The sequence below is a fragment of the Sciurus carolinensis genome, chromosome 15 (genome assembly GCF_902686445.1).
Source record: "Sciurus carolinensis chromosome 15, mSciCar1.2, whole genome shotgun sequence".
NCBI classification, from domain to species: domain Eukaryota; kingdom Metazoa; phylum Chordata; class Mammalia; order Rodentia; family Sciuridae; genus Sciurus; species Sciurus carolinensis.
The window spans coordinates 76,591,858-76,736,036 of record NC_062227.1 but is presented as its reverse complement, the minus strand read 5'-3'; the positions used below and the strand labels follow the sequence as shown (position 1 = coordinate 76,736,036).

Below are 144,179 nucleotides of genomic sequence, written 5' to 3'. Positions count from 1 at the left end.
TTCAGCAGGATGGTTTCTAGATTCATCAGTATGTTACAAACCACAGACTTCCCGCCTTCTTTTTAAAGGCAAAATAGTATTTCATTGTGTTTATGCCACAATTTCTTTATCCATGAATCATTCATTGTCACTTAGGCTCTTAAATATCATAAATAATGATACAATGAACATACAAATCTGGATAATTCTCGAACATAGGGATTTCAACTCATTAGATACATACCTGGCAATGGACTTGCTAGATTATAGAATAATTTTATTTTATTTTAAATTTTTTGCCATCTCCAAAAGGATTGTGGTAATTTATATTCCCACCAACAGTGTGCAACTGTTCCCTTTTATGCACATCCTTATCAGCATTTGCTGTCTTCCATGTTTTAAAAACTCTAAAGGACTTATTTTTAATAGACATATGATCATTATTCAAGTGTCTTGGGTACAATATGATTTTGACACCTGAATACATGATGCAATAATTAAATCAGGATACTTGGTATATCTATTCCCTCAAACATTTATCATATCTTTTCCATGAATCTGTAAACGTCCTCTCTTCTGGATATTTTGAGGCATAAAACACATTATTATTAACTATTGCTATGAAGTTATACAATAGTATTCCAAAACTTCTCCTATCTTACTGTAACTTTATGCCCATTGACCATCCTCTTACCTTATCTCTCTTGGGGCCATCCTGTCTCCCCTTGTGGAAACCATGATTCTGTCTATCCTAGGAGATTGGCTTCTGTAGGGTGAGATCAGCCTGTATCTGTCATTCTACACTTGGCTTATTTCACATTACACAATATTCTCCAGGTGCATCCAAGCTGTTGCAAAGGTCAGAATTCATCTACTTTTAGTAGTTGATTTAGTGTTTCATCATATGTACATACCATGTCTTTATTCATTCTTTTATAATGGACACATAGGCTGATTCCCTACCTTGGCTATTTTGAATAATGCAATAATAAACTTGAGAGTGCAGATGTTTCTTCAATATATTGATTTTATTTCTTTGGGTGTATATGTGCTGGACCTTTTGGTAAATCTATTTTTAAGTTTTGAGGATTCTCTATAGTCTATAAAGACTTTGCTAATTTACTCCTATGAACAGTGTGCCAGGGGCTCCTTTTCTCCAACTCTTCACTTCTTGTAATCTTTTGCCTTTTTGATAACAGTCATCTATTTGGAGTGAGGGGTTAACTCATTGTGGTTTTTGTTCCCATTTTTCTGATGGTTTGTGATGTTGAGAATTTTTTCAAATACCTGTGTTTTAAGACTGGTGCTCAGGTCTTTTTCCCCGTGTGAGTTGGGCTTTATTGATTCTGAGTTGTTTGCGTTCCTCACCTATTTTGCATCCTAGCCCCTTATTAGATATGGGATTTGCAGGCATCTCCTGTCTGTGGGTCATCTCTTCACTCTATATTTTCCTTGCCAAATAGAAATGTTTTAGTTCGACTCAATCCCATTTGTCTATTTTCCTCTTCTTAACTGTTCTTTGGGGATCATATTCAAGAAATCATTACTCACATCAATCTCATGGAGGGCCCTGTCATTTCTCCTAATATTTTTACAATGTTGGCCTTAGGTTCAAGCTTGAATCCATTTTGAGTTGATTCCTACCTATGGGGGTGAGGTAAGGGTTCAAATTCATTCTCCTGCCTGTGGAGACAGAGTCCCCTCATCATTATTGATGAAATTGTCCTTTCCTGTAGTGTGTTGTAGGCACTTTTGTTGAAAATCAGTTTAGAAAAAAAGCAGATTTATTTCTGGACTCTCTATCCCGTCTCACTGATTGATGGATGTCTTTTTACGTCAGCACCATGCTGTTTTAACTACTATTAACAGTGCAACACATTTTAAAATCAAGTCATGTTATGCCTCCACCTCTGTTCATTTTGCTCAAGATTATTTTGGCAGTTCAGGTTCATTTGTGGTTTCATAATAACACCTTAATAGTAGTATGTCTTTTAATTTACAAATATTCTGTCTCTTCATTAACCTTTTTTTTTTTTTTTTCTATTTCCCTGGGTATTTTGGAGTCAAAGCCCTGGTGTCACACATTATTATCTTAAGCAAACCCCTCTATTTAACATTTTTGATGTCATTTAAATGGTGTAAAATAGTTTGTATTTCAGTTGTTCTTGCTATGTTTACATGGGTGCCTGTGTATGTTCTTTATCCAGAGTCCTTGTAAACTTGCTTATTGTTTTGTTACTTTTATTTGAGAGATCTACTGAGGTATTCATTTATTGTTTTTAATATTATTTGATACACCCATTGGGGTAATCACTTAGCATTTTTATTATTGTTATTTGATAGATTATTTGGGGTGTTCTAGGTACACAATCCAGTAACTTACACAAAGAACTTGCCACTTCTTTCTGGTGCATACTTCTTAAGACTTTGTCTACCCTTTGCACTCGTTGGAGACTCCATTAAATGTTGAGTAGAGGGCTGGAGACGTAGCTCGGTTGGTAGAGTGCTTGCCTCACATTCTCAAGGCTGTGGGTTCAATCCTCAGCACCACGAAAAAAAAAAAAAAGTTGCATAGTCGTGATATGAATGAATGATGGAAGAGGAAGACCCTGTCTCATTGCTGTGCAGAGGGAATGTGCACAGTGTTTGACCACTCAGGGGGATGTTGGGTGATGATTCTTGCAGATCCTGTTAACCTGAGAACAATCATTATTCTTCACTATCTTTTTCTTACTTGAAAATTGGAATCGGAGTTGAGATTTGTCAATGCATTTTCTGCATAATTGAGATTCTCATATATCTTTTCCTCTTTTCTTATGTTAATATGGTAATTTGCTTTCAGTAATTTTCAAGTGTTTTTAGTTTTCCCCTGACCACAATGGAATTAAAAATTAGAAATCAATAAGAAAAAAAAATTATCATAAGTATTCCTCAAACACATGGAAATCAAGCAGTACATGTTCATGCATTTGGCACATCAAGTAAGAAATAAGGAAAACCGGAAAATATATGGACTTAATAATAATAAATGTTAGAATAAGTGAGATGAATCTAAAGCTGTTCTCAGAGGGGGATTTACAGCTTTCAACACTTATATTAACAAAAATTCACAAGAGCTATAGAATCAGTTAACTAAATTTAAATTACAAATAACATACATTCAGTAGCAAGGAAAATAATGACTAAAGCAGAAATTAATGAAATAAAGCACAGATTATAAACAAAAGCAATAAAATAAAAACCATGTTCTTTGAAAATCTAGACATCTATAACCTCATTTTTATAGTTAAATTTTATTTTCCATTTCAAGCAATTAATTCTGAAAAGACTTTCAGATTTTGTGTAGATTATTATCAAGTAGGTACTTTGGTCAAAATTCAGATATTTCAAAAGCAGGACCAATGCTGCTGATTTTCTGATCTTGAGCAAGTCTCTGTGGGTATTTATACAAAATCTCTGCAGTTCAAGCTCTTATGGCTTGGCATCTGTCAGAGTCCAGGGAAGAAGACAAAGTCACGTTAGCTACTGCAGGTGGACTTTGTGCAAGAACTTGATTACAAGAGGAGCCAATGATTGATAGACTCAGAACAGTAAAGGGGGAAATTCTGCGATTCTCAGGAATGTGATTCAAAAGTTCTTTAATTAAAGAAGCTTCTTGTCCTTTGGTCTTTTAATTAAAAGAAATTTCATTTAATTAAAAAAAGAAGTAAACATGTTTCTGGAACTCGGGAAACCTGGATATGTGCTGATACTTCTGCTGCAAGTGTTTTCTGTGTCTAACCACAAGCTGCTGCCCCTGCTGCTGAGAACTGCAGCCACCCTCCTCTTGGTGCTGTTGGTGCTGGCCCTTCCTGCCCTTCACGTGCACATCTCCACTGAGAACTTTGCCAGGCCTCAGCTGCCAAGGAAATCTGGAACTGAAATTCAGGAGGTAGTTTCCAGAGCTAGGAAGATGATGGAAGTACAGATGTGGGGCTGAATAGCAATAACCGGGGCAGTGCGCTCCCCGCCGTTCACACAAAGCGGTCACGGCACCTTAATTATACAGTTCATGCCACTTTATTTCGTTGACACTTTTAGCAAATCTCAAGATTAGAAAGCAGTATTCAAATCAATCAGTTGTAATTGTACTTCCGAATCTGGATGCCCGCAGTATCCATGCTTTGTAATGCATTTTTGATTTGTCTTTGATACAATATTTGGAAATGTCATTGAAAAAATGGTAGCTATCATTTAACCCATAGTATATGTAAAGCATAAGATATGATGCTGATTCCATCAACAGCATAATTACTCCCAGAAAAAAATCACACCCTATTATTTCCCCCTTTCAAATACTCTACTCACGTCTATTACTTTTAAAATAAAATCCACAATTCTCTCTGTGGTTTACAAAAAGACACTGTTCCTGGGTCTGTGGGGAGCTCGAATGGCTTATGGCACCCTAGTCACATCACTCACCAAGCCTTCTGCAGACACCACATGATAAGACACTTTCTAGGGGACTTTCTATTAACTCTATTCAATATATATACATGTTGCTTTCCCGATCTTTGGTGTAGCTGACTCCTCAATTGAATATCAGTTTAAATACACTCCTTCAGTGAGGGCTTCTAACCAAGCCCTTTCTAGGACACTCCAAGTCCACCTCCAAAGCTGCCAGAGCCCCTCACTGAGGTTTACTTGCATAACACCAACCAGCATCTTCTTGCTTATGTGCTCACTCTCTCTCTCCTTTCTTGGATGCAGCCAACTGAATTCTCATGATTCATTTTCTCCTTTCTTTCTTAAAATAGTCGTTTTCAAAGGAATATTCCTAGAAAATAATTTCCCTGACACCTGTGAAGTTAGAAGTCTTAATGTTCACAGCTGACCAGTGAAAGGCAGATGGAAATCTCTGTCCGTGGTCTCATTTTCTAATTGCCGGTCATGACATCTGCCTGTCATTTGCTTATGGTTTGCTAGCCATTTCTCTTTGTAACTTCCTTTGACATTTCTTCTTTTAGGAGTTTGGATGATGTGATATGGATAATAATATAACCAAGGTCCCCCATCTTCTCAAAGGCTATGCCAGGCCTAAAATCTATGTCATCCTCCTCTAGTTATATTGCTGAATGCAGACACATAGTCATCAAGATCATCAGCTTTGCTTAGAAACTTCCCTGTTATTTGTTGATTGTAGTTGAATAACAATAATTTGGCTGAAGATTAGAGTGGTATTTTTACAGGATATGGAAAAGGAACCCTTTAAAACTCTTTCCCCTCAACTTTCACTATCGCAAATGTTATAAAGCTAAAATAATCAACTTCATGATTAAAAAAAATTGTAGTTGTAGGTGGAGAGTATGCCTTTATTTTATTTACTTATTTTTATGTGGTGCCAAGGATGGAACCCAGGGCCTCACACACCGAGGTATTAAAAGCTGATGTCATCGAGGACAAATGGCATCATTATGAAGCTGGAAGGCAACTGCATAGGGTTTGAGTATCACATGCGCACGTTTGCCAGACAGTCTCCAAATGTGGCTACCATCCACTTCTACCCTCCCTGCCTGTGGAGCTTACGTGTACTCCCCTGGAACCTGGGCTGGCTTTGTCCCTTGTGTCTGCCAATATGGTGCACCGGAAATGTTGCTCTGGTACTTTAGATTTTATCCTTTAAGAGCTTTGGGTGCTTCCTTCCTAGGGGAGGTCGCTTACAATTTAAGAAATCCTTCACCTGGAGACCTTTATGCTTTGAGGAATCCCAAGTTTGCCATCTAAAGACAGACCTGGAGGATGAAGGGCAGGAAGGGGCAGGGTAGGGAAGATGACGACTTCTCTGGGACTGGTGGCATTCCTTGGGGTGAGGTGGTCAGAGGTGAAGCTGACAAAGATGGCCCTGGCGACTTTGAAATGGGATGAAAATATGTAATGAATTCGACTGATCCTTTGGATTTGAGGAGACTTAGAAGATACTAAAGGAATGATATGACAACATAGTTTTTACTTTCTTGTCAAAGCAAAGTAAAGGCAACGTATAAGGTTTTATTTCTCTAACTAGTAGATATAACAAATATCCTATGCTTTATGATATGATTACGGGTATATGTGTTTCTTGCTGACATTTACATTCTGGGCAAACAATGGCTAGTTTAGGATGTAAATATTCATTTTTATGCAATATGTGTGAACGAGTAATACTGTTTTCTACACAAAGATTTGGTTGAGGGTCATATTCATTTTTTAAATTAAGGGAACAAAGACCAATCCCATCTCTAATGAAATGACTTATATGTGTCAGTATGCTCACCATCCAAGAAAGGGTTGTGATTGCTCACTGCAGTTGTATTTTTGATGCCTTTCATTATTTTATCTTTTATTGTAGTAGAAAGAGATGAAAAGGCACACATTTTCAAGGACACACATATACACAGGCACATGCATCCCCGATAATAACTAATGGCGTGATTTTCACTAAAGCACTTATCACCTGATATGGTAAAAGTTATGTGTCAGGCACTAAAACAACGTACTGAGTAGTGTCCTGTATTTGCATATGGTTCAATACCCATGACGGATAACCCACTGCGCACAGCAACCTGGGCTAAAAGCACCATTTGTCAAATCTGCTGTGCTCTGCATCATGTCCTCCCCCTCTGCTTCCAGCTTTATGAAAGAAGCACGGGCATTTGTGTAAGTTCTAATCTTAACCTCATAGGAACATCTTCCTTAGGTAAGGAAACAAAAGACTCTCAGCAGCCCTGGAATCAAAGAGTGATCTGGTAGCATGGGCAACATGAATTCCACTCTGGGAAAAAGCTCTCATCTTACTCCATTTTATACTAATGTCAGCAAAAGAGGAGCAAAACCAGACAACTTAGAAAATCAGATTCACATTGGCCCAATACTATGCAGATTTTGATTAAGAACAATTATACACAGATATACATTTTTGTCTTTGGTAATACCACAAAGCTGTTTTGATTCATATAAACCTCCAAAGAGAAATACAGTCTAACTTAGTTTTCTTTCTGTCATCTTTCATGTGATTTTTTTCTTTTCATTTTCCTATCGTTTACCTTATCCAAACTTTAAAATTCACTGTGGTAGATTTTTCCTGTAATAGCTCAGATTTTTCTCCTTCAACAAAAGTATTCTGGTTGATGTTTCACTGGATTGTCTTCATTTATAAGTGGTAAGGTCTATTTAAATAATATGCATTTTTAAATTTATGCAAATAATGAATTTCCATTTCTGTTTAAGCGTTCAAGCATTTTCTTCTCATTTGCCATATTAACAAGCCCACATTTCTCACAGAGAAATTATAGTCTTTATACATTTATAGAGCACCATTTTTATGAGAGAATATTGTTGGGGTTCCTTCAATAATTTTAGAAAATACTTTAAATGATATTTAATATGTTATGACACTGAATTATAGAAACATAATTTTAACACTAAAATTTTAAACAGAATACATTTATAAAGCCCTGTAAACAGATTTTTATGGGGATGCATTGCATAATTACTTCAATCATACTTTTTTCCTACCAGATTGTTAATTCATGAAGTTATAAATCTCTATCAGAACTCTGACTGATTAGGGAAAATTAGGAACGATCTACAACAGGTTTAGATAATATTAATGCCAAAGCACTGCACATAAAACAGCAATAATGAATCAAATTCACAATATGCCTTGAACTCTGATGTCTACTTGATAAGAATCTATCCACATATTTTCTTCCTAGACCTCTCAAGGGGCATACTAAACACCTAGCAAAGCAAATCTAATAACAAGACTTAGGACTTATTAAAATTCTCATTGAAATTCACTGATTTTCCACAAAAGAATATATGCTAAAAGATAGTATGGTGTGTAGTTAGGCATTATTTGTTAAATAATGGAAAGATAAAACAGGCTCCAATTTTAGCACTGATAGCCAAGGAGTTCTGGATATTTTAATTTCAATAAAGAGAAAATGTGTTATTATTGAAAATATTTGAAACTCTAGTTATGTAAGCTTATTGCTTTACCTTATATAACAATAATACTGTGGCTGACACTGAAAAATATTATAATAATAAAGGGTTATTATAATATCACATTAATAAATAATAGTAATGTGTTGGACACTGCACACAACAAAAATTATAGGCATGCATTCAGGGAAAGAAATTGTTTATTCTAAGTAAAAATAAAATAGCTAAATTTTAGTTTGCAAGATGCTGTTCTAATATTTTATGTGTTTCACCTCATTTTTTTGTTGTTGTTGTTGCTATAACAACTCATTTTACACATGGAAAGTCAAGGCTCAGGTGTGTGGTTTGCCTTGAGTTACACATGCAGTAAGTGGCCAATAGGAGATGCAAACTCAGGCCAGTGTGGGATCATCTTAATTAGACAAGCAAATGGTTCTGCAGACATGCCAAAGAAAGGAGGAAAGACATAGTACAAGGCTAATTTAAGATTTTTATTTGATAACTTTTCTTTCTCATTAATAAAGTTGGTGGATTCTAATTGTCCTTATGGAAAATACCTTTTGTGGAGCAATAAGTAGGAACTCATTAGAAAAACTTACTGTATTATGGTGTATGCATATGTGTGTGTCTTGTATATAGAACAGAGAAAATGTCATGGGGACACAAACTAAAATATAAATGCACAGATATTCTAATCAGAGAGTTTATGGAATTCTAAGGAAAACGTTTTTCATTTTTAATAATGATTTTGTTGAACATGTAGAGGTTCCAGAGATCAGGGGGGGAAAAAAAAGGCATTTCACTTAAAACACATGAGGAAGTGTCTCTGAACTGATCCTGCTGAAAGCGTCCGGTCCTATCGCCTCTGCACGTGACGTGGGTCACAACCGAGCAGAGGACGTGCCCAGCATCCGGGGTGGCAGAGAAGAGCGATCCAGAGACTGCAGATGTGAAGCGCGGGCGGAGGCCAGCTGCCTGGAGCCAGCCGCGCGGGAACTCGGCCTCCCTGGCACGAGGGGACCCTGGACACTGCCACGTGTGGCCCCCGAGACGGCGCCACTCCCAGGATGATGCTCTTTATTTAAGGGTCGTTTGCATGATGTTTTCTGCCATTTGTGGCCAACAAACTTCAGGTGCAACAAACTTCACAAGATTTGTATCAATTATGATTTTCCTGTACGTAGTTGAAAACCTGGCAAGAGTTATTAGACAGGGGCTGGTTCCTTTTCGTTTTGTGTTGTGTTGTGTTGTATTTTTAAATAAATAAGCCAAGAAGGCAGCTGGCAGGTCCCCGGCCCGGCTCGCTCTTCCTCCTCGCCCTCGGGCGCTGGCTACTTATGCTGGGGTGCAGACCGCGGCTCTGCCGGCAGCCCAGGCCCGGCGTTTAGACAGCAGGGGAGTCCGAGGGAGCCCGCTCGGGGAGTCCGAGGGAGCCCGCTCTGCGAGGCCTTGTCTTTCCACTGAGGAAGGGAAGCCTTTTCCACGCCCGTCCCTCCTCACTCGTGTGGTGCTGGCTCTTGAGCGCTGTCCACGCTGGCAGCCGCGATCCATCGAGGCCCGCTGCAGGAACCCTGGACCCTGCTCCTGAGGACCCTGAGCCCCGCTATCTGGGCAGTAGAGGGTCGCCCCTCGCTGCCCCAGCACATTGGGCTTTGCCACGGCAGGGAAGCACTGCAGGAGCGGGTTTGCACCCGAGACGCAGCTGTCGCAGGAGCCTGGAGTTCGCGTGCACCCGCTGTGCGCAGTTCTTGGCTCGCCGGTTACACCCAGAGCATGTGCTAGCTGCCATCGTGGTCGGTCCTTGTCCTCATCGGGTATTATGATCAAATTCGACTGCATGTTCTCAGTCCTGCGAACATCAGAATGACATTTTCCCTCATCAACAGGAGGCAAATGCTCATTTCCCCCCATATCACCAGTTCCACCAAATATTGAAATGGTGTCTAAGTTCCACGGAAACACATATAAACAGCCTTTTCCATTTTCAGTCGCTGCTCCCTAGCTAGGGCTAAATCCTGTGCAATACCATCAAATCAGTCACTGCAGTCAGATTGCATAACCCTCAAGGAAGCTGCTCCTGAAAAGTCCCTCTCCTCCCCAGATTCCTTCACCTCCAACCTGTGCTCAACCTACCATCACATGGGTTGTCTGATTGTTGGTTTAGGGTCAGTTACACGGTGGCTTGATTGCACATATATAAAACGCCTGGTTTTCATCTTGTATTTGCAGAGAACAAAGGTACCCTTGCTAGCCTGGCAGACATAAGAGTGGTTCTTGTCTTCTCTGGAATGCATTACTTCATAGTAAGTTGTCTTCACTGTTAAAAATGGACGTGGACGTGTGACACACTATTCTTAATTAATGTCTTCACAGAGGTCAGGCTATTAGTACTGCATTGGCATTCTGTTTGAGGAGGGGAGGCCGGGTCCATGGGAAATCTCACTACCACTTAGAGAACAGGAGTTCAGCGTGGGCTCCTCTGTTGGAGAGCCCTCCACGACCAAAGGTGTGCACTCACGGGACTTGGGCCTGTGCATAGGAGGGATCGTGCCACTTGGGTCCTTTCTGAATAAATTTTTAAAAAATCATCACAGCTTTTCCTCTGAAATACTTTTTTTGCTTCATGTTGGTTGATAACTCTCCAATTCATTCCATTTTACTTTGAATAATGGGATTCAAAGATCCTCACAATTCTAAAATGAAATACATCTGAGGCTGCTTGCTATGGGGATGAAACATGAAAAGACATCTGAAACTTTTGAAATGGAAAATGGGGGAAAAAAACCTGTGCAGATCAAAATGCATTTCATGTTCAAATTTTTCCAAAGAAACTGACTTCCTGAAACTACTTTTCATAAGTTAGCTTCAGGTTTCAATTGGTCAGTGCACGGTTGCAAGGTAACAGAATCAGATGTTATAGTGCTTATCGAGTCTTTAAAAAATCATTACTGCTTTCCAAATAATTTTAAGGACTAAAATTGCAAGCTGCACTGTTATTATGCATTCCATGTCAAACACCTTTAGCTCATTAGTGATTGAGAGTTGGCAATGATTGCCTTGTGTTTTTAATATGTCTGAATACACAAGTGACTTAATTCAACACTAACATAAAAAGAGATGTTGAAACTCTAAAATGATGATACTCTGATGATTAGTTTTTGTATCACCTCAGCTGGCCATGATGCCCAGATATGTAGCAAAATGGTATTCTGGATGTTTCTGTGAGGATGTTTTTGGTAGAGATTAACATTCAAATTAGTGGATTTAGACTAAAGCAGACTGACCTCCATAATACAGGTGGGTCTCATCTAATCAGTTGAAGGTCTGTCTAGAACAAAAGCCCGGCCTCTATTGAGTGAGACAATTCTGCAGCAGATGCTTTCAGACTCAAATTGCAGCATCAGCTCTGTCCTGGGTCTCCAGCCTCAGGGGCTTCAGACTCCAACTGCAGATTTTGAACTTGTCAGCTTCTATAACCATGTGAGCCAATTCCTTAAAAGTTAAACCTTTCCACATTTACATGCATAGACTATTGGTTCTGCATATCTGGAAAACCCTAAGAGTTATATACGTGTGTGTGTGTGTGTGTGTGTGTGTGTGTGTGTGTGTCTTAGGTCTGTAAAGGCAAATAGGGGGATTTTACTTCTCATATGAAATCAAAATTTAGCCTCATTAACATTCTCATATATTTGAACTGAAATGGCATGCTCTATTTTTATTTGTTGAATTGTTGTGTTACATATGACATATATATGCACATGCCCAGAGACACACATATGGAAGAAATACAAGTTGATGGAACTTCTGGTAGGCTTCTTGTTAATATGAATCAACATACCACAATTAAAAAGCATTTAACATTTTTACTAGGAATTTATAGCTAATAATTTACCTAAGAAAACTTTTAAGAAAAGCCAGAAGTATTACATATATTTTATCATAATACTGTATACATATTAAGAAGAGAGAAGAAAATTCAATTACAGTGATGTTGGCACATCTGAACAATTCATAATTGTCATTCACTTCACCGAAGAGGAGTATCTGTTGATGACATGATAAAGTACTTTTTGAAGCAAAATGATACCTGTGTACAGAGTTATTTTACAAACGGGATTTAAGCTGAAATGTCTTTGGGTGCAGACATTACACTGAAGTTGTTTTGGAATATGAAATATTTGTTCGGAATTTTTGCTTATGCAGATACTTATTAATTAGTAGCCTTCTTGGAAAAGTTTTGGATTAGTGGTATGCTCATAATGCAGTAATCTATTACTAATAAAAAACTTTCCTACTTGGGAGTTCACTTTAATTCTATCAAAATAAAAGTAAAATTTTTGAGTCTCTTGTTAAGCAAACAACACAGGTAGGTCCTGGAGACACTGGAGAGGTCCCAGTGTACTGTTAGCAGATGACGTCACTTTGATGATCATGCGTATTCAGGCCTTAGTCACCCAATAAGTTGCACACTCCAAATCATTAAACCCACACTGGGTTAATAATTTGGGAAGCCCATAAAAGTTTCCTACATCTTAATCTTTGGATGATTAAATAAAGACAAAAATAAATTGATCCTGTTCTGGTTTCCCAAATGAGAGTAAGTTTATTGGTGCATGTGCATCTTTCATTAGTGTTTTAAATTTTGTTTATTATTTTATTGTGGTAAGAATGCATACTGTGAGATCTACTGTCTTCACTGACTTTTAAGTGTGCAATACAGTTTTGGTAACCATAGGCACTATGTCACACAGCAGAGCTAGAAAAATAATCTTGATATCCAACAATGTCTGCTGTTGAGTAGCAAAGGCCAGGAGAGGAACACGGGGAAGGCTCAGCCCTGGTAGCCTCCATTCGCTTTCCACTATCCATCCACCAGCAGTGAGGATGGATGGATAAGAAACTGGTGGAGAGGCAGAGTGGACTATCACTCAGCTTTACACAGGGGCTTCCAGCCGAACTCAGAGAGACCTCAAGGACACTGCCAAGTGAAATGAAGCAGGCTCAGTAAGGGGGAATGGGATGAGCCCATTTGCATGAAGTACTACATTTTTTTTTAAAATCAACACATAATGAGATTGATATTTGGCCTGCAATTCTGTGAATACTAAAAGAACTGCAGACCCATGCAACCATCCCTAAATCTGCCTTCGGAATTCAAGGTCTCAAAACACTCCCTTTTCCTCTTGCTTTGTGGTCACACCCTCCCTGTTGGTCACTTTGATTTGTTTTCTGTTACCATGTTTTTTTTTTTTTTTTTAGAATTTGTTTTAAAGGGAATGGTTGGACTCTCCAAGCCATGCGCCCTTCAGGAGCAGAAGGGTTCAGGAGGCTGTGCGCCTGAGAGTGAGCCCTTCGCTCTCCCGGGCAGCAGTGCTCCGTCCTGTGGGCCCATCACAGGACATGTGCCTAAAAAAACAACTCGGTTGTCCATTCCCTCACTGAAGAGCTTTTGGGTCTATTTTCTCTGAGGTTATGAATAACTAATTGCAAATAATTGTGTCCTAGTTTTGTAAACACAAGTTTTCAATTCACTCTGAAATAAGCCTATGTTAAAAGGATTGCTGACTTACAAAGTAGCTTATGTTTTTAAAACAAAAACAAAAACAAAACAAAACAAAAACCCCACACACAAAGCCAGCCTGTCTGTTTTCCAGAGTGCCATACGCCTGCATCCTGCCTTGTACCACATGAACCGTCTCCCGTCCTTGGCCCGGGGTTTGTGGGATGCTTCGGCCACTGCCGCGGTTTTGCAGAAGGACCTCCTCGCGGTTTTAATTTGGCTGCTGCTCGCCATCCGTGTTCTTCTGATGAAGGGTCTGGTCAGGTCTTTGGCCCAGATTTTAATGCTGTCTTCTTTCCAATGATTTTTCTGTTTATATTTTTATACAAGTTCTTTTTGGGACACGTGGTTGGTAAGTATTTTCTCTCAATCCATAGCTCAAATTTTCATCTTCTTAAAAATGTACATTACAGATGGAAGAATTGTAATCTGACTGAAGTCCCGTTTACATTCTTTTCTTTTCTTGGATCACACATTTGGTCACCTTTGAAAACATTTCACCTGAATCAAGGCTCTCTTGTTTTCATCCTGTGCATTTCTTTCAAAAGATAGTTTTTACTTCTATTTTAACTATCCATTTTGAGGCAATTGTTACCTAAGATGCAACATTTAGGTTAGAGTTATTTTTTGTAGGTGGATAGCTAAGGTCTTTCTAAAATGTGAGTTGAAGGACTTGCCTGCTCTCTACTGAAATGCCTTTGTCGACTTGCCAAAAAGTCATTGGCCATATTTTGGCCTTGACTCTGTTCTGGGATCCGTGTGTCCACCCTCACTGATACCACACTGGCTTGATGACCACAGCTGCACAGTATGTCTTAATAATGGGTGATGCGGGTCCTCAGGCTAATTCTTCTTTTGAACATCATTTTGGCTATTTTAATTTCCATGACTGTCCTCTAAAATTTAGAAACAGCTCCTCTGCAGCAGCAACCACAACAAAAAGTCCTGCTGGAATTAATTGAAACAAATCTATCACCTTGAGAGGGTTAGTTCAGTTTCTGCAATGAATCTTAGAGTGAACTTTGTGGGTTTCCCCAATTACACAGACCTTTTTGATTTATTTTATCAGTATTCTGTGGTTTTCCAAAGTACAGATGCTGTACATATTTGTTGAAAAGCTGCCCAGTTATCCCATTTTCTTTGGAAAAGTTAGCAAATAATATTGCTTTTAAAAATCAAGTTTTTAATGGAGATTTATTTTAAACAAAGAATATTTTAAGCAATGAACTCAGCCCAATTAAGAGTTCTAAGACTATTCAGGTTATACATTTCATTTTGGGCAAGTTTTCGGAGTTCATGTGCTTTGATGTATTAGCCCATTTTATAGCCATCTAAATGTCCAAATTTTTTTTTTAATGATGTTGGATTCATTCCGTTATTTTTTTCTTCCCACCCACCCCTCCCACCTCTCTTTTCCCTCTATATAGTCCCTCCTTCCTCCATTCTTGCCCCCCTCCCACCCCCCCCATTATGTGTCATCATCTGCTTATCAGTGAGATCATTCATCTTTTGGATTTTTGAGATTGGCTTATCTCACTTAACATGATATTCTCCAATTTCATCCATTTGCCTGCAAATGCCATAATTTTATTATTCTTTATAGCTGAGTAATATTCCATTGTATATATATATATACCACAATTTCTTTATCCATTCATCAATTGAAGGGCATCTAGGTTGGTTCCACAGTCTGGCTATTGTGAATTGAGCAGCAATGAACATTGAAGTGGCTGTATCTCTGTAGTATGCTGATTTTAAGTCCTTTGGGTATAGGCCGAGGAGTGGGATAGCTGGGTCAAATGGTAGGTCCATTCCAAGTTTTCTAAGGAATCTCCACGCTGCTTTCCAGAGTGGCTGCACTAATTTGCAGCCCCACCAGCAATGTATGAGTGTACATTTTCCCCTACATCCTCTCCAACACCTATTGTTGCTTGTATTCTTGATAATCGCCATTTTAATTGGGGTGAGATGGAATCTTAGTGTAGTTTTGATTTGCATTTCTCTTATTACTAAAGATGGTGAACATTTTTTCATATGTTTGTTGATTGCTTGTAGATCTTCTTCTGTGAAGTGTCTGTTCATATCCTTAGCCCATAAATGTCCAAATTTTTGTTTCTGGAATTATTTGTAGTAGTTCTTTATTCACCTTTGAGTATTTGTAAAGTCTATACTGAGGGCTCCTCTTTTACTTCTAATACTTATATTTTACCTTCTATTTTCCAAAGAGGTCTCTTACTGAACTTTATTAATTTTTTAACACATATTTTCAAAGAATCAGCCTTTGTATTCCTTTTATCAGTTTTGCTCTCAACACTATTGATTTCATCCTCTATCCTTATTGCCTCTTCTCATATGCTCAGTTTTTGTAAAATTTTACAAAAGAGCAAATTTTACAAAAGGAAATTTCTATTTCCTTAAGGTGGGAATGTAGAATGCTGATTTAGATCCTTTCCTGTTGTCCAGCAGGAGCATTCGGCATTGTATATGTTTATACAATGTATAAATGTATATTGTGTATATTTCCCTGGAAGCTCTGCTCTGCCTGTTTCTTTTCTTTATTTCTTTTCATGCTGGTGGGGATGGAGCTCACTTAGGCAAGTGTCGGCCATTGAGTGACAACTGTAGCCCCCTACATCAAAATTTTATGTGCTGTATTTCATTTAATTTAAACTCTCACACAATTACCTTATGATTCCTCCCTTGAACCGTGGATTACTTAGAAGACTATAGTTTATGAACACTGAAGAGTTTTTTTGGTCTCTTACACACATTTGAAATTCATTTCCTTTGTTACCTGCTGCTCTGGGGATCACTCAAATTGGATATCCTTGCACAAAAGTCAGTATATGAGTTAGAAAAGTTTCCCCTGGATGTGTTACATTTTGCTGCCCAAAGCACAGAGGCACGTTTCTTCATCTCATGCTGAGAGGTGTGAGACAGCAATTCGAACTTGACTTGGGAGCTGTCTCAGTCTATGCCTGATCTTAGGCACCCCCAGAGTTTTGTGGAAATGTGCAGTCCCTGAATGTCTGCAGAGGCTCACTCTGGCCTTGTAGAGCACAGGTGTCCAGGTGTCTTCCCAAGGCATCTGCAAGCTGACTGCCTCCTGAATTTCTAATTCACTCTATAGCATCACGATATTGTATCCCAAATTGGATGTTAGATCAGAAATGGCTTTTATAGACATGGACAACAAAATTTATGAGTTTTTCTCGACTCTTTTTATAGGATTTATCATTATGGACACAGTCGTAATTGAATATTATTGTTCATTACTTGTCTCTGTAAGCTGTTTCTGATCCACTTGCTGGATTAGACAGAACGTATTACTAACTCAATCCTCATGCACTCCACACCCGAGTTCACGTAATTCTGCTATGCCCAAGATGTTGCTCTTAGTGGCAGCTGCGATTGCGGCCTATACTTGCTTGAGTTTGAGCTTGGATCACTTTATAATTATCCTAGAAAATGAGTCCTGATTTTTACAGGCACACGTCAGTGAGTTACTTGGGAGGCATAGAGCAATCCTGCAGTCCTCAGAATAAGGAGTCCCTGTGGAGCTAAAGTAACCAGAGCCTCTATTCAGATGCGCCCACCCCTTGCCTTGTAGACCCATGCTTTCTCTGAATTCGTCATAAAGGATTTGCTTTGGCAGGGTGTGTGATGTCCTTTCAGTTCAGTCCCTAGGACTGATTCCTGGGGTTTTCCCCTGACTTTCATTGCAGGAGATGAGAACTCTAACAAAGCATTCCTGGCTTTCAACACTGCTCTCCAGTTCCTGAGCTTGGCTCTTAGTCCTCTTTTCTTAATGAAGAGAATCAGTGATGTTTACCAGGAGGGAATCCCAACGCTTCATACCTATCACTTCTTTCTAAACTTCAAAATCCCAACACAACACACCCGCCAGTGCATTCATTGCTTCAGGAATGTCCTCCCTTTACCTTGGATAAGGCTGGACACCGCACCTGCTACTTTGTGCTGGAATGGGGGGCTGTGTTATCCCCCCTTCCAGGGATGGCCATTCTCAGGACCAGAGTGGCCTCCAGTGATCTACCTCCAAAACCTCAGCTTAGAGTCTCTTTTCTCAGCCCATGTCCAGAATCTACCATTGCAGTTTAGACTTTCCAGAATTAGACACAGAAATGCAGTTTGGGTTACAAGATGTTACTAGGAAATAATACTTGTGAGAAGAAAGGGAATAATACAGAAGCAAGGAAAAGAGCAAATCAAGTGGCTCAGGAGGCTGAGTCAGGAGGATTGAAGTTCAAAGTCATCCAGAGCACTTGGCAAGACGCTGTCTTAAAATAAAAAATAAAACGGTCTGGGATGTGGCTCAGTGGTTGATTGTCCCTGGGTTCAATCCCTGATATAAGAAAGAAAAGAAAAAGAGCAGATCAAACCGCTATGTGAGCATGCTCAGTCAATCTGGAGGACAACTCTGGAGACTGGCTGGACTTTAAGTGGCACCTTTGATTCAATCTTTTCCATCTTTCTTTGTCTCTCAGCTACCAGACACAGTTGCCCAGGGAAAGGCTCGCTTTGAGCACACAGTCCTCTGCAGCGGATGCCAGTCAGCGTGCATCTGAATGCGGAGGACGGTGTGTCTGCTGCCCGCACTCACCTGAGCTGAGCGTGAGTCTGCAAAGTGGGATCCAGGTGAGATATTTACTGTCTACCTTATTATGATTGTTTTCACTTATTCCAAGGCATTGCTTTTTGTTACTATTTATTATGATTCACTTTTATTCTTTCATTATTTTTTGGAATAATGTATCTTCTGCTTTGTTAGTTTCCTTAGATATGTTCATCTGTAATTTTAGATTTGGGAAAGTTAGACTAATTTTTTTAGTGATTCCTCTTAAAATATTATCATACATATTTGATGTCCAATAATTTTTGTGAATAGCTCATTATTTCTTCTCCAAGTCATCAAGAAAGTGTACAACTTTAATTTCTGCTGTATTTTGCCAATATACATGACCGTTTTTTTCTGACATTTTGTACACACACACACACACACACGCATATCCTTTTTATAAAATCATGCAAACAAATTAGACCATCAATATTGACTCTTTGTGATTGTTATGACTTTAATAAAATGTTCCTTTTCATTTGCTGTATGATTCATAGCATTTCCCCCCTTTCTTCTGCCGTTAGGTGCTTCGTCTACAGCTGTTCTCCTTTTTGGCAATCCCAAAAGCCACATAGGTTCCTTTGGTGAAAATGGAAAGGCGGTGAACTCTCTCAGGTTTTCTTCTTCTGGAAGGTCCTCATGTCATCTCATCTTTCTAAGGATAATCTCTCCAGCTGAATGATTCTGGGACAACTGTGGTTTATCTTCCAAATTGTGATAGTATTACCTTGCCTTCTGGCTTTTATTGTTGCATCAGATAATTGTGCCATAAACCAGATTTTAGATATTTCTCTCTGATTTCTTCTTGCTCTTCTTTATATCTTTGATATTCCATAATTTCACACAACATACTTATGAATGACTTTATATCTCCTATGCCAAGACTGCTTGAAATCCATTATCTTCACTAATCTATCTATTTTGAGTTTAATAGGTTCAAATACAATTCATTAATTTTCAAGCATTACTTCTTCTCTGATCTATATTGTCTGTTTATTATAATTCTGCTTAACCTCACTTTGATATTTTATTCAACCTCAAATGTCTTTTGGAAACTTTCTTCAGGTCTGTTTTAAAGTTCCCTGATTTATTGTCAAACCCATCACTGAAGGGATCCATTGTTAAAGTTTCGAGCATGGCTGTCTTTTGTTGAATTCCTTATTTATTCTGCTCTCAAATACATCTCATAATATTTCAAATTCATTTTTCTTTTTCTTTAATATTCTAATTTTTCCATATTGAATATATAGCTATTTATTAAAATGCATTTAATAATACCCATTTCTATTGCCCTTAGTATACTTTACTATTTCTATAATAAATATTGTTTGTTCTTTCTGATCATTATTATTTAGTATAAACTTGTTTCTTATTTATTTCATGATAGTAAATTATCAATCCCTATTGATTATCTTCCAATTTGTGGGAATCTTGGAGGCATAAGAAAGGATGTTTCCACTGGAAAACTGGAGGCAGACCAGGTTCGGAACAATCATCCCTCAGGAGCTTCGGCCGTCCCTCTCAGACACCCCTTACCTGTTGCTGTGGGCGTGTGCTGGTCAGAACCGGCTCATGCAGAACTCCATGTCCACTAGGACTTTGTGCAAACTTGCTCTGCATATGTTAACTCACACCTAAATATTCACATTTGGCAATCTTATCTGCCAAAATCTTCCAGCTCATTCTTTTCCTGTCATTTCTCCTATTTTTTAAAATTAATCTCTGTGATAAAATCATTTGTTGACCACATTGCTCAATTGTGTCTGGGTTCTGTCCGTGCTGACCAAAACCTGACAGTTCAGATCTACTACCAATGACCCTGTTTTTAAAGGCAGCACGTAGGCATATTTCTGAGGAATGAGTCTTCAGTTTGCCCTCCAGCTGAGCCTTGCTTCAGGAGGCCTGCCACTCTCTCTCGACACCCAACTTGTTGACTCCTTTGAAGGCCACAGTCCCTTGGATATCTTTCTCCTGCTCTTACACTGCTCCATGTTTTATTTTCCTCTGCAGACCATAAATTCTGAGTAACTTGCAGTCTTTGTTGTTGACATCTCTTTTACTTTTGACTTCTGTATATGTGACCACATTATTCTTACATCTAAAACTTGCCATCCTTGATCTAGAAAGTTCTCTAGGACGAATTTCTCTAAGTTTCGGTCCATGCCACAGTATCTTAAAAGTTTTGCTTTGTGGATTTGGTAAGCTTTGCAAATATAATTTCCCTCAAATCCATCTATTCTTCTTCAACAGTGAACTCCATCTCAATTAAAGGCATTACTTCTTATTTCCTTCTAGTTTCTGTTTAAATGAAAAATCTCAAGTTTCATTCATGATTTTCCCTCTGTGAACACTGCACTCAAATCCACTCTAAATATTCATCTTCCTCATATTTACAAGTTTTCCACTTTTCTTCTTCTCTAGTGCACCTCTAATTGTCCAGATAACTACAAGCATTCTTGTTTTATCTCCTGTTATTATAAAGTACTGTTTTGTGATTGTTTAAAAATGTGTTATTGATTACACTACTTTCCTCTTTAAGACCCTTTAAGTGGTATTTAATTCCTGTTAGATTTAATTCAGAATTTTAAGCACACCTGAGACCCAGAAGATCTTATCTCTTAGAAGCCCAGCCCCCTGGCAGGCTATACTTCTTCCATTGCTACTCAGTTTTGTATTTTCCCTTCGTCAGAGAGATATTTTCTAAGCCGTCTGAAGTAGCTCAGTTTCCCTTAATGTGGATCGCTAGTCTTAGCCGTCAACAATGCAGTCAGCTTGACCTGGATGATTGCTTTGGTTTGCGGTGTGTGCGCGGTGCTCTTCTGTGTCTTGTGGCGTATTTAACATCATCGCCGGCCTCCGTCCACTAGAGGGCAGCAGCACCTGCAGCTCCCATCTGCAGCTCCCACCTGCAGCGTGGCAGTCAGACGCTCCACACACTGCCAATGCTTGTGTCGGGAACCAGATCATCCCTGCTGTAGGACCACTATCTAGATTTTTAGCAGCATTCGGACTTCCTTCGCCAATATTGCAACAGTTTTGCTTATATGTGTATTTGGTAATTTACTAGATTCTGAACTGGGATGTTTCATAAAGGTATGAAGGTCCTATATTGCATTTATTTTCCATTATATGCTGAGCACAGTGTGTCTCAAAAAAGAAAGCACCGAATATTCTTTTGAGTAAATGAATAAAAGGAAAGACCATTATTCCTGGAGCATTAAACTGGAAGATTGACTCAAAACGTTACAAAGCAGTTAAGTGCAAGATGAACTGAAAAACTTCAAGTAAGCAAAAACAGAGAGCAACATATTGATTACATTAAATGGAAGGAGTGGCAATCAGATGAAGTGGCACGGAGCTAAGAAAAAAGTTGGAACTGAAAGACCTGTACAGAATTGATGATGTGCCAACAGGCTTACTTTAACACAAAAGTGATCATTTTCCATATGTTCAAAAGAATTGTATTTCAAACTATTATAAATGAATACAACTTCTAAAATTAAAATATGACAGAACAACAACAAACTACTTCACTCAATGTAATTGTACTTTAATAGAAATGTTGGATATATTTGATGTGCCCAATAAATATCATGGTATATATGTATGCTATATATAGATAATTATTAACAATACTAAAAAAAGGACTGCTGCCATATAATTAAGATGATTAAAACACATGGCATATAAAAGACTATGATTTCAATATATCAATATAGAGGGGTCAACACTAATATGTCAACAATTTTTTGAACCTATGTTTAATTGATGTTCAATTGGGCTCAACTTAATTGTCCTTTCTCATTGCACCTGATGCACTCACTGAACTGTTTTTCATATTAATAATGTCTGTATAAGGAAACATACATCAAGAACCAAGGGAAGAAGACCAGGAATATTTTCCTTGTGAGATACATGGTAACCACAGTTCTCTTAGTTTTAGGTTCGACATTGTTCTCTTATGCTTTTTACTGGAGTGGATTTAATTCACCAGTAGCATAGACTTGTGGATAATTTCCTACATTTGCTACAATTAATCAAAACATATTCAATGTCTCATTTAGGTGATTTATCATGGAATTTTTCTGATAGCATGTAGAATATTATTATTAACTGGATATTTCCACCATTTTTTTCTTTCTAGCTAGTTTAGAAAACTAAAAATTATAAAAAACGTTTAAAATGACTTTGAATTTTTAGTTAAATGTCTAACATCCAACCCTAAATAACATGGATAAGTTGTACATTTACTGAGATTTAATATGAAATGATCATTGCAAAAAGTTGTTAGACATATTTTCCCCAGTATATTTCTAGTAATTGCATTTGTTACAAAATAGGTCTAGTTATTTTGAAATATTGTCAGTAAACATAATGTGGCACATGCAATATGAGTAAAATTTCAATGAATTATCTCCACAACTGTATAAGAAGCTTTATGTATAAAATCGTACTGGGGGTCTGAGACTGTCTAAATACATATGTGATCTATGGTCACAAATATTTAACACGTCCCTCTCCTTTCTTGCCTTTTTCCCTTTCCATTTCCCTTTTGCTTTTATGTTACTAATACATGTGAAATGCGGGATGCAAAGGGTTTAGTAGTGGACTCGTAAACCGCCGTCCGCCCGGAGGTGCCCGCGGCTCTGGCCTTCCTGGCCTAGATCTCTAGTAAACACACTGTTGCAATTTACTGGCTGGGATGTGACCGTGAAGGATTTACGTGCAGCTCTGTGGTTCGCTCTCATTTAAAGATACATTAGGAAGATATTCGTGTTTAGTCTACACTGGTTATCATAAATAAATTTGGAATGCGCACGTTTATTGGGTATAGCTGTCAGAAGAAAGGACATGCCATGCAGAATTTGTAGCTGTGCAAGTATTAAGTTATAAAAGTGGAAAGAGCCTGAAACTAATGGCTTCCTTGTACCAACCTCTATTTTACTCTGTTTACTGTCTCAGTCTGAAAAAGCAATTTTAGGAAACTACAGCACCCGGACGCAGAGTGTATGTCTTCACTATTTTTCTCCTTCATTAATGCATTTGGCTGATGGACAGGACCTGCGGCTCTGCGCGAGTCAGCCTAATAAGGTAGCCGCTCCTTGCAGAGTCTAGGAGGAGACTTCAAAGCACCGCCAGGGAGGACGTGCGCATGTGCACACCGAGGTCTGGAGGAAAAATTGGGCCTTTACCGCCAAGGCGTTTGCTTCTTTATGTGCAATAATTTTACGGCATCGGGAGCCATTGTTAGGTCCTCTTACGTGTCATCAAGAAGAGAAGTCCTCTGGACGACAGGGAAAGGCAGCGAGCGTCTCATTCCTGTTTTCCTCCTTTTCAGCTCATGCCCTCCTGTTCTTGACCATCGCTGGCCCCAGTCCTGTTGAGCACTCCATTGTGTAGTAACGAGCAACGTCCAAGGAGCAGCAGCTAAGAGCCCCACACTGTCCAGTGCGTGCTGCTCAGTGCTCGGTTAGCATTTTTGATGCATCAAACTCATATATCAGCAGGAAATATTAAAATACTATTTTGCCAAAGAGAATAATAATGGTGTTTTCCAGCTGTGGTAGCACTCTCCTGTGAATTATTGAGTATTATTTTACTTTTTTATATTCCTGGATTAAACATCATCATATGAACAAATAGCACTTAATCTTTGACGATAATAAACATAACAAGAATTTTTCAAAGTGGTTGGAAAGAATGTGTAAGTGTTTCTGTTTAGGTAAATAATACCTTATATTCAAGGGTGTTAACAGTTTCAGAAACATTCTCTTATCCACCAGAAATTACTTGAGTGAACTTAAAAACTATAGTCCTATGCTTTTTTACTTAGTAGTGGTAAGTAGGATGCTTTTATCTGATGAAAAAAATATTAGTCTTTTGCATATTTTTATCAAACAAGTCAGAATCTACTGGGAAATAACAACATTCAAGTTGTAATTGAAAAGTAAAGTGTCCCAGAATTCCAAGAGTACTTAGCATTAGTACTTAGAATCCTTCACAAAGGTTTGACATTTAGTGTGGTATCTGTGAGCAGTCATGAGTCACCAACTACATATCAAGGGTGAGTGAGATTTCAGGAGACAATGGGTGGGTGACATTTTGAATTTACAAATGATTTTTGGAAGGAATGAGTTTTTAGTAATGTTTTAGTTTTGCAGCAGGACTAAAACCTATATTTGTAATAAAGAAAAAATGTACAAATTATAAACACAAATTTTCTTACCAGGTTTCTTGGTCCTGTTCTCAGTTCTACAATTCTTTTATATACATGATATTTCTGAAGCATGTTTCTTTTTCAAAAGTTGCTGTTTGTTCTTGCTCAAGGGTATTGATGAAAAGCACTATTTATGTACAAAGGAAAGATCCAGCATCACATGAAATATATTTTTCATGAACTACAAAAGGTAGACTAGAAAAACTAGTTTAACCATTTAAAAAGAGTGGTTCTTCTTTCTGTCATTGAGTTATAGGAGAAACTACAGTGCATATTCCGTGTAGCATAAGGAAATAAAATTACCATATAGTGTCTTTAAATCCCCTCTTCTATAAATGTTCACATACCAAAATAAATTATGTAAAATTAGGTGTCATGTTTTTCCCTTGATAGTGGTTCAGAGCATTTCCAAAGGTATTTGGCTGGGATGATGAATTTGAATTCTAGCACCAATAAAATGTTTTCATTTCTGCTAACCCAAAAAGCTGTTGCAAATTATCCTGCTCACATTTTCTTCTTTTGTGGGTCATAGGAAATTTGTAATTACATGGGACATATTCTCCAAATCTATTAAATAATTATATGAAATGGAAGTAAAACAGAATGTGTGGAAAACTATTACATTTAACACAGAGAGCAAATTCATGTAAACTAAACATTTCAGAGCAACCCAATATAATAACCTTTTACTGACATTATAATTTAATTTCTATTTTTATTCTATCTTTGTACATTTATGCTTGTTCAACTCCCAAGTTTAGTTCTAAAAAGATCTTACCTATTACTAATAGGACTGAATAGATATTTGCATTAACAATTATGAAAAAATAATAAATGAGTGGAGTGATTTTCAAATATGATTTATTTTATTTACATTCTTGATGTCAGTATTTAAAAAATCATGGTCCTGGCTTTTATAGCTTTTATTGAAAGACATGCCAAGTCTTCAAGAGAATAAAATTTACTTTTAGCAATAAATTCCAGAAAGGATTCATCACATACATCCTCATAAAAAGGACCTTGTGACACAACCCTTCTAAAATCCCCACAAACCTTTGTAGATGTTGGCAAACTCATTCTTAAGGGCATATCAAAAGGCAAATCTAGGAGTCAGTGCAGGACTGCAGAAGGTGAACAAAGCCTTTGGACGCCTCCTACCTGACCTCTCTAAGGCTAAAGACGGCACAGAGCCTGGTACTGGCAGGAGAAGGTCACCCAGATCAATAGAACGGAAGCGACAGCCTGTACCCATGCCCACACAAGTATAATCAACTGATTTTCCACAAAGACACAAAGGCAATTCAAAACAAGGATTGTCTTTTGAACAAATGGTGCTAAACAATTGGATGCTCTCTTGCAAAAAATAAACCTGTACACAGATATCAGAGCTCCCACAAAGTAACTTGGAATAGATCTATACTTAAATATAGTTTCGAAATGTTAGCAATTTTAGAAGAAAATGGAGAGATTCATGGAACCTGTTCATGGAGCCTGAACAAGAAAATGATGATTTGGAAGGTGATAAAATGAAAACCTCAGGTCTCTGAAAGTCCTTGTCCAGAGAATGAAAGGATAAGATACAAGTTAAGAGACCATATCACCAAGACACCTATCTGATAAGGCACTCGAATCAGAAATATACAAAGAGTGCTCGTAACACAACAATGAAATTTAAAAATGGACAAAAGATCTGAATAGACATTTCTCCAGAGAATACATACAGATCACAGAGAAAGAAATGAAAAATACATCCAGCATTATTAGTTATTAGGAAAAATCAAATTAGAAAAAGGGTGAGCTACCATTGCACACCTACTGGAATGGTTAAAATCCAAAAATTGGCAATACCAATCACTGGAAAAGAGTAGGGTAATGGAAACATCTATTCATGACTGAAGGGAATGCAAAACTGGTACAGGAACTTTAGGGGTAGTTTGGTAATTTCATACAGAACTGAACGCAATCTTCAAATAAATCCAACAATCCTGCTACTACAGGTTTGCCCAAATTATCTGAAAAAGTAGTTATGTATGAAAACCTGTATGCAAATGTTTATAGTGACTTCCTTCATAGCTGACATACACAGGGAACTATCAAGACATCCTGCAACAGGTGAGTAGATAAACAATCCCAGGTGCATCTACAACAGAGTGCTATTTAGCCATACAAAGGAATGAGTGGTCAAGTCATGGGTAGATGTGGGATTCCTAAACATTTGTGGTTAAGTTAAAGAAGCCAGACTGAAATTTTATAAAGTTCCATTTACCTGGCATTCTAAAAAAGGCAGGACTGTAGAAATGACTCGCAGATTAGTGGGTGCCTGAGATCTGGGTTGGAGAGAAGAGCATAGACAGAAAACATGGGGGCGTGGACCTATTCAGCAGACACGGGGTGCATAGACACCAGGCCTTGAGCATTTGTCAAACCAGACAGAACATAGCAGGAAGAAGGGCGAACTTTTATGCATGCATGAAACCAAGGAGAAACTGTCGAGAGGTTTAAGAATTCCAGGAAAGAAAGCAGAATATGCCCAACCACACTTATTCTATGCAAAACACATGGAACAATTTCACTGAAGAGGGTGGAAGAAAGTCACTCACCTGAGTGGCCTTGTAAATAGGTGAAAATTGTAAAACCAAATGCAAAAGAAACATTGCTGCATGCAGTCTTATGCTATAGTTTATGAAGTTGTTTCACTTGGTGCCTGGGTTAGCACGTCCGATCCTTCTGGAGTAAACCCCGGGGTGGTGGTGGTGGCCAGGTGTCTTACTGTTGGAATGGAAGTAGCAGGCAAGCAAGGGTAAGTAGAGTGGCCCTGGTGAAGAGCCGGGGACTTCAGCATGGAGCATGCTGAGCCTTGTGTGCACATCCAGAAATACAGACCTGTGCACATGGGTTGGCATATGTGACCACATCTCTTGCCTTTTCAGCTGAAAGTTCCTAGGGGACAGTGCAATAGTGATGAACACACTTAGGCTAGATACTGGTTTCTAACGCTATGCTGTAATGAAAGGAACCAGGCTTTTTGCAGAAATTACCGACATTAGGATCAAGGCAGGAAATATGCTGGACAAACCTGGGGCATCCTGTACTGTCTGAAAGTGAGATGTGCTAAAAAATAGAATGAGAGCCTGTGGAAGAGACGCCAACCAACTGCAGCTATTCCTAATGGCCATAGCTGAAAAATTTGAAGGACAAAATAAATAAGTAGTACCTTATTACGATTCAAAGCTTAAAACCAGTATCCACGGGTTCATACTGTTAGAAATAAGTTATGGAACAAATTAAGAAAAGAGGAATAACAGGCAAATGCTCCCAGTAATTAGCATTGATTGCCTTCCTGGAGGGCAGGGAATGTATCTGTGCAGTGTTTAAGCTTGGCTCCCCGTGATGGGGACCTTCAGGAAGGTGAAATATGGAAGCGGGGGGTGGGGGGGAGAGCAACTTTGCTGTTTAAAACCTGACAGTCTCTACCTCAGTCAAGTGACTGAGGTGAACGTCCATCAACAGTGATGTCGTGCCGACGGTAGGTCCCTGTGATGTGGTGTGTTGAAGGTGACACCTGGCCTCTGTCATCTTACTCTCAATGACTCATAGTAAGAGAAAACATCAAATAAGTCACAGTTGAGAGACATTCTGCAAAATATCGAAACCATCAACATCAAAAACATCTCTCCACGAAATGATAATTGTAGGTGGAATCTGGACATTCATGAGCTACATTTAATCATGCCGCCAAGTGTAAGTTCTTCAAAACATCATGCTGCACACAAGAAATGCTACAGCTTTACCTGCCAGTTAAAAATTATCAGAGTAATAAAGATCATCAAAACATAAGGGAAGTCCAAGAAAGAGTCACAGTCAAGAAAAGTCAAAGGAGAGATAAGAATGAAATAAAAAGTGACATCCAGAAGAGACCTCAGAACTAACAAACACACAAAAAATAAGGCACTAAGTAAAAAATCAAGACAGTGTGAGCGGTTGCCAGGGCCCTTGGCTGCTAACAGCCGTCAGGGCTGATTCATCCCTTCGTCCCTCGTATCTCAGCGTGGTGTCACCATAAGTGATCCTGTTCACCGAGACTCCCGCACTCCTGCAGCTTCTTTAATGCGAACCTTCGATGTAAGATGGTATTGAAATGCTGTTGCATGGAATAGGAAAATGATATTTCCACTGGACAGAATCAACTTCCTTTAGGTATTTGAAAGGGCAGGACGTAGCTGACGTTGAAATCAAGACCCATCGCCATTGTTGCCATTGTTCTTTCACCTTAAGCAGAGTTTGTTTTTGTGTGGTTGCAGTTGGCATGTTAAAAAAAAAATAACAAAACAAAAAAAAACAAAAACAACAACAACAAGAAAAAAGATTTACATTTTTAAAGGGTTTGAAAAAGCAAACTAAGCATTAGACTCTGTAGCCCATAAAACCTACAGTATCTGTCATCTGACTTTAACAGACACATTGGACCCTCCAACAGCTCTGCTTATGAAGAGAGATTCAAGGAAAATAAAAATAAAAACTGGTGTAAGTGAAAGTCATACGTTCATGAAGAACCTATGGAAGAAAATGACAAATTTTACAAAATACTAACCACACAAACGCCTTGATCACAAGGAGGAGAAATTACACTTAGAAGCCTAGGAATTGTGAACTTGGTAGAAATCAAAAGTGCTATTGAGGCAGATGCCTGACATTGGGGGCAGGATCCCTGAGACGTTCTGTGACATAAATAGATCTAAAATTGTGCTAGTGGTGTCCAGATAAAAGCTCCTAATGTTTCATGAAACATTCTTTTCTGGGAATATTCAGAGGTCAGGTTGACCACTTCTTTTCCACTTTGCAGGGAGTCTGTCACTCTTATTACCTGTGCCCTAAGGGGACTCCTGCCCAGCCGCAGAACCCGTGGGGAAGGGGACTAGAGGAAGCCCCGAAGCCACTCTGTGCCCTGTTCCTGCCACTGTGGGGTCAGTGGCAACCCTGATGCTTCACTGCGACCCGTTTTAAGCTTTGCTGAGTTTGCTTGTGTCATTAATTATTTACTTGCTGTTTTCTTTTATATTTTCACTTAATTGGACTGCTTGTTTTGTTAATGAAATATTCTAGATTTTATCTATTTTTCTTGTTAACAATGTATCACAGAATAATCTATTGTTTTATTCTGTTTTGATTGCCTTCGTTTTCTTTGTTTTCATTTATATGTTGTAAATCTGCAAATGTTTAAGTACTATTAAAAATCACCCTGGATCATTTTCTGTGAATATTCTCAGGGTTTTTTTTTTTTCCAAGTAATAATGAAGATATTCTCATATATTAATGGTGAGAATGTCAAACGGAGCAGCTGCTTTGGAAAACAGTCTGTTAGTTCCTCAAAAAATAAAGTATAGAGTTACTGTATGACCAAGCAATTTTCTTCCTAACTATGACCCAAGAGAATTTAAAATATATGTCCACACAAAATTCTGCACAGGAATGTCCATGGCAATAGGATTCGTAATTTCCAGGAGACTGTGAGTTTCCCTCAGCTGGTGAATGACTAAACACAATGCAGTAGATACATGAAATAAAAGATTATTTAGCTGGAAGAAGAAGTGAAGAAATGATATGTGGAACAATATGGATAAACTTTAAAAATATTATTCTGAGTGAAATAAACCAGACCAAAAAGGTTATTCTATTATTGCTTTTTATGAAATGGCCAGAATAAGCAATTCTACAGAAACATGATATAGATTCACAGCTGCTGGAGTTTGCAGTGAGTTGGGGGTATAGACAGGCAGGAAAAGTGGGCACTGCTAAGTATATGGGATTTCTTTTTGGGGTCATGAAATGTTCTGAAGTTGGAGAAGGCAGTGGTATATAATGTGAATTATATCTCATCAAAGTTGTTAGAATAATTATTTATGGAAAATCTATGGGGAAATGGCAAAAACCAGGGGCAAGAAGTGTAGTAAGTGTAGTGTGCTTTTATTAGAAATGACATTGGCCTGGAGGCTGGTTAGAATACTAATTTTGAATTTATAAAATTTACATCTGTTCATTACAAAGATCAAGGTAACTTCATCATTTTTTTTCTGTGTGTATTTATTCCATTCTCTTTTTAAATTGACTTTCTTTGCTTCCCTTTGTTTGCATCAAGTGTGGCTTATGAAACCTCTGCATTTCCACTTAGCTCAAGTGCCATCAGAGACCAACCATAATCATGTCATATGAATTCCAATTTTCTACAAGAGAGAAACTAATTAGGACAGTTTAAGTAAGGGGTTTATTTCTATCAATTCGATGCCAGACAAGGGACAAGGTTAAACATTCCATTGCTCATTTGGCCAGACTTGTGGAATTGCATTCATTGAAAGAGGAGGAGGACCCAGCAGACCCCCAGGGACACCTGCAATCTGCATCTATATCCATCCCTTTCTGTATCTGTTAGTTAATCTGGAAGATGTGTCATGACAGACCCACTGGGTAGCCTCTGCAATCTGTATCTATCTGTACCTCTATCTGTTCATAGATGGAAAGATTGATGGGTGAATTAGGAGGAACTAATTCCTGAGCATCAGGGGTTAGACTTAATGCTTTGCTATTGACAAAATTGCTTGTTATGCAAGTTTAGCTATTCCTGATTCTGTGCAGAATTATTAAATATCAGCTTAGAAAGATGATCAGAATTTGTTGTTCCATGATTTCATCAAAGCACACTTGGATCTCAGATCGGTCAATTTGTGAAAGGTGGTTTGAGTCAGTCATGGAAACTGAGTAACCAGTTCAGTGGTTACAACACAAGTCTTGCAAAATCACAGTAGATTGTCCAACAGTTTCAGTTTGGACAATAATTGTGAATATTCTAGGTTCAGAAAAAGAGTAATATGAATTTGGGTTGTGGGATACAGGTGGGCATTTTATTAGAAAAGCACTGACCAAAAAATATGAGAAATTTAAAGCACCTATGTCAGGTGAACCAGTAGAACTAGAGATTCTTTTTCATTGGTATTAAATTTATTCTTAACTGATCCATAAAAGCATGCAATGTGTCCATCTGAGAGACTTACCAATATGATGGGGCTCTTCCTTCAGGTAATGGGCAGCAGCACCAGAGAAAGAGGCCGGGGCACGCAGGGAGCATGGCAAGGAAGGCGGGGTGGGAAACTGACCACCAGGTCTCAGAAACTCAGGCGGGGGAGGACCACACAGAGGAGCCACCACGGGGCCATCCCTCCCCACTGCTTCACTGGAGATGCAGCTACCCAACGACGAGATTCTAAAAGTAAGTTCTAATCAGTCGACCCATCTATATTGCTGAATGATTGAGTTAATTAATGCTCACTTGGTAATTTTGTTAAACCATGACATATATAAAGATCATGGGCTTTATATATACATATATATTTATAATGTAAATTTTACATATAATCATATTATATTATATATCAATATATAACATTGTTGTACTACATAAATATAACATTATAACATAAATACTTTTATATATATTTGCATTATATACTTAAATATAAACTATATATTATATATATGTATAAATACTTAGGTTTTAAATCCTTTTTAAAAGTTCTAGAAGACTGCTGGATTGGAAAGACAATGCAACTTAAATACTACAGATTCGGTCTTATTCAATATATTTTTAAGGAAACTTTGACCCTAAAACAAATGAGAAGTAGCACACTTGAAAAGTAGTGCATATGAGAAGTAGGTGCAGCAACCAGTGAGCCAGTGGGCGGGAGCACAGCACGGAAGGGATGGGAGGGAGGCATGGTCCCCTCCATCCTCTTAGGGAGAAATGGTCCAGAGTCCCTGCACCCACTCCACCCACAGATAAAGAAATCATCCTCTAGGATTTCCTTTGGAATTTAGGATTCTGTATACCATGCGAAGAGAGAAAAATTAACGTTTCCATAGGGATGTCTCCTTAACCCATTTTCCAGCATCCTTTGCTGACAGCATCTCCTGGCCCCGGCTACCCTGCCAGCCTGGGAGAGCGCCAGACCCCTCCTCCCGCTCCCCTCCTCCTCCCCACAGGCCTCCTGGTTGGCTCTCTGTGTGCCCTCAGCGCCGTGCACTCTCAAACAGCAGGGCTTGGTCCTGAGTGTAAAACACTGCCAGTTTTCAAGATCACTTTACTTTGGTCCACCTCATAGAACATCTCAATATGAGACTAGGCGGTTGATTTCTAAAACCTGTCTTGGTATTTTAACTGGAATTACATCAGAACTGTAAAACAATTTGAAAACTTTCCATGTAAATTTCAACAAGAACCAACAAGTTTCAGGAGAAGAGCTAATCTGAGGCGGTAGACGTGAAGTGAGGAGTCCTTCTGGAAGGGGGCAGGAAAGTTAAAGGATTCAGTTTATTTTGAATTCACTCCACTTAGTTCCACACTTAGTTTTGGCATTTTCTGTATATATAGTAAATTTTCATAAAATATTTCATTTGAAAAAAGACTGTACTAACAGAATTGGGAAGTCTAGCCATCATATTTTCTTCTGAGTAGAGCAGCAAGAACAACAAAAACAACCCAATAAACACTACAAGGAGATTCTTTAGGATACCAAAGATGTATGAAATGGAAGAACTCACGAACAAAGGAATTGTGGCATAAGATTTTAATGGACACTAGAACAATTTAAATAAACTATATTAGTGAGTCAAAAAAGTGAACAGAATGTGTATACCATAAATATTAGTAGATATAAATGTGAAGAGTATAAGTATGCAATATTACTTGATGATGGCACCTATGATAGCAATTAATACATAGTTCTAAAAATAATTTGATGGGTGGAATTTTGTGTATATACAAAAATCAAATTAATTGTAAAGAGGGGAAGTCTTGATTTAAAGAAATACACTCATCAATTAAAACTGATAATATGAAAGTAAAATGATAAATATGTCTATTTTTAAGATAACCACTTGGGGCACAGGATGAGACAAGTCGCAGGCTCAGCGGCTGTGCCGTTAAATCATTGCTGCTGATTATCTGAGCAGCAGTGCTGGTGGAAGACTTCACTGTGAGCAAGCTCTGAGTCAGGTCAAAACAGGACAGTGCGTGAGGGGGCTTCCAGGAAGCTGCCCTCAGGCCTCCTAATGACAGTGCCCTGGGCACAGGGCTTTGAAGGACTTGGGTCCTGTTTTGCCCCCTGTGGGGTTTGGCAAGGCTGCTGGGTTACACTGAGTGTGGTGTCCGGTTTCTAGTGCTGCCACTGAGCTGGGGACTCTGTGAAGGGAACAGGCCAGTCCAACTGCCACTAACCCACTCTTCTTACCCAGATCTGGTCATTTGTTTCCTTGAGGAATTGATCCCTAGATTTTTGCCAGTGACTTTGACTTATTTTAGGGATTCAGAAGTCATCAATTTTCCCCATTTTTGCTACTTTTATGTGGAAAAACATTTATTTTCTCTTTTCTTTTCTTTCTTTCTTTCTTTCTTTTTTTTTTTTTTTTCTGTTTTTGGTACCAGGGATTGAACCCAGGGGCATTTAACCATTGATCCATATCCCCAGCCCATTTGGTATTTTTTTAGAGACAGGGTTTCACTGAGCTGCTTAGAGCCTCGCTAAGTTGCTGAGGCTGGCTTTGAACCTGCCATCCACCTGCCTCAGTCACTGGGATTACAGGTGTGCGTCCCTGTGCCCGGCTGGAAGACCATTTTTGCAGATACTACTTCTCTATCAAGACCAACACTAATGGCATTTACCTTAAAGCCTATTGGTGATGACTTCATGAAAGATATGTGCATGTGTAAATTTTGAAAATATAGTAATTTAAAACCTTGCCAAGTATTATTGGATCAAATAAAAAATGCCATTGTTAGCACATTCTTTAAGTTTTTATGTGTTAAGTCAAGAGAAAAATATCTCAGGTTTTCTCTTCACAGAATTTTGAAATGAATTTTACAGAGAAAATCTTCAACAAGTATGCCTTATATTCTGAGGTACTGAAAATTATCTCAGGCTCTGGGAGTACATGTGAGTAATAAATGGAAAGAGTAACAGTAATAAAATATTAAGATGTTTCTTTATTCCTGGCAACCGTCTTGTTTTGGCTTGTTGGGGACTCTTGGACATCCCTGAGCTGTAGAGGAAATGATTCTTGCATGTTTCAAACACACTTGGGTAATGTAGATTCCAAACCTAGAAATGAGTTTCTACTCCCAGGAGTCTGAGTTCCATTTACAGTTGGCAAAAATATATCTTTCAAAATAAAAGTCACTGTGAGAAAAGTGAATTCCTACCATCTAAGATGCTGAAAAATGTGATAACTGTCTTTTGAAAAGTCTTGAGCCTACACAGAACACCTCTCTATAGCTCAACATCACCAGGAGGAAGAGACAAAAGACCACAGGACCACTCTGTGAATTGAAATCTGTGTAAGAGGGAAGGAAGATGATATCCAGGGAGACACATTTTGCTTTTATGAGGTATAATCCTGAGTTCCAAATTACCTTGCCATTTATTTAAAAGTTGCAAATCATCCTCTCTGTCCTGAGTTTATTTACAAACTTATGTAATAGGCATTTTTTCTAAGACAAGTAAAAACCTATAAAATAGTTTATAAAAGCTTGAGAAGTGAAAGATAGCATGTATTCTTCTGCTTTAAGGAATGGTCACCTCTTTGGGAGAAATTCCAGGAAATCAAGCCACATCACAATAATGTGGGACACACAGGACCAGCTACTGGTGGAGAAGCATTGCTGGGTCCAATTGGCTACCATGGTGAGGACCTAGAAAAAATCAAGTAGAACATGAAAATACTTTGGAAACTCTGTGTAGTTACCCTTCGACAGGGCTGAGGTTTATCAGGGATTAATTCATGTGGTTTAACCAATTGTTATTATCAATGATCAATTCTTCATTGTCAAGGCTAAATATTATTCTTTTTGAATAATATTTAAACATTTTGCTAACATTTCAATTACTAGTATGCCCATTATCATAGTTGTCTACTATATATAACAAATTCCTTGATTGACAAAACTTTGCTTAATAATATAAAAATAACAGCATTAAAGATTCTCTGTAATACTTGGAAATGACTCTTACCTTTAAATAACATATGAATTGCTTCTAAATGGAAAAAAAGACCATCATTTCCCCCCTTTAAATGCTACCTAAATATGTATAAATGTAAAATTAGGTCAAAATTGCTTGTTCTTAAAACTTGTTCTCTAATATTGTTAGCTAATATTTGATGGGATTTTCAGTCTCCTTTTCCTCACACTCTTCTCAATTCCCTGCAGACTCATAGCCTGGTGGGCAGACCTGGCCAGAGGTAATGCTGCATAGGAGTGTCCTGGAGGGCAGGACCCCCATGTGTGTCCCCAAGTCCAATGCCAATGCCCTTAAGAACGATGGTTTTGCACAGAAGCAGAGGAGTCTTTGAAAACGAAGGATTATTCCAGGAAGTAGGGGTGGAAAAGAAAGCGGCAACAGACTTGCCTCTAGCACTTTGGAGACTCCTGCTCAACATTTTGAAAACTCTCCAAAAAAGAAAGTGACCCTGAAAAGGAAGGCTTTCTCTAGGAAAATGAGGTCAAATGCCTAGCAGATCACATCCTGGAAGAAGAATGACTTCTCCCAAGCATGCTAGAGGCGTTAAGGGCCCTGAGACCAGAATAAGGCACCATGTGCACACCAGGACTTGCAGTACGTCAATGTCCACGAAGCCGTATTTGCTATAACCCTGGGCTGGGAGCAATCCGAATGTCCACCACTGAGTGGGTGAATAAACCAACGTGCCTACCCACGCCACAGGAGAAGCTGCTCAGGAATCAGAGTGATTCAGCCTGGATTCACCATTCGTAACTGTGAACCGTGACCTGTGGGCATGACTCACAAGAGAATGAATTCCTCAACCAATGGCAAAAACTCCCGTGTGCAAAGGGAAGGGGTTGGTACTGATCCAAAATTTAAAAATTAAGTCCAAAGTTTAAAAAATAAATTCTCAGGGAGACCGCCTAGAAGAGTCATAATGAATTCTTAGAATGTGACTTTAGAATCACTATGGTATTGGGAACAACTAGCATGTAGACATAAAAATGTGGGTTTAAATCTAAATGCCACAGAAAAATATCTGCATGAATTTGAGCAAAGTATTCAACTTCTTTAAGAAATGGTTTCCCTGTCTACCAATAAATATGGTTTTATCAGTCTCACAGGACTTTGTGTGAATTATATTAAATAGCTTATCTCCAGAATTTAGTACCTGATAAATAGTAAATGCTCAATAAACACCTGCATGCTCCTTTATTTTATACTATAAGTAATAAAATGTAACTTATTATATGAAATATAACCTATTATAATAAAATATAACCTAGGTGAATATGTGAATATATTTTCAAGTAAGGTATAAGTTGTATATTTGGTGTATTGTAGAGCAGGCATTCTTAGGTTCAAATTTACTAACATGTAATTCAATGCTGCAAACTAACTTCTTTGTAAAATTAAATATTTATTAAAGTAAACTACTGTAGTTTGGCAGAATTTGTAATGTGCTACTTGGGTTCATCTATAACCATAGATCTTTTTGATAGTTCCTTATTCTTCTATTACATGTTTTTAAAGTAGTTGAGATTGAGTTGTAACTTCAAAATCATAAATTAGAATTTGAGGAAAGAATTTTGGTTTTTAAATCGTAAGTAATCTTACCACTTCTTATTCTGGCACACTAGCATTCTTTCAGACAAATGTCAATTACGTGTTTTATAATATTTTTCTGATTAAATGTCATATGATGAGTTTTTATACAGATAGTATGAATATTTTAATTAAATAGAATGTTCTTGGACATTCTCATGAATAAAATTAAGTGTTATATAAAACACAAAGAAGGCTCTTTGCTCTTTTTTAGTGTATGTGAACAAGGGCTATGTTCAGGACAGGATAGGTTCTTCTGTGGAGAAGCGTAGATAGTCCCGGGAGGCTGACTTACTCCAGCGGTGGGGCTGTGGGTTTGTGCCTGGGAGGAGGACTGCACTTCAGCGAGGACCTTGAACAGCACAGGGAGGCTCTGGAGGCCCTGTCACAGGCTCATTGCTGCCTAGACTGAGGACGCGTGTTGATTGGTGAAGTGACTTGCCACAGCAATTTTTCTGCCAGTCTCATGCTTGTTTGCTTCATGATATTGGTTTATGCGTATTCATGAAGATTCCTGCTTGACCACATCCTCCATGAAATGTATTACATTTAATGACTACCTTGAGGAGTTTATTGAAATAAAGTCAGCAGTGTCCTTGGGATAGCAAATTTAATCAGGGTGTAAGAGAAAAGCAGGTCCTATTGTTTTGGATCTGCATGAGAAGGAAAAGCATCCCTCAGTTAAGGGGGGTGGTTACTTTCCTCAACTTTAAGATGCAATTTGCCTTCTGCCTACAGTAGTATTTTGTTAATACCAGATTGAAATAAAATGATGAGTCTATCGGTCTAATTAGACCCAGAATTCTGAGTAGTCCCAGTGCACTGTGGAAATTCAGTGTAGCCTCCTGGGTTTCTTTTTTGCCCTTTACCTGTGTGAAATAAAATGAAATCCCTTGTAAGTCTAAAAATCCCAAGCCACAGGTCCAGGTCCCCGAAGCTGAGTGTAACAAGATGGAATTACACTTGAGAGGTACAGATTGGTGTACAGCACCATGACATGAAGTTGAGGGACCTGGCTGAGGCAGGGAGAGCGGTCAGACCTGTGGCTGGTCTGAGCGGTATGCAGGGATTGGGGTAATAGGTACTGAGCAGGCCTAATAAAATCTTGGCAAGCCAATGGTGCATCCTGGAATCAAAGGTCCTTGTCAGAGGCATCTTCTCTCTTCCAGAAAGTGTTTGCTTTGCAATTCCTGATGTGCTCAATTGCAGGCTGAGAATAGCCCATGCAGATGGAGGACTTTGATGTTAAATGGCAACGGGGCCCTGATTTATACCCCTCACGGTAAAAAATATGAAAGGCTCATTTTCACACACTTCACCATTGATATGAGTGGTAGGCATAGATGTTTAAAACAATATTGCAAATTAAATGCTCTAAAGAACTTATAAAGAGACTGAATAAATGCAACATAGATATGCCCAGTGTAAATGAGGACCTCTGATCTCTAAGTGAAATGTTGTTGATAGAGAACACATTTGCTACTAAAGCAATCATTCAGGATCTTATCATTCAAGATATTATGGGAGAAAATGAACAGACACACAATGGAGCCCCAATAAACCACAGAAAATAACAAAATCCCATCTTTTGTGACCAGATGGATGGAACTCAAGTGATAAAAGACACAGAAAGGCAATTACCCTTCTATCTCACTTGTATGTGAGAAGTATGTACCAGAAGTGGATCCCACTGGAGAAGAGAGTGGAATGGTGACAACGTGGGGAGGTGGAGGATGGGGAGAGGGACCCAAGGAGATGTCCTTCAAAGGACAGGTGGTGGCAGGTATGTTCTGCAGCATAATGACTGGAGTCCACGCCTATAGGTAGTCCACTCAAATCGGCCTCATCTCTTTAACAAATCTGCTTTCACTAAACTGCTTGTAAACCTACATAGAGAGAAACCCTACGGTCATTTTTATAAGTCTAATTTTTATTCACATTCTTAAAAAGTCCAAAAGAAACGGATGCTACATTTTCCTCATCAAAATGATGGTACCTTTGTGAGGTGATGCATCTGTCGACAAACTAGATCTTTCACAGTGTATGTATTTACCATCACACTGTGTATGGTAAATACATGCAAGTTTAGACATCAGCCAACAAAAAAGATATTATAGAAGACGGATTAGCTTTAATTTGGTGAAAATGTTCAGTAAGGTTACATAGTATTTGCAAATATAAAATTTAAAACATTTCTCCTATGAGTGGAGAGGCAAGAAAGTTTATGATACAGGTTTCAGGTAATGAATTCCTAGTTGGATGTTTGCATATTTTATTTTAAATATAGTGCCCTAGATACAGAAGGTTTCACCTCAATTATGCCATTTGGATTCATTGCCTGACTGCTAGAGGATCCTAAGGTACACTTTTTAAAAACTGTGATTTGCTATTAGTAAATATGTTTACTAATGTTATGTTTCATTGCCCAAAATGATTTTGAACGATTGGGATAAAATGAGTTTAATTATAAGGATAAAATTGTTTATTAAGCAAAGCATCATAACTAAAATTTAATGCAATGACTTTTCTATTAATTTGACTGTTTTTTAAAATGCCATTTTACTGATTTGTGATTATTGCTCCCAAAATATCATAACATATTTTATATTATTTTGCTCATTAAATAGCTACCAAAACCATGATTTGACCTTGGCCAGGCACTAATTGGAATGGGTGTCTTTTTTCAAATAGTCCTTCCTTTTATAAAGCCAATTTGAGTTATATTAGTATGTAGGTTATCTACCATACACCTCCAGGAAAATCCTTCCTTGGAATATTCTAACATTGATGTGCACTTATCAAATATGTCTTATAACATATAATTAATTTTGATTTGAATACATTGGACTTATAAATTCAAGTAGTCTATAATCTCATTAAGGGCTGTACGTTACAAGTCATTGAAAGGCTGATGCATTCTATTCTTATTTTTGGATCATAATTCTTCTATTGCCTTCCACACAAAATTATTTTAATGATTTTTAACAGTTTACAATTTTAATGATCTTTTATACAATATATAATAATATTTTAATGGTGAACAAATTGCGCCCTTAGTTTAAAAAAAAAAAATATTTGTAAGCAGGAAAACGGTGCTATTCCAGTGAATCCCCTGCAGTCCATCTGCTCTTTTCCATTGCTCACATATTCTTTCAACTACTCAGATGGATCCCATCTCTTCAACCAACCTGCCTTCAGTGAGTCGATTTTTAATCTGCACATACCTAGAGCTTATGGTCATTGTTAATATGCTTCTAAATTAGTTGTAGAATAGTTTCTTCTCACATTAACTATAACACTCTATTTTTATTTTTTAAAAATTGAACTTAAGGAAATGTTGAAAGCCATGGTCCCTGTATATATACATATTTCTATGTTTATATTTGAGCTGTTAACTTTTGATTTTGACACATTTCATCTTTTCTTATTTATTTGAGTTTTAAGTCATTGATGAGTTTGTCATTTTTTTTTTTTTTTTTTTGGAGAGGAGCATGTGAAGCAGTGGCAGGTCTCATTCAAACTGCAGGTGTTGGCACACCCCGATGGCCATGCTGGGGTCCCCCAAGCAGGCACAGAGGTAGGTGGACGGCTGCATTCACCGCCTCTGTGCAGGTGAACACCTTCGCACCTCCAACCAATACCTGCCTGCCGGGCCCCAGTCTTTTCTTTGGGACGCTGGGGTTCAGCAGGCCCAAGGTGTGCACGTTAGTCTTCACATCCTGGTTGCCCGAGCGTCTTCTCTCTCGTTACCATTTCCCATCCTGGCACTTAAGCATTCTCCCTGATTTTCCCATATCCAATTGATTCCTGAATGCTGGTGATTTTAGTTCATGTTTTTTTTTTTTTTTACATGACTCCCAATTTCTCTGGAAGGCAGAGTTCATCTCAAGGAGGAAATGATGTTTCATTCTGGGGTTGAAAACTGTCATGAGGATGATTGACAAGAGACACCGTTAGGGAAGGGCGTGGAGATGTGTGTTTGACACGTTCTTGCTGGCTACTGCCATAGAATAAGCCTAGGAAGGCACAGGATGCTTGACGGGTGTTTATCATCTGGCGGGCTCAGGATGGTTGTATCAAGAGGTGAGTCTGTACAGGTGGTACACACAGAGAGGAATCAAGGAATCAGTAATGTCTGCTGCTTTCAATTCCTTAGTTTTCTTTAGGTACACTTTTCACTATAAGAAGTTAAGAATTTCACAAAACATCATGGATCTCCTTTGGAAGCTTTTGGGGAAGACAATCCCATGGACAACTGTTAGTTTGAGTTGAGAAGTGGTGGATTCTCTGGGTATGTCGATTGGCCTGAATGACTGACAGGGTTGGTGATTAACACACTTGCTACATGACTACCATTAGACACTTTTGATAATGTAGGTCTGACAAGGCCAACAGCACCCCGTAATTCCCATTTCACTCTGACTGAAGGTCAAAATGTGGTCATGGTCCACACTGGCTTGCAGGTTCCACTGACTGCTCAGTGTTTTCCCGGACTGTGTCCAACTCGCCCTCTGGATGCCCACTGCCCATTGTCCAGGACTGGCATCCCCTGCGCCCTTTTCCCTGTTTCTTAGTGACTGCCTCCAAACTCGCAGCTGCTCCTCCTCACTTTCTCAGGGAAGTGTCATGCCAGCCTTTCTTACCTGTAGTCCACTTCCCCCCTTCATACGGTCACATGGCGACACAGGGCCTTCTGTGGTATCCTGTTCAGCTTCCATGTTTGCATTTATTTGTATGATGGTCTGATTGTTTGCTTTTTCTGCTGACATGTTTTGTAATTAAAGATAAAGAGGACAAATCCATCGTTTTAACTGCTCTTTGTAATTGAGGATGGTGTTGCCACTGACCAATGCAGTCCCTGAACTCAATATGTGTTTTTGAATAAATTCTCAAATTAGGTAATAAAACTATGATATTCGACATTGCCTGAAAATAATAAACACTGAACACCTATTTTTCTCATTATTATTTATTTAAACAATCAAATAAATAAACAAAATATTTTAGGTGATTGTGCCAAAATGTGCACATGGATAAAAGATAATAATAAGATGATATAAATGTGCAAACTGTTAAGCGACCATCAATTCCAGTGATTTTAGCTCCTAGTATATAGCAGAGTAAGTGATACCATATTTTAATCCCCTTTTCTGCAGGATGAGAGGCTCCAGTTATGAATTTGCATTGAAGCTGGTAGTTGGTCAAACACACTAAACAAATTTCAAGTTTTCTTTTTTCCTTAACTTCAGGAAAAGAAAATATCAGACTACAAGATGATTTTTAGTGAAATTGTTGCAAAAAAATGGTTACTGCCATTGATTTTTTTTTCCTAGCAAAATACTAATATATGAGCTGGTATAATTTGAATCAATTGTGCTGTATTGTAATTCCCATAAGAGCTTTTTCTCTGTCTAAATAGAAATTAGATTTCAACAAGAAAATAATCTTTGAACAAATCATATTTGGAAATATATTCAAAAGAATAAAATTGGTAATATTTTGCACTTAATATAGTTCATATTGCTTTTGAGTGCTACTTTATATGCTTTTCCATATTTATAGCTATATTTTCTCCCCCCAAATTGACATTGAACTCTCTTGAAAAACAATGGCTTGAGAAATAAACCTTTTTAAAGAGTGTGTTTCCTTCTGACAACTCTAAACATTTGGAAAAATTCATGACTACCCTCTAAAATAAATACAATAAGGAATAAATGTATTAACTCTCCTTCATATGGTTAAAGAGTACGCATCTGGCATTTCTATTAGACCTTGGCTGTGTCAGAATCGTGAGTTGACTGCCCAGTCTGGTGACACATGCCTGTATCCCCTGTGGCTCAGGAGGCTAAGACAGGAAGATCTCAAGTTTGAGACTTGCCTGGACAACTTATTTAGACCACATCTTAATATTTTAAAAACAATTAAAAAGTAAAAAAAGGCCAGGAATACCCCAGTGGTAAAGAAACCCTGAGTTCCATCCCTATTACCACAAAAATAAAAATATAATCACTAATTGACTACTTGAGATATGGGAATTTCTTGACATATTTCATTCACCTTCTTATGAGGTGAAACAAACCAAAATATATGAATATTTTTAAAATATTCTACACTACAGGAAATATTTTATTATGATCTAAGGTTTATTAAACTTAAAAATATGTTTTTGAAATCAGTCCTTTTGAAGGCAAAAATTCTTTTACAAACTAAGGCATTAACCATACAAATAATATTGGCATTGTGGGAAAACGATTAGTTCATATCCCTTACTGTTTTAAATCACTATTACATAGGATGTTCTTTCCTGCTTTGCCTACTTTATAAATGTGATCACCATCAGAAGCACAGAATGCATTACTTCAGCCTCATATCCACATTTTAGTAAACACAGTGCATTTAAAAATGACAAGAGATCATAGTGACAGCAAGATTCATGTTTGAGCAACGCTGTAGAGTGTGCTCATGCAGATGTACAGTGGATGGGGAAGAACATGTCCAGCCTTCCGCTAAGAGGATCTTTCATTCTGTGGGTTTCCCAGTCATCATTGCTTCTAGTGGGACCAAAATGCTACAGATCTGATCTTGAACTATTACCCTATGTTACTTTTTAAAGTGTATTTGAAAAAGAGAAGATGCTTTCTTGGAAAGTAATAAATGCATATTTTTATTAATGAAGATACAGCAACATGATGCTGTTGCTCTGAGGTTCTCACTTAGAGGTGGAGGAATTCCTCCTGTAGGATCTGATGAGAACACAGAACCCCATCAGGGGTCCCCTGGAACCCTCTTCTCCTGTCTGTGCCAAGTGTCACATTTTGAATGGTCTGTATTATCAATATTCTAATTCCATGCCACTATGATCTGGATGCTTTTTGAGTTTTGTACTTATGTCTCTAATACTTGGCGTTGACTTAAGTGGCTCTTGGCTCACTAGAGCTCTGTGGAGGTTTGATAAGTGGTCCAGTGGGTTCCATGCACACGTGCTCTGCAGGTATCCCTTTAACTGTACCATTCTTTGTCATGAGATTTTTTTCCCCCTAAACTCTGCTTTTCTTAGTTTGCTTCCCTTGTGACATGTAAGGCAAATGAAATATTTTGAAGTCCAAGCAGAAAATGGTACTCCCAGGGAAAAGGCAAAGATTTGGGGGCGTGTCATGATTTGACCACTTCTGAGAAGTAGATTTTCAGGAATATCTTCCTGTGGATTCCGAGAAACCCCAGAAGGTCTTGATTCTGCTGAACGTTATTATTCCCATCTGTGGAAATTAGTTTCCACAGTATTTAGCATAACCAGTCACAATCACCCCAATCCCCTCAGTTCACTGCACCAAGTTCATTATCTGTGATACAATATTATAACAAATGCCTAGGATGAGGTAATCCTTGGAAATCACAGGGCCTGTCACCAACTACATCTTGGTAGCTGCTGATCATACTCTCAAAAGAAACCATCCCAGTACCATAATTATGAACATTGAAGTCGAGAAAAATCAAAATCCTTAAAGTCTAAGAATCCAGAAATCATAATCCTGAAAGAATAAAATCCTCAATGTTGGAATTCTGAAATCTGAAATCTACAAAACTGCAATTGTCATGGGAAAATAGGCTGTAAAACTGGGTGGAAAGTCAAGTCCCAGAGCAGAAATGCTCATGAGATATGGCAATGCGGAAATTCAGGTGAAAAGACAGCAGTGGTCTGCATGCACCTCCCTTCTAGCTGAGGAATTGAAGCCACACGTGTCTGAAGAACCCAGTGAGGTCACTGACTCGCTCAGAAATAATCACGGGCACTGCAAGTTAAGAAGACACGGAGACTTTGCTGTTGGACTGGCAGGATTGTTTCCACTGAACACGTTCTTTTCAGTGGTGCAAGCAGAAACAACGTCCCCATACCCAAAACAACACGGTAAGATGGCGTAGAAGATGGGGAAATCTCGTATTGGATGATCAGGTTGGTGAACGTGGAGTGACAGAGAACTCAAATTGAGCAGTTCTGTGCAGAAAGGGAATGTGAATGTATTTTCTGAGAAGAGGTGTGCTCTGAGAGGGGGAGAAAGCATTTATTTCTCATGATGCAGGACCTTAAAAGAGAGTTGATCATTGTGGAACATGGTCAGCTCCATGCAGTGGTCCAGAGCGTAAACTGCAACTCACTTAATCATTGACTGAATTAAATATATATATATAATAATAATAATATTATAATAATTATATAATAATATATTATATAATATATATAAATATATATTATTATAATTAAATATATATATATTGCATTTTTTTCTTTAAATTTTTTTAATCATCTAAAACTGTCACCATTAGATTTTACAATTCATTATGCTCTGTGTTTCATCTTCACATGTTTTCCAGTATTCGAGTTGTAAATCAGGTAAAAACTTCTAAGAAATTTTATTTTGTTTTATGCAGTTTTTGCGAATTTGACTCCACAAAATTGTATTATCAAAACAGTGACTTTTTTATCTTTAAAAAATTTGTTCTTTTTAGTTAAGTATTTAGTTAATGTATTTTGGCATACTATGCATAATGGAGTATAACTTATTCTACTTAGGATCCTATTCTTGTGGCTGTGCATGATGTGGAGTTACCCTGGTCATGCATTTAAATATAAAGGATAGCAAAGTTATGTCTGGTTAATTCTACTGTCCTTCCTATTTGCCTCCCCGCTCTGTTCCCTTCATTCCCCTTTTTCTCATTCAATAGATTTCTATTTTTCCTCTCTCCAACTTCCCTTGTAGTGAATTAGCATACACATATCAGAGAGAACATTTGGCCTTTGGTTTTGGGGGGATTGGCTTATTTCACATAGCATAATAGTATCCAGTTCCATCCATTTACTGGTAAATGCCATAATTTCATTTTTTATGGCTGAGTAATATTCCTTTGAGCATATATACCACAGTTCCATTATCCATTCATCTATTGAAGGGCACCAATGTTGGTTCCACAATCTAGCTATTGTGAATGGAGCTGTTATAAATATTGAGGTGACTGTATCACTGCAGCATGTTGACTTTAAGTCGTTTGGGTATAGGTCGAGGAGTGGGATAACTGGGTCAAATGGTGGTTCCATTCCAAGTTTGCTAAGGAATCTCCATACTTCCCTCCAGTGTGGTTGCACAAATTTGCAGTACCACCAGAAATGTGTGAGAGGACTCTTCCCCTCATCTTCACCAGCATTTATTGTTACTTGTATTTTTTATAATTACTACTCTAACTGGAGCGAGATGGAATCTCAGTGTAGTTTTAATTTGCATTTCTATAATTGCTAGATATGTTGATCATTTTTTCCATATACTTTTTGACTATTCATATTTCTTCTTCTGTGAAGTACATATTCAATTTCTTTGCCCAATTATTGATTGGGTTATTTTTTTTAAAAAATTGAGAGTTAAGCTTTTTGAGTTCTTTTTATATTCTAGAGATTAATGCTCTCTCTGAGGTGTAGGTGGCAAAGATTTTTTCCCATTTTATAGACTCTTCTTCACATTCTTGATTGTTTCCTTTGTTGTGAAGAAGTTTTGCAGTTTGAAACCATCCCATTTATTGATTCCTAATTTTATTTCCTGTGCTTTGGGAGTCTTGTTAAGGAAGTCTGGTCCTAAGCCAACATGATGAAGATTCAGGTCTACTTTTTCTTCTATTTGGTGCAGGGTTTCTGGCCTAATTTCAAGGTCCTTGATCCATTTTGAGTTGAGTTTTGTGCAGGGTGAGAGATAGGGGGTTAATTTCATTTTGCTGCATATGGATTTCCAGTTTTCCCAGCACCATTTGTTTAACAAGCTATCTTTTATCCATTGTATGTTTTTGGCACCTTTATCTAGTATGAGATACTGGTTTTTATGTGGGTTTGTCTCTTTGTCTTCTATTCTGTATCATTGGTCTACCTGTCTATTTTGGTGCCAATTCCATGCTGTTTTTTTTTTTTTTACTATTGCTCTGCAGTATAGTTAAAGATCTGGTATTATGATACCTCCTGCTTCACTGTTCTTTCTAAAGACTGCTTTGGCTATTCTGGGTCCCTTATTTTTCCAAATAAATTCTTGATTGCTTTCTCTATTTCTATGAGGTCTATCATTAGAATTTTAATTGGAATCGCATTGAATCTATACAGTGCTTTTGGTAGTATGTTCATTTTGATGATAGTAATTCTGCTATCCAAGAATATGGGATATCTTTCCATCTTCTAAGTTCTTCTTCATGCCATAAGGACTTAAAATCAGCATACTACAGTGACACAGTCACATCAATGTTTATAGTAGTTCAATCCACAATAGCTAGATTGTGGAACTAATCTACATGCCCTTCAACAGATGAATAGATAAAGGAACTGTGGTGTATATACACAATGGACTATTACTCAGTCATAAAGAAGAATAAAATTATGGCATTTGCAGGTACATGGATGGAATTGGAGAATATCATGCTAAGTGAAATAATGTAGAGACATGTTTAAGCAGCTCTAAGATGGTGGCTGGCGTTGGACCAAGAGGTGGCACATAATTAGTGTTAACATGGCGTGATCTACCTTTGCTTGATTGGTTGATATCTCTTCTGCCCTAGTGGTCAACAGATGCTCCTCATTCTTAATTGGTACCGTGGCGCATGCTCCAACCGTGCTACTTAATCCTAAGCTGATTGGCTGCCTTAGTGTATATAAGACATTCTCTTTACCTGGGAGGAGATTCAGAACGTGGGACTAAGCACACACCTCTAGGTCGTGAGTCGCAGGTTGCAGGACGCAGGCTGCGGGCTGCACGCCGCACGTCGCACTCCGCACCTCCAAGAAGTGACTCACCTCTAAGAAGCAGACCTCTGAAAGCGTAGCCTCTCTGAAAGCGTAGCACCTCTAAAATTAAGCAAAGCCTCTCTTCCTCTAAGCAAAACCTCTCTTCCTCTAAGCAAAGTCTCTCTTCATCTAAGCAAAGTCTCTCTTCCTCTAAGCAAGCCTCTCTTCCTCTATAAACTAGCGAGCAAGCAAGAAAACATCCCAGAAAAAGATAATAGAAGAAGTTCATTCCCAGTCCACCTCCGATTCCTTCCCGCAGGATTGTTGCTGCGGGCGGCAACAAAATAAGTCAATTTCAAAACAACAAAGGTCAAATGTTTTCTCTGATAATGGATGCTGATAAATAACACGGGGGAGAGAGGGTAAAGGAAGAATGGATGAACATTGGATTGTGCAGAGGAAAATGAGGGCAGGGGGAAGGAAAGATGGTGGAATGAGACAAGCATCACTATTCTATGTACATGTATGATTACATGAATGGTGTGACTCTACATCGGGTACAACCAGAGAAATGAAAAGTCGTACTACACTTGTGTACAACACATCAAAATGCATTCTGTTGTCAATTAAAAGATATATTGACATCAATTAAAAGATATATTGAAACTTTCTCAATAAAGAAATGTCCTGGGCTGGGGTTGTGGCTCAGCGGTGGAGAACTTGCCTGGCATGTATAGGGTGCTGGGTTTGATCCTCAGCACCACATAAAAATGGAGGGGTTGTGTCCATCTACAATGAAAAAATATTTAAAATTTAAAAAAAGTCCTCTTTTATCTGTATTTTTGAAAATAAAATTTCTTTATATCTCATTTCTTTCGAGATCTTCTTGAGGTCTCAGTTACATCTGTAACAGGGACCCAACTACCATGGTTTTCTCTCTTATCTGAAGATCCAGATTGCTCCTCATGGTATTTCATAAGGCATAGTTATCGAGCTGTTCATGAACAATTACCAACTACAGTAATATGCATTTACACAACCTCACTTCTTTGTCTTTTATTTTCCTTCCTTTCCTGTCCTGGGGATTGAACCCACCAGCTCTCTATCTGCATCTCCTGCCTTTTGAGTTTTTATTTTTAGACAAGGTCTCACTTAGTTGCCGAGTTTGTATGAATATAGTTCACTTGACCATAACTGCTTCAAACATGTGTCCTTAGTATACCTGAATGTCTATGTTTGCAAAATGCATGTTATCAATGTCAATTGTATTGGGTCAAGCATCCTGTAAGACGCCTGTGATTTCATGTTTCTCAAATAAAATCCTTTTTAAATATAAATAAATGTTGTTAGGGAATTATTTTATTGTTTTTCTAGAAGGATGTTTATCAGAATTTTGATCTTTTTGAATTTTCTCTTAAGGGATTTTGGTCTTCTAAGATTTCAACATTGAGGGCTATAGTAGCATTTAGAATTTTGTCTTCTGTGACTTGGTACATAGAAAAATCAGAAGGAAAAATTTTATGGTAAACTAATTAATAAATATAAATGAGCATAATCTGAGATACTTCTGAGGGAGAATGAGATAAAATGAAATAAAAACAAGAACTTAGAAGAGAGTAAAATTGAAGAGTCTGGAAAATGTCCCTTACATGAGAGGTCGTGTGTTTTCTTACGTGGAACAGAGAGAGTGGACCCAGGGCCTGCAGCTCCCTCTCACTCACTGGGTCTTATAAAGGTTAAGGGACAAGACGCATGAAGCAAAGGCCCAGACACCCTGTCCCTGTGTCCCTCCCAGCCTGCGCTACTCCTGACCTGCGCCAGCCCTGGTCTCATCGGTGCTGTGGACAGCAGACTGTCGTCAAAGCAATAAGCAAGACTTGCTGAGCAACAGTGTGTTTCCTCACCACTCCTGGAAAGAAAAATTCACTTACATCTGGGGTTAACCTAAGTTTAAGACCCTAAAGAGAAGTTTACAAACCCACGTCACTTCAACGCGTCCATGTCTATCCTCCAATCCTTCAGAAGGAAGCAGGAGCGTGAGGCCTTCTCCAGCCGAGGGCTGGGCTGGGGTGATTTACCTTAGGCTGTTTCTCCATGTTGACTCATCTTGTTCATCTAGTGCTTTCAGTGATTTCGTGATAGCTTATTGTTGCTTTGAATGATGATTCTTTCTCATTCCTCAGTTATTTGCAGTTTTCTCAGTCAACGATCCTGTCAAAACCAGAGATGTTTAATAAAGTCTCCCTTTTCAAGTACTAAGTAGAAAAACTGGGAATTCCCTTCTAGCACCAGACATAGAGCTATCACTCCTCAGTATTTGGGCCAATAGTGACTGAACTAGAGAACAAAGCAACGATAAAGCTAAGCAGGTATCCTGGTGGTGGAGAAATAACTTCAGCATCCCTGTGATTTTTCTATGATCTGAAGCTTTTCTGCACTAAAATCTTTTATTATAAGTAATAAAGAGAGATGATCCAAAGAATATTTTAATGTACTGTCCTGTATAATTGTATTCACATTTCCACAGAGACATTATTTCCTTACAAGAAAGCACTCAATTTTATTTGCATTGACATTAACTTCAGTACTTTGCCACAGCAAAGCTAAATTGCTTCGGCTAATATGATAGTTTTATTGCTTAAACAATTTTAACATTTTAAAAATTATTCAATTGAAATTTTAAGGGGAGTATTTTGATAACCTCTTCTGAATCTAAAGTAAAATTTAGTGATGATGTTAATGATACTAATAGCATTTATTTTTTACTAATAATTTACTAGCTCAACTGAGAGTCATTGTGTCAACCCTAGTGAGATTACTTTCTGACAATCCTGTTATCCCCATTTTTAGTTAAAAAAAGAAATCGGAGTAAAAATGTAACTCTTACAATTAAATAAATGATCTAGAGAAAAAGGAGCTTTACAACTTGAACTTTGAGTGAGTTGGAAGTCCGCATCCTAGCAATGCCCTCTCTGAGCGTCCTGACCAGCTTTCCCTTTATTCACCATGTCCCAGTTGGAAGTTTCAGGAGACCAGGTCGAAGATGGTAATGGCGGGCTCACTCTTCTCTCTCCTGGTTCCAAGGTGTTCTCAGGGCCCTGTTGGACTGCATTGCAGCCTTGAGTTTTTACAAGGAGCCAGTTAATGGTTTCTGTGGACTTAGCCTTTCTCTCATAGATCATTTCAGGTCACAGAAGCAAGTAATGAAATAACAAAATATTTTTTTTTCACATCTTGGATCTTTTCTTTTGTTATATATCAATAGGTAATTCTGGCTCATAATGATGAACTAGGTTACTTGAACTTAGTTTCAAAATATTTTCTTTTCGTTTGAAAGGAGCTGATAAGCAACCCTATATATTCTCAGGCCCTTGGGGGAATGAGAGGAGACCCACACTGTGATCTTTCCTCCCTCTCAGAATCATAGTTTCCAGGAGGGGAGAATATTCTTCACCGACACTCTTACAAATTATGATGGTTTCTTTTTATGTCAGTACTCATAAGAAACCCTGGGAATGATAGCTTTACAGTTTACAAAATAATGAACAGATCCTCCAAGAGAGGAATCCCCTGGGTGACACCAGGTCACTTTAATGATGACATCTGGCAGACTTTGTTTAGCACCAGGTTCCCCTAGCAACTCTTTTTATTGGAGAACTGGAAATGATAGGGAAGTATTGAAATATGCATCTCAATTCAAATGCATTGGTAATTTTTTTCTTTTTCTTTTTCTTTTTTGACTTCTTGTCAACACAGCATACTCCTTGAGCTTATGTCATTAATCTAATATTAATTTGTGCAAAGCCAGCTATATTCTTTAAGAATGAAGTGACAGAGGAAACAATTTGTCTTTCATAAACTTACTTCCATGTTCATGATTCTTCTATAGGATTTGGATATCATGTTAAAAACGGAAAGTCCTACTGCCCTTGCTTCCAATTCTAAGTGTGATAATACAGAATGCTTCCTTCATTGACCGAATATGTGCTACAAATTATAACCAAGAAATGCTTGTGAGTCAAAGACAACCTGGCATTTTCTCTGAGCACAGGATCACTGTGATGAATTAGTTTTCAGGATAAAAATCAAAAGGTGAAAGTGATTAATGAGAGACAGAAGCAAGTGTTGCATCATAAGCATTCAGTTAATTCTTTAATGCTAGTGTTAGGCCAATATTTAAAGAGATGATAATGGGACACTTCTAAATTAAATTCTATTCAGATTTCCTGAGGATTTGTCTTTGGCTTACATGTAAAACATGCTCACTGATGTCCCCAGAAGGCCTGGCTCTTCAGGACACTCAGAGACCTTTCTAGTATACATACCTATCCTGGAGCCGATCAGGTGAGTCACCTGCTTTTGTGAGATTTAGCTGCAGTCAGCTGACTTTGTTATTGGTTTCTTAAAATTGAATTGAATATTTTATAATCTTATTAACTATAAATGCATGAAGATTATTGTTTCTGTGAAAATTAAGTAGAATGTATTGGAAAAGTCAGTTCATATGAATCCTTCAAAAAGCTGTCAAATCAGAAGTGAAGGTTTTAGTGAGGAATATAAGAATACTCAGGCAAAAGTTGTTTTTCTTTGCATTCTCACTAATGGCCCATGAATTTGCTCCATATCCTTGCCAATGTTTAGGGTGGTCTTTTCTATTCTACCTGTTCTAAAGGAGAGTTAGTGATGTCTCACTGCAGTTTTAATTTCATTACCTATTTATTAATGTTGTTGAGACATATTGCTTATTTGTCATTCTTATGTATTTGGTACCTACCTGTTCACATCTCTTGCCTGGTTAATAATTGGATTCTTTCTCATTATTTATTTTCCAGAATATGAAGGGGTCAAGTCTTTTACCACAGATAAGTCTTGCACATTTTTCTTCTAATCTCTGTATTTTCTGAAGAGCAGAAGTTTTTAGTTTTGATGGTATCACATTTTCTATCTATTTTACACGAATAACCATACTTTCAGTGTTATATCTAAGACATATTTGTCTAACTGAAGGTTGTAGATTTTCTTTTTAAAACATTGTATTGATTTTGCACTTCAGTTTACAATCTTTTATAAGTAAATTTATATAGGTACTATGCATGGATCAAATGTATTTTATGCATATGAATGTGTAGTTTTTTCAGCAACACTTAATTAATATGCTATTTTTAGTCACTAAATTCCTTTGAAACAAATTGTTGATAATCTGTGTATTCGTGTTCAGAAACACTATTTTGCTTCATTAATCTATTAACAAATTTTAATCCAATACCACATGATCCTGATAATTGCTACTGTTTGTAGTCCTGAGATAAAATCACTTGAACCGTTCAACCTAGTTTATTTTTAATGTTTCAATTGTATTGGATATTCTAGATTCTTCCCATATGGATTTTGTAATTATCTTATAAATCTCTACTCCCAAAAAAAGGATCCTGTTTCTTTATTTTGTGTTGTTGTTGTTTTGTTTTTGCATTGTACCAAATGTATATATTTATTTGAGAAGAACTGATATTTCATCAGCATTAAATCTTTTAGTACACCTTCAGAAATGAGATATATCCCTTCCTTCATTCAGTTATACTAAATTCCTTGAAAGACCATCTTTGTCCCACCTAGATTCAATCCCGAACTTTCTTCATGATCAACATACCAATGAAGTATAGACAAAAATGAATTAAATATTAAAGAAGCTTGGGACCTAACAACAGATACTCATAGGTACTGGGTGATAATATCAAACTGGATTTTGTGATGTTGAATGAAGGTGGCAGAAAATAGTGTATAAGGGAGAGACTACTTTTATGAGAGTCCTCCAATTGTGAGATTCCTAAAACAAAACAAAACAAAAAACCCAAACTTCTTATTGGTCGATTGGATCAATGGAATGAAACAAATAAGAGCCAGAAATTAAGAAGTACCAAATGCGTAGGGGATTTTGAAAAATAGAGAGTGGGAGAAAAACTTTGCAGAATTCAAGGGACCTGTTTCATTCACAAAGATATCCACAGTTCAGGAGTTCAGTGCATACAGTCACTCTCACAGAATAAAGGACTTTTTATTTCTGACTATTAAGAAAGTTTCATTCTTGGTAGACCAATTCCAGCAATGGAGAAACATTTCCACTTTTAATGTGTCTTAATCCATTTAGAAAGTAATAGAAAAGTTTGTTACTTTTGAAAGGATATCAGAAGTAAAAAGTCTAGACAAATACTAACTGAAGTAGGACATCAGCTCAGCCACAAGGGACACATGTCCAGACAGATAGAAGCTACAGAGATGTCTGTGATTAGAAATGATGTCAAATGGAGCTGCAGGTAAGACCAAGTAGGAACATTACAAGGTCAACCTTCCTAACTTCTGGGTTGAAGCGGTTCCATTAAAAGAAAACAAAGAAGAAGAAGAAAACACTAACGAAAATTTTTGGACTGATACCAAACCCTGTTAAAATCAGGCTGACAAGCAATCATGTAGCATGTGTCACCCAACACATGCTGGACTCTGTCACATGCACCAGGTCATCAGGATGGACATAGAATGTGTTCCCTTAGGACCAGCTGACAAAGAGGAAAAGGGTCATCTTAAGTTCTTAGAAGATTTGACTTGAAAGAAAAAAGGATAGTGTAGGAACTGAAGCTCTTCCAAGGAATGCTGATGTCTGGTGGGGTTACCTCCTGAGTGAAAAACATTTTGTGAAGCTGTGAACATAATATGTGTGCATTTATTTCATATTATTATAACACTGTTTAAAAATTTAAAATGTATTTTCCAAGTGAAAAAAATTACCTATGTCTTACCTGATAGAAATTTAAGTTGATATTCCAATTTTATCTAAATTCCTTCTACCACAACATAATATGAAAGTATATAAGTTAAAATTAAATCTTCTTCTGATAATTTCAATGTAACTTATTGACCCATCAAAAATGTACATTTTAGTATTTGTTCAACTAACTTCTTCTCAACAAGAACTTCCCTCTGGGTTCTATTTAACATTGTGACCAGCCCAGCACACAGTTCCAATCCTTCTTTCCCTCCTCTACTTTTTCTTTTTCATACAACATTACTCACTTCTAGCAAAATGTATGATTTATATTTATGTTACAGTTATGGACTATTATCTCATATTTTGGCTAAAATGTAAGAAAGATACAAGGGTGGGGTCTTTGTACTATTTATTGATGTACCACTCTTATGGGTTAGATGTGAGCTGTCCCCGCAGAGCTCATGTGTGAGACAATGCAAGGAGGGTTGGAGGTGAAGTGATTGGGTGGTGAGAGCCTTAACCTAGTCATTGAATTAATCCCTGATAGGGATTAACTGAGAGGTAACTGCAGGCAGGTAGGGTGTGGCTGGAGGAAGTGGGTCATTGGTGACATGACTTTGGGATATATATTTTGTTCCTGTTGAGTGAAATGTTCTCTCTCTGCTTCCTGGTGCCCAATCCTGAGCCACTCCTCCACCACAGGCTTCCGTAATGATGTCCTCCCTCATCTTGGGCCTAAAGCAATGGAATTGACCATCTGTGGACTGAGACCTCTGAAACCATGAGTCCCAAATACACTTTCCCTTATTTAAATCATCTTTGCCAGGTAGTTAGTTAGCAGCCACAATAAAAACTGACTAAAACAATCACTATCACAAAGTAGCTATTCGACCCATATCTCCTCACTGACTAGTTCAGAAATAAGTATAAACAACACTAGCTTACATTCTGCAGTTTTTCAAAATGTTCAGATCATAGCCATGTGGGGATGGGGAAAGTACCTTATGCTGGTGAAAGACACAGGGTTGAACACAGGCAAGCTAAGGAAAGTCGATCACTCCCCATTGTTACCTAAATAAGGAGACTGATTTTAAAATGCTCTCCAGAATCAAGTAATTAATAATGGAATAAGACAAGGTGTCAAATGTATTTTTTGAATATAAATACATAATGATAGATGTAAGACTTTGATATTAAACTAATTTAAAAATAATCCAAACCTGAAGAAATATGGTGAGTGATATCTAATTTTCCCAATGACAAACTTACCTAACACATTGGTGGCAATAAAACACAAGCCTAGATGCTTCCTTTTGTATTTATCACCACTTGAGAATATTTTATATTAGTATTTTCATTGCTCTGTTTAATATTCTGGGTCACACAATTTGCAGAACAATCCTTCAAGTCTCATAATGAGAGGCTTACTCCTTTTACATTCTCTTAGAAATATGCTAATATAGAACTAATGTGCATATGTGCTAATAACTCACCACAAAACACTGAAAGCAGTCACTAACTCATATCACACATAGAGCTGTCGGCGTCAGGAGCAAGAGAAGGCAAATCAAAACCATTATTTCATCCTTATTCAGTATCGGTGGAAGCAGGCAATGAAACTTATTGTCATTTGGAGCAAACAGGGCTTGTATTTTGGGGGGAGGAAATTCACTCAGGTTTTCAAACAATATTTCATGTTCTGAATTATTATTCCAAAATCAACACTAAGATTCTTTTCATACTGTAGGTGCAATTTATAAGAAGAGTTCCGCCCAGGTCATTTGTAGTTAAAAGTTTGATACTCTACCGAAGTAAATTTTGCATTATTCTTCATTGTGATGAAAAAATGAGTGAATCACCAATAATTTATTGTCCAAAGGAACTAAGGTGACAAAATACGGAGCAACATGAAACATGGCACAGTTATCTCACTTCTGTTAATGTTGATTGACTATTTCTCACAGTAAGATTCCTTGATTTATTTCAAATGGTAGATTGTGGTGAAAGAAAACATACCTGATTTGTAGACTGTTTCTTTATCAGCAAATTCTTTATAACTTCAGATTTTCTGGATGGGGAAACAAAAAAATAAAACTGGAATGTTTCAAAATAAAGAAGATTCTGTAAACAAAACTATTTCTGAAAAGACCCTAGTATCATGAGATTTCTATGTCAATAATTAGCGCATATGTATGTGCTTTGAAAAATCAAATAAGCTGGTGGTAGGACTGACAGAATGTTTTTAGAAGCATGATTATTTTTTTTCTAAAAGGGAAAAGGCTACTCCCTCCACAGGGGTGGCCACAGGAGTGGTGGGGATAGCAACTTTAGGGGTCTACTCCAAAGCACCTGGGATGCAACTGTCTTGTGCAAACCCTTGATTGTGTCCCCAGGGTCCCGCCCAACACAGCAGAGTGTAAGGATCCGGGCCTGGATGCACATGCACGCCAGTGTTGGCAGGAGCTCTCTGCCGTCCTACACAAGCTCAGGTGTGACCGCGCTGATCAACACAGCTTCTGCCATGACCGTGCAGGGAAGTAACTAGAAGAGACGCCACAGAGTGAAGAGTGGCATCCTCCCTGCCCACCTGCATTCTACACTGTCCGTGAAGCCTGATGATTTTATTTTCATCTTTACTATTTTTCTCAAGCTTCTGAATACTGAAAATGAATTTTTGATGCAAGTCTGGCTTTACATTAACAAAGTAATGGTATTAGTTTGAAGAGTGCTTTATCTCTCTGTCACCTTTACAAAGGGAATATACTCAACTCCTCTCGAGTGTTTTAACATCGTTTACACATCATGAACACAGGATGTGAGGCGTTTTAAAATATAATACCATTTTATCTTTTAGTATCTCAGACCAGCTTTCAATGACTCTGGATGGTAGAAAAACTAAGTTTCAAGAGCATCACGAATTGAGAATGTAAGTATTACTCAGTCACAGTGGAACTCGGCCAAAACCAAGGGGCATTTACAAATGAATAAGAGAAACAATTATTGTTAGGTTACTTTTATCAAATTTCTTGAAAATAAAATCACTATCTATACCATAGTGAACCTACTACAACCTATGTGTTTCTGAGGTAAAAATCTAACAACTACATGAGCTGGGACAGAGGATTTCACCTCCCTCCTGCCTCCCTCTGTTAATAATTAAGGGAATGTGATTTAGTCCATCACTCTTTGGAATATCTATTGTTGCTAAGTCTGAGAAACAGACTGAAATAAACACATTCACTAATTCTACAAAAAGCCTTGAGTGATCTTGACTTATCAATTCATATGATCATCTTTCCTATTTATCATCTGCCTAAGCCCTCGGTAAGAGTGTTGCTGGTCTTCTTTGAGAGTGGCACTGTCCTTGGGAGAAAGGCAAGGACTGACGATGACACTAGGGAAGCTGAGGACACTTCGCCTACTTAACTACAAAACCAGATTATGAAGAGCGACTTGTTCATAGGGAGGCAGTGACCAGGGCCAGGAGAGGCACCGACCCGAGGTGTAACCCTCTGATAGGCCATGACTCGCATTGCTCACCAGGTGCCGAGGCTCACCACGCGCAGTTCTGAGGTCTCTTTCTATGTCCAGCCCCAACACTGCACTACACGGGTCCACTTACAGGCATTGCGTGTGCAGACCAGTATGTTAGGGCAAATGAGGAAGTTACCCCTTCAGACTTCAGCTCGGTTCTAAGAGTCAGGCATGTGTCTCCTTCCAACTCCTTCCTGATGACGTTAGACCTGGAAGATGGTGAGTGCCCAGTGATCTGATCTCCTTCCTCCTTGGCTTCAGGGACAGGGAATTGAACAGATTCACACGATCTCATGGTGCTAACATGGGAGCATCTCACTGATGCAATTTACATATGTGGTGAAAAATGGTCCTGAACTGGTTCCACTGGAAGCACTTGGAAGTACAGGGTAGGACTCTGGTCTTCATTTTGAATTGCCTGAGGGAGTAAGCGTCAAAGACCTTTGAAATCCTGATTGAATCCATCCAAACCTTACCTGTCCTCAAAGCATCTACTGCAACACAGTGGTGGAAAGTGGACGTGGGGGAGTCTCCATCCACGTTGATTTCATTCGGTCTTAGAGGAATTTATACAGAACTCGGTCAATTCAAAGTCGAACCTGGAAGAAGGCTGAGTGCACCTTCTGTTCTCTTTTCTATTCTGCTTTCTATCCTCTTTGTTTCTTCATTGAGGGACAGATTTATTTATCCTGAGACTCAAGAGCCTGTGAGAAAAAGTCTACGTGTGGAGTCTTGTGACCTGGCTGGGTGCACCTTTCTGCTCTGTAGCTGCCTGCACATATTTATGAGCAGAATCCCATCACATGCAGGTGGGCTTGAGGTTGACCAACCAAGAAACAATCTTGATAGTGAAAGTTGATAGACTTCTTTGGTATAATAATATGTAATACAAATGATATTGTAAGTTTAAAAGTATAAATGTAAAAACGATTTTAACAAACTTTTAGTATAAAACAATATTCATATAATAGTAAATTTGAAAACATGCCAGCCGTTGCTCATCATGTGTGAAGTTGTACTGGATTACAGGTGTAAGAATCTTGTAAATTGGGTGCTCTGTCCCTGTTTGATGATGAGAAGACTTAAAACATAGGCTTGACTTTCTGTGAATTTCCATTTAATAGTGGCAAGCTATTTACAAAGTCCAAAGTTTATCCGAACTTATAGTCTTATCTTTTTAACTTCTGTGGTACCTCTCAAGAGAAGTACTGCATTCCAAGTGAGTTCAAACAAAGAGAATCAAATTTTTACTTGGGAAGTATAAGTTTTTGGTGAGAAAAGGGGAAACACTGATTTCCGTTTCGGCTGTTGGAGCACAATGAGAAAATGTGCATGCTTCCATCCCAGAGGGACTGGAGCTGGGGGAACAGGCCGCGAGGTATTTTCTTGGGCCCTCCTTGATTTCACCTGTTTAGATAATTAGCTTGGTCGCTGAAGATGCTTCCAACAGAGAGTTTGGAGTCTGAAAAACCGGAGGATCCCAAGCGTGGTGTCACAATCCTGTCATCCCAGTTACGTGGGAGGTTGAGGCAGGAGGAGTGCAAGTTGGAGGACAGTCTGGAGAATTTAGCAAGATCCTGTCTCAAAATCAGAAAATAAAAAATGAAAGACTGGAGATGTAGGCCAGGAGCACATCACCCCTGGTTTCGTTTCCATGTACCAAAAAAAAAAAAAAAAAAATTGGTAAAGCAAAGAAGAAGTTTGAAAAATGCTCCAACAATTTAAATAGAGAAATTAGCATAAGGCTGTATGTGAATGTGTTAGCTCTTAACTGGCGAAAGAGCACCTGGCAAATAAAAATTAAGAAACTTGCTTTCAGCCTTTGGATTTTGGGATTGGCTTATTTCACTTAGCATGATATTCTCCAATTCCATCCATTTATCTGCAAAAGCCATGATATTATTCTTCCTGATGACTGAGTAATATTCCATTGTGTGTAGATACCGCAGTCTCTTTATCCATTCATCTGTTGAAGGGCATCTAGGTTGGTTCCACAATCAAGCTATTGTGAATTGAGCTGCTATGAACATTGATGTGATTATGTTACTGTATTATGCTAATTTTAAGTGGATGATGATATATAATGGGGCAGTGGGGGTGAGAGAAGAATGGAGGAACTTTACAGTAGCAGGAAATGAGAGGAGGAGGTATGAAAAATGGTGCAATGAGACAGACATCATTACCCTAGGTACAGGTATGATTACACGAATGGTGTGAATCTACATCGGGCACAACCATAGAAATGAAAGATGTATCCCATTTGTGTGCAATGAATCAAAATGCAGTCTGTAAAAATTAAAAATATGTGCACATAAATATTAATTATTATTCCAAAAAAAAAGAAATTTGCTTTTAGTGATCTGGAATGTACTATTGTTGCAGGAAAGAAAAATTGAAAGCATAGCTTCTAAAATGCATTTATTAAATGGGAGAATCCTCTTTACATTTACTATGCCATAGCAAATGGCTCTGCCACTTTTTGTTTTCTAACTAGTGTGAAATATTTCTTCTTTCTTTTCCTACGGATATCTAGTTTCATTGGACATCCTTCTTAATAATTTTCCCTTTCTGTGACTTATTTTTTCTAAAGTCAGGGAGAGAGTAAAGAAAAGGGCGAAGAAATTGAATAATGGAGAGAGGGTAGAAGAGCTGTTTATTAAATTCTGCAGCAAAGTATAAAAATTAAATGTGATATTTATATGTGTATAAGAGTGAAGATTTCAGTTTCACTGGTAAGATCTCTGAAAACCACTGTGAGTTAACCAGCTTACTTAGGATGCTCAGGCGGAAGTCAGGATTTGGTACCTGGCAGGCATGCATGGGGGATGCAGAACTTGTACACTTACATAATGAACAGGTCAGTCTTCACCTGAGGCTTTGAGTGTGTCTCCTAACCTGACAATCCTGTTTGTAGCCTTAGCTGCAACCTCAGCTACGACATGGAGCTATCTTCATGGAGACCACTAGATTGCTACCAAATAGTCTGAAAGTTGAAGTGTATTGATTATTAGGTGTCAAGAGAGATTTCATACTCAGGGATTTGGTTTTTTTTGTTTTGTTTTAATTCTTTGTTCATATGCACTTCATTTTTGAGTGCTGCACATTCAGCATCTTTGGGAGAACCCAATTAGGAGAAGGCCTTAAGGAAACCCTAAGGAAAACAGAACAATTACACAGAGGCCAACTATTTCCTTACCAAGTTTCAAAGGTGGTCATACTTTTAATTTGGAGAGCATTTTTATGAGGAAGAATATTTGTTGATAAATATGTCAGTACAATCTATTTAAAGAGTTACTAGAAGAATTTTTAAGAGTGATTTAGAGGGAACACATAACCATTATGTGATATTTAACAGCAAAACTAGACACTGGATCCATTAGGAGTTACTGGAAAATCTGTGAAAAGTGTGATTTTTAAAAAATTTGAGAGAAAAATTACTCATTTTAACTATAAAGAAAAAGCCTGAGATTCTCTTCTTCCATGAAGAAGGAAGATAGCTTGATGCCAATCAAATTCTTAAAGATTTAAATGACATTTTTATCTCTGTTCTCTCAACATTGCACATTAAATTCCAGAAGGGAGAGTGATACATGAGAGGGAAGAATTGGCTGGTTTTATAAGAAAAAAATCCACTAAGTTTTTTTTTTTTTTTTTAATTTGTTATCAGAGTAAAATAATCTCTTACTATGGCTTAGAAAATTCCGAGCAGGAGAGTTTGTGGTTTGATTGTGCAGAATTTAAGAAATTTGTATAGAGGAAGAATGTCAATATTTTGACCAAAATACCAATATATTAGCTATGTACATTAGTATTTATTCAATTTCTTCTCATTCCCCAACACAAGGCTAGCTTACTTCTTCTGGTGTAGCTGTACTATGACAATTTTATTCTACCTTGTCTACCTTGCCCTCTACGGTATGTATCAAACCATTGTTTCCTTTCATGCCCAATACCAAGATTCTCCCATTCAATGTTGGCTAATAAACTTTGGTCTTTTCAAGATTTCTTATGGAATGGTTTAATTCACTCTCCTCAATAGAAATAAAACCATTTTTAAAACAATGAATAGAAAATGCATGTTCTCTTAAAATGAATGCTTTTTTATCATTTGAGATTTTATAAATTCAAGTTTTTTGATGGGAAACAATTTTATACAGAAGTTGCAAAGATAGTTCAGTGAGCCTCCTTGACTCTTCACCTAGCTTCTCTGTGTGTAACATCTCACACAGGCAGGTGCACTTACCAAAATTAAGAAATTAGCATCAGTGTAATACAATAAAATAAGATTTATTCATATTTCTCTTGTGCTTCTACTGAAGGCCTTTCTCTGTCTCAGGATCCAGTCCTGAAACCCACATTATGGCGGGTCTCTGCTGGTCTTCTCAGCCTCTTCCAGTATGGAACAGTTTCTTGGTATTTCCTCATCTTCTATGAACTTGATTGATCTTGGTGCTTTCAGGAAGTAGTAGTTGGTGACATTTTAAGTTGCCTATCAGTCTGGGTTTGGCTGGTGTTTTCCAGTGGTCACACTGGAGTTATGGGGTTTGGTGATGAATACTGCAGAAGGAAAGTGCCCTTCCCAACAATCGGGTCAGGGGTACATACCTATCATGTCATCCTGGTGAAGTTTAGCTACTCAGTCGCTTGGCTGTGTGGTATCTGCCAGATGGGTGTCCTGCGAGGTCACGGACGAGCAGCCTGAGCAGTGTGCGACTAGCCTATGCTCATCAGCACAAGCACGTCTCCCTCTGGGCTCCCGGGATACGTGGTGCATTTGTGTTATAACTTTGAAAACTCTAGACTATGATTTCTTCAAATGTTTTCTGCCTCTTTCCCTCTCTTCTTCTGTCATCTGATTGTGCATACGAGAGACAACTTGTCCGGCATTTCTTAAATTTCTCTACCTGAATTCTTCCTTCTTCTTCTTCTTCCTTTTTTAAATTTCAATTTAGAAAATAAGTATTGACTTGCTTTCAAATTCCATGGATGTTTCTTTGGTTGCCAAATTGATTAATGGACACCTCAAAGGCGTACTTCATCTCTTTTGCTCAGTTTTTCTTTTTTTAATTTCTAGCATTTCTGTTTGATGCTTTATTAAAGTTTCTTTGTCCCTGATGAAATTACTTTTCTGATCTTTTTTGATTACTACCTTTATGTGAGGCCTTTCAACATTTTAACCATAGCTGCTAAAAGTTTCCTACTTGACAGTTCTAACATCTTGGTCCTATTGGGGCCTGGTGCTGAGGGGTGCTTTATCTCTTCAGTGGGTTCTGCCTTTTGGTGTGCTGCATAATTTTTGGAAGAAAGCCAGAAACATTTCAAAGGCTAGCAGGTATTGAAGTAAATACATTTTGTGATTGAAACAAACACAGCTTCTTAGGTAGATTTTTACTGTGCGGGACTTGCATTAATCTAATCAGAAGTTCTGCTAGGAATAAAGTTTGTGGATCCTAAAGTTCTTCCTAGTCTGCCACCAGGGCTGAATGTCAGTCTTTCAATGACTCATCGTTGCCTGTTTTTCCAGGTAACTTGTCTTCATTCTTGTTCCCTGTTTGGCCTCCTTTTACCTCCTTAGCCTGTGGGCTGCTCTCCAAAGAGAGCCTGTCTCTTCGAGCTCTCCCAACCTTGGTGGGATGGCTGGGAAGGCAGACATTGTCTAGAACCTGCCTCCAGAGCAGCTCTCTGGTGCATCCTGCTCCAGAGCCCCTTTCTAACTGCCCTCGTCCAGAGGGCCTTCTAGACTGCCCTGCTCTCCAGTGCCTTTCTGGAATGCTCTCCTCCAGAGCCCTTTCATGTCTGGAGCCCTTTTCTGGAGTCCTTTCTTCTCTAGCCCCTTGCAGTCTCTTCTTTCAGAGTGCCTTTATAAACCACTCTGCGAGAGAGCACTCGGAGAGCGCTTTTCCCCTTGACGTTGTCCTCTTCACATTCAGGGGGAAGGTCTTCCGGATATGGGGCCCCCTTCAGGCCGTGGCTCCGGGGCTTTCGCGCTCTCACAGGGCCACACTCAGCATACAGCACCTTGCTGGAGAACCCAGCTTCTTATCAGGTGCCCTCGAGCCTCACTATGCTGTGTGACTTTGCGTCCAGGGAGGGCCTGCTCCCTCAGTGACATCTTCCTTGGTGGCGTCTTCACATGGCAGAACACAGAAGGCTAAAGGAAGGAAGTACTCTGTCCTCGCATGGGAGAACAACAGAGCAGCAAAGGGCAACGGAGGCCTGGGCTTCTCTCTGCAGCCTCTTCTCTCGTGCCTCGTTCAGGAGGGCCACAGTGTGCTGGCACGTTCAGACCTGACGAGGGTGAACTGCGAGACTGGGTTAGTCACTGGGCGACTAGCTGCCGAGATGCCTTGTCCCACAGTTCTGTAGAGAAAGTCTGACGTCAAAGTCCTGGAACAGTTGGTTCTTCTGGAGTTTTGAGCAGGATCTGCTCTGCCCTCGGTCCAAGCTCCTGGTGTTGACTGGAAACCTGTCAACTGGCCAGCGGGCAGCGTAGTCTTCACATGCTGCTCTCCTTTGTGTGCACATGTGTGTCCAAATTCTTGTTTTAAATAACAAGGGCATTAGCCATGTGGTACTTGGAGGACCACCCTGCTCCAGTGTGACCCCTCTTACCTAACAATGTCTGTGGTTACTGTGGCCCAACAGGTCCAACTTCTGAGGCGCTGGGCTAGGACTTCAACACGGGTTACAAAGTACAAACTTCAACTTAAACAATGGACGTCTGTAAGCATCTGCCCAAGGGACCAAAGCCTTGCGTTCCTTCCAGGTTCCTGTCTTTACCCAGAATGTGGGCTACTAACATGTCATGAGACATCAGCCTTCTGAGGGGCTCAAGAAACAGTTTCAATTTGTATTTTGGCAGCTTTTCTCCTGTTGAAAGTGTGAGTTCAGTTCTTCCTCTAATACTTTACTTTACTTAAGGAACTTAAGTAGATTTTTTTCACTTTTCTGTGTATGTAGTGAGTCATCAGAAAGTTTATAAAAATTGTATTCTGCTCTTTGAGAATATTAAATTTGCAATTAATCATTCAAGCATCAAGTTAATATCATTTGATTTTAGAACTTGAAATTTACACCATATAAAGGAAGAAACTTCATATAAAATATTTAGATTTTTCTATATATCGATTAGCATCTCCTAGGTGATCAATAAACATGCAATGTGTAATATAGATGCAAAGCAAGCACAGTAACAGTGAAAACACAATGGCAAAAATCACATTTGTGGAACATGCCTGCAATCCCAGAGGCTTGGGAGGCTGAGGCAGGAGGATTTCAAGTTCAAAGCCGGCCTCAGCAACTTAGAGAGGCCCTGCACAACTCAGAGAGATTCTGTCTCTAAATAAAATATAAAAATGGGCTGGGGATATAGCTCACTGGTTCAGTGCCCCTGGATTCAATCCCTGGTACCAAACAAACAAGAAAAAATCACATTTCTTCTGCTTAAAAAAAAAAAAAAAAATATATATATATATATATATATATATATATATACAATTAGATTACACCATGGATATTCTTTGAAATATGGCAGGGTTATTTTAGTTTGCACTGCTGTAAGTTAATTTTTTTTAAATTCAGCAAACCAGGAAAGGTAGACTAGTTTATAGTTCTAGATTTGATATAATCAGGAAAATCACAGAATGCATACTCTTTTTTCAATAGAGATAGTTCCATCCTTTGGGGTAAGTCTGACCCATCTCACGAACACAGGACTTGTTTACTTTAAAAACAGGCCATGCCGATGCTTCCTGTAAGAGCATGTTGTGTCGGCCGGAGTCTAAGTGCCTGCGTGCCTACGGTGTTATAAAGGCTGGGAGGGACCTTTCCTGCAACCTCTCTTATTTCCCAGGATTTACCTCCCTGGCAGCAGCAGGATTTGTGCTCCAGTTAGCAGCACAGAGCTGCCGTGTGCCCACCAACACCGTTGCAATCAGATGTTGTACCCATGGATGCCAGCACAGGCCAACGGCTCTATTCAAACGTCAGAGTACAAGGGTGGAGGTCCCCAGGGACCTATTTTCTAAATTGCCTGAGCATATGTGGTGGCAATGAATGAAGAGAATACACGTGGGGTGGAGCTGTAGCTCAGTGGTAGAGGGCTTGCCTAGCACGAGTGAGGTGCTGGGTTCGATTCTCAGCACCACATATAAATAAGTGAATAAAGATCTATCAACATCTGAAAAATGTTAATAAAAAGGATACAGGTACCCTTGTGGTTGGCAAGGAGAAAGACTTGGTTGTTAGCAGATGGGTATAAGGGAGTGGAAAGAAACTTACTTCCACTAACTTGATATTCCTAGATGTCCTTAGCAGGGTTTACTTTGCACATTCCTGTCACTGGACTTTCAATGTCCCTTACTTCTCTGATATCAACACAGTTGCACTTCTTGCTGGAGCAGGGCTTATTATGTTAAAAGATTAATTGCATTTATTCTGTAAACTTTGTACACAAACTTGAAATGTTATGTAAGGGAGATCTTCAGTTTTTTGATCACTCAGCTAAACACTCCTTTAATGCTGACATTTCAGATTTGGTAAACTAACTCCAAATTATTTATAGTCAGATACAGCTTCTATCATATATATATGAGCATATGGGATTAGGAAGGACTTGGGACAGGTGTCCTGAGTTGTTAGGTATGGCACTGCTTTGCAAGGTCGAATTCATATCATGGACTATGGTCTCTGTTTTGTGCAGGGACACTCAGCTAATCACATGGAGGAGACAGTCACACATCAGGAACACAGTGCTCACTGACTCAAGAGCCCCCAAAGCCAAGACTACTTCTTTCCCAGTTTTCTTTCTTTTCTTTTAAATCTCCCCTTAATGATATCGCAGAAGAAAACATAGTTTCATGTGATCGAAACCCAGACTAGTACAGTTTGAATTTAAAATTAAATTTAAATCTTACCTTCAGTTAAAATGTCTCCTGCTTCTCAACTCAGGGAGAAAATCAGTAAAGTTAGAGACACCATTGTTGAATATAAAATATTTACCTAATTAACAGACATCCTATGGCATTTTATTTCACTTCTATATCCTGGGGTAGTTGCAATTAAGACCAGGTTTTCAATTTCATCTTCTTAGAGCCAAACAAGACCTCAGGTGGGCTTTCAGTCTGTATTCCTCAATGCACAGAAAGGAAACAACCCAGGAGGGACAAAGCCTGTCACTTGTCACCTGTGGAGCTAGGTACTGCACTGGGCATACTGTGGGTTTCAAGAACAGGGCAGGGGAGTAGTGTATCAGCACTTCCAAACCTTCAGGACCACATTTCAGATTCTCCCTCTCCCAAGATTCAGTGGCTGCTTTACCTGTCGCTTCCTCTGAGCAATCCCGACCCCCGCAGCTGGAGGCTGAGTTGGATTCAGAGAAGGAGACTTAAGTAAAATCTTGGAGAACCAGACTTCTGCTTTTCTCACTGAGGAAGGAGTAATAGATACGAAAATCAGCAAGGCAGGAGGGCCCTGGAGGGTGCGACTTGAGAGGAGATGTTGATGCCTTGCGGTTTTGCGGTTTTGCACTGCGTGTGGGTTACACCTCCATCTGTGCTTGTGGAAATTTCCAGGGCCATGTCTGGGACACTTTGAACATGGAGATAGAAAAGGAAACTGTACCAATGGATTCTAAATCATTTGTAAAGACAGGGACTCTACAAGTCTATAGTGACAAAGGGAAATGAATTAGTAAATAAATGCTAAATAAAGGAAAGTCTACTTTATAGTAGAGAGCACACCAATAAATATGAAATAATGATCAGGTTAAAAAATCACTATTTAACAAACATCCTAGGACTCAAGAATTGAACAAGAATCATCAACAATACTGAAATTGGCTAGTGAAAGTTTGATTAGGTACAGAATGATTTCATGATTTTAAGCATATAGTTAATACATCCTTTACAGTGGAAATATCTGACAGACTCCATCCAAGGCAAAAGACAAATCCTAGCCTCTGGGGATAGGCCGTTAGCAAGTGCCTCCTGATAGCATGCGGAGAGCAGAGTCCACCATTACTTTCCTGGTATTATGACTTAAGTCATGAAGAATTATCACACAAACCCTAGATTATATCCTGAACCTAAAAATGATATTTTGGGATAGATGTGTGAAACAAATTTGGGTTCCAGGTGACAAATGGTAATATTAAATTGATATTAATTAAATAAAGAGTTGATTTTTTGTATACAATATTGCCCTTAGAAAATATACCAGAGTTCTTCAGAGATAAGAGTTATTGCATCAGCAAGTGATAATGAAACTTACAAAGCAGTTATGTGTCTTATACCTGCAAGTTTTCTGAAAATTGAAAAGCCTTTAAAAATAGAAAAGGTTAAAAGAGAGATAAAATTGCTGATTAGAATATTGTTAACACAGAGATGGAGAAACTGGACCTCTGTGTGTTAATTTTTGTGGATTTTTTTCCTTGAATAATAATGATCTTGAGTGCTTTTCATTTAGTCAGCAATATCAGATCCCTACAGAGTACAGTTATCACCTGTAATTTTCCACTGTTGCTAATTAAAATGTCTGTAACAAAAAAGCTGAATTTTAGTGTTCATTTGCTAACACAACCTACAGAGTATGCACTGTAGGGTTGGATTTCACTAGCAATCCTGAAGCTGTGACATAAACAATATGGAGAATAAATACATTTTCAACTTGTCTTTTATATCAATTCTGTAAAGTCGCTCCTTAGAATGATTCTCTATGCAGAACACCTTTACTGATAGAAGTATGGATTTAGGGGCCCTTGAGGATGAGCCATCTCAATGACAGCACCCACAGCTTCAGAGGTGGGAGCTTCTCTTGGCAGCTCGTCACATCTGTAGCCTTCTTTGGTTTTACCTTGTTCTAAGCAGTCAATGGAAGTCACCTGGTACTTTCCAGGTTCTCCCCGGCCAGACCTATGAATACAGTGAGTGTTCTTTCTATTCCCCACATTATGCAGTGTGAAGTCTTGCTCACTGTCCCTTCGGTGCGTAGGAGGTGGCTCTCACTCTAGCTTTTGATAGCACCTCCTTAAAACAGTCACCTGGGAGTCTTTCCCTGTCTATTCCTCAATCCAAAAGCTACAGGCATATTTCTCAGACCAGCACCCAAATTCCAGGCATCAAATTTCATTTCAGTTAACTATGGCTTCATTACACATCACCTCTTGAATATTATTGGTTTACAAGATATCAACAAAAATATTCCATTCCATGTCACTACTAGGTGGTCTAGTGGTTTGTCCAGGGAATAAGTGAGAATTTCTCCTGCCTGACAATGTAGTCACCAGAAAGATGCAGGATGGTAAGTTGCTTGTTGTCGTATTTGCCAACACCAAAAGGTTCCAGTCACAGGCCTAGTGCCTGGTCAGGAATGGCAGGTGGGACCACATGTTCTAGTCCAGAAAGTTGCAGGACTTCTACGTGGCAGCTCAGGGTTCAGAGAGTGATCATGCTCAGGGATAGAAGATGACACTGCTCATGTCTCAGCAATAGGGACCAAGAAGTGGAAAGGTGGAGTTTTATGGAATCTCCCCCAAGGATACACAGCTAGTTAGCCTTCAAACAGGAGTAGAAGCAACAGGAAACTGCTTTTGCTAGACTAGAAGGGGATATAGAAAAAGGAAACCTCTAGCATAACTTCACATTGTTTACAAAAATTAAATATAGATAAGAAACCTATATTGAAATCTCAAGTATTACATCTCTAGGAAACAGAAAATATATGATCCTGTGATTTTTAGACAGGAAAATACTTATTTAGTTATCACAAAAATGGTCATAAAGGAAGAAAATGACAAATTGGAGTTACTCAAAATTTATTATCTTCACACATCAGTGCACACTAAAAGGAAAATAAATAGCCACTTAAAAATTCTAAGAAAATATTCACCATGAATATCATATAACAGCATCTAGGCTGTAAATGATCCCCAAATCAATAACATAAAGACAAGCAAACTCCTACTGAGTGACAACAAGGCATAAGTAGACATTGCAAATAAGGATATACAATGATCAACAGTCTCATTATAGGAGGATCAAACATCATTAGTTATCAAGAAAAGATTAAAATCACAAGAAAATATTTCTTCATGCCAAGTGAAAATTAAAACCAATAAAAATAGAGCAAATTAAATTCAAAGAAAGCAAAAAAGAAATAATAAAATAGTAGATGAGAAATCAAGAAAACAAAACAAGAACTTAACAGTCAAAATGAACAAAACTGAAAGCTAGTTTTCTAAAAAATATATAAAATTGGTAAGCCTCTAGCAAGACTATGAGAGAGAGAGAGGAGAGAGAGAGAGAGAGAGAACACAGATTACTAATATCACAAATGAAAGAAGGAAACCCAGTAGCAGTCCCATGGACATGAAAGGGATAAGAAAAGAATATTCTGAATCACTCTAAGTCCCCAAATTCACCACTCTAGATGAAATTGACCAATTGCCTCTAAAACTCACACAAGAAGAAGAAATAAATTAAATAAATTGGCCGATATCTTTTAAAGGAATAAAATGAATAATTTTCCAAAACAGAGAATACCAAGTTCAGAAAGTTCATCAGTGAATTTTACCACACACTTAAGGAAAAATTTTTATCAATTCTCTACACTTACCAGAAGCAACAAAAGGGCTAGTTCCCAATTCATTCTAAAAAGCCATAATATTTTACTACTAAAACTAAAGTCATTAAAGAAAACTACAGATTAATTTATCTTATGGACAGAAATGCAGAATTCACCAACAAAACATTAGCATATTGAATCCAGTAGCGTAGAATTCTGTATGATGAACAAATGGGACCTATCTCACATATGAAAGACTTGTTTAGGGCTTATTCATACAAATACATGCAGAAAAGTTTTAGACAAAATCTAACATTCATTCCTGAAAAAAGTGAACTAGGAAGAGAGAGAACAATCTCTATTTGAAAAAGAATACCTAAAAATTCTACAGCTAATGTTACACTTGATGAATAATCCAGAATTTTCTTGAAAGATCAGTAATAAGACAAAGATGTTTCTTTTAGCAATGCTTTTCAACATTACAGTAGAAGTCCTAGCTAATGCAATAAGAAAAGAGAAGGTAAATGATACGCAAACTGGAAATAAATAAACTGTCTTTGTTCTCAGATGATAAATGTCTATGGAGAAAATACAAAAGAATCATCAAAAGAGAAACTCTTGAAACTCCTAAACAGTTATAGAAAAGTTGCAGCATTTATATAAATAATACTCAAAAAGTACATTGCTTTTCTATATTCCCAGCAATGAACAAGTGAAATTTAAACTAAAAACATACTGTCATTAACACCTAAAAAATTGAGACACTTAGCTTTATAAAAGTATATATAAGCTATCTCTGAGGAAACTATTCAATTCTGATGAATTATATCAAATAATGAATACATAAACAAAGGCATTCCATGCTTGTGAGTGGGAAGACTCAAAACTGTCAATAAATCAGTTATTCTCAACTTGATTTGCAGGTAATGCAACCCTGTCAAATGCCATTGTACACTTTTGTGAATATTGAGGAAATGCTTCCGATGTTTGTATAGACATAAAAAAGACCCAGAATAATCATTTTACTATGAAAGAGCCAGACTGGAGGACTGAAATCACCCAAGTTCAAAACTTCCTATGAAGCCACAGTATTCAAAACAGTGTGATATTGGCAACGTACAATATCACTACTGAACGTAAAACAGAATGGAGACTCCCAAATTGATGCTCGTGCATATGGTCAGGTGTGTGTGTGTGTGTGTGTGTGTGTGTGTGTGTGTGTGTGTGTGTGTTTTAAAGAAGCAGAAGCAATATGATAGATCAAAGATAGTCCTTTCAACAATGGTGCAGGAGCAACTGGCTATTCCCAAGGAAAAAGTAAATCTAGCCACAGACCTTGCCCTTTTTAAAAACAATCAGCTCAAATAAGATCACTGACCTAAATATAAATTACACAACTATAAAATTTCTATAAGTTAATGCAGAAGCCTAGATACCTTTGGTATGGTGATGTCTTTTTGAATACAACACAGAGTATGCTCCATGAAAGTATTAGGTGATACTACTGATCTTGTTAAAATTTAAAACTACTCTGTGGAAGAATGTTGAGAAAACAATATGGCAAGCCACAGACTGGGAGAATATCTGTGTAAAAACCTCTAGTGAAGACTGTTACACAGAACATGCGGAGAACCTTAGCTCAACCAGAAGACAATGAATGACCCAAATGAACTTGAATAGACACGTCCCCACTGTAGATACACAGATGGCAAGCACAAGTAACTATATGAAATGCTGATCCAGCCTAGTCTTATTAGGGAGTTGAAATTAAAATGACAATGAGGTATCATTACACATTTATGAGTATGGCCCACATCCAAACACTGACACATCACCTACCAGAAAGGACATGGGACAGCAGGAACTCTCACTGATCCTGGGAGTGCAAAATAGCACAACGCCTTCGGAGGCTGATTTGTCAGTTTCTTAGGAAAGGGAGCATACTCTTACTACACGATTAGCACACGTTGCTCTATACCAAAGGAACTAAAACTTTATGTCCATGCAGTATGCTGCTGATGTTTACAGCGCCTTTATTCATGATTCCTCAAATTTGGAGACATCCATGGTGTTCTTCAAAACTGAATGAATAAGTGAACTTAGCACACCCATAGAGTGGAGTGTTCATTATAAAAAGAAAGGGGTCATTGAGCTATGAAATACAAGGAACAGACAATGCATGTTACTAAGTGAAAGAAGTCCATCTGGAGAAGTCCATCTACTGCATGACTCCAACCACATGACTCTTTCCGAAGGACAAAACTACAGACACCAGAAAAAGAGCAGAGGTTGCCAAGGATTTGGATGGAGGGAGATACGAGAAGCAAAGCTCAGAGGATTTTCCAGAGCAGTGAAACTCTTGGATAAAGCTGGACACATGTTTTTAAACCTCTGTCGAAACTTGTACAATGTGTAACAATAGTGAACTTTAATGCACAGTTCAAACTTTGGCAGACAAAAATGTCTCAAGACAGGTTGATTGATTGTTGTCAGTATACCACTGTGGCTCAGGATGTGGAGGGTGTGTGTTTGCAGACAGGGAAGTTGTGAAAATTTCATTCAATTCTACTGTGAATTCAGTTCTACTGTGAATTCAGTTCTAAGACTGCTCTGAAACTCACGTTTATTAAATTAAAATGCATACATATAAAAGCCTGACAGCATTAAGTGTTGGCAAGGATGAGGAGCTAATTAGACTCATAAGCTGTCAGCAAAAGTATAAAAATCATGCCTCTACTCCTTTCGAAAACCAGCTGACATTCTGCAATAAAATTAACCACATGCCCACCACCTTATGACCCAGCAGTTGGGCCACTGTGTATAAGTCATGAAAACTTTATGTCCTCTCAGTGTTTATGTTTCTATTCAGTTTCATACAATACTTGCATAAGCAGTCTATTATTTATTACAGCTTTATGTTTTCTCTGTATATCCTTTAACTTGAGAAAAGATAATTAGCAGTTCATGTTTTCAATTAAATATCATTCAACGTCAAAAAAGAACTGAACAACTTAAAAAAGTCACAACTACATTATTTAGAGTAAGACTCCCATAGCACAAGAAATAAAAGCAAGAATCAACAACTGGGATAGATTCAAACTAAAAAGCTTTCTCTCAGCAAAGGAAACTATCAGAAATGTGAAGAGAGAGCCTACAGAGTGGGAGAATATTTTTGCCAACCATACCTCAGATAGAGCACTAATTTCCAGAATCTATAAAGAACTCAAAAAACTCTACACGAAGAATACAAATAATCCAATCAACAAATGGGCTAAGGAAATGAACAGACACTTCACAGAAGAAGATGTACAAGTAATCAACAGATATATGAAAAAATGTTCAACATCCCTAGTAATAAGAGAAATGCAAATCAAAACTACCCTAAGATTTCATCTCACCCCAATTAGAATGGCGATTATTAAGAACACAAGCAACAATAGGTGTTGGCGAGGATGTGGTGAAAAAGGAACACTCATACATTGCTGGTGGGGTTGCAAATTAGTGCAGCCACTCTGGAAAGCAGTGTGGAGATTCCTCAGAAAGCTTGGAATGGAACCACCATTTGACCCAGCTATCCCACTCCTTGGTCTATACCCAAAGGACTTAAAATCAGCATACTACAGAGATACAGCCACATCAATGTTCATTGCTGCTCAATTCACCATAGCCAGATTGTGGAACCAACCTAGATGCCCTTCAGTTGATGAATGGATAAAGAAACTGTGGCATATTTATACAATGGAATATTACTCCGCAATGAAGAATGATAAAATTATGGCATTTGTAGGCAAATGGTTGAAATTGGAGAATATCATGCTAAGTGAGATAAGCCAATCTCAAAAAACTAAAGGACGAATGATCTCGCTGATAAGCGGATGAGGACATATAATGGGGGTGGGAGGGGTTAGCATTAGGTTTAGGGTTAGGTTTAGAGTTAGGCTAAGGAGAGCGGTAAGAATGAAGGAAAGAAGGACTGTATAAAGGGAAAAGGGTGGGAGGGGTGGGGGGGAAGGGAAAAAAAAGAAACATCATTACCCTATGTAAACGTAAAAAAATAAATAAAAAAAAAATAGAGTAAAACAGCTAGAGTAACAGAAAGCAAACTCCATTATTCAATTTGTATGAAATAACAAGACAGAGAATTAACCTATGGTAATGGTCTATTATCAGTTATCTATGGGCAAGCGTGGATCAACTGGAAGGGCTCAGGACTCCTCAGTGTCTGTGCCTCAGCTGATCCTCTTGTGTGGAATGCTCTTCTCTTGCATTTCCATACCACCGATTTATTCTGTTTCTTTGAGTATTTACTTAAGCATGTCCTTCTCAAAATGGTAGCTTCTGTAGGCTTTATTTTCCTGTTCTTCATGGCTAGCCTTGCCTTCTTTCATAAAACAAAATTCACTTATCACGTTATCCTATGTTCTCCTGAAATAATAACTCCCTTGAATTCAGGTTCATGTCTTAAAATTCCCATGCATCCTCAAGACTGAGTTGGCACCTAACAGACACACACTCATCTTCATCTTCCAATCGCTGATTCTGATTTAGGGCTGCTCTTTGGATCAGTACTCCCTTCACCTCACTTTCTTATTCTCTTGTTAGTTATTTACATTGTCTCTGCTTGGATTTTGGGTTCTTCTCAATATTCTTATGACTCTAAATATTTCCCATCTCAGATTTTCCTTGCCCTTTTGTCTGAATTCCCATGGGTTGCCCTGAACAGCCTGCATTTCCAGGACTAGCTTTATGCATAATTCTTAAGTCATTCTCAAAATATTTCTGAATGAAATGTTGGGAATTATATCATGTCAATTGTGGAGGAAATCAAACTTCGAACACCCAAGTTCATAGAATCGTTTAAGTTTACACAATGTTTAACTAGAAAATGTTAATCCCTGAGACTGAAACTGTGCTTATGCTTGATAATCAGTGTCCAAAACACTATAAAGATGAGACTCTTGGCTTTCCATGTTTCAATAAAATTCTTACTGTTAAATAAATCATGTTATCCCACTTGATTTTAAATTAAAAATGAGAAATAAATTTACTATTATAACAAGTATAATAATGTATTTTCCCCAAATATTAATTCCTTTTCTTTTCCATAGATATACAGAGACATTCCATCATGTACACAATATTTTGTGTGTGTGTGTTTTGTATTTGTTTGGAAAGAAATACTGCTGGTTTTATATAAGTCTTTCTGCAGATTCAAACTGATTTAGATGAGATTTACTTTGAAACCAATAGGCAGTATCTATATTACAATTCCCTTCTTTTTTCTTTTCTTCCCCTTTTATTCTTTGCAACCCTATCCCTCTGAGTTCCTGCTCATCAATCATACTGGGAAGCTGACTTATATTCTCCACACTTCACCACTAACTGGATTACAGAACTGAAAAACTTACTCAAAGTTTAAAATGTGATAAACGTAATCAAATTGCTCTAGTCAAATTCTAACAGTGGTGAATAGATGACACTAATTACCTTTTCTTATTATGCTACAAATGTGGTTTACTCCATCTTTATTCATGAAGAGCTATCATGCGGCCCACTAAGGGGACTGCAGCAGGATGTAATATTGCCTTATTTGTTTCCTTAGTTTTACTTCTTTCTTTTACCAGCTTTCGGGAGATGTAATTTTAAGCTGCGATATATTTATATGCAGTAGTTTTTTATCCACTTTGGAAGATAATTGTTACCCACTGCAAAGCTTCACATTTTACATAAACAAGTGCTTTCAAAACTCCAGTAAAATGACATAAACTTTTTTTTTCTTGTTGTTGAAGTTTATTTTTGTTTGGGAAGAAGTGAAATTGTTTCAACTCAGTTAACACAGAAAACAAATGGGGCTAGGCTGGCAAAGAGCATGGAGATGAGAGAAAATTTACCATTCTTTTCAGAAAAAAATATAGAAAACAATACTTTATAAATGTATTCTTCCCTGGTACATGAGGAAATTTCTCATAATTCACCTTGAAAATAGTTTACAGAAGATAACTGCTGAAACTTGCTTATGTGCTATCTTATTTTAAAAAAATTTGCATCCTATTTCTAGTGGTCCTGATAGAGGTGGTTTCACAAACTTGTCCCTAAATGATTACAGACCCGCTCGCCACATCAAGTGCTGCTCTCAAGAAAATTATCTGCAAATGTTTCTGCTTCTCTTTGTCAGATAACCAGAATTTGTTTTGCTTTTATGTTTGCAAGAAGGATACCCTGAGGATTCTTCCTGGGTCCATAAACTTATTTTAGGATATTAAAGCAAAAAGCAGAAATATACCCCCACTATCACAAATGCAATAGAACGTAGATTACTTTTAGCATCTTGGAATTTTAAGCATTCCAATACTATAAGTGTATCTGAAGTTAAAGAGACTTATGTAAATAAAATGAGTAGATTGGAAGTTATACACATGGAAATTAATTCAATGAGTGGTTTGTGATCTTCCCAGAGATACTCCACGTGGGAATGCAAGATAGGGACCAAATTACAAATTAAAAATTAATTTGCAGGGCTGGGAAAGCATGTACCCAGAATGCTTTGTACAATCCAGTTTTATTTCTGTTATTCTGGATTAATTGTCAACAATATTTCATTTCAATTTTCAGCTGCTCTCCTTAGGGAACCAAACTAGGTGGGTACCCTACCTATATGCAATTGTTAGCAGAATTGCATTTGATACTGAGAGCAAGTGAAAGCTTCCAAAGGACTTAAATAGGGGACTGCCTTGGTTTGGTTCCCATCATGCGAACACATGACTTGATGCTGGGCAGCGAAGAGTTTGGCGGAAGAGCATGGTGCCAGGTGGCTCCAGCAGAGTGGGCTGAGGGTGTGTGGACGACGTTGGGCAGTTGAAAGGATCCCAGTGCTGCCGTTCTTTTTAAACCCTGATAAGAAGCTGGGTGTTTCCTCCCATCATGAGATGGAAATTTTGTAAGGCACTAAGTAGTTTAACTCAAATACCAAATTTGTGTTTTTCCCATTGATTATTGTGCCCACTGTATCATAGTGGAGTTGGAGGAAAGAAATGGGACCAACTGTGACCAACAGCAGGGGGCTTGTACCAAGGATGTTCCAGGAAGGACAAGGTGGGTGTGGCATGTGTCTTGGACACACAGCAATGAAGGTTTCAGGGATGGCCTGGGGGATGTGGTCTCAAGAATGACTCCCAGATTTACTGACACGAGGACATGGTGCTATTTAATGGGGGCAGGCATGTGCAGACTTCAGAAAGGAAAAATCTACATGTGTTCGCAAATACTACAGTTTGGGAAATCTTGATATATACAAATTACAACAGCAAATTTTACGTACCAGGCTGTAATCACAGAACTATGGTATCATGATATAAATTTTGACATTATTGGAATATAATTGATAATTAAGTGAACATCTGCCCCTAGATTATGACATATAACAATTTTTTTTCAGAAAAAATGTCATATTTAGAATTGTTCTAGTACCATTACTTCATCTAATGGTGCTGACTCTCTTCTGGCAGCTGTACTGTGCAGGAAGGAGGGGAGCCAGCCAAGCTCCACCTATGAAACCAAACAATAGTTCTCTTTCAAACCAGCAGAATTTTCTCCTAAGGTTAAATTTCAATAACATGATCAACACTGTTTCACAAACAGCTAAATATAAACAATTTGATTGCCACATTGTACACTCTTTTCAACTGCACTCTTGGATCTCCAATAATCAAAGGGAATTTCTGTACTTCAGATACATTTCCACTTAATGCATTATATTCTCTTCTTTAGGAAAATTAATATTCCTATACTGGTTCTCTGAAATTAAAAATGTCAAGGCTGGGGTTGTAGATCAGTGGTATATCCCTTGTCTGGCAAGTCTAGGGCACTGGGTTCAATCCCTGACACCACGTAAAAACTAAATAAACAAAATAAAGGTATTGTGTCCATCTACAACTCAAAATTTAAAAAAGTCATACCTAGATATTATATTTATTTAATCACTTGTTCTTTTTCTTTGCATTTTGGGATTTTTTTCTTCAAATAAAATCTGTCATTGATCTGATTTAGCCATGTTTTTATTCATTTTTTAATTTATGTTTTTAGCTGATATTTTAAGTGATTTTTAGAAATATTTGTGGGATAATGTGTATATTTCAATACATACACTACCTTGCATATAATATAATGTAATATTTAAATCAGGCCAAACGCTTATCCTCTCAAGCATTTATCATATCTATAGGTGAAATCTTTTAAAACCATTCCTTTTGACCTTTTGAAATCTGTAACGCACCCTTTGTTACCTTTAATGTAGTTTAGGTGTGTTCAATGACTTCACTGATTTTCTTCAAGAAGAAGTTTCGCCACATGGTACTGGTGTTAAAATAGATACATAGATTAATGATACAGAATAGAAGACACAGAGACACAACTACATTTACAGTCATCTGATCCTTGACAAAGGTGACAAAAACATACAGTGAAGAAAAGGCAGTCTTTTTAACAAATGGTGCTGGGAAAACTCGTTATCCATATGTAGAAGAATGAGACTAGACCCTTATTTCTCACCCTGCACAAAAATCAACTCAAAATTAACCGAAGACCTAGGAATTAGACCAGAAATTATGCAACTCCTAGAAGAAAATGTAGGATCAACACTCCAAAATATAGGCACAGGCAACAATCCCTAAAGTTCATGAAATAATGGCGGGAATGAATAAATGTGTTGGCATCAAATTAAAAAGGAAACAATTTGTAAGAAGAGAGAACCTACAGATTGGGAGAGAGATTTGCTAGCTACTCTTTTGAAAGAGGATTAATGTTTAGAGTATATAAGGAACTCAAAAACCTCAAAATTATATACTCCAAGGAATCCAATTAATAAATGGGCAAATGAATTAAACAGACACTTTCAAAAGAAGACACAAGTGGCCAACAAATATTAAAAAGTGTTCAATATCATTTATGGAACTACAAATCAAACTATCCTGAGATTTCATCTTAGACCGTTCACAATGGCGGTCAACAAGAACAAAAACAATAACAAATGCTAGAAAGGATGTGGAGAAAAAAGGACACTCTTACACTGTTGGTGGGATGGTAAATTAGATGGCGATTCCTCAAAAGACTAGGCAAGGAACCACCTTATGACTCAGCTGCACCACTTTTCAGTATTATCCTAAAGAATTAAATTTAGCAAACTGTAGTGATACATGCATACCCATGTTCATAGCAGCATGATTCACAATAGCCAAACTATGAAACCATTCTAGGTATTCATTAATGGATGAATGGGTTAAAAAATGTGGACTATACACACAATGGAGTTTTATTCAGCCATAAAGAAAACATGAAATTATATCATTTACAGGAAAATGAATAGGAATTGAGATCATTATGGTAAGTGAAGTCAGTCAAACTGAGTAGGTCAGGGGACATATGTTTTCTTTCATATGCGGAAATTAGAGAATAAAAAAGAAAAGAAAGGTGGAAGAGATCACATGAAAAGCAAAGTGAGATGAATAGAATAGAGCAAGGGTGACCAGGAGGTGTGAAGGGAGGAGGATGGTGTTAGGAGGGATATTGGCCAGACTGTATGGCTATATTGTGTGCACGTACCAATAGGTAAAAACAAATCCTACCATTATGTACGACTATAATGCACCCACAGCTAGAAGATTGAGAAGTTGTATTCTGTTTATGTATGATATGTCCAAATTCATTCTAATGCAGGCAAGATTTGCCTGCATTAATTAGAACAAATTTAAAACTGGCCAAATTGCCAAGCATGGTGGAGCACACCTGTGATTACTGCAACTCAGGGGGCTGAATCAGGAGGAACGAAAGTTCGAGAACAGTCTCAGCAATTTAATGAAGCCCTAAGCAAATTGGCAAGAACATGTCTCAAAATAAAAAGGGCTTAGAATATGGCTCAGTGGTTAAACACCTCTGGCTTTAATGCCCAGTACAAAAATAAAAAAGTAAAGAAAAAAAAAAGGCAAAATTTAAACGATTTTCTCCTTTTAAAAAGAACGCCTTTCTTATCTCCTATCTCATGCAATTTTAAAAATTTGACTAGGAAAGACACCTTTTACTCTGTGTTTTTTGTATCTTCTGGGTCTTGGAGCGGAAGAGTGTATAGTCTGTTTCCTGGTACCGTGCCTTTCTCCCCCTCTACTGGACTCCTCCCTGACTCCTTTACTCCTCTCAGGTTCTTAAATATCCTTCTGGAATTTCATTATGCAAATAAAAAAACTGCAAACATTAAAAAATGTGGAGAGACAAAAAGGTCTGTTGTCTATATGCTTTCCAATTTAATGGAGTATCATTTAGAGGAATATGTTACATTTCTTCTTTTGTATAATATTTTCATACTTCTCATTTTTAATGTGTTTTATGTCCAACTCAGCACCATTAACATACTTCTAAGTTTTTTAATATGAATCCACTCTTTTCTTCAAAATGTGTTGGTAGATTTTCCTTGACAACTTGCTATATATAGTTGTGCACTGTTTGAAACTTGATTGATTGGCAGACTCTATGATATATTGTGCAATTTGTTTAATTCAGGAGATGAGGGACATCACAAAACTTTCATGAGTATTTTTAAACTCATTAGGAACTGAAATTGCTGACTTGTTGATACATGATACATATTTAAGCTGTGCTCCCTATGTTTAGAGTTTCCCTGTTACTAAGATTTAAATTTAATTTGTTTGTTGAAAAATTAGTGTGCAGAGCAATCTCAAGGTTCTTGAACTCTTAATTAAATAGAATCTTATGCTTTGATTTTCACATACCTATCATGGCATTTAATGGCTAAAAGTAGATCTTACCACCCAACAGCACAGGGAAATGACTAGGCATATCTGTGGTACAGTCAGGGCACTTTTATAAGCTGAGTTGTCTTCTTAGGGAAGAAGTTATGATTTGAGCACTTCTGATTTTCTTCTGACCTTCCTGAGCCTTTCTATCCAGTACATATTTCCAAATTAGGGTGTTGATTTTTTAACCAAATATTGCTAATTATTTTTCACCAAATTGCACAGCTCTCTAAAGAAGAGTTATGTGCTGATTTCTTTTTTTGAGTACTATTGTTTTTACATTTGATTTTTTTTTTAACTAATATTTTCCAAGTTCTGTGTGTGGGATTGAAACCATTCATTTTCATTGATAAGGTCAGGTGCCACTTAATGATGGTCATCTATGCTGAAAAATGCATCATTGGGGACTCTACCCCCATGAAAACTTCAGAGAACATACTTACACAAACTAAGACTATAATATCAATAGGCAATATCAGCTTTGGGAACCACTATGAAGTAGGTGCTCCATCATTAATCAAAATGTGCAGTGCATATATGGTTTATTTTGATGCCTATTCATTAGCTTGGTGTGATCTCTCCAGTTTTATGGGGGTAAGATATTTTGGTCTGCATTTTTTTTGCAGCAATTTTTCATGGAAGCCTTTTCCTATTGCCTTTGGGTAATCATAAGATAAAGAAATCATAGCAACTTAGTCAAACTTAGAAAATATCTACCTTTTGTCATTTAAATATAGTTTGATATATTAATAACACCCATTTTGTCACATTATACAATAGAGAGAGAGTCAACTTGGACTTATTCTATAGATTTATTATATAATGTACAAGAGTTAATAGACATTTTCAATAAAACACATACAAGTATTATATAATCCAAAGATTTATTCTCTAAAACAAAATAAACAATAATCAGCCCAAGTGTGTCACATTCAAATCACATCAGGTTAGATATTTTCAAATACTTATCATTAACATGTTATGGGGACAAGTTAAAATTTAGCATCCTGTTATAATAACTTGATCAGTATCCTTGTAGGTTAAAATTGCATATATAAATGCAATATGTCTTTCATGTACTATTATAGCATAAATATTATATATTCTATGTTATGTGATACCTTATCTATTTTTCCATACCCATTATTTATGGGGAGTATATATGTATTTCTTTAAGCTCCCCAGAGTACCCAAGATAAATGTAATCTTATCACATTACATGTGTTAAGCTAACTTTTTTTAGCTTTAGAAAATTAAATTCTTAAGATTCAGAATTATATTAACCAAACAACTAAAATCAAATCAAACCAAACAAACAAAACCAAAAGAAAATCTAAAAAAATAAAGTTTCTTACTTGGAGTTTGACAACAATAATGTAAGGATGTTTTTTTGAATTAAAGAAAAGTGTCCACCATAAAATTTTTGGAATAGATGAGGTAGAAAGAAACCGCTGACAAAAGATGCAGGAATCTGGGATAGCAAACTATGAAACGTCTGAGTTGCCTGAGACGATTATTTTCAAAGATGATTTTGTGTTACTATTTTCCAGAACACTTTTGTTATTTCCAGGGCACTCCTGTGTGTGTGTTGATCCTCCATGGGTTCCTATAATCTGCAAAACCCGATAATACAAATTGACTGCTGAGGTCCTGAGGCCCACAGAGACTTTTCTTCAGAGATTCTCTGTTTAATTTTTAAATTTTTAGGAAGGCTCCATTGGAGGCTGTCCTTAGCATTGACAGTGACTGAAATGTTGGACTGATTTGCATTTCTTTATTAGGGACCCCCAACCCAGAGAAAAATGTCACTAACAGACTCAAAGCAACCTTGCAAATGAGGCCACTGGTGGGCACTTGGCAGTCATCCGGCCAGCACTGCAGTCTGCATTCCCGGAGAATCAGAAAGTGAGGATGTGAGGCCATCCTGCCCCCCTCGGCCCTTTTCTTAGCCATTTTGCTGTAAAGAACAGAGAAACATCCATGCTCTGCTCACTGGAGGAGGACAGTCCTTCCAGTCACCAAGCTTCACCCCTAACAGCTACTTAATAGTGCCATGAGGAAGTGGGATTAAGAGCATTTACTTTACACCCACAGCAAGAGTGATACGGACCCTGACTTTGACAGGAGAGTGTCTGCCAGCTCAGTTCTGCATGTGCAGTGCAGGGGCTGGAGCTGTGTGCTGGCTGACCCCCCACGCCTGGGCACCCACCCTGCCATCTCCTCCGTTATTCGCACCTCAGTGCCTCCGTAAGCAGGGAGGACCCCCAGTGGGACAGCAATATGATTCGACTTTCCCTCCCAGTCAGTGCTGGGAACTTTCAGTCTGACTTCCCACAATGCATTTCTTCGTGGAATCATGAAGTACAGCAAGATGCCTGCAGGAGACACATTTCTGATGATTCTTTCCCACTTGAGAGTGTAACAGGTTGGCAATTTTAAAAAGGAAAGAAATATCCAAAATGTTTCTTACAGATCACAGATATTAACAGTCAGGAATCTGCTCAAGGGCTCTGCCCCTGTTTTATTGTTGAATAAGGAGCGTATCTGTGAGCAAACACACCTGCAGAGCTCAGAGTCTGCTCAAGCCCCCGGTGAAAGACCGGATGGAAGGAAGCAGGAAGAATAATCACCTCTTCCTCCCCATGGCACGTGGCTTTAAATAAATTTGGATGCTGACAGGTAACATAATCAGGAGGTGCAGTCAGGTGAGGACCATGGTCCATATGTGCTCATGGGGTTCTGGGGCCTTTTCTTGGTTCCAATGTGTATGGTCAAATGAATGTCACACACCAGTTATTATTTGATTTGAGAAAGTCCAGATGAGTTTATGACTTCTAATAGTCATAACAGAGTAACTGAATAAAACTTTAAAATCTGCAAAGAAAAAAACATATTTGTTTTTGTTATGCTAGACACCTAAAACGAAACAGCAGTTCTACTTGCAGACTCTGAAGTTTGTGTGAACTCACCTTCTAAAATTCCAACTGTTCTCAGATGTGTAGTGTGTGAAGGGTGGGGTTTCTTGCCATAGGTCACCTTGACCATCCCTCAAGATCAAAACCAGGCAGCCAAACACATTTCCCTGTGCTTCCTTTCCTGCTTCACCCCTTGAGCCCCAGAGAGGCCCAAAGAGGTGCTTCCCCACATGAGGTGCACAGTGTTGAAGGGGAAAGAAGAGCCGAAGTGTGCGTTAAACAGGAAAAATTGAGATATTTTGACTAAACAGTAAATTACTAAAACAAATTATTTTCAGTTTAAATGAATATAAGGCTATTGTTTTCTAGACACCAGAAAATTCAAAAACTCCTGGTGTTGCCATGTTTTATTCAGAGATAATTGATTGCATGATGAATATATTTTAAAAAGTGAAAGAAAAAAATAATTTCTGTTTGACTACAGCATTTGTTGTGCCTGCTTAACTTAATGGATTCATTCAGCAGAGAGTTGTACTAGTGAGCCGAGCCGAAAAGAAACTTGCAATTTGGGTATGAGGTAAGGAAAACACTATTGGGGTGGGTTGGAGGGTATAATACATTTTTTAAAGTATTATTTCTTGTATAATTGAACCCTACTAATGGTATGAATGCATGGGATTCAATGTGACATTTTGATACATGCATAAACTATATAACGATTTAGTTGAAGTAATTGGAATGTCCATCCCTTCAAACATTCACCATTGCTTTGCAGCAATAACATTAAAATCCTCTCTCCAGCCATCTTGAAATGCATAATACATTATTGTCAACCATTTTCACCCTTTTGTGAAGTATACCACAGCACATTCTTCCTCCCTACATGTAATTTTGTACCCATCTCCCCCAATCCCTCCCCTGTACATCACCATATATTTGTAGTTATAAGCTTTCAATGGAAAAATTATATTTGAGCAGTATAAAATAAGAAATAACTATATAGTACTAAAGAGAACAGAACTTACATTCAGTTTTGTAACTGGATAATTCAGTTTTTACAAAGAATTAAATATTTCTTTTGTCCTTTCCCCTTTTAAGAAACAAATCTCTTTCTGTGAATCATAGTCTTTATTAAACTTTGAAAATGACATCTGCCCACAGGTATTCTAATACATCAGAAATAACATACATGCATTGCTTTTTTTTTCCTTTCTCATAAATCTCATTAACTTTCAATAACTGATTTAGCTCATATTGTAACAAAAGAACCAGATTCAACGGAAATTTTTGAAAATAGGCTGGTAGGTCAGGTGGGAAGCTCAGAATCAAGAGCAGCAGGTGGTGTGTGTGTTTTCCTTTGCTTCTTTCAGTTTTCCTTGCTTTTTCACAAGTTTTCATATCAGCAACTGATCATATTCAGTTAAGTTCTTCTCAGGAATATTTTAATCTAACCCTGCTCCCTTTTTGGTGATATTAGTCTTGAAACATTTGTGGTTTTATTCCATATAATTTTCACAACTTGTGATGAATGTGTCATAATTCTCAACCTTCTGTTGAAAAACTTTGAACCTAAACTTCATTATTCTTAAGTAGTAGAAAAGCAATTTAAGCCAAAGTCTTCTGATGTAATACTTGTAGTTCTATTAGGAATATCGGACATTTTCATGTGAAGACGAGTTCAAAGTTATGTTATGTGGTAAACAAATAAGTAGAGTCAAATGGCAAAATGCAATTTTCAAGGATTTAAGTAAACATCTACTAGCTGATACTGGAGAAAGACAACAGATTTCTCCCTCATTTGAAGCCTTTTCTTGCACCATGGAGACGCATTCTTGCCACAAGGTGTAGCGTGTCAGTACTTACACCCCGAAACTTACTTTGGCCGTGAAAAGTCAACAAAGATTCAACACATCCTAAGACAAAATTTCATGTATTGTCAAATATGCTAGCATTAATGTCAGCTCATGGTCCTATGAAGCAAGGCATTTGGTGAAGTCTCTGTATGGAACCTTATTATGTAAAAGGTGGAAATGTCGGTGATCATTGCTAGAAGGGCTCATCTGGAGGTGTGATGTAAAACCTTACTTCTATCTTCTATTTAGGTAATTTTCAGATATTAAGTGTAAGAATGAAAGATTCAAAGAAGAAAGTGCAGGTTAACACTTGTCTCCCGAACCATAATTTTTGTCTAGGAAAGAAGGAGCAGCATGGGTGGACCGGAGCGCCCCCAAAGAACTAGAAAGGCCTCTCCAAGCACAGGGCTCCTCTCTTGGTCAGCATGGTCTGGCTGCCAGGGGAGCAGCCACTATGGGCCTTGGGAGAGTGGACACCCCACTGGGGCAGCGTGACTGGCTGGGTTCAGCTCAGGGAACACAGGGCTTGGTCAGGATGCAGAATTCTGATAGCACTGATTGCATCCAGAGCCAGCTGCATTTGTCAAAGAAGAGGAGGTCTGAGCCTGAAGGCAGCCAATTTCATGGAAGGCTTTAGTAATTCTTGAGCACCCTGCTTGTGCGTGTGCATGCACCTGTGTCCACACATCTGATCATGTACACATCTGCATGTTAGAGACTGTAAAAGTCAACAGCACCTGAGATGCAGAGAATATCACCAGCTTGCAAGGAACACAGCTCTTCTGAGCCTTTCCAGATATGCAACAGCCTCAGGTTACCATTATTGCTTTCAGATGCATCTGGATTGGATTAAGGTGATGGCGGATGGGGAGGGACCTCAGATACTAGTTTGAAAGTATGTGTGTGAGAACCAAGGAAGCACTGGGACTTCAGAGTTGAGACCGTGAAGCTATGAAGCACCTCAGTGCAGGTATCCAGGAGGCAGTGAGGTCTGATGGTGTTACGGTGGAGACTTCAAGTGAACCAGGAGATTCTGAGTGTGTGGTGGACTGCAGTCATGGGGACATAAGAGAGAGAAGGGCTGGTGATGGCCTCGAGGAATCTCATGGACCTAAGTGAAGAACAAAAGGAGAGTCTCCCCTGTAGGCTTCTGGACACAGGAGAGAGGACGGGGATTTTATTTGCTTGCAGCTGTAGACAAGCTTTGGGGTTGTGGAGGTGACTTGAGATGACTTCAGTGTACTGAGTTCCTCTTAATTTATTTCATTTTTCAAACTGAATTGACATTAAGATCTTGACATACAGAGGAAGGGTGATTTGAAGAAAGCTCATCAAATGACTGGGAAACAAAACTCAGCTTAGAGATGATTTTGGGAATTGTTGGAAGATAAATGGTGGTGAGAAGGTGTGAACTTAAACACAGTGTCATTCTGATAAGAAATATCTTCCAGACTTTAAATTCCAGCGGGACCATCGACTCTTCAGCTTCACATTATAAGACGCAAAGTCTCTGACACCACAAAAAATTGGGATTAGCTTTCAGAGGTCTGGAGGCAAAGTGGTATGGGGTAGGAAGGATAGCAGAGTGAAGCAGACATTATTACCTCACGCACATGTGTGACTGCATGACCAAAGTGCTCCTGCAATATGTACAAACAGAAAAATGAGAGATTACACTCCATTTGTGTATGATCTATCAAAATGCATAAATGCATTCTACTGTCATATACAAAAAAATTAGAACAAATAACAAATCATTAATTAAAAATAAATAAAATTCAAAAAGAAAAAAAAATACCAGAGTTTCTTTATCCATTCATCTGTTGAAGGGCATCTAGATTGGTTCCACAATCTAGCTATTGTGAACTCAGATGCTGTAAACATTGATGTGGCTGTGTCACTGTAGTATACTGATTTTAAGTCCTTTGGGTAAAGGCCAAAGAGTGGGATAGCTGGGACAAATGGTGGTTCCATTCCAAGTTTTCTGAGGAATCTCCACATTGCTTTCCAGAGTGGCTGCACCAAATTGCAACTCCACCAGCAACGTATGAGTGTGCCTTTTTCCCCACATCCACGCCAACATCTATTATTGTTTGTGTTCTTGATAATAGTCATTCTAATTGGAGTAAGATGAAATCTTAGAGTTGTTTTAATTTGCATTTCTCTAATTACTAAAGACGTTGAACACTTTTTCATATATTTATTAATTGCCTGTGTGTCTTCTTCTATAAAGTGTCTGTCCAGTTCCTTGGCCCATTTATTGATTGGGTTCTTTGTATTTTTGGTGTAAAGTTTTGTAAGTTCTTTATAAATTTGGAGATAAGTGCTCTATCTGAAGTGCATGTGGAAAAGCTTTTCTCCCACTCTGTAGGCTCTCTCTTCACATTCTTGATCATATCCTTTGCTGAGAAAAAGCTTTTTAGTTTGAGTTCATCCCAACAGATGAATGGAAAAGAAACTCTGGTATATATACACAATAGAATTCTATTCAGCTATAAAGAAGAATAATATTATGACATTTGCAAATAAATGGATGAAATTGGAGAATATCATGCTAAGTGAAATAAGCTAAGTCCAAAACACCAAAGGCTGAATGTTTTCCCTGATAAGTGGAGAATGATATATAATGGGAGTGGGGTGTGGAGAGTGAGAGAAGAAAGGGGGAACTTTGGATTATGTAGAGGGAAATGAGAGGGAGGGGGTATAAAAAATGGTGGAATGAGACAGACATCATTCCCCTATGTACACGTATGATCACATGAATGGTGTGAATCTACGTCGTGCACAACCATAGAAACGAAAAGACGTGCCCCATTTGTGTACAATGAATCAAAATGCAGACTGTAAAAAATTAAAAGATAAATTTAAAAAAAGAGAAAAAAAAAAGAAAAAAAATTCAGAGGCTCTCATAGGCTCAGTGTCCTCCTTTTCCTTACTGAGCTCTCTTATTACTGGGAACAGCAAAGCGACAGCTTAAAAAAACAATACAAATGGCAGCAACAGAGACAGTGGTAAAGACCGGGTTTCCGCCCCTGAGGCTGGCAGGCAGCAGTGTGCAGGAGGCAGTCCCTGCGGCGCAGGGCCTTTGGGAAACCTGGCTCAGGGAAGGCCAACCGAGGCCTCTCTGCCAGCTGGTGCAGGCGCAGCTCAGCATCTCCCTCACCAAGGGAGGACGCCCCCCAGGCCCTCAGCCCAGAGCCGGGGCTCCACGTCCACAGTGCCATGGGGGCTCTCACCAGCCGTGGCTGCCTCCCAGGGACGTCTCAGGACACGAAGCTGTCCTGAGCCACTGATTGTATGAACTCTGGATTAATACCTAAGTGAGAGAGTTGCTTCCTACCCGCGTGATCCCGGCACGTCACTTAAGCACTGAACGACTCAGAGGCTGGTGGGATGCTGTGACTGTCTGCCATCAGGTAAATCAGGATAGTGTGTTTGAAATTCCAAGTACAGTTCTGGTCTAAAAGGAGCTATCAGATCCTGTGGGTGGGATGGCAGAGACCTCTCAGAGGCCTGGACCAGGCCGAGCAGGCTGCTGTGGAACGGGCAGCAAGCCACTATTGGCACTGCCTACTTGGGGTGCTGACACATTACCCCAATATCCAGAAGACACACAAAAATGCCAGGGGCTCTGCAGTAAGGAAGAGCAAGCATTTGGAGACCACATCATTCTCGATGTTCTTCTTCTTGTGCCTCAGCAGGTGAAAGCTGAGGGATTTTCAGAAGAAGGAGAAACTCCAAAAATGAAAATAAAACAAAAAAACCCACAAACCCTATTAGATATGCAATATGAATTTCTACTGGACATATTTGATTGTCCTGTAAGTATAGAAAAAAAAAATGTCACAAAAATGAGTCCCGTGCTTCAGAGTTCTCTCAGCCGCTCCACTCCGTTCCTGCAGCCCACCCTTCCCCTTGTCTTCCACCCATGCTGTCATCCAACACTGAGAAAATAATGATCAGCAACCCCTCTCTACATCCGTCAGTCAGATTGTCTGTGTTCGCTCTCGCTATCTCCTTGCCACCTACTCCTTAACCAAAGCCTGTCCTTGTAGCTCTCTCCACCTCTGGAGTAAATTAATCCACAGGAACCCAGGATGGCAATCTTCCACGTGTCAGAACAGAGCCTCTGCATCTGCATGGTGGGTATGTAAAGTAGCTCTGCACCCAAGCGCGCTGCACTGAGTCACACAGGAGGGTGCCCGGCACCTTGACTGACAACCTAAGGAACGGAGCTCCCGTCTCCATCAAGCTCATGGTTTCTATGTCTACACATGCAGAAAAATGTACAGAAAAAATGAGCAAGTCTTAGAAAATGTGAAAGAAGTTCTCAGTGAGTGACAGGGACTGAACAATACTGATCTATCGGATTTCAATTTCATTTTGACAGAAAGCAGTCACACAATGGAGAGTTATACATTAAGCTACCAAATGTTTGTTGTGCAAAACATGCTTTGCCGATTCTTACAGTATTTGCCCATAGAAAAAAATGTGGAAGAAAAAGCACAATGTGTCCTTTCACGAACAAAGATGTTAATAGAATCTACCTAGGCAAAAAAAAATTAAGTTTGTAAATAAGATGACTTTTACAGATTTTATGGTAAATACAATCTTATTTTTAAAAGTTATTTTCTATTTCATAAATACTACCTTGGTTTAGACACCAATATTTAAAGATTCCTCAAAATACAAAGGTATTGATTTAGTTTTAGCTCTGCTTTCTTAAAATCTATTCTTTTTCGTACACAAATGAGGATGACAGGCACCATTGATTTTGAGTTTGGGACACAGTTCCTCACATGTGGTTCTTTTATAATGACATCTGGCCTTGAGCAGGTAGAAAAAAAAAAAAAGGCACTCAAGAGTAAAGTCTACTTAATCAACTGCAAACACCTCTCAAGGCCATTCTTAAACACTTGTACTTCATTGCAAGACAGAGAAAAGATAATTAATAAAAGAGTCTCTCTAGGAAAGAAATTAGTCAGAAATAACTCTTGGTTGCATTTTCTGGCACCGACAACATCCACTGTGACAGGACATGGCGGCTTCCGTCTGCTGTGGGTCTGAACGTCTGCTCCGCAGGCGCTTCTGAGACTGTCAGGCTCCTTCCATCCAGGCGAGAAAGCAATCACCAGCAACTCCGTTGAGTATGGGAGTGTGAATAGCGTTGGTATGCATGAATTACTGAGCGAAGTAATCCTCCCCACCTGCCTCTCTCTTTTCTTTTTTTATTTCAAAATTTACATCAGAAGCTTATAAAGCAGTGCATTCACCCAGTGATTGCTACATTGGATTTCAATTGCTCCTTCTATTTCATTAGAAATGGAAAAATGTGTTCACACTTACTGACTATCCATCCAACTCATTAATTTAGCCATCTATGATCACAAAATTGTGTTGGCTTTATTAATGAATTATTGTTTATCAGGAGATATAACGTTTAAAGACACACTAAATGTAATTTGCCTTAGTTCCAAGAGTAATAGAAAGGATTATGGCTTAGTGTGTACTGAATGGGTTTTAAATTTGTTTTCAGCTAAAGAGTTCATGCTTCTAAGTGGAATGGCAGCCCAGTTTTCTGCTTAGCACTGTGTTCCGTTAAATGCTCATACACATACGTAAATATTTTGAAATTATGTCAAGTACAGTAATACAAGAGAAAGAAGGGGAAAATGAAGATGGCCACAAGGATAAATTAAGTCTAAGAAGAGAGGGAAGTGGTTCAAAAATGTTTAAGATCAGGTTTCCAGAGACCCTACCTTTAAAATCTCTAATACCCATATGTTATTTATAAGAAGGAAGAGAGCATGAGATCTGGAGATTTGCATCTTACCAAAAATCTCCACTGAATGGTCCTTGAGAATCCTTTCACTGAGTGCTGTGCTTAACTGGTGTCGCAGGCCTTAGCAATACACTCAGGCTGGGGACAGGAGTTTCAGAACAGCTGTGCAGGCATTGGTGGCACAAGTTTAAGCCACGGATGGGTCACCAGAACAGTGCTTCACTCAGCCCCGGACGGGGCTGCCCCCACCAACGTTTTACCTAAGTGGAGATGTTCACTCACAGGAAATGTAAGTTGGGCAGGAAGAGAAAAGTAGATGATTTCCCACACGTAATGCACATGGGGACATGATTGTGGTGGGGTCTTTACATGAAAAAGGAAGGAGGGTGCCGTGGGGTCAGGGTGCTGGGTAACAAATCACAACTCTGGGCGGATGAGTGGTAATGGATGGTAATGGATGGTAATGGATGGTAACTCTGTCCTGCTCTTTACTGCTCTCGGTGACTGGTTGTGCCACATGTCCATGTCCTCTGTCCCTCTCTTTACTGCTCTTAGTGCTGGTTGGGCGGTCACGCCGTGCCAGGATGTTGACTGACGAATCTTCTCTGTGGAGCACCTGCATTTATTATCCACCACCCTCTTGGCCTTCCTTTCCATGGATTCACTTGTTTCCACCCTTCTTGTTGGTTTAGGGAATAAATTCCAAGAAGGAAGAGACTTTGCTTTTCTTGGATTCAATCTTTAATTTGCAGCAATGACTATCATCTGATTTGTGCAAAGAAACTATTGGTTTATAAGAGCAAAATGAATGCTTCCTTACCAAAACAGGATAGCCACACATTAGCTTTCTAATAAATGTGCAAGGTAAAAGACATGACATCAGAAGAAAGCCAGTTGGAGATAGAGAGACAAAATAAGCAGATCAAGATCTGTGAAACAAGTAGAACTTTCTCAAACAGCCTGTACCCCAAAACTACCCACACCCAGATGGGTTTATGGGTGAATTCTTGCAAATAAAGTCAAATAGCTAACTGCCATGCTGTTCACACAGGTTAATAGCACTCAGGGAAAAGATACCAGGTCAGTGTATTTGTAAAGCAGTGCTATGGTGGCCAATGTGGCACAAAGAGAATGTTTTGCTTACAAATATTGATACAAAGTTGTAAATAAAATATTAACACTTAGAATCAAATAAAACATCCCATGAATAATGCACCCAAATACAATTTATCTTGGCAAGGTAGAAAAGGTTCAGAAGAGAAAATAAATAAAGTTATTTTATAATGCTAACTAGTCAAAATAGTAAATATATGAAAACTTTTCTTGATTCCCAAAAGAGTATCCCACAAACAAACATGACTAAAATATGAATGGAGGACCCTTTTGAGCACTATGGAGCTGTGGATCTGAGTGCAGAGACCATGGTCGCTTTCTCAAAAGGCTCTGATGCAGGTCAGCAGAGAAGAGTCTTCCTCAATTAGGACAATGTCAATGAAAATGATTAGCAAAGCATGTACAATAAACATGATCAGAAGAAATGTGCAGAGGGATAAAAGAATCGTATAACAGGACATATTTTGTTTGTATGGTGGAATATTTTAAGCACAATTTCTTAAATTTAAGTGGACTCAACAAAAGTCGCATAATTGAAAATGGTTAAGTACTTTATTACTTTTGAGTAATACTCCTAACCAGGTAATTCAGAATAATAGAATACAAGAGACAACTTCATGTTTTAATTGAACCAAAAAGTTTCCATAATGTGACTCATCAAGTAAGGAACCAAAATTACATAGGTTCCTTAACCAGAGCCAAAGAGCAGATTCAAGTTGATGAGCATGGTTCATCTCCTCATAGTTCAGTTTCACACTAGAGGGAAAAGAAAAACGATGCTGGGGCCACTGACTAATTGTAGTCGTTGTCACAATGAGCTACAGAAAGGAGCAAGCAGTAGAGTTTGAAGTGCAACACATGTATGTCCATAAACAGCCCTTGGGCCTGGTGTGGTGGCAGGAGGTGGGTGCTCTGGGCCTGATGGAGCGGGAGAGGTAGGGACGCACTGCAGAAGACAGTTGTGAACACAAGGGTTTCCATAACTTCTTTGGAGCAGGAAAATGGACGGAACTGGAGCATGTTATGTTAAGTGAAGCAAGCCAGACTCAGGACGTCCAGGGTCTCATATGTGGAAGCTAGAGAGATAAAACAGGGGAAAATGGGGAGATTCCAGGAGGAGAGAAGGGAGACCAATAACATAGAAAAAGGGGACAGAGCAAGGGTGGCAGGGAGAGGAAGGGGAGGTCCTGGGAATGAAACTGACCACATTGTGTTACGTGGGGATGTGTGACAAGGAATCCCGCTACTATGCAAAACTGTAAAGCATTAATGTCATTTTTAAAAATTAAAGGAAATAAAACTTCTGAAAGGAAGAACATGAATCAAATATAGGTTGTATTCTCTTACTTATGTTAAATTGTATTATTAACATATGTGCATAGTAAACTGCCTGAAGAATGCTTACAAATTATCATTTATTATTCATTACAGATACACTTTCATGTATTGTTTTATTTTGATTTTGCCTCTAAATTACATGATTTGAATGCTTTCCCTTCAATAGTCTTTTTTTTTCCACTCAGACTTTAATTTTTTCTCTTTTGCTACAAAATGGTAACTGATTTCCCTGAAGACTTGAAATACACTGAAAATTCCTCTATACCATTTAATATCTTGCTTAATCTTGGGTATTATTTTATGAACATATATCACTGAATAAAAATTTGACAGGTTCTTGATAGGGTTTTGCTAGTTTCTTAATTTTTATTAACATTTTGTTCACATTGAATGTAGTGATTTTTATGCTGTGTGAAGGGCTCTCTTTTTTACTGGGTTTAGCACTGAGCTGACTATGGGATATATTATAATATTTGGCAATAAAAGGCAAGTGAAACAATCACTGCATAAATATACAATTATATGAGCAAGGTAATTTTAAATTTCAGCTTTCATGTTTTTCCTGAATGTCAAAGAGAATTTTGATTTAATATTAAAATGACCAATTAAGTGGGTTCTGTGCCAGGTATTTGCATAAGAAACCTCATAAAATCTCCACAAAAGCAGTTTGAAGTAAACATTAGCATTATCATTTTATGCATTTCATGGGACAGAAATGTTTTGGCACCTAAGCAATGCAGTAAGCCACATAGCTAGAGTTTGAATTCAGGAACTCTTGCCCTGTTTTCAAGGATTGTTATCATTAAATAATGTCTATAATGTGGAGAAGTGGATGTGATTACTTACCATTTCATATTGGGAGACAAACAAGACAAAATATACATATAGTTTCTGAAGAACTTTAGCACTGAACGGACATAATTTTATTTACCATAGGGGAATTTTAAGGCTTTTTCAAGAGATAATTTTATGTTCCTCTCAGATTCTTGCAAATGGAAATTTTCAGATAAAATAGAGAATGCTAAGGGATACTAAATAAAATCAAGATAATACTTTAAAATATTTACATCAGCTTTAGAGAAAAATGCAAAATGTAACATTCAAATCTTGCAAAACGCCTAAGAAATGTCAGAAAGTAATATGCAATAAATTCCCAAATGTATTGAAGTTTAAGGAAGAAACATGTCTTTAAATATGAGTAGAGATTTACTTAGTTGGTGTATAGAAGAAGTGAAAGTGAGTTTGGGAACCAGATATTTTCTGGGACCTTTCTAGTTTAACTACTTATCATCTTTTAACCCAGTAAAATATATTAAGAAAATTCATCTTTTTTTTAATAAAATATTCTATGATGAACTCACCTAAATTCCTAACATTCCAGATTTTACACTGGTAGATAATATTGTTGTTCCCAGTTCTTTAGTTTCTTGTCATGTAACTTTGGAGAACCTCCCACAAGAATAAATCTCAGATGTGATGTTTTCTGACCAAAGTGACATTCAGACACAGAACGTGAAGATGATGGTAAACTTCAACACATGCTGTTTGTTTCCCTCTTGCAGTTCTCCTAATGCTACAAGAACATGGCCTGGAAGAGTTCCTGGTCCAAGCAACGTGAGGACATTGGGCAAACCTGAGCTGCCCACCCCAGCTGCAGGCAAGCAGAGTCACAGTTCAGAAGGCACAAAATCAAGCCAACGGAGACCTATGAACAAAGAGCAAGGTCAATGCAAACCAGAGCCATGCCGAGGTTCTGATACATCCAGGACTCATCTACTCCTGACATGCTGTTGACTGTTCTATCACAGGTCTTGCTAGATATGTTCTCAATTCAATACATAAACACAGAAATCCTCAATTATATAATTTAGGACATTATTATGCACAATTCTATTCATTGTTCATATACACAAATACAAACTATGATAGCAAATTAAATTGTTTTTCTTTATTATTTTATTATAAACTTTAGGGATTAAGTTTTAATGTTAATTCCTGTGAGTCAAAGTATGTCCTTTGCACTGTTTGCACAAATTAGACTGATTTGAGAAGAACATTGCCACACAATTTTTCATACTTCTACATTAAGAATGACAATGGTATGTTACATGAGAGAACAAATGTATGCTCTAATTGTAAAAGAAATTTAGCAGAATTGGAGAGTATACAAACAGGAGTATCCCAAACAAAGTGAAGGTGCTATTGGCTCATTATGCTAACTCAGCACCTCGCCTCCTATATGCCAGTTTTGTGTTTGCAAAACTGAATTACAAAGGGAGTAGAGTGACTCTAGATTTCACCTACTGCGTGTGTTATCTTTTCTCAGTCATCATTTTCTGAGAACTCCTAATTGATTTCTGTCATTGAGATGAAATCCTGTCAGCAAAAGTCTACTCTTCTAAGGATTTTACATTTAAGAGTTGTTTGAATATTTATAAAATCTTATCAAAATCTGAGAAAATATGGACATAAGTGTTTGGATTCTTGGATCCAGTAAAATAATCCCTTCCTTTCCATATTGAGTTCATAGCAAATAGAAAAATCAGCACATGAGCCAGATGGATGAAAAAAAAAATCTGCCTTAATTTCCAAATGGAAAGCAGAATGCTCCTTCCCAGGCCACAAGTTGTGAGTGCCTCCCACCTGGAAGAAGAGCCAGTGTCTCCCAGGATATGTAAGTCTGGCAGATTTCTGCATAAACCACTTAAATGCACAAATTTATGTTGCTGCAACCATTCAAAGTGGAATATTAAAAAATACAGAAATAATTGGAAACAATAAAAGAAAGATTAGTGTCCAATAAAAGTTTAAAATATTCTTGAATCATTTAAAATTTTTTCTTAAATGCTAATTAAAAAGACAAAAGATCTCCAAGAGGAAAATGTAGATATGACCAGAAGACCTTATCATTCATAAAGAAATGTTCAAAATCACAATACAAAAAATATTTAGCCTAATTAATAATGAAGAAATGATAAATATGTGTGAAAATTAACAACATTTAAAAAGTAAAAAGTAAAAGGGGCAAAATGATAGCATCCATTAATCATGAGCAAGTAACTAAATAGGAATATATTGGGAATTTAAAGGGGCATAAGCATCTAGGGTCGTGAAACTGGTGCTAATCCACCACTACCTCTTGAAACCTCAAAACCTGGCATACCTTTCAACAAATAAACACACTTTTTCAAAAGCAATCAGTGTATGTATAAAATATTAATGCAAGATTTTTATTATAAAGCGTACTATTACAGTAAATTAGTATCAACTTACAGCCAACAATACAGTTAAATTTTGTTTCTTTCATAAAATAAGATTAATTTAGTTAATTAAAAATGATGTAGTGGGACATTTAAGTGTATAATATTAAGTAGAGATACTTCTGGAAAGTTTTGTGCAATATTTCTTTCCTTATTATTTATTCTAATATTCCCTCTTTAGTGTAAGCTGAAGTTAGACCCATAAAACCTAAGTATTTAGAATCCACCGATGGTTTCACCTTTCCAGGAGCTCACACAGACCAGCAAGGGCACCGACAAACCAGGGCCGGTGCTTTCCTTCCCTGGTGACCTGCACTGGTGGCCCAGGGAAGCAGCCAGGGGAGCTGGGCTCGGTGGGGCACCAGTCTCAGGTTCTGTTTTCTTTGCTCCTCTTTTTTTTTTCACATTGGCCATGTGGAGAGACCCCTGCAGACTTCTAGGGAGAAGCGGCTCAGAGGACTCTGAATGAGGCGAGGGTCAGGCAGCATGCCCAGGGCAATCCCAACCGCGGCTGCGCAGCCGACTCTGTGGAGGAAAGGCTCGGGTGGACACAACGTGGCTAACGTCGCCAGGCGAACCAAGCCCTACTGCGATCCCTTCCGAGGCCCACGGGCACGCCTCACACAAGTCAGATGACTACCCCTGTCAATCAACCTTGTCTCGCTCAGCATTCTGCGGGGCCTGGGTGCTGCCTGTCCTCCACCGTCCTTTCTCTCCCCTTGATCTCCAAGGCCCCTGCAGAGCGCGTTGGCTGAATGGCAGCATCTCCCTTCCTTCCAGAGCACTGGTTCTCAAAGTGAGATGCCTGTGTACTAGAGGCACCGCGTGGGATTTGCTAGGATGGCGAAAGTAATTTGGGGAGGAAATAAAGGTGGAAAAGGAGCCTGTCAGTGGATAGGGATGCTCCGCATGTGGGTGAGGGTGATAAAGGACCAGATGAGTCAATGACTCAAACTCTGATCCAGTTTTCTAGTGTGAAGGCTACTTCTTTCATAACTAGTCATCTTGCGGTTTAGGGAACTTAACAGTATGTTTAAGTTTCATTGATGTAATTTGTGTGAGACTCTAAGTTTGATCTGGATGAAAAATTTGAGGCGAGCCTAAAGGCCCAAACCCCTGATTTTGAAAGAGATCTTTACTTGAACCACAGAGAAACAGGAACCAGTACTCACTTTTAGGAGACGTATTGTGCAAGCTCACGTTTGATGTGTTTGGGGACTTGTAGTAAAATGCACGTGGGAGCCCAGGCCTACCAAGCGGTAGCACAGGTTCCATCTCTTGCCCACATCAGGAATTCACTGGCCTCGAGTAGCATAACAAGTGAAATAACCTGCGTCACATTTCAAAATTCTAGATACAGAATTGGATGATCACCACAGACCAGAAGGCCTGGAACCAAGGCAAAACTGCGACAGAGTGAGTGGTTGGAAGGTCTGCTTAGGCACTTGGGATATCCAAGATGGCCTCTTGAGCCCCATGTCCTCCTGTGCCCAGCTGTGTGATCCCCCTACCTCTACCTGTAGTGTGAAGCAAAACACATAGAGAAGCGATGGCCATTCCTTCTGAGCTTGCTGTGCCCGGGCATCGGCCAGCATCACCTCTGTTTTGCCAGACTCTCGAAAGCAGGCAGGCACTGAGAATACTCACAGTGAAGTCGGGAGGCCTCAGGCTGGGTGCTGGCACGGGGGTGCCCAGTGCCCAGAAATGCTGCAGCCTGTGAGGTTTGCTGGGGGTGAAGAACATGGTTGGTCACAAGTTGGGACAAAAGGGAATCCGGCAGCTCTTAATCTAGTCCTGGCCATTTGGGGCTGATCATGACAGAAATGAGCTTATAGTTTCCAAGACTGTCAGTGGAGACAGGAATCTTGTTTCTTGCAGGTTGGACCAGAGATTGGCTTCCTGTAATTTTTAAATTAACAAAATTATATATACTATGGTACATAGCATGTTGTTTTGACCTATGCACACACTGTGGAATGGCTATATCAGGTAATTAACACATGTGTCACCTCAAATGCTTGCCTTGTTCGTGTGTGTGTCGTGAGAAGGGAGGTTGGTTTTCTGGGGAAGCACATGCATGGTGCAGGTCAGGGTCCTATTTCTGTAAATGAACTCAAACTGCCCAGACTCTTCACGATGGAATAAGGAAGAGTCGATGACATCAGTCCTGTGACTAAGTTGCAGGAGACTAAGTCTTCCTTCCTGCTAGTACACCCTTTTCCTCCTGGACACGAGGAGAGCTGCCTTGTGGGGGAGGTCCACATCTCAAGAGACTGCAATGCTCTGTTCTACAGCTAGAGGGGAAAAATGGCCCTCAGCCTAGTGGCCCCTCAGGAAGGAACTCCACCAAAACCCACACATGCAATCCCAGATCACTTTCAGCAGAGCCTTCATGAGAGACCCTGGGCCTGGAAACTGATCTGATTGCAGCCCTGGAGATATTCAGAAGCAGACCACCTAGTTGGGGTATGTATGGATGCCAAAGAAGCTTAGTAATCATAAATGTGCATTTGTTCAAATTTTGGGTTATGAATAATGTCCAACTGATGACTAATGGGAAGTATTACTCTTTAAAAGTTTGAGACTTTTGAGATCTAAATCCAAATCATGTTTTCTATTAAAGTAATGAAGTCCAGTGTGTGTGTGTGCACGTGTGCATAGATGATAAAGTCATGAGCATTTTAATGACCCTAACCAGAGATTTTTTTTGCCTGAATCAGTAAAGAAGTTTAGGATATTGGCTTTTTCTCATTTGTTTTAAGTGGAATTGAATGAATTAACTGTTTTCTGAAAAATCTCAATTCATTCAACAGTTGAGTTTATGCACAATAAACTGCTACTCTGTCAATCCAGGTGCTACACTTTCCAATTAACTCAAAATCATCCTTGGGGTTCAATCATCTACGGGCTCTGACAGTGCTACGTGTCTAGGTCTTTAATATAGAGACATAATACAGAAAATCCTGCTAAGCCAAGCTATTCTGAAAACCTCACATCTTTCTCTGTCCTGTTGCTGACACTTGGTTGGGCCCAGGATGTGACAATGGAGAGGGGAAACACCAAATGGAGAGGGGAACCCCTGGTTGGGCCCAGGATGTGACAAATGAGGAGAGGAGTCCAGATATGATGGACTTTGCAACTTACATGCTAAGAAACCATGGAATTTTCCTGAGTTGTGTCAGTTATTTCTAGACTATTTTTCCAATAAGGCACAAATGAAGTCTTAAAAGGGTACATAGTAGAAAAAGGTGAAATAAATGCAAAAGTGATTGCACTCTAAGGTAAGGATATAAGGCAGTTTCCTTTGTGTAGCCTGAGTTCAAGAATGAGAGCCTGTATCTAAAGAAGGCTATTTATAGAGCTTCATACTGCCCCAGTCACAGATGGATGGGGAGAGGGGACCGTTTTCACTTGATATGTCCTCTGATGGTGGATTTGACACATTTGTGTCCAGGGTTGCACTAGTTACTCCATGATCCTGGGAGGAGAACTTAAAGAAGAAAGCAAACAGGAATCCTCTTCTAAGTGCAGAGTGTGAATTAGCAAGGGCCAATTACAGGAAACCAACAGGGTTTGTCCTATAATTCTCACAGCGTACTGTCTGAAGAAAGCGTAAAGAAAAAAGGAAAGCAGTTTACGGAATCGTGGCCACAATCCAAAATGTGGTTAGAGAATTATAAAAGACTGATGTTCTGTGTTGTATCTGGAATGCTCCCTGTTGGTTCTTATGTTGAAGGTTTGGTCTCCAATGCAGCATCATTCAGAGATGGGGCTCTTGGGAGGAGACTGCATCTTGAGGGGCTCTGATCTCATCAGTGGGTTAACCCATTTGATGGGTTGATAATAAAAAGGACCAAGGGGAGGTGGTGGAAAATGCAGGCAGGGGAACACTGGAGGCAGGTGATCACTGGGATGAGTCCCTGGGGATATGATGTATCTGTCCCTTTTCCTCTCTCTCTGCTTCCTAGTGCCATGAGCTGACAGCTCGCCTCTGCCACAGCCTCCTGCCACCATGTTCTCCTGCCCTGAGACCTAAACCCATGGAGTTATCAGATCATGGTCTGAAATCCCTGACTCTGTAAGGCAAGATGACTCTTTCCTCCTTTTAAACTGTTATTGTCTGATGTTTCAGTCCCAGTAATGAAAACCTGACTAACAAAGCAGACATTCGGAACAACTGCAAAACTGACAATACTCAATAATAAGAAACGAACAAACAATAGAAAGTGGCATGTTTCATGGAGTCTGAGTAGGTACTTTATGAAAATAGAAAGTTCGTGGGACTGTCAAAGATTCCTTAAGTAGGTAATTAAAGGTAGGAACCATGTATTCAAAAATTGGGATTAATAAAAATTAAAGCACTATTCTTTATGAAGGACACTTCTGATAAATAAAAAAGACCATTCGTAGAAAGAAGGAAGCATACTTCTGACAAATACATGAATCCAGACTACGAAAAGAGCTCTCATAATTAAAAAAAAAAAAAAAAAAAAAAGATGTCAATCCAGTTGCAGATGGTAAAGTATTTAAGCAGACATCCCAGACTAGGCATTGTATAGATGATAAAATTCCATTGAATAGTATTATCATGTTATTTGTTAGAAAAGGGTAAATTAAAGCTACTTGGAAAACAGTTGGGAAGTTTATTATTAATTAATCGTTCACATACTTATGCCTCAACCCTCCATTTCTCCATGTTTAGTTAGGATAATTTCTTGCATTTGCTCATGCAGAAATGTGTGCACACATGTTCAGAGGGTTTTATTTGCAACAGTCCAAAAATTGAAACAATGCAAATGTGTATTAGTAGGTGAATGGATACATATATTTACTACAAGAATATATTGGAATACTTCTCAATAACAAAAAGTAAAAAAAAATTCTGAATAAATAAAACATCAAAGATTAATCTAAATGCAATTATGCTGACAAGACGACATACAAGAATCATGGAAGATGATTCCTGTATGTAAAATAACGGAACAGGAAAACCGGCCTACAAAAACAGGAAGTAGGTGGGTGGCTTCCTCAGGCGGGCAGGGAAGGCGACAGAGAAGGGTGAGATGAGAGCGATGGGTGTGTTTATAGCTTGGTTTGGTGACTGTCTCCTGGGTGTCTTCAAGTGTCAAAGCTTACCAAACTCTTCAATGGAATGTACAAAAATCATGCTTCTATTAACTCTATGAAGACCTGAAATTTGTGGTGCTATTCACAATTTCTTAGAAGAATATCCTGACACAGAAATGTGGATGAACTTCATGTAATACTGACTAAACTTCCACTTATGTACAGTTCATAAGCAGGAAAACTAACCTATGGAGGAACCAATCACAAGGGTGCTTTCTGGTCCTGGAATGACTGGGGGCTCCTGCCCAAACAGGCAAAGGCTGTCAAACACAGCTTCCTTATCATGGGCAATGCCTGGAAGAGAAAAAGGGAAAAAGTGCTGAATTTCATACTTGAGATCTGTGCTTTTCCCTGTATGTAACTCATCTAAAAAAAATCCATATTCCTTAAAAGATTGAATTCACATATATTTATCCAAAGAAATAATTATTATAGCAAGAATACATATATTAATATAGTGTTGATATGAGCTTTTTCTAAATTGTTTTGCACATTTCACTAAATTTGGAAGACACATTAAAATTTCAAAACAAAGAACATAATAGATGAAGAAGTCTAAAAAGGATAATTTAATTTTAGAGAATGAGGATTTTTCTTCCTTTTGTATTGTAATATTTTGAAAGTTGTTGTCCTTGCAATTTCTTTGGAAAATCTGATCATTTTCTTCCCAAGTGTATGATTTAGACTACCAGAATATTCTTGGCTGTATCTAGTTGATTGAACACTGTCGGTTGCTTGGGAGAGCTGATTATGGACCGAGGATCGCAGTGAAATGCAGAACGCACGGAGAAAGTGCCGGTAGTTAAATCTGATCTGTGAAGCGACCGGTTGGGCAGCAGCCAAGCTTCCTTTTTCCAGCAAGGCTTTGTTCAGCCGCACACTTTGTACATTTTTTCCCTTTTATTCAAGGTCAGGGAGTTCACATGCATTGTTACTTTTATTTTTTAACATTTGACTTTTATTTTTTTTCTTACTTTTTCTCTTCCTCCTTCTGTGGCATTTGGCCAGGCTTTCTATTGAAAAGTTTGAATAGAGTTGTAGAGGAACGAGAGAGAAAATGGCAGATCGCACCACTTGTCAGAGGAATCCCAGGGTGCCTCTGCTATGGAGCCAACATATTGATCGATTTCTCTACTCCCAGAATCTGTGACATTATTGCACCATTTACATCCCAGAAGGCAAGTCTTTGCCTAGAAGGTGGCCCTGTCATTGTGGGTGTACTTCAGTAGCATCCATAGCAATTTGAAATATCCCTCAGCAAATAGCAGCCCAAAGGGGACTACCAGGCAACCAGCGTGTGTATGTACTTGCGTGTATTGTCACGTACCTTACGTATACTGTTGGTGTACTAATCGCTTGATGCTCTAAATGACCTGTTTACACTTTGCTTCCTGTTCCTGTTCTTTCCGTGTATTTTTTATGACATTGGGTTAACTAATACTTGCAGTACAAAATGGAATAACATTACCTTCCACTCAGTGTGACCATTATCTTTGAAATCAGTTTCATCCCAGCATATTTCTACAGGGAAAATCTAATAAATGTTTCTTATTTACTGTAATTTCAGTTCTATAGCATAATGTTTAGTGCTCTTCATTGTTCAAAAATCAGTCAATATCCTGTCACTTAAAACAAAACTAAAAGACGTTAATCTAACTTTGTATTAAATTAGTACATAAACATATAGAGAGCGTAGTTTATTCGAGGGAATTTATAACATGTCATTTTCTTTGCAGTTCTCTCTGGGATTCTAAGGATGCAAAGAGTTATTGAACATCTTAGACTTTATTATCTCCCAATCTTTACTGAAATATAAATGATATACAAAAAACTGCACTTCACTAACACATATATGTAAGTTCACATATGTCTATATTCATGTTATCATCACCACATTCACCTCAGAAAGTTTACTTGTGACTCTGGTTTTGGTTTTGTTAGTTTGTATGGTTTGGTGAGAACAATTAACATGAGCTACACCCTCCTAACTTTCTAAGTGCACAATACCTTACTGTGGAAAATAGAAGCTATGATACGCATAGTGGATCTGAAGCTTGTTCATCAGTGTCACAGTAACTTTATGACTTTTGAACAACTTACAGGGCCCTAATATTCATTTTTTTGTCTACTTCAATACATGAACCATGTATTAGAGAGCTTAGATGAGAGGAATCCTGCAGCATGTGCCCTTCTGTGATTCACTGACACCTCCTAGAATATTGTCTTCTGGGTCTGTGAATGACACTAGCAGAAGGACTATTGTTTTAAAGGCTCTATTGATGTTCCCCTGTGCTTATATGCCACACCCTGCTTATCCTTTCCTGTGATGATGGATATCTGGGTTTTTTCCTGTTTTTGCTGTTTTAAATATCGCTATGATGAACATGATAGGTAAGTCTTCAGAATTCTGGAATTGAAACTCCACTAGTGTGATTGCTGGATAGTAGGGCAATTTTATTTTAAGATTCTTGAGGGACATATACACTATTATTTATAACACCACACCAATTTGCATCATCCCCAGTAGTTTACAAGTATTATGGTTTCTCCATAATCTTGTCAACTCTTATTATCTTTCCGTCATAGTAATCATTGTAACAGATGTCAGGTGAAATCTTCTGGTTTTGATTTGAGTTTCCTTGATGAGTATTAATTCTTAGCACCTTTTATATAGCCATTGGAATTTCCAAAATTTCCTTGTAGAATTCTTGTAAGTCAATAGAAGAGCAATAAATATCCCCCAAAAGGCAAATATTTGAAAGGATTTCTTAAATTCTCAAATACATTCACTATATCAATACTTTGCAATTATTATTATATATAGGAACATAAACAAAAGAATTAGTTATTTTAATAATAACAGCACCAAGATTTTCTATGTAAATGGAAATAGGTACCCATAGAACATCAAGGAAGTTATACAGAAACCTATAATGATAAAAAGTTAAACATTTCATACTGGAATTTGTGACCTCATAAAATATTAACAGCTTCACCCTATTTACTGAGTATATTTAAAAGCAAACGGACACAGACAGCAATGGTCACGCTGGTCTCTGAGTACACTTACCCCATAAAGGGGACCGCTGCTCCTTAGAGAAAGACCCATTCAAAGTCCTCCTACTCCAATCAACAAAAAGATCCAGGGACATCTGACACAGCAAAAGACTAGGGAATGAAACCCAGATTAATAGGTGGAAGTCATCTAAAGTGACTCTCCTGCTCCTTTGGTGGTGAATTTGCAGCACAAAGAAATGAAGGAAATTGGATTCACTGAAGTCAGATAAGTGTGTATCCACAGATTGCAATGATTTTGTTGTAATAATCCTAAAGTGTATTATAAATTTCCTCATTCATTTAAACAGTTATTAAAACATTAGCTGATTATTTGAGAACTGATAAATAAGTAAAATAATCAGGCATTTATGATGTCTGCTTTTATATATGGTATTCAGATAGCTGTATCCTTGTTCAGGGAAAGATTTCTGTATAGAATATTTCCTACTAAATCATTTCACAGGAATAAGAATATTGACAACTCACCACTTTCCCAGTAATTATGGACTACAAGTTTGCCTAATGATCATCAATGAAGTTAAAAACGATTAGCTAGGAATATCTTTTTATTCATATATTCCACTACAGAGGTTGATCTTCTGTCTTTTTTCCCATACTTTCGTAGTGCATTATACTTGTACTTAGTGATGGGATTTGTTGTTACATATTTGTGCATACGCACAATAAAACAATATAATCTGGCCAATCTCATTCCTGTGTTCCCTCTGATGTAGGCCAGTGGTTCATGAGTAAAGTCCATCTTCAAGTGCCAAAGACAAAGTCCTCACTGACCTCAGAAAAATAAAAAAAAAGTAACCTGACACAGTATGTGTGCACACGAAGGTGTGTGTGTTCATGTAGATATGAGTCTGCATTTCTCTACATCAAAATCTATGTGTCCACCTGGGGGTACAAGTTAGTACTGTGTCTATGGGTGGAGAATAATCCTTTATTCTAAAATTATGGATTTTACACATTTTGGCATTAAAATTATCCTTACTTTAAAAAATTATGATAGCAGATCACCATTTTTAATAATCATATTTGGGAAAATAAAAGATTGATAATACTATGGAAAAAATGATATATAATTTTCACCAGAAGTTTTAAAATAAGGAAACCAGAGCAATGTGAGCTGAATCCACTCATTATCTTAATTTCACAAAATTGTAATAGATTATTATCATTTCTTATTTAATTATTAGAAAGAAAAATAATGAATAACAAAAAAGTGGCCTTCTGGCTTAAAATAATTCATCCAGAATCTAATCAAGCCATTGTGTTTTCAAGAGGTAGATGGTAGAAAAGTATGGAAGAGAAAGTAGGGAGGGTTCACTGAGAAAGTAGTCAATTAAAAATGTGAGGGAGTGCAATGTAAGAATCCCCAAATTTCTTCAATTAATCAATAATGTTTGCACATTTTCTGGGATGAAGTGATTTGGAAAAAAACAGGACTGAACCAACGTGATAATTAACTACAGTTTATGTAACCAGCTTGAATTCTAATTTGACAAAAAAAATTAGGAAAAGGTATTTTTATACAACTAAGAGTATTTGAATATGAATTGATTATTTTTGCTATTAAGTAACTCTAATGAACTCTAAGTGGAATATCACTAATATGTGATTAAAATGTGGACATTTTTGATGCCTACATTTTTCATTAAATAATGTATTATAAGGCAATAATTACACAAAATTCACATAATATATTTTTATTTAAGCACTATAAATATTCTAAAGTATCAGGAACACTGCCTATTTCCAATGAATGGGATTGAAGATGCAGTAAGCACATTTACATTTTGTTAGATATTAGCATTCAGTGTAGCTATTGAACTTGATGCTCAGATTCTTTGTTTTGGTTACCACATAGCCATGAATAAGATTTTTAAAAACTTGTAAAAATAAGCATTGTATATTCTTATAAATACTACATGAGACTAAGCATATTAGGAATGTATGAAATATGTATTCATTTACTCACATTGGTTCATTTATTTAACAACTTTTGTCAAGCACTGTGATAAAGTATGTGAGAGGTTTTAAATATAAGAAAATCTGAAAGCAAATATTTGAAAAAGCCAAAAAAGAAAGAAAAAGTGTTTTAACTAGGTTACATTTTTTTGAAGTGAAAAATTGAAGTGCTCTGCCTAAGGATTCTAAGGTGCCGCTTCTTGGAAATGTTCTTTGAAAATGCGTCATTTAAACTGCAAAAAACGGCTGGTGAAAGAGAGGATGAGACAATTTTTTGGAGAGAAAAATGCAGGAACACACCTTGACTAGTTTTGGGTTAATGTGAAAGAAACCGAGTACAAGGAAGGACTTGGATGTGAGATGTTTCTCTGGGAGGTAATTCAGGCCAGAGACAGGGAGGGAGCGTGGGAGTGAGGGATGGAGAGAGAGAGAGAGAGAGAGAGAGAGAGAGGGAGGAAAGGCACAGAGGAGAAGGACTGGAGGCAGTGACTGCAATCAGAGCGTGTGGCACAGAGCTGGCATCCCGGACGACAGTGGGACTCAATCCCACCTATAGCTCTGAGGAGCTGTGGTCAATTCATCACAAAACTCCTCCTCTGGAGAAGGTCCCAAGTATTTACATATAAATCCTTTGTCCTTTAGGGGATTCCTCCAGCCACAGGAAGGGCCCTGAACTTCCAGGACATAATTGCAGAGAAAGCAGCATGCTGCACACCCAGCAAAATTGTATTAGATAAAAGCCACAGGCAGGCTTCAAGAGGGACACCTGCAGAAGGCAGGGTCTGTGGAGCACAGCTGGACTGGAATCAGTCAGGGAAAGAGAGCAGTGTTGGCACCCATGAGCTCCTCTCCACCCCTCCACCCTGCACTGCTCAACCCACTTAGAACTCACAAGGGCCCTCTCTCCCTAGTTCCTCATCAGTGCTAGTCTCACTAACAGAAAGGACAAGCAGAGATGGGGTGAGAGAGAGAGAGAGAGAGAGAGAGAGAGAGAGAGAGAGAGAGAGAGAGAGAGAGGAAGAGAAGAGGACAGGAGGGGAGGAGAGGAGAGGATGTGGGGCTGTGGGGACCAGACAGGAGATGGGAAAGGATAAGCCTCTTCTTGTTCTCCCACACCCATGGTTAATCTTCTGCTGCCCTAGGTTGTTTTCCTGCTGGGGTGACCCAGATCTTTCCCCAGGAGAGGGCCAAGATTTATTAACTGTTGGTGAACAGATACTGTGATTATCACTAGGCAAGGGACCCCAGGGCTTGCTGCAGGATATCCCAAGTTCCAGACTCTCCTCCTAGCTCCACAGAATGTTCATTACTAATTTTCCACACCACTGTGGTGATGCTTCCCTTTGCCTCTTGGTCTGCCAGCATAAGACTCCGTGTTTCTATGTGAGAATCATGACTTAGCTACATCAGAACACTTACTGAGACCCTTCGCAGGTGCTATCCTACCCAACGGCAAAGATCTACAATTTAGCAAACTTCAGGGTGAAGAGATGGGAAGAACGCACTTGCAGTTTTTCAATAGGAGTGATGGTAAGAGGTATTGCTACTCTTTCCACCTTCCTTTTCCAGTTCCTTTTAAAGTCCTGGAGCACAGCTTATTAGAACGTCGTGGCGTTATCCATCTGCCACAGTCAATAGTCATTTTTTATGTATCATATTTGGTGCATCCCAGTGAAATGGTAATTGTTGTGGCCATTTGGCAATCATTGAAATTTACTCTCTCTGATATAGGTCTCTTTGTTGGAAGACATAATCACAGGATTCAAATATCAATAAACTGGTTTCTTTGAGCTGATTTTGGTGCTGCTAAAAACAGTGCATACAGTGCAAGCAAATTCTGTTAAGAGTGTCAATTTGTACAATCAGTTTTCCCTCCATAGTGGAAAGGTGTGATATACTCAACCAGTCTTTCAGCGGCAGGATGGTGTCCTGGAGAGAAGTTTCCATTTCACTCTGGATGTTATTGGTATTCCTTCTGGGATGTAGCATTAGCGTAGAGGTCTTTCCTAGAGCGGACATGCTGCTATTTTTATGAACCCCCTCCTTTGCAACTGTCAGGACATTTCATGCATGGGCCCTTTGCACAAACTCTAGGAGGCTAGGGGGGCTAGGGACAGCTCTGGGTGGCATGTCTAATGGAGACTGGACAACCTGCAACCTGAAGGCCTCTTTTACAAGATGAGGTATTATGGGCATGGATGGCATCTTCACTTCTATATGTCTTTCCTTTTGTTTCTTTCCTAGACATCATTGACCCTCACGTTTAGACTCCTTTGATGTCACAATCCAATAGTTCTTCATTGGACATGATTCCAGTTATAGTCTACCCTCAGGTAGTGTCTCTTGATAAATGATGTTGGTAACCAACTTCACAGCTTGAAACATTTTTGATCAAGAGCAATCCCCCTTTTATTATGCAGATCCACTCATGAGCTGGGCGATAGTGTTGCATCCTTACATGGGTAATAAGGAACAAGAAAAGTCCAGGACCAAAAGACTTTACTGATGAACATATTCAAACATTAAAATAATTAATGATCCTCTTAAAACTCTTCCAAAAGACAGAAGAAGAGAACACATTTTAACTCATTCTATGAAACCAGAACTACCCTATTGCCAAAACCAGAAAAAAAGAAAAAAGAAAACTACAGAAGAAAAACCCTTATAAATATACATGTAAAAATCTTCAACAATGGGCAACACTGAATCCTCCCCCATGTGTATTCGATTGCTGGGAGGAATACCTGAGAAAATGTACTTGAAGGAGGAAAGATCAGATTGGCTCATGGTTTCAGTTCGTGATCAGCTAGTGCCATCACTATGAGCCTGAGGTGGGGCTGAGCATTGGGGGCTAAAGTGCATGGAATAGGATGGCAGCCAGGGAGCACAGAGAGAGCACAGGACCCGAGACAAGATATACCATTGCAGGCCTCAACTCCAATGACCAAAACTCTACAAAAAGTCTCACCTCCTTCAGTTTCCACCACCTCCCATAATTCATTAATGCATTAATGAACCAATGAGGTCAGAAGCCTCAGGATTCAATGACTTCTGGGAAGCCCAGCCTCTGAACATTGCTGCACTAGGGACCTTCAACACAGGAGTCTCTGGGTGACATTGCAGATCCAAACTTTAATACCACATGGATTATATAAGAGGACGAAAAAGAATTTATATCAGGAATTCAAGAGTGGTTCAGCACACCAAATCAGTCTCTAACCCATGTTAATAGAATGATCAGGGAAGAAACTTCCAAGGCAAAATTACCTCATTTAACACAGAAAAACATCTGACAAAAGCCAACATCTTTTTATGATAAAAGTGAAAGGATAAAAGGGAATTTCCTCAACTTGACAAAGGATAGTTAAGAAGAATTCACAGCTAACATCATACTCAAAGATGAAAGAATGAAAGAGTTCCCTTTAAGATCAATAACAAGACAACGATGTCTATTTTTACAACTTGTATCCAATAAAATTTTAGAAGTTCCAACAGAGAAAATTTATTTCTATATATATAATATGTGTGTGTGTGTCCAAATAATTCTTTAAAATATAATAATTTAAATAAAAAATTCACTAGAGATAATTAACAAATGGCTAAAGGTGACAGAATGTAAGGTCAACATAAAACAATATTTTTTTGCATGAACCAGCAGTAAATAATATGAAAAAAGTAATAAAACTTCTATTTACAATAGAACTAGAAAGAATAAATTTAAACTCTTAAGTATAAATATAATCAAGGAGGTGAAAAGTTTTTGCACTGAAAAGTACATTTCTAAAGATAATTAAAAGATACTAAAAATAAATAAATGAAGTTATCCTGCTTTCTTTCTTGGATTGGAAGACTTAATAGTATTAAGAGGAAAGACTACCTAAAGTTATTTACAGATTCAGAGAAATCCCTATCAAATACCTAATGTCCTTTTCTTAAAATGGAAAACCTGATTGTCTCATTCATAGCGATTTGTGGTGGGCCTGAAGAGCATAAGTATTAGTGAATAGAAAAGTTGGAAGAATCACACTTCCTGATTTTAAAACTTATTGCAAAGATAAATTGATGAAAACACTGTGACCTAGCACAATAAGACCTATAGATCAATAGGATAGAATTGAGAGTCCAGAAATAAATTTTTGCATCTATGACCAATTGATTTTTGACAAGTTTCCAGGACGGTTCAATGGAGACCAAACTGTTTCTTCAAAAATAGAACTGAAGCAAGTGCACATTCACATTGAAAAGTATGATATAAGATTCCTAATACATACTGCATAAAAATTAACCAAATATGGATCAACGACTACAAAAATTTTAGTTGAAAATATGGGGTAATATCTTCATGACCCTGGATTTTGCTTGTTCATGGCATCTTCAGGGATAATCTTAGCTGAATAGTTTAACTTTGTTGCCATAAATATTACATTTATAAAGTTTTAAAGTTAGGAATTCAAGCTGTTTTAAATATTGTGATATCCTAATACATGTATTAAGGATACATAAAGTTAAAATATAATTATCCAAGCTAAAGTATTGCAGAATACAAAATTAATAACATTTAAATAATACTCTTTTTTAAAAAAATATATCTTTTAATCAAAAAGTCAAATACTTATAAGTTAAAATCTGTAGGTAAAAACTTCAGAATACACATGCTACTATGTTGTATTTTTGGCAAATTTATCCACACATTTAAATTCTTCTCACCAACAAACATGAAAAGAACAATGAGAGTAAAATGTCATTCTAGGCCATTCAATTATTAAATTTTTCTCCAGTTAAATGTTGTGTCATGAGTTTTCTTTATATTCACAATTAATTGAATTAAATTAGCCTTTAATAATTTTACATAGAGCATTCTCCTCTGTGCTTCTAAGAATTGCACTGCAATTATAAAATGTGAATTCATATATCATAAAATTCAATTCCTTTATTTTTTTATGATACACTTTTCAAACATTTAAGCTAACATGAAGTTAATGATAAAAATGTATAAATATTGACCAAATGGTTGTATTAGTTGTAAAAAACATGTAATAAAAATAATTCTTCAGTCGTTTTAAGTGTACAGTTCAGGGACATCTACTCAATCTACTATGCAACCACTACCTCATCTCTCTGTACAACTTCTCTCATTGTTCAACACTGAAACTGTACCCCGGACCATTTTCTATGCCTCCTTCTGGCCCCTGACCTTCTACTTTTCAAATGTGTGACTGTGACTGCCCAGGAAATGAAATCTACAGCATTTGACCTCTGGTCAGCAGCTTTTCACTTAGCAGAATGTCTTCAAGTTCATCAGGCTGTAGCCTGTGTCAGAAGTCCTTTCCTTTTGAGACTGAATAATAATATGAATAATAAATGGATAAAGTTCTCATGAACAATTATCCATGTAGACATATACTATAATTTATTCACTCATATGTCAGTGAATGGTTGGTTTGCTTCTTTTGCAAATTGTAAAAAATGCTGCTCTGAATGTCAATATAAAAATACTGTTTCAAATCACTGCTTCCAAGTCTTTTGAGGATGTATGTTTTGGTATAATGTGTTGAATTGACCTCTGATCAAAATTTAATAATCTACAAAATATAGAACTAGGCTCTAGAATATTTATCTATTGAGTTTATGCACTTTATTCCATTTTCTGATTATTTATCAATTCTTCTATACTGATGACGTATTTTTATGGATCATCTTAATTTTTAAATGCATTATCTTGAATTTATTCCAAGAACAGGCTATCAATACAAGCTTCTCCTGCAGCAATGCAGTAATATATCCTTGTATAAATACTTTAAATTTTAAAGCTTTAAATTGTAATTGAAAATATTCACACTGCAAAATATGCTAGAAGCACATTTTCCAATTATTTGAAAATCCCACATTTTCCTCTCAAAACTAACAATATCTCATTCCATAAATATTAATTTCTTTACAACTTTAGCTATACTCAAAGATTCCTGATTTATGTTTTCAGATGTTATTTCTTTTGCTCAATGCCTGTTACATTTTTTCTATAATATCAATTAATTTTTCTTTCTTCATTGTAATTGAAGTAAATTTCAAAGGTAATAATTTATTGATATTGACAATTTATTATTAAATAGTTTATTTTATGCTATTGGTGAATATTAACCATTTGTACTTTTTCCTTACACCTTTGAATGATAGTACCAATTTCAGGTTTTAAAAGTTAGTGTTTTTCACTTAAAAAAAATCTAAAAAATAAAATATTCTTCAATCAGGGTTCAATCCCTAGCACCATCAAAACTGGGGAAATGTGTTCAGTCCAAAGCATTCTTCTACAGAGTGTATTCTTTCACTCCTATATTTTATTTTTCTATAATTAACTAAATTAGACATTTACTCTCCTCTTAATTTGTTGGAGTGTTTCAATTTTGAGATTAGGAGGAAAAAGTTATTAAATAGTGATATTCAAATTTCATCTAGTATATTCTAATATGCTTTGAATTTGCTACTTAAGTAGGCTGGCATGTGGCAAATGCAATTTAATGTTGACAAATGTAGAGTAATGCAAATTAGCCCCAGATACAATAAGTAACAGATAAAAAATTACAGGTAATTGAAGTGATGCATGAAGACCTTGGAAAAGACCTTCATGTGCTTCCAAACTTTCAATAATCTTCTCAACTGAAAATAAACTCAGTGCTGGTTCTTGGAGTAACAGAAATTAAAAAGGCTAAAGTCCAAAGACCTCCAGGTATACACTGAGAAATGTCTGATTGAGAAGTCAGGGGACAAAGAGGAGTTTAGTTGGAGCTAATGCCATCGAAGCATCTGTGTCCAGTACCCAGTTAAATGTATGGACCCAAAACTCAAGTGAAAATCATTCTCAGGGAAATGGCAAGTCCTGGATGATGGCCTCCTTGTCAGCAAATGTCACTACATTGGAAAATGGAAGAACAGAATTTGAAGAGCTGAAGCACAGGAGATAGAGAACAAGGTTTTACTCCAAATAAATGTTTTGTTTTGTTTTTTTAACCAGGGATTTATCCATTTGTATTTTTCACCAGAAACCACCTCCATCTTCAACTCCTGGGAATGTCAACTTGTCCAAAAAAGAAGAGCAAAGCTATGGTTTCTTCCTACAAATTGAGGTGGATACCAATGGCCACCTGGTCCAGGTGGTTAAGAAGGACATCCCAGCAGAGAAGGTTGGTCTTCTGGATGGAGACAGAGTTCTTAGAATCAATAGTATCTTTGTCAACAAAGAAGAGCATATGCAGGTGGTGGATCTGGTCAGGAAAAGGGGGAATTCAGTGACTTTATTACTTCTGGATGGAGATTCCTATGAGAAAGCCATAAAAAAATTGGTAGACTTGAAAGAGTTGGGTGAAAGCCAGAAGAAGCTGGGTTCGAATGGTAAGAAACTGGCCCCTGTGTTGAGTGGAACAGTGGAGACTTGGACCCAGCCACTGCTTTACTCCCTTCTGAAGGAGGGAAATAACTATGGCTTCCCTCTGCAAACTGTCCAAGGTAAAATGGGAGTGTACAGGACTGATATCACACCTCAGGGTGTGGCTATGAAGGCTGGTGTGTGGTTGATGATCACCTGGGAAGTAAATGGAGAGAATGTGGGGAGAAAGCCAGCCACGAGGAAGAGGTGGAAAAGGTGAAGTCAGGAAACATGTCATGTTCCTGCTTGTGGACAAAGAAACTGTCAAGCATTAAAGTGAACAGAAGGTACAATTCAAGAGGGAAACATCCAGTTTGAAATGCCTGCCACCTCAGCCCTGTGTTATGGAGAACACAGAAGCAATAGCTATGGATTCTATTTGAAGGCAAGCCCAGAACAGAAAGATCACATTGTCAAGGACATAGATTCTGGAAGTCCAGCAGATGCAGTTGGCTTGAAGAAGGATCTTGTAGTTGCAGTCAATGGCGATTCTATTGGAAACCCTTAAACACGACAGTGTGGTGGAAATGATTAGAAAGGGGGGAGATCAGACTTCACTGTTGGTGGTAGACAAAGAGACAGGTAACATATCAATGACTCATTTTTCTCCATTTCTCTACTATTAAAGTCAAGAAATGCCTCACTGTTCTGTCAAAGAGGCTCCAACTCCTATCCCTGCTCCTCTGGAGGTCTCAAGTCCAGATCCTATAGAGGAAGTAGCAGGTCATAGCCTAAACTCCACAGGCTGATTGAAGATGAAAATAGCTATGGTTATCAATTAAATGTAATTTGATGTCCACCAGGCTTATCTGTCAAGGAGGTGCAGAAGGGCAGCCCCGTTGACTGGTTGAGCTGGAGGATGAGGACGTCATCATCATCAAAGTGAATGGGGTAAATGTGTTGGATGAAACCTCCAAGAAGGTGGTGGTCAGAATCCAGAGCAGGGGAAGAACGTCACACTCTCGGTCTGTGGAAAGGACTATGTTCACTTCCAAGCTAAGAAAATTACTATTGTTTTCTTCATGGCTTATCCACTGGATGCCTGCCCCAATTCCAAAGAAGAAATACTGGCAGAGTCAGAGCATGACTCACACGTGGCAATAGATGGAACCCATATTACAGCCTCTCATTCTTCTTCCAATTCTGAAGATACAGAGATGTGATAAGGAGAAATAATCACTGGCTGATAGGATTGCTACTAAGTATCCAGAAACTGCTCTCTCAAAGAATGAGCTGCCATCCATTTACTATCTCTCTTAGAGAAGTACACACTTCATCATGTGTGATTATCTTCTGTTGTCGTTTGTCTTAGGAGCTGCTGTTGCAGATGACTTATTTATGGTCAACTTAGGAAGATCTAAGGCAGGAGCCAGATCATTTTTATGTGATCTCCTCCAAGCTTCAACTTAATTCCATTTCTCTAAAGATTCTTGTACTTTTTTTAGGTTCTGTGAACATCAAAAATAATTCATAAATTTATATATGCAAGAGTTGCTAATTATAATATCTGAGCAGATCTGATTAAAATTATTTGTTTAGAACAATGTTGGGGTCCCTGGAATAAATACCATTAAAATGCTTTCAGAGTATGCTTGAAACCAACAACAACAAAAGAAACCTGACTGAGTAATGTTTTGCCAAAATGAAAAAAATAAAAATTACATTTTTTTTTTTTTTTTTTTTAGGTCAACTGATACCTGTTCTAGGAAGCCAAGGAAAATGTCAGCTAACATTTCCCTTGCTGGAGTACAAGTGCAGCAGAAAGTGCTAGAACTATTGCTGTGGTGTCCTGCTGTGCGACTCCAGCCCAGACCTCTTGGCACTGAGAAAAGAACCCCCAGAGAATTCCCATTTGCCAGTTCCCAGATCCCAGGCAGGCTCCTCTGACATCTCACTGCCGTGGCCGGGGCAGTAGCTGTGGATCTGTTCAGTTCAACTCGCTGTCCTGAGCACGAGCATCAGATCGTAATATACTACAGGTCCTTTCAGCTGGAAGGAGCAAACAAATCACAGTGACCCATCGTCAGAGGATAAAGTGGGTGTTGCAAGACCAAATGCTTTTTATTTTTGTCACCTTCTTTAATCTTCACAGCCTCAGAAACCTGGTGATTATTTTCTTTGTTTTAAAGTTTCTACATTTTAACATTTTAAACTAGAAAAAAATGGAGTCTGAAAATCCATTCACAGCTTGCATATTGTGTGATACATAAATTAAGAGTTTGTATTTGATATTTTTAATAATAAGCTTAGGTTTTAACACTTTGCGTGTGTGTTTTACAGATAATCACGCATAGCATATTTGAGTGACCGTGTATTAAATATACTTAATTGTTTGTAGGCATATTCAATTAAAAATGTTACATATATCCTCACATGAATTCATTTTTTCATTACATCATTGAACATCTACATAAAAGAGTGGATTAAATAACAGAGATTGTAGGTCTACTGGTTTTCTGAGTTACAAGCAATCTGTAAGAGTAGCTGAAGAATGACAGGTTAAATGTGAATTTTTAAGTGATGTCCAAAATTAATTTAGATGCTGGAATATTTAATGAGTCTTCAATTTCTGTCAAGCTCTGATTCTTGGATATTACACACACTTGGTTGTCAAGGACTATGTTTACCTTAGCTTTCTGTGTGGCACTTAGAGGGTAACTATGTACATTAAAATACCCAGGTCACACATTTTAAATAATGTTTTTAGTTGTAGATGGACACAATACATTTATTTTGTTTATTTATTTTTATGTGGTGTTGGGGCTCGAACCCAGTGCCTCATGTGTGCAAGGCAAGCGCTCTACCACTGAGCCACAACCCCGGCCCCATGCTTTTGAAAAAATAGTGCCATACATCCAGATAAAATGAGTTCTGTTGCACATATAAAAATATGTTCGTCTAATGCTTTAGTATTGTATATTTCACAATGTACACATGTATACATCTCAGTAAATGCTCATGAACACATAGCTAAATTAGATATTAGTACATTACATAGAACATTGCAAGTGAGCACAGAGCATGCTTAAAAAACTGAAAACAATTATATAATTCAACATATAGATTCATTCTTCGAATTAGGGAAAGGGAAACTGCACATAAACCTTCATGAGTCATACATGTTTAAATAAATGTCAATATTTAGAAACTATGATAATTAAAAATTAAAGATGACAACAAACAACATTGAGATGGATATAGAATCTTTGTAACTATGGATAGAATTGCATTAAATTACTGGTTGCATAACAAAATTAAACTGAATTTCACCTTTTATATTTTTTAATTGGAACACAATAATCTTATATATATATATATATATGTGTGTGTGTGTATATATATATATATAGGGTACATTGTCAACCCTGTTTTATACACTTATTTACAGATGTGGGTGTTCATGTATATGAAATATTCATTAAATATATGTGAGAAAACCAGTACTACATGTATTTAAATAGCTCAGTTCAAAGAATATGCTTTTTATATTTTATACATTTAAAGCATTCATTTAGTTGAATTTTATGTCCATTTACAGTAGAATAATGTTCTTCCCAACAGAGTTGAACAGAGGAGTGCTAATCTTTATTCATAAGGCCAATAAATTTGTTCAAAGAGCACATCTGCTAAAGGGTAAAATGACTGTGAGCAAGATGAATGGTGACTTTGTTTAGCTTTCTAGTGACGGCCATTGTAGAAGGTTTGGGTTATTTATTTTTGGTTCACTGATAAAGCTTGTGATGTATGGCAGGTGAGACACCAGATAAAATGCTTTCAGAGTCAGTTTTATAATTATATCCCCCAAAGTTGTTTATATATATATATATATGTATATATATATATATATATATATATATATACACATATATTCATGTATATATTCAGTTCTGCAAGGAAAACATTTTAAATTTTATGTAAGTCCATGTGGATATCATAATTCCTTTTCTTTTGGGACAGTAAACCCACCATTCACAGTTTATATTGCTTTGCTTTATTAATACTATATGTAGTAATTTTATTACCTTAGTTTTATGGTATGTTTTCTGAAAATCATTATTATTCCTCTTCAGTAGGAAGACAACATTCTTTTACTTCTAACAAGTCAGTGGAGACCTAAAGAGTTTTGTAGTATTAAAATAAAAGAAACTGATTTGTTAGTGGATTATATGAAGGTACTGTTGTCCTTAGGAAAAGGTATTATTTATCATAATAATACTTATTTTTTGCAGTGCAAGGGATTGAACCCAGGGCTCCGCACATGACAGGTTGAACTTCTGCCAGCCCTTAATTGTGGTTTACTCATTTATTTACTCATGTGTTCATATGCATTTATTTTCTCATCTGTGGTGCTGGAGATGAAACCTGGGACCTTGGGTGTGCTAGGCAAGTGCTCTAACCTGAGCTGCGTTCCCAGGACCTTGCAACACTTTGTGCTATCATTAGCATTTTAGTTTTATCGTCAGCTGTTTATGATTGTTCCAGGTTGCATCATTGCGAGGCATTATGAATCTTCACCCCAGTTGCAACACATCTACCTGTACCTTGATTTGATGACCCTTTAGTTACAGTAAACGTTCGTTTTCCTTGTACCTTACATTAGCCTTAGACATTGTAATTGTATTACTGTTAACTTGCTCCTAATAAGCTAAATGATAGACTGATGTAGATGTGAACATAAATTTATATTTTTTTTAACTTTAGGGCCTAACTTAGGTTTCAAAATAAAGTACTGAAAAGTGAGGGCATAAAATAAAACATAAGCACAAAAAATATCCCAAAGTTACTTACCAGATTAGCAATTGTTACATGTTCCCTCTACCACAGGTAATACTGAAATATTCATATTTTGGCTCAAACATTAAAGTAGTGAAAATAAGTTAGCCAAAAAGTAATGGGTACTTCCTCCTCTGCTCTCAGGAACTGCTTCGGGCAAGTCTTTCCATGTGCTGGACGCGAGCGGGCTGCCTGTTCCTTTCACGTGAGTGTCAGGCATAGCGCTGATCATCTTTCCACATGCTGACTTGAGTCATGGTGAAGAAATATCACACTAGTTTCTTCTTTTTTCCATCTCAGTTAGGCTTGGATTAGTTGTATAGAGACAATCGAACCTAGTCATTAAGCCAACGTATCTCAGCTTCAGCTAAACCATCGCATTGTCCAAAGTCCTGGTACACCCTGGTGAAAGCCATCGTTGGTAGGGTCTATCCTTTCTACTTGCTTTGCACAAATGTCAGTAGTTTTCTAAGGAGTATTATTAGACCAAAGTCAGGAGAAGGAGAAAAGGAAAGAAGAAAGAGAATGATGGAGGGAAAGAGGGAGGGAGGAAAGAAGGAAGTAGGCAATTTACCAGTTATCTGTTCAAGTCTAAAGAAAAGAGAGGGTTGGGCTCAGTGGTAGAGTGCTCGTCTAGCATGCATGAAGCCTTGAGCTTGATCCCCAGCATGGCACATACGAGAGAGAGAGAGAGAGAGAGAGAGAGAGAGAGAGAGAGAAAAACAGAGAGACAGAGACACTGAGAGAGACACACAGAGAGAGACAGAGACAGAGAGGAGAGTTGGAGATTAAGTATGCATCAGTTAAAGTTCCTGGAACTGTTTTCTGTGATTCATTGATTCATGTACTCTAAGAACTATTATGTGAATAAGGTATGTCAAAATGTCCATAGTTGATTTATGTACTGGCAATATACAGTAAATAATTTTAAAATTCTTCCACTAAAATAAATTCTAGCATCTATTGTTGTTTGTGTTCTTGATAATAGCCATTCTAATTGGATTAAGATGAAATCTTAGATTTGTTTTAATTTGCATTTCTCTAATTCCTGGAGACGTTGAACACTTCTTCATATACTTATTAATTGCCTGTATATCTTCTTCTGTAAAGTGTCTGTGCAGTTCCTTGACCCATTTATTGATTGGGTTCTTTGTATTTTTGGTGTAAAGTTTTTTAACTTTCTTTATAAATTTTAGAGTTTAGGGCTCTATCTGAAGTACGTGTGGAAAATATTTTCGCTCACTCTGTAGGCAGCATGGATGTGGGGGAAAAGGCAAACTTTCACATTGCTGGTGGAGTTGTAAATTGGTTCAGCCACTCTGGAAAGCAGTGTGGACAATCCTCAGAAAACTTGGAATGGACCCCCTTTTGATCCAATTATCCCACTCTTCGGTTTATACCCAAAGGTCTTAAAATTAGCATATTGCAGTAATGCAGTCACATCAATGTTTATAGCAGCTCAATCACAATAGCTAAATCGTGGAACCAACCTAGATGCCCTTCAACAGATGAATGGATACAGAAACTGTGGTATATATACACAATGGAATATTATTCAGCCATAAAGAAGAAGAAGAATCTTATGACATTTGCAGATAAATGAATGGGTTTGGAGAATATCATGCTAAGTGAAATAATCCAATTCCAAAAACCAAAGACTGAATGTTTTCTCTGATAAGTGAATGATGATATTAATGGGGGTGGGAGGTGGGGGTTGAGAGAAGAATGGAGGAACTTTAGATTACGTAGAGGGATATGCGAGGAGAGTGCATATGAAAAATGTCAGAATGGAACAGACACCATTACAGGGCATTTCACATGGGGGTTGAGAGTTTAATTGCTTAACCAAGAAAGACTCATTACGCAGATCAGGACGCACGGAGCATCTGCAGTGTGTGGGTAGGAGAGGAAGGGCTAGAGATATCAGGGGTGGGGACAGATCCTGTGGGAACTTAGGGACCATCTCGTGAAGTTGGGCTTTTGCTGTTACTGAAAATGAGAGGATTTCCAGGCATGGCCTGAATGGATGAGGTGTCTGAGAGCGGGACAGGAGCCGGATAGGGTGTCACGGTTCACGGTGCGTCCCTGAGTCACAGGTAGTGGTACAGGAGAGGAGGGAGGTCGTGCTTCTCTGCCCCACCTAACAGCCCAGTGCAGAGGCTGAATGTGAAGACAGGCATGTTAGACTGGAGCTCAGGGGAGAAGTTCCAGCTAAACCTAAAATGTGGTTGTGCTTGGCATAATCATCTTTCAAAGATGGTACAAAGTTTGTGGGAACTAATTACATCTGGTGCTTTGTTTGCAAAGAGTGGAGAGCAGATATTTCCTGATATTTCTCATTTCAGTTTAATGTTACACTGCATCTAAAATATATATGTTTTATATATATATAATATATATGTATATATATATATGCATGTGTGGATTGTATATATGTATTCAACATATTTAAATAATGAAGTAGACTTACATGTTGCTGTAAAGAAACTTTAGTCATTAATGAATATTTGCTCTTATAAAATGTGTGCATTATGAGAGGTAGAAAAAAATTAGCACTTAACATTATTAAAATCTTTATCTTACGGCAACTCAGAAAGTGCATTTGGGGTAGGATGATACTACAGAAGACACGGCAGCTATCACTTTTGTCTTTTTTACAGGGCACCTGTGTCAAATCTTCATCACTATGCTTTTGCATCTTCTTAGTTGTGATATAAAATGGAAATGGCTTATAATGTAGGCCATTCACAATTTTCAAAAATGTCCAGAGAATTCATAGGTAATCTTTTAACATTAGAAAATTCACTTTCTCTGCATAATCACTGCAAAGTAATATGCTCCTGTCTTAAGGAATATAAATGCTAATGGTTTTTGAGTGGTCAATGTGTCTAAGATATGAATGTAATTGCCTTAAATTCTTATCTTATTGTTTGACATCCTTATAATGTAAGTACTATTTCACCAGTGAATGTCTCAGGGCTTAGTTTGGACTCTTCACTGATGGTGCAACCTGAGTAATTGCTGAAGGCAGAATGGAAACTGAGAAGGGAGCCTCCACAGCATGTGTGCTGAGCCAGTTCTGCCACAGTCTACTCTGTGCAAAGCAGAATCAGTTCAGGCTTTGGACAGGGGAGAAATGACCTAAAATAAATCTCACAAAAGAAGAGCTACAAAGACGAAGTCTTTACCCACTACTAGAAGCTGAGTGAGTCAGGAAATTAGCCAAAGCTTTATGTGTTACAGGTGAAGATTGGTTAGAAACAAACAAACAAACAAACAAACAAAAAAACAAAAAACAAAAAAAAAGGAGGAAAGACCTAGGAAAGTGATCCAGGGAGGAGGACACATGTTCCATTATCAGTTCCTAGAAATGGATGACCCCTAAGGATAAGCTGGTCAAAAGTGATATTCTAGAAGTTTGATTTCAAACCAAAATGGAAAATTGAAGCATATCTGGGACAATAGAGTTCATGTTTTCAAATTTCAGGTTGAGATAAAATGGTCTTTTGACTACTAGTTGCAACTCCTAGTATAAAACTTGGACATAAAACGTTATAATCCTTTATATAACTCAGGATTTATTTTTATTTACATTTCCCAAGAAAGACTTTGAAAGAATAACACTATTTCCTCTGGGTATCAATTTCATCTACCATTTCAATCTTCTTCTCCATATTATTTTCATTTACTTCATCTCAAAGAAAATTAAAGGAAGTTATCAGTTTATATAGAAAACTTACTCTCTTTAGTAATTGAAATTTGAATCTGTTCTCTAGTATCAACAATGCAATTTGCTCAAATCCTGCAACAAGCATGCAGTGATCACCTACTGTGTGAAGAATCAATTCAGCCACTGTGGAATCTTACCATGGGTACAACATGGAAGCTCTAAAGCACATCAATAAGTACAGGCTATGTTTATATTTGAGTAATAATAAATCTTGTTTTGCTTATTGCACAGCATAGATTAATAAACTTCATTTAGTCTATGCAAATTCTTGAGTATAAGAAGACATGAGGGAACAAAGGAGACACAGCTGAAGTTTGCAGTCATAATTCAGAGCTCCAACCACATCCTAAATGCTGTTTTCTGAATACTGTTATTGAACTTCAGGGGTTGCACATTCAAATAGCTGGAACGAGCTCAAGATTGCTCCCATCCCATGCAATCTTGAAGCAGGCTGTAGGCAGAGTTATGAGATACAGTAGTTTTTACCAACACAGAAAGGAGATAATTTTGTTATAAAGAAGTAACCTCTGTCTCTTAAAGGTAGTGCTTTTCTGTAGCTTCTTAGTTCTCCTGATTTCCATATGACAGATATTTGTAAAAGGCCAGGGACTATGTCTACTTCTCAATCTTAGAAAGACAAGAGTACACAAAGCATGAAGTGAGTTATTCATGGAAATCTGATTTAGGATTTACAAAAAACATAGGTTTATTTTTGCATGCCTTTTCTCAAGTTTGGAGAAAAAAATATACCGATATAATACATAACCAAAAGGAAGTTTCCCTACCTGTTTTAATCTAGCCAAAATAATTAACTCAGGAGTTAAAGTTCAAAGGAAATATATTGAGAACCAAAGTTCAGGTTGGAAATAAAGATGTCCACTGTACCAGATTGTCTCTATTATCTGTATGTGTTTCACTCAGCAGTAATGAGTAAATTTGATAGAACATTTAGAAATAGAGCATACTACTTGTCACATCAATATTTGGAAATGATAATTCTCTATTCAGGGAAATTGTTAATCTCGTACTTTAAAAATATTCTTATTTAGTTGAGCATAATAAATAGAGATTTAAATTATCTTTTACTCTGATAGGATTTATAAAATAGTGCCTTTTAACAACTAAATAAAGCATTATATGTTAAATTGTTATTTATTATACCTTAAATATAAAAAAGGAAAAGGAAACAAAGCTATTACAAAATACACAGTACTTAAAGATACAGGTGTACACATGATAAAGATGTGTTACACCCAGAGGAACCCAGATAAGAACTGCTGCAGGAACTTCTGCAGTTTATCTGATAATCTGCAAACCTACAGAGAAAAGAGTCTGCACCCCTCTGAGAAAGGCAAGAAAATACAGGTACTCTAACTTGTACCAAGCTCAGTATATGTATTTAATTAAAGAAATGAAAACACTAAATAAAACAAATAAAATGGATTTCTATGTAGTTAGCACACCAAAAGCAGTTGACTGAAACTGGTGTGGATGTTGGACTTAAGAGCCTAAGATATTTAACAAGAATCCAAAGAATTAAAGGAAGGTATGTTGAGATAGTTTGATACAATATGATCTTAGGAAAGAAACCATTAAAAAATTCTTAGTAGAGAGGAGAACAGGGAGGAGGAAGGAACAGAACAAAGTAGTAATGCCATTTCTGGCCCTGGTTGGATTGGGCATAGCCTCCCACTGCAGATGACCAGGCGATGGTGCAAATGTCCTATGTCCCCTGCCTTAGGACACTCAGTGATCATCTGCTCAGCAGGTGACTCCTGAAAGAAGGGATTCAAGGGAAGCACGTCTTGGATCACCTGGCCTCTGCTGGGAGTGGTTTTCTGAGTCCTGTGTCAGGGACAGCAGTCCCAAGGACAGAAAGCATGTTCTCATCCCTAGGAAGAGACACAGAGTTCAGTGTTCTATTGAAACTGCCCTTTAGAGAGAGTTTCAGAAACCTGCACAGACCACCTTTGATATAGTTTGACTGAATGTGAAGCCATGGATGTGAAACGTGAAAATCTGCAAAATGGGTGAATAATAACCAGGTTTCTCTAACCTGAACAATATCCAGAGATCATACCTAACTGAGGGGCCTGGGAGCTCCAGCCAATCAGGGAACAGCTTTCCATGGCTGCAGAACTGATTCCACTGGACATAGTGGGCCAACCTGACCAGGTGTGTGAGTGTCACCACCAGGCCTGTGTCACCACCAGGCCCATGTCACCCCAGGTTCCATCATTTCCACAGAATTCAAAGGACCTGCTTTGTTACCAACAGTTTCCACTGCCTTTTCCTGTCTACCCATAATGTGACCTGAGAGTCCTTCAAGGATATGGGGCTGCTTTCCAAGAGTGTCTTCTTCTCAGTCTTCCTAAAGGAATCCTGAAGGACACATTCAGGGTCTGGGTGAGTGAGTCTTTCAGGATGAATCTACTCCATCATTCCAATCTCCCTGAGTCTTCGCCTTCCTTCCTCTATGACATCCCCAGGCTGAGTTTCAACTCAAAGAGTGTAGACCAGTTTGAGTTTCAAGTTTCAGTCACCTGAACAAACTATGCATTGTAGTCATTCTCAGAACCGTCAGCTGAAGCCATGTGCCCTGAGCCCGGTGTGGCCAGCTTGTTTCTGGATATGTTCCTCTCCATGCAACGCTGCTTTTCTGCAAACCTGATCCAAGGCGCTCAGCAGTCACTTTGACCACCATTGCTCGCAGTTCTATCAGTAGAACCGGTCAACACTTCTCTTGCTGTCACACGTCACAATGCCCTTCTGGCTTATGCTGGGAGGAGAGTCAGTTGTAGTCTGGAAGTGAGAAGGAATGGCGAGGACTTCCCTGGGGAGGACTGGATGGGTCATGAAGGCAGCTCTGTGCAGGGCAGTTGCAGCTCCTTCAGGAAGAGCTGGTGACCTCTTCAGCCACAGAGACAGCCAGGGCGCTTCTGGGGTAAAGGGGGCTTGACAGCATTTACATCTTCCAGGTCCTCAACTCTGGGGCAGTCCGTCTGCTTGTCCCCCTCTCTGGGTTACAGTCTCACTTCTTCCCAGCTCATGTCTTAACTTCAACATGACAGGCCCGTGAGACTCTGGGTCAAAGTTGGGTGGAATTTGACCACCTAAAATTTGTATTTCTGGTTCCCAAATCTTGAACCTGGGGCTGGAGGAGACAGTTCTTAGGGGAAGTACAGAAGCTCCTGGTTCTTGACCTGGACCCTGAATTGGTGACATGAATTGTTTGGATGGTCACTTTTTATCTGCTTCCCCACTACACAAAGAACCTATTAGCAAGCCAGGTATGTTCCTTATTTTATTAGAGTGCTCTGTGACAGCAGATGGTTGGTCCCCCAAAGTCTTTCTTTGTGGTCATCCATGTCCTTGTGTATGTACAGATGCTGAATTTAAGTAACTGTGTTCCACTTAAGATGTACCTAGCATACCCTTCTCATATCAGTCAAAGCAGGTTTTTAAATACTTTAATCACGCTGGTCAACAAATTTTAGAACCCTAAGAACACATTCAAATATCCATTTTCAAGATTTCCTTCCTTAAAACTATTCCCAGTACAAATTTGGGTTTGATCATAGAGGTAGATTGCTTCAAAGTCAAACAATAGGGGATGACTAAAGGTGATAGCATTTTATAGATTCTGGGAAGCTCCTTTGTTAAGAACTGAACTATCTCTGGACCTTTCTGCTGCTATAATTGACCTCTGCACCTAATCATCAGATTTACTGCCCCTCAGCTCGGAGGGGATGCTAGACTTGTAATATCCTAACAGGTGGACTACTGGTAAGTATATTCTTTAAATGATTCCTCCTTTCAGATGTTCAAAGCACACCCCCCATGCATGTGTCACCCCTAGCAGGCATAACTCCTGTGCCTCTCAAATGACTTGTGACATTGCAGTCATGGCAGGCCTTGGGAAAGATGGCTTTTTCAAGCTAAGAAAATTGCTTGAGAGGGACTTAGCTGAGAGCAGCCAACTGCCTACACTTTCACTGCTTGGCAAATAAGGGCCTCAGGCCCGCGAGGCAAGGGGGACCTGGGCAGAGCACCGACCTGCTTCTGAAAACAGAGCAAGAAGGAATAAATTACAACTTGTTTTATAAAGCCTGAAAAGGCCCTGGAAGAAATACAAGATACGGAGCAATCTCCATCATGAGGATTCCTTAGTCGGTGTTATCAATTCCAGTTCAACTTTACATGCCCCATGATGGCGGGGTGGTGGGGGGAGAGGTTGGCTAGGAATGCATATCTCTTCCATATCCAGACATCAGTCAATCACCATATCGATAGAAAAAAGGAGACAATGGAGATTTCTTTTCAGTAGAAGTCTGAAAAAAAAGTATTGGCCTTATACATGTTTGTCTGTACTTTAAGTAAAATGCATATTCAAGTAAAGTATTGTGTTTGAGTCTGAGAATATTTCAGTTTCATCCTCTCAAAACTCAATGCCCTTACTGTTATACAGTAAATCTAAACAAAGGGTTGGGATAGGCCAGTGGAGAAACCTTGAATATTGGAGTAGCAAAAATTCAGAAGAATGGTCAATATTTAGTGTCAGTCAGCATGTAAGAGAGTTCTCATCTTACTTCTGGGATTTCTAATTTTCTAAAGCAATTTCAAAATCAAGTTGATCCTCTCTGGGAAGACTGATTAAACGCCCAACATCATACCCAGAAATTCTAAGGCTGATACCAGGGAGTGAATGTCAATCACTCCTTCAAACCTAAGACACTATCTAGTTCTTTACAGAAAATGTGTTAGCACTGAACTGGAGGAAACCTCAGTGGGCGCACGGGATGTGTATGCCACATTGGTGATAAATGGATGTACTTAGCCAAGACAGTAGTAGTAACATCAGGACTTTTTCATTCATAGAAAAGCAAACAGCTCTTAAAGAGGAAGAGGTTAGATTGCTTATATCAATATGAATAAAAATAACAAAATATGTTTTTAAAAAAAGGTACAAAAATTCCTGCTTAGTATTTGTTGTTCTATTCATATACCAACCTAAAATCTGTAAGCCAAACAATTCTTATCGATACACACACTCATGGTAGAAAATTATGCCTTATGATGATAAATACCAAATTTAGGTTAGCTTTTACTTCTGTTGAGTTTGGGAATGAGATGAGGTGTTAAGTGGCCCAAAAGGGTTGTAATGTCTTCCCTAATATTTTATTTCATTACTGATTTCCACATTTTGGCTTATTTTTTTCACCATTTGAAATTCTAATACTCCCCACAGGAAATCTTTGTCTTCTCTCCTCACGTTCAGAACATAACTCTGACCAGTTTTGAAAATCTGGGGCTGGGCTGTTTCTGAAAACTGAACACTTTATACCACTGTATCTGGCACTGATTTTAAGTTAGACAATTTTGAGACTATTTTTCCACGCCTCTATCCTAATTATGATTTGTGCTTAAATTTCTACTGAGATATATTGTCTCCAGTGGTTAGCTGTTTCAACTCTACAAAAAAATTTTAAAGTGCCAATTTTATATAGTAATTTTAACTTAAAAGAGTAGTAATAAGTAATTAACATCTCTATGAAGTTCTTCAATATTCTGATATCTTTGGTTGTAGTTGCAAATATCAAGAGTGGAAGTATTTTGGTTAATGTAGATTTTTTACTTTGCCACAAGATAAATGGTATGTGTATTTCATTTAATTCTTTATATTCACAAGCTGAGAGTACCTTTTAAATAGTCTGTGCTCAATAAATATGTTGTAAAAATAATAGAAAATATCTCATTTTTTATATAGAGCTTTGACTTAGTTCCTTTATATTCGTAAGTCTATGGTTCAAGTATTTATTTTTGCACTGACAGCTCCCAGTACAAAGAGAATACCTACCTTTTCCCCAAAAGGCTGATAAGCTTCTAAGAAGCAGATGATATGAAGACATCAGCCAGATATGCAGAGTTTTAATAGGTACTTAAGACATGCTTTTCTCAATTTTCCGAAAATAAAATAGAAGGCAAATGCTTATTTATGCTGTCATCAGCTTATTTATGCTGTCATTGGCAAGAGTGAACTAATGTGACCGTATCACTGTAATTTACAACAACACAAAGTCTTGATAATTCATGCAGAATATGAAGGAATGCCCCTTTAATATCTGTAACAGTTGTCAGCAAGGAAAGTAATGCAAAATGCTAAAAGAATGGAGGATGTTAGAAACATCACAAGGGAGTTGTGCCAAAGTTTCATCTCAGATAGACAATGCAGAGATGACCTCCCCAGGGTCCTACTTAAAGCAGCACTTGCTGCCTGCAGCACAGTGTACACTTGTCTGTCCACGTCTCCCCTGACCACAGGTGAGTGGGAAAATCAGTGAAGTGGGCTCTCTGCTCCTGGTTCCTGCACCTTGGCCCCTTGATGTGTTTGCAGTTTGGTGGTTTTGTGTTTTTTTTTTTTTTTTTATGGTTTACATCTTTCTTGCCCCCTTGAGCTCATGTGTTGACCATACAGAGACGCTCAGAGGTGAAAAGATTGGGTTACGAGAACTCTAACCTCACCAACAGATCAATCCACAAGGTGGATCAATAATCTGAATGGACCACTGGGTAGTAACTGTAGGTGGGTATGTCAGGGGAAGCAGTCCTTGAGCTGAATGTGTTCCTGGTCTCTTCTCCTCTCTTTCTCCCTCTGCTCTCTGGCTACTATGAGCTGAGAAACATTTCTCTACCATGACCTTCTGCCATGGTGCTTCTGTCCTGGAGCCAGCTGACCACCACTAAGGTCCTCTGAAAACATGAGCCCGCCAAACTTTCCTGCCTCTAAGCTGCTCTATTTAGCTATTTTGGTTACAGTGACAAAAATATGACTAAAACAAATTGTTGAATAAAGAGTTTTGAAAAAAATTAATAAAGCATTATATACAAAGACACAATCAAATTATTGTGCTAATGGAAAAATAAGCTTGTTTTTCTCTTGGAAGTTTGATTAAGTGCATACCATAGTATCCAGAAGTCCTGAGGCCTGTACCACAGAGTGGATGTCAGACTGTCCTTCAAGTCAAAGGTACCATCTGGTTCTTTACAAAAAAATTCATCCTCTCTGACTTGGAGGATGTCTCAAACACACACGACCTCAGAATTTCTGTCTTAAACTCAGTGCCAGGTACAGTGGTGAAAAATATTCAATTTCCATAAACAACATGACCCAAATTTTCAAAACTGGTCCAAGTTGTGTTCTAAATGTGAAGAGAGAAGGTAAAGATTTCCTATGGTATATGTTAGTGATGGAGTATGCATGTTCCCTAAATAAAAATATTTTAAATCAGCATTTAAAATGGTGAAAAGATAAACCAAACTGTAAAGAAATAAAATATTAGGGATGATGTTACAACCTGTTTTGGATCACTTAACACCTCATCTCATTTCTAAACTCAATAGAAATAAAAGTTAATCTAAATATGGTATTTATCATCACCAGGTATATTTTTATACTATGAAGATATGTATCTATAAGAAACATTAGAGTATTGGCTAAAAGGTTTTAGATTATTACAGGAATGGAAAAATACTATACACAAATTTCTGTACCTTTTCTTTTTTAAAAAATCTTTAAAAAAATATTTCACAATACTTTTTTTTCATTCCCCCCTAGAGATTAAACCCAGTGGTACTCTATCACTGAGTCACAGGCTATAGCCCCTGGCCTATTTTTTTTTTTTTTTTATTTTGAGATGGAATTTTACCAAACTGCTTCTGTCTTTGAATATGCATTCCTGCCTCAGCCCTCAGACGCCCAAGTCAGATGGATCACAGGTGTGTAGCACCAAACTGGCAAAAAATAATATTTTTTTTTCTTTGCCCCCCAAAAACACTCCTGCAAAGGCTAGCAAGTGGAGAATATTGTGAACAAAAGTTTTGTGATGATTAAAATGATCAAAACTTAATATGTTTACAAGGCCAATTCACACCTTCCAAAGGTTATTTAATTATTTGGAATTAAATTTCTGATCAAGGCCACTGTGCTTGAAATGGATGGAGAATATTAATTCATAAGTGACATAAGATAAATGATATTTATATGTTTATATAAATATCGATATTCACATGGAGATGCTTATTAAAGCATTTGAACTGAGCGGAGTGCCATTCTGTATCATAATTAGCAAGACTCCCGTTCACTAAAGTACTCCTTTTCAAGTACGCTAGAAATGGTTAAAGCCATCTAAGTACCTCAAGTGTTGAAAGGAAACTTCCAGACAAATTTACCTTAGTTTATTTGTGCAAAGAACTCATGGATCAAGCAGGACTCAAAACTAAAAGAGGTTCAGAGAGCTCAGCTCTAGCAGCGGGAGCAGCTGGCCTTTATGGGTCAAATATGGAAGTCAGGGAATTGCCTAGTCCAGTGCAGGGTGCAGGCCTGTGACCCCAGCCGCTCACAAAGCTGAAACAGAAAGACCCCGAGTTTGAGGTCAATCTGGGCAACTTAGCAAGATGCTGTCTCAAAAGAGAAAAGTAAAAAGGAACAGGAATGTAGCTCGGTGGTAGAGTGCTCCTGGATTGAGTGACCCCACCACATCCACTACACAAATACACGAAAGTGTCTGATTGGCTATAACCAGAAATTGCCTTATCCAGACAAGGAGCCATGACGCATTTGCTGTATTTGGATATGAGCAGAGGGAAGGTCCATAATCATACCCGCAAGGCACTGTCTAGCTGGCTGTGATTAGCTGGGGGTTGGTTTGTTTGTTTTTGTTTAATAGTCAGTTAGAAATGTTTCCAAATTCCAATTTGCTTAAATAAGAGCTTGGAATACAGAAACAACCACAGGCTAACGACCTCCTGCTTCTTTTGCTTTAACACACATGTTTCATTGAACACGTGAGGGTTTTTAAACTGTAGGAACATGAACATCTGCACATACTGATGCATGAAAAGCAAATAATACACATTCACAGGGAAAAATGTTAGTCTAGTCAGATTTAATTAGAAGTGGAAATTATTCTCAGATGGGCTGAGCTTATCTTCGGTGATGTTCCATTTGACTTTAGGAATAAATAATGTCTGAAGGAAGCTTAAGCTGTCATTGCTCAAATTTATATTTCCTTTGTGTTCTGTTTTAGATACTTGTTTGAGCTCTACTACTATTGCTGTTATCTACCCAAATTCTGCGAAAGAAAACATGATCATTTTTATGCTTAGGTTTGACACAGCTTGGTGAGATGGCTAGTTTCCTGAAAGGTGTGCCTCCAACATTTCTTCTCCTTTCTATAGGACAGATGCTGTCCAGCTGTCTCCTGTGGAGCCAAGTTGGCCCTCTGAGGGTGAATTTCAGAGTACACAAAGCAGCCCTGTGAAAATGCCTTGCCCTATCCTTTGAGAGAATGAGCCCTGCATTAAGCATCAGCTCTCTATGGAAGCTGGGGTGTCCGACTGAGAACTGCAGTTCTCTGAAGGCCTCGACGTCAGCAGCAAAGGATCCTGGGTTCCCAACTTTACAACCAGACAGAAAACTCCCAATGCTCAATGAGAAAAAAAAAATTTGTATTTAATTAAAGAAAACATTATCTTTGATTCTGTTTTGAGTAGCCAAATAAGAGCAATGCCTAAAAATTAAAGACAAGCAGCAACATTTCTTTGTTGATGGTATATTATACCTTGAAACATGTATGCAAGTTCAGATGCAGTCAGGCAAATTCTCTATGGGAGAGTTCTAAAAGGGGATCAAAATTTTGAGTGTGCACTCCCAAACATACTAGTAATTAAGTTAGTTTAACTCACGACAGACAGAAAAGGCAATACATTATTCTTAATTAGTAAATCCATTAAAATATCATTTTGGCACATATATACATATCTCTCTCTATATATATATATTATATATGTATATATACAATATATCTAAATTGTTAAAACGTGTATGTGTTTTAACTCTTAATTTCAATACAATCTTCTTCAGAAAACATATGAATGCACTGTTCTAAATTTCACTTTTTAAACTCATCAGGGTTTTAATTTGTCTTCACTGTAGATTTAGTTTGATACCTAGTTAAATAAGTGTCTGCTGAAGATCATTTGTTATCACTGACGTACTTCTCTCGCTGTTTCAGAGGTGTGCTCCTCGTCTTCCTGCAGTGCTTCATTAATCCCAATGCATTAGGCAGGTGTTTCGAGGTCCTTCTGTACAAACCTTGGCTCCTTCTTTTGCAGCTTTCTCCTTCTTAACTCATGTTGTCATGGGAGCCTGCAGTCAGGTTAACTGTGTGGATGTGCATGAATTCACAATCTGTATTCCATGGCTTTATTTATTTATGTTGTTCTATTTCTTTTAGAGAAAATGTGATGAAAGAAATATGTCTAGGGCCACAACTTTATAGAGGAAACGAAGCTTATGTCTAATTTTGTAGTGTGTAGACTGAAACCATGATAATCAGGAAAATTCATTTCTCTTTGACAAGAGCAAGTTTTAAAACTTTTAAATTCATTCTTTTCGCTTATGTTTTGATCCTGAATTAGAATTTTTTTAATAGTAGCATCCAGATGTGGAAAAATGATTGTAACCAATAGAAATATCCCAATTGCATACAGGTAGGCACCTGCCTACCAGTGATAATTGTGCATGTATGTGCTTAAGGAAACCAAGGTTGAAATGATGAGGACCTTTCTGAGTGCCTGCTCTGTGAGGGAGTGCGTGGCAAGAGATGTGACGGTGAAGTTGGTCCATGCAGACCTGGCCTGAAGTCTTCCAGGTGAGCATTGTTAAACTTTCGTGACTCTCACTTTTATTATCTTTAAGATAGAACAATATGATTCCATCTACCCCAGGGATTATTTTACGCAGCCCTAGTCTTCAGTCCCTTACAGTGCACCTGCATTCTCTTCTGTCATCATCCTTGCTGTATACATTTAAGTGACCACTTGAATTAATGAGTGGCATCACCTTCTGAGCTCCCTCTGAACATCAGTGGATGTCAGGAAAACGGGGCCCGTGGCTGAAGGCTTGCATTTGCACAGCCCGCGGCTTCCTTGGGCTGCTGGTCTGTGACAGTCCCTCTCTGCTCTTGTGCTCTGTCCAAAGTCCTGATCATGTCCAGGGCTGCTGCCTCTTCATTAGGCCTTTTCCTGCTCAGAGTGTCCCTCCCTTGAGAGCTGCTGCTGTGAGCTGCAGGGAGGGCAGGCACCAGACTTAGCTCCATCCCATACAAGCCTCCACATTCCTAGACTGGAAGTTGTCAGGGGTGTGCTCAGCAGCTCAGCAGCCGAGAGTCCCCAAGCTACACTTTCTGTTGTGTTCACCAACCCGAAGCGGGAGGTCCATCTCTGCATACCCAGCTCCCTGAACATCACCTGACCCAGATTTAGCCCACGATGCTAAACACATGGTACCGAGATTGCAGTCAATGCTGGGCTGGTTCCCACCCACGGAGACATTCAGCACTTGAACTTCACGTGTCAGATTGATAAAGAGTCCAATCTGTCTTTCTCTCAGCTCCTGTCCCCCCTACGTGTCCTGGAGTCACAGGTGGTGGTTAGAGTTGACACGCTTTTCACTTCTTCTCCGCTGGACCTGACTTCAGGCATGATTGCTCACAATTCTGGACAATACCGAGTTGCTTCCAGAGGCTTCCTGGACTGGTCCTCAGACCACTGCCCTTGAGGACAGGATCCCTAATGGCATAAAAGGTTGGGATCTGTGCACCTCCAGAGATGCAGGACGGGGACTGTCTGCTGCCAAGGGCCCACTGACCTTCAGACAAAGTAGATCATTTCCTGGTGACTTCAGCCCTTTTCTTTCTTCTTCCTCCCTTCCTTACTTCTTTCCTCAAAGACAAATGAAATAAACAATTATTTTCGAAATATTGTCTTGTATTCTTCTTGTGTGATAATTTAAACCTTCTTGAGTGTGTGAGTTCTACATAATTGTGTTCTTTATGTGTTTTTAGAGACCTTAAAACCTGGACACGTGAAACTAATTAGAAAACATTTTAAAAAGTTGGTATTCAAACATTATTTCTACAAAAATTCAAATATTTCTCTGAGCAATAATCTACTTCAACACTTAATTTTCCCTTAATTTTGGAAATTTTCTATTTAATATCCTTCAGGGAAAAATTAAATGTTGGACAACTCACAGAGTAAAGATAATCTACTTGATGTACTTCCCTTTATTGACTTTTATTAACTTGTGAATTATCCTGTCTTTTAACTGAGGCCTCACAGAAGGCATTTAACTTATTAAATTGTCTTATACTTGCTTTCATTGAATATTTCACCTACTGTCTTATACAGTCACACTCATTCTGAACTTGAAAATTTTCTCAAGTTTACAACAGTTTATTTGTATCTAGATATTGATATATTCTCCAAATATGTCAAAATTGGTGTATGTGAAACGCATCCACTCCATGTTCTAATTTAATATTCATTGAGTGATCACCACACCCAGGGACTATAAAGTTGTGAATTTTCTGAGAACCAGATGCAGGGGATTTGTCTTTTTTACCAAATAAATCAGGAGGAGGAGGCTGTAGAAAGGAGCTGTCAGGGCAGCTCTCACAGAACCAGAAGCCCTGCTACCGCCGTAGCAGGGCACTCAGCCGTGCCCACGACAGGAGGAGGAGACAGTTTCACACCTGCTCATGCCCTGACAAACACGGAGATGCCTACAGGCCTTGACCTTGGGTCCCAGCTGTCCTTTGGCCCCAGAGAGGTACTGACTGGTGCCTAGTGGTTGGGAGCTCTGCAGAGGAGCTTGTGGGGGGCTGAGAACCCTCTCCCGGTGTCTGCTCTAAACCTCATTCTTTAATCAAGTACAGCAGGCAAAGGTAAGTCACTGCCCACTGGAACTTTCCCTGGGGTCCATGGAAGTTATTACAGAACTCTGTAAAAGATCTTAGTTGAACATGTTGCATTAAATCATTGCACAGGTTGGTAATTTCACATGTTTGGTTCCACACATCTGCCATTGATCTTCATCTTGGGGTAAATGGATTAAGAAAATGCCCAGGCAACCCTGTCAAGTTTCCTGCCGAGCACAGCTATGTCTAACAGTGTCCTTCCAACCCTGATGCCCAACTATGCATGTATTTGGGAATTAGCAGGAGCCATGTTCTTTCTCAATTAACCAAGAGTAACCAAAATACAATATACATACCACATCCTGCGAGGTCCTCACTTTGCTATTGTAATTTAAATAATCTTCACAGTTATCAAATGCTGTCCTAAGTAACCCTGAGTAATTTCCAAATGCAATTTATTTCAGAAATATCAGTTTAATTTTAGTACAAAATGTGTGAAAATAGAAGAAAAATATCTACAGTCAAGAAATTCCACTGAATATGTGCTTCCTGTGTCAATCAGAAGCTGAATATATGGTCCAAGAGCCTTGACACAGTGCCTTTGTCATCTTCTTGTCATTATGTGAAGGCTTAATGCCTGGCAGCTCTTAGCTTTAAAATCCCCCATTCCTTTTATTCTATCTACCTTTTTTTATATGTGACAGAAGGTTGGTGCTCATCAATCAGGGGCTCCTGCTAAATGATCTCAATCTCAACTTTAAAAGATATACATGCAAAACAACAAAACATCTGTGGGACATATTCGACTCTAAAAAAAAATTGTGTGAGCTTCTCATGCCTAACCAGAAGAGTTTGATCGAGGTATCTGCCAAGATGGATTCTTGCTGTAAGAACACTTCTTTAATTGGAAGGAATGAAAACCTATGCCGAGTATTTCATAGTTGGTAAGGATTGAGCTATGGCAGCCGCTGCCGTCAGCAGGAGCAGAGGCATCGGACAGTTGGCGAATGCTCAGGGATTTCCATGGAAAACCACACTGCAGCCGAGGAAGTTCACACAGCAGTGCCCTCACCTTACCCTTGGTACACTGTGCTAGGAAGAATGCGTGCACGTGGTGAAGACAGAAGGAACAGGACGTTGAGTTTCCTTTATATATGGCATTCTTAAAAAATTCTGCTGAGATTCTAGTAGAGAGCTGAAAGTTGAAAGCATGATAGAGACTGTGTCCTGGGACAGCAAGAGGGTGTATGAATGACAGGGTATCTGCTCTGCAGAGAGGAAAGAAGCACTCTTACTAGGAAACCAAATGGGGGAACTGAGGAACATGGTGGAGGGATGTGTTTAGGTTGATGCTGATCCGACTCATCACAGAAGAGAGTCCTTCTATAGCGTGGAAATACTGCTTAACTACAGTATTTCTGCCTTGAGAAATTTTAAGGGCAGAATTCAACAGAGGCTTTTCCAGAAGAGTAAGGTGGAAGGAGCAGACATGTTGTTGAGAGGAGGGTCAGAAGCCAGCAGCACAGTAGTGGAGGTAAGGACACACTTCATGAATTCTGATAGGGCTGTCCCTTAGCACCAGTGGGGACTGGTTCCAGGAAACCCCCTCCATGGTGCCAAATTCTGCATTCTCAAGTTCCATAGGGAAAACAGTATAGTATTTGCATATAACCTACACAATTTTCACATATATTTTAAATCATGTCCAGATTACTTATAATCCCTAGTACAGTATAAATGCTATGAAATTGGTTTTATGGTAATAAACTCCATGGATTATTTAGGAAATGCTGGCAAGAAAAAGTTTTCACATGTTTAGTATAGATATAATTTTTAAAATGTACGTTTTGATGCATAATTGGTTGAATCTGCAGCTGCAGAACCCATGTGAATGCAGAACTGACCTTATGTGATGTTTTGACTTATGATGCTTGTTGTGAGTAAATGTGTTTACTCGTGTCTATTTTATGATTTTATCCGTTTATTTTACTTTTACCGAATGTGTTGGGCCTTGCTTAGCCCCCACTGGCTTACCACGGGGTAGAGATTCTTACTGGCATGATAAGGTACTGCTTCCACAATTCACGGCTGCGTCTGGAAGGAATTCAGGGAAGTATGTGCTGGGCCAACGTTCATGACACTGAAGTGTGTGAGATAAACATGAAGCAAAAACAAATAAAAGAATAAGTCACATTGAGTAAATTTATAAGAGATGTAAAATTGCAAGAAAAGTTAGAGAAATTGAAGATACAGTAAAATATGTCATTTATGCAAAATAAATAGAGAAATAAGAAAAATTGAGCAGAGTGTCTATGAACTATGGGATAACTATTACTGCCCTAATAGACATTTATTGGAATCTCCATTGGACTTTCAGATATGTATTTGAGAATCGATGGTTAACATCTTGTCAAATGCAATGAAACTATAAACCAATACTGTTAATAAGATCAAGGAATCTGTGCCTAAGAAACACAGAAGTTTAACATTAAATCATAGCATAATCACAATGCTCAACCTGTGTTAAAAATATTAAAACAGCCTAAGGAAAAGATAGGGTATGCCAAAAAGAACAAAGATGACATCAGGTTTTTTATGTCAAAAATGTGAAAATGTGAGTAACATCATTAAAATAGGGGAAAAATTTCAACATGGAATTCTCTGCCCATAAATAAAACCTGTCATAAGTGAGGGTGGAGTGGAATCCTCTAAAGACACACAAAGGCTGAAAGTTCAGCAATGGCACATGTGTACTGTAAACCAATAAAGGAACGTCTGCAGGCAAAAGGAAAGTGATACCAGATGGAAATACGACAGCCCAAGGGAGGGGAGGGCACATAAGGAACTACATGAGCAAATAAATGCAGGCTTTCTAACCATTTTGATGCCTTTAAGGAACCTCTTAAGTTTGAATAAAAATGTCGGCAATGAACACGGAGTTCATAGCACATGTGGAAGTCAGATTCATAGGAGCACAGGACACGAAGGTTTCGGGGGCAGTACTCACAGAATTCCTCTGTAGGTACCGTTCCCTGTACAGACTAATGGGTAGCACTGAGGGCAGACTGGTCAGACAAACGTGTATGATGAATCAGGGCCCCCAGCCAAAGTGCGCAAAGACAGGATCCAAGCGAATAATCCATCAACCTAAAGAAGATAAAAAAGGAAGAGAGAAACAACAAGGGGATCAGACAGAGAACTTGTAAAACGATGGTTGACTTATTATTAACTTATAAACCAATACTTCTAAGCTTACATAATGTGTGCTTATACAAAAAGTTTATCCTTAGACTTAATAATGCATGCAGTGGTAATGGTTTAAACACCCTGGATAAAAAGTGGAGTCCTCAGGTTGTGTTAGGAAAAAAGGGAAGACTCAATTATACGCTCTCTACAGGAAATGAACACTAAATATGAAGGTAGAGGTAGGTAAAAGATTACATTACACAAAGAAAAACGGGTCAATTGTAATGAGAGTAGTGATCAATCCACCAAGACACAAATCCATTAAAGTAACATTATGGAAAATCTGTAATATGAACCAAAATAATAAACAGGCCAAAATATGCCAGTTTATTATTTCTTATGAGAATGAGTGAACTTTTTCCCCTTTTAAAAATACTATTAATTTATTTCTAATTGACAAATGACTGTATATTTGTGGGGCATAATGCAATGCTTTAAGGATATGGTGTAGATGTGTTAATCAAACCAATTAACATACACATCACCTTACCAACTTATCAATTTTGAAATATACAATTCATAGCAATTTCAAAAATGCTTTGTATGTATTCTTTGATCCCCCAAAACATGGAAATGGTAAAGCAAGAAGTCTGGTATCTTACCATTGATAGGGAAGTTTAGAACCAACAATGGTAGTAGAGGAGGTTAAAATGTACCCTGCCAGAATTGGGGTACAAATAAAGAAGAAATAATTGTAACTACTTGTGTGCATGAGTTGGTATACATGAAATAACTTAGTGACTTTATGTAGACATTTTGGGGATTTTCTCTGTAACTTTTCTCTAAATATAAAATTATTTTAAGATAATTTGTTTTTTTAGGAAAGAAAACTCTAGTAGTTATGTTAATAGTAGAAGAAAAATAATAAATATCACCAGATATAAATGAAGGCCTTTCACAGTATCAAAGGGAAGAAATTCTGAACAACACTGAGCATAATCTCATGAGAGAGCTTTAGAACACCTGAGGTAAGAATGGCTAGGACTTGGGTTCTCTTCAGACAGCAATCACCACCTCTGTGTTTCTGAGAGCGACGATAGACTTAGGAAGCACATAGAAGTCTCAAGAATTCAATCACCTTGACTCCACCAAGACATAACTGCTGCACAGCAGTGGAGATACACATTCGTTTGAGGTGTGTGTGGGATTTATGAAGACAGATCTCATGCAGGACATTAGACAAGTAGCAGCAACTTTGAGGGATCCAACTACAGTGGATTTAGACTGGAAACCAATGAGAGGAATCTACCGGGAAAACTTGCGAATATTTAGAAACTCAATATACATCTAAACACCTAAGTCAAAAAACATCAATAGTTAAATAATTAAGTAAGGTGAAAATAGTATAAATGAATACAGGACAAAAATGTCAATCAAAGAAAGGCTACATAAAAACGTGCAAATATTTCTTTAATTCATTGTTTCAGTTTTTGTCTAAAGAACATAGACAATGAAGAAAGGATTGAAAGAATACAGAAAAAATGTAAAATATAGTTGTTCCACAGGTGAATCTTTTGAGAATATCGATTAAGTTGGTAAACCTCCTGGCAGATAGATGAAAAGGAAGGAAAAGAAATAAAGTAACAATGAAGTGAATGACCAAAATATATCACTATACCTCCTAAACTAAAAAAAATAAAATGTAGGTTAATAATAATTTATATTTATTGAACTTGACTTTTTAATAAACTGCACAATTTCCTTGAAACAAAGAGGATGAATATTCAACCAAGAAGAAAATTAAAATCTGAGCAACTCTGCATCTGCTTTAAAAATAAAACTTATTTGCGAACTGTGTGTGTGTGTGAGTGTGTGTGATGCTGGGGACTGAACCCCAGTCCTTGTGTCACTAGTTGAGAGTTGTAAAGAACAGTCCAGTAATCCCAGCAGCTCGGGAGGCTAAGGCAAGAGGATCACGAGTTCAAAGCCAGCCTCAGCAAAAGCGAGGCACTAAGCAACTCAGTGAGACCCTGTCTCTAAATAAAATACAAAATAGGGCTGGGGATGTGGTTCAGTGGTCAAGTGCCCCTGAGTTCATCCCTGTTATCCCCCCCAAAAAATTCCAGTACCATGTGGATATATAGGATAATCTTACCAAGTATTAAATATTTTAGGGATTAGCAATAATAATATATGATTGATTTTTAAAAATAATACCAATTCTCTCTTTTTTTTTTTTTTTTTTTTTTTTTTTTTGCAATACTGGGGATCAAACTCAGGGCCTTGTGCTTGCAAGACAAGCACTCTACCAGCTAAGCTATCTCCCCAGCCCAATACCAATTCTATATATGCAAAAAGAGAGACTAAATATTTCCCAAGTTTTGGGGAATCCAGCATTATCCTGATTAAACACACATGTAATTTGGCAAATACATTAAAATAGTAATAAATCTACTACATTAAATAATAACAACCTATGTGTATAAATGCGGACATTGTAAATTCGGTTTAAGCAAATTTGACCTAACAATACATGAAATGAATATTACACATTATATCATGACCACATGGTATTTTTTTCCCCGCTTTTGAATCAGTGAAATAATTCATCATATTGTAAAACCAAAAGAAAAAGTCACACACTTATTTTATTAAAAACTTTAGGAGATTTGGAGAAAAATAATTGATACCCATTTCTGATTAAAAATACTAAGCAAGCTAGAATTGAAGGGAACTATTAATAAAGAGCATCCAAGAATGATATTCTACAATTCCCATCATGCTTTAGGAGGAAGAATGAAAACACCCTAGGAAGGCAGGGTGGCTCTGTGGGCTCCCTCCCAGCACCTCGCCCAGCACCGTGGTGACCTCTAGGTGCCCCGGTGGGCTGCAAGAATCTCCCAAAGCTGGCTTTATCTACACAAGACCTAAGAAGTCATGAATACAGAACCACCAGAAGCGTCCACATCTTAGAAGGAGGATGAAGAGATAGCAAGTTCAATTGCAATAAAAGGTGAATTTCATACAAAAGCAAGGATACCCGTCCCAAGTGTATGTGCTCATGGTGAGAAGGTTATCAATACCTTTTATAGTTTTTTTCCCCTTGCATTTTTGCATCTGGATCTACCAAATACTAATAAGTTTATAATTATAGTTTATTTCATGTGCATTCCTATAAAGGAAAGACTGTGAATAAAGTGGGTATTAATTTTAATATCAGATGATTAAGTAGCATTATTATTAATTTAAAAAATTGAAAACACTGAAAAGCAAAATATTAATAGGAGTTTTCTCTGGCCAATGAAACTGGAGGAAACCTTAATCCTTGTGTTTATTTTTAAAGATTTTCTTCAGTTAGCACATATAAAATTAGGTCCACTTAATATATAAGATATCCAGAGGATACGCACATATACTCATGCCTACACAATGGGTTAGATTATCAGAAACAGAGATATAAAAATGTTGGGATTAATTCTTGTACTTACATAGTTAAAAATTAAGTAGAGTTTGGGGAACAAGGCATTTTAGCTTATTATTAAATTTAAAGCTAATTGAGGACCACAAATAAAGCATTCTAGGGATTCAGATACTTCAACAGAAATGGTACATTTCATAGAAAACTACTTGGAAAGACTTTATGGAGATGATCACACCTGATGAGAATCTTGAAGGCTACATAATTTTGATGTGCTAAAATGGGCTAAAGACCGTTCTAAGAAGTTGAAAAATCGTGTAGAAATCACACCTGGGTGAAACATGAAAGGCATTAAAGCAGCGGTCAGCAGCTAAGTAATGCTCCTGTAGAGGAAGAGCGATCTTGATGCGTCACGCAGAAAAATTGGTAGCTATTTTGTGGATGACCTTAATTGCCAGAAAAAGAAGATTGCATGTACTTCAGTAAGCAATGGGGAGAGTTTAAGGGCCTCAGAACAAGCAAAAAGGAATCTGCCATCTGAGAATGTGTAATGTGTCAGTACTTCCTTTAGGTTCCCACAAGACACCTGAGATGAGGGTTGTGTGCATGTGGTGCATCTGAGGGGACGTCGCAGGGGGGCAGGAGAGGAGAGAGGCACAAAGGCAGCATAAAGAGGCATTATTTGGTCTGCTGCTGTGGGCAGCAGAGCCTCAGTCCTCCCCAGCTGCTGGAACAGCCCCAGAAGGCTGCCAAGATCTGTCTGCACGGTGAACTTGAGGAAGGGATAACTGCCAGAGGCTGCCCAGAGTCACAGCTGAATGCATGAACTTGCCCAAGGGTCTCGGCTGCACCTGATCTTGTGCAGAGTCTCTGCTTCAGAGGAGGGCTCTCCCTGAAACCAGGATTGAATTGCATTTTTCTCATGGAATGAGCTGTTTTCTGCTTGCAACTGGAAAACCAAGAAAGGGCCCATAACTGTGTAAAAACAGGACTGGACTGAAGGTTTTAGATACCCTGTCTCATTTTATCCCTGCCAGGGCCTTTTGAAGTGCATATAT

The 144,179-nt window shown here is 38.2% G+C and overlaps 1 pseudogene; it reads left to right on the top strand.

The window, feature by feature from the left end:
• The first annotated feature begins 50,760 nt into the window (after positions 1-50,760).
• On the top strand, positions 50,761-116,416 carry LOC124965404 (Na(+)/H(+) exchange regulatory cofactor NHE-RF3-like; annotated as a pseudogene).
• The last annotated feature ends 27,763 nt before the right edge of the window (positions 116,417-144,179 follow it).